The following is a 113,491-nucleotide window of genomic DNA, read 5'->3' as shown; positions in this document are numbered from 1 at the left end:
CATTGAATTATCCGAAAGCATAGGTCATGGAATCCTAAAGTTGGAAGAGACTGCATGGACCATCTAGTCCAACCCCCACCATGCAGGAAAAGCACAATTAAAGTACTCCTGACAGATAGCCATCCAGACTTTGTTTAAAAGCATCCAAAGAAGGAGCTTCCACCACACTCCGAGGCAGAGAGTTCCAATGTTGAACAGCTCTTATGGTCAAGCAAGTCTTCCTAATGTTCAGATAGAATCCCCTTTCCTGTAATTAGAACCTGTTACTTTGAGTCCTAGTCTCCGGGGCAGCCGAAAAGAAGTCTACTCCCTCTTCCTTACGGCACCCTTTCAAATATTTAAACATGGTGAAATGCACTCAAATCTTTCATGTCACAAGGTGGACCTTTATTTTTGTCATCCTACTACTGCCACCATTAAATATGAAACGCACAGCATCGCAGTCTTCAGGCAGGGTGGCCATTTATTTTTCTATCCCATCACTGCCACCAATAAAGTTGTTGCGTGGCGGAAGGGCCCTTTTATCTATTTGTCTCACCAAAGACGCAAAACAGTCAGGAAGGGGGCAGCCGGGCAGCCTGTGCAAACATACCACTCAAAAATAAAAGATTATTTAACTTTTCTTCCACCTTTCGTGACTTCTTGAGTTGGAGTTGAGAAATTGAAAAATAAGCTTTGTTTAAAATGAAACAGTAACTCTGTTTATTTGTAGCGTTTTGAGACAAGAGTGGAATGGTTACAAAGGTATAAATGCTTGGTGGTTACAGAACAATGTTTCAGTATAACTTTCATTCAACCTTTTCCTTTTCTCCAAAAGGACTGTTACATTCCTACATCCCTCTTTCCTGTTCCTTCCCCCCACTCTCCCTTGCTGCCAAAAGCCCTTTCCCTCACCTTCCTTGACGCCCAGAATCCTTTTCCCTTTCCCTTCCTTGCTTCCAAAACCCTGTATTCTTCTCACAGCTCAAAGGATGCTTTGTTTGGGTTTTCCTGCATAGCAAAAGGGGGTTGGACTGGACAGCCCCTGGGCTTTCTGATGTTGATGCTATTATTATTATTATTATTATTATTATTATTATTATTATTATTATTATTGCTACTGCTGCTGCTACTATTATTTTATTTATTTATCATGTCATCCGCAACCAGAACATTGTATTACATTTCTAACAGAACAAAACAAACAAACAGATTTTTTTTAAAAAAAAACAACAACAAATTTTGCAAACTTGGTAGCTGATTAGATGTCCTTTGACCAGTATCTGGCCACTTGGAGTGCCTCTGGTGTTGCCGCAAGAAGGTCCTCCATCGTGCATGTGGCAGGGCTCAGGTTGCATTGCAGCAGGTGGTCTGTGGTTTGCTCTTCTCCACACTCACATGTCGTGGATTCAACTTTGTAGCCCCATTTCTTGATGTTGGCTCTGCATCTCGTGGTGCCAGAGTGCAGTCTGTTCAGCGCCTTCCAAGTCGCCCAGTCTTCTGTGTGCCCAGGAGGGAGTCTCTCATCTGGTATCACCCACGGATTGAGTTGCTGGGTTTGAGCCTGCCACTTTTGAACTCTCGCTTGCTGAGGTGTTCCAGCGAGTGCCTCTGTAGATCTAAGAAAACTATTTCTTGATTTAAGTCGTTGACGTGCTGGCTGATACCCAAACAAGGGATGAGCTGGAGATGTCTCTACCTTGGTCCTTTCACTATTGGCTGCAACTTCCCGGCGGATGTCAGGTGGTGCAATACTGGCTAAGCAGTGTAATTTCTCCAGTGGTGTAGGGCGCAGACACCCCGTGATAATGCGGCATGTCTCATTAAGAGCCACATCCACTGTTTTAGTGTGGTGAGATGTGTTCCACACCGGGCATGCATACTCAGCAGCAGAGTAGCATAGCTCAAGGGTAGATGTCTTCACTGTATCTGGTTGTGATCCCCAGGTTGTGCCAGTCAGCTTTGTTTCTAGCACCCACTTTTTGTTTGATGTTCAGGCAGTTCTGCTACTATTACAAAGGCTGGATGGCCATCTGTTGGGAGTGCTTTGATTGAGCTTTTCCTGCATGACAGAAGGGGTTTGGACTGGGTGTTGCACCTATTACTACTACTACTATTACAAAAACTGGATGGCCATCTGTTGTGGGGTACTTGATTGTGCTTTTCCTGCATGGCAGAAGGGGGTGAAGTGAAGACCTGGCTGTTTGAGCAGGCGTTCGAATAATTAGTGCAATGATTGATTAATGAACACTGGAATGGATCAATGGATGACGAATTTGGATCATGTTTTTGATGATGAGACGATAGTGAATGGCTACTGTAGTAATCGTTAATTGTTTATTGTTATCAATTCTGTAATGGATTAGGCTGTTAACTGTTTTTATACTGTACATCGAATTTTTGCTGTCTCTTATTGCTGTGAACCGCCGTGAGTCGCCTTCGGGCTGAGAACAGCGGTATATAAGCAAAGTAAATAAAAATAAATAAATAAATAAAGACCTACACTGCATTGCTGTTAGCATTTATCATTTATGAATTATCCCTTAAATAATTTCACTTTGGATTCTTATAAATTTCTGATTAATATTTAATGTGGGTTTTTCCCCCCAAAAAAATCACATCATAAAATGGTTACAAAAAGATGCACCTTTCCTCTAAGAATAAAAAGTTTAGTGCTTTTGTTTGTTAAAAGAGTACGTGCTAGATTTATGAAATTAGGGTGTTTTGGAGAGAACTGGAATAAGAAAAATACTTATCACTTCAGAATATTGGCTTGTGGAACCATTGAACCACCATTTCCTCTAGCAGTAAATGCAAGTAACCGAGTGCTTTTCATTTTGGAAGTAAGACATTTCACAAGTATTTCATTTGTTGTGTTATTCCTGTATAAGGGAACATTTCTTACCCACCACTCCTTGCAACTTACTGTCCTGCTTATCCTAGAGCCAACTGCTTTCTCTGGAAGTTTGCCCAGCTTGAAGCGGAATGCTGGTTGAAATTGGCCTTCGGTTTCATTTGCAAGCGAATCCTTTGTATTCTTACAATAAACTTGCTGAGTGCTCATTTTTTTCATTTGTTCAAAATAGGTTACATCCTGCTGGAAAAGGTTGTGATGCAGTGATGCCACCTTGTGGCCATATTTAATAAAAGCAGCTCATCACAGGCAGTAAAATCATTTACAGTGAGCTCTCTTCAGCTGAAACTCAAAAGGGAACCCACATTTTTCAAAGGTATGGAGAAATCAGTTGTCCCACTTGTTTCTCCCATAGCAACTTACCATCTAGCTTTGTACCCTTCCTATCCCAACTTGTGAAAGAAGGTACTGAAAGCACCATCAAGCGGTTGCATTTGTGGCCACTAACATGCAAATGACTGAAGGATTCATTGCCAACAGAAGCAGACTGAAATGATAACTTGATTTCTGTGTGAAATGGGTAAAAGTAAAGGTTATCCCCTGACATTAAGTCCAGTCGTGTCCAATTCTGGGTGTTGGTGCTCATCTTCATTTCTAACCTTTTTTTTTTTGTTGTTGTTGTTGTGTCAGGAGTGACTTGAGAAACTGCAAGTTGCTTCTGGTGTGAGAGAATTGGCCATCTGCAAGGACGTTGCCCAGGGAACGCCCGGATGATTTGATGTTTTTATCATCCTTGTGGGAGGCTTCTCTCATGTCCCCGCATGAGGAGCTGGAGCTGATAGAGGGAGCTCATCCGCCTCTCCCCGGATTTGAACCTGTGACCTGTCGGTCTTCAGTCCTGCTGGCACAGGGGTTTAACCCACTGTGCCACCAGGGGCTCCATTTCTAAGCTGAAGAGCCGGCATTGTCTGTGGATACCTCCAAGGTCATGTGGCCAGCATGACTGCATGGAGCACTGTTACCTTCCTGCTATTGGTCTACTCACATTTGCATGTTTTCAAACTGCTGGGTTGGCAGAAGCTGGGGCTAACTGCGGTAGCTCAAGCTGCTCCCCGATTTGAACCTGCAACCTTTCTGTCTACAAGTTGAGCAGCTCAGCGCTTTAACCCACTGTGCCACCAACACTATTCTAAATGTGTAGGATGTAGGTTAAGTTTCCTCGGTCTTTGTACTCTATGCTAAGTTTGTGTACCCTTTGTCGAGATTGAGTTTAATATGCACAAAGTATGAGAGATTTAAACCTCTCTTCTCATATTTTAAAATTTTTAAATCCTTCCCTTTGTCACAGAAGAGTTAAATATGAAAAAAACCCTTCAGTTGATGCCTATAGTTTTTACATTTTTTTTGAAAACTTCATGTAGAAGAGGGTTTTTTCCAGTTTAAGAAAACACATTGAAAAAAAGAAGTTTAACCTCACACACACATTCCAGATCACAGCTATGTGTGTTGACTTTCAAAGGAAAAAAAGGAAAGGGTCTTATAAAGCATACAATATACAATTGAAACCCAGGACTCGGCTGAGTAAGTCAGCCTAGAAGCTGACAGCAACTCTTATTCTTGTTGTAGCTATAATAACTATAATCTGCTCTGAGTCTCCTTTGTGGAGAGAAAAAAATAAATAAATAAACATAGTTAATAAATAAATAGCTTCAAGACCTGAATCGTTGTGGGTAGAATTTTATAAAGGAAGTTTTTATTTGAATAAGTAGCTAAAACAAAGCCAATTGAAAACCTATTTAGAAGGAAAAGTGGGATAGAAATAAAACAAATAAATTGAATAGGCCTTTTAAAATAAAGTCCACATTCTTGTCCTGTGCGTTTTCATTGTCACCTCAGCTCTAGACCAAACAAAATCTTGCCTCATTGAAAAGTGGAAAGCCACTATTGATGGGTTTTTTTACATTTTTTAATTTTTTTGCAAATATTTCATTTTCACAAAAGACATTGAATTGCAAACATTTTCCCCTTTCTGAGGTCCCTTCCACACTACCTCTATATACCAGGATCTGATTCCAGATAATTTTCTTATCCTTGATTATCTGGCAGTGGAGACTCGTATAATCCAGTTTAAAGCAGATAATCTGAGATCAGATCCTGGGATATAGGGCAGTGTGGAAGGGACTTGAGTGAGATTACTAAAGATGGGGATAACTGTCGCTACGACCCTGAACTTTTCTTTTCTTTTTCTCTTTTGTTGCATTTGTCTCAGAAAACAGTATAATTTTGAGTCAAAAATTATTCTAGTGCCTAAAAACCATTTAGTAAGGTTTCAAATTGCATAATTGTATGCCTTCAATATGCTTCCGCCTTCTGACAGGAGTCCCCAGTGGTGCAGTGGGTTAAACCCTGGTGCCGGCAGGACTGCTGACCAAAAGGTTGGTGGTTCGAATCTGGGGAGCAGGGTAAGCTCCTGTCTGTTAGCTCCAGCTTCTCATGCAGGGACATGAAAAAAGCCTCCCACAAAATAATAAAACATCTGGGCATCCCCTGGGCAACATCCTTGCAGATGACCAATTCTTACACAAGATTCAACTTGCAGTTTCTCAAGTCATTCCTGATGCAAAAAAAGTCTTCTGTCAACTCTAAGGCAAACCTATCATGTGGTTTTCTTGGCAAAATCTGTTAGGAGGGGACTTACCTTTGCTTTCTGGTGAAGCTGAAAACATGACAGATATACATTTGTTTGCATTCTCTCACTGACTAAAGTAAGTCGGAATATGTTTTTCCAAACCTAGATGGCTGTTTTGCATATTTTATTACGAGCTCAGGAACAAATACATTTCTGAAGGCAAATTCATAGATTCACTGTATGAGATGTGAATTGAGAAATCTCACATTAAAATTAAAGGCAAATGAACTTTTCACCCACTCCCATTCAGAGGTATTATTTAATTTCCAAAACATAACAACTAAAGCTTGACAAATAAATCCACATGATATTTAAAAATTCCAATATTTTAATGGAAGAAAATGAATATCCACATTTGCACTTATGTACAACTTTGTGATATATATATTTAAGCTGCTTACAAATCACATTTAGTGCTTCAAATATCACATATTGTTGATACTATATTTCTGACAGAAATAAATATATTGCACTTAAAAAGATTTTATTATTTGCTGACTGTTCCTAATGTATGCTCTCCTTTTGTCATAAAACGTTTTGCCTTCCTTTCCCCCATACATACACATAATATTACATGGTGAATGTGCTCACACAGTTCATTAAAACAATTTACACAGCAAACAAGAAAACAGTAATACATTCTGTTAAGAGAGACTATGTCCAGTTTTTGGTTTCACTTTCTTCATATTTCTTAAGGTATTAAAGATACAAAATGTTTATTTTATATGTGCCAGAGCTGAAATACAGGAATCTGTATTTCTTGTCCAAAATCCTTTTCAGAAAATTATTTATAAAGTTACAATTTTATTCTCTGAAATCAATGCTTTGGATTTTTTTTCAATCAAGTACCAACATTTCAAACCAGAAACTAAAATAGCTGACAATTATCACTGTCATAAATAAAAACCTTAGTCCCTTGTTAGGAAATGGGAAATATCAGAACCACATGTATTGCAATAAATGAACAGGGAAAAGCAGAACAACAAAAATGCATTCACAATAACATCAAGTTAGAATAATTGAAATGAAAGTTTATCTGCCCCAAATTCTAAAGACGTTCATCACAATGCCACCATGTCAGTGTTTGGATATTTACATGGAACACTTTGAGGAATGACAACCCTGTTTTCTTCAATGTTAGATAATGCTCAGCACATGCATCTAGGATGGAGTGCATGACATATTCTGAAGCTGTAAGGCAACCCCCATTTAGATGAAGATCAAAGTATATACTGCAGCCTCAAAGACTTGGAACTGCAGAGCTGATTTTAACTACAGTAATCTAGAGTTTATTTCTATATAATGATCTTATTCCACAGCAAATCAAGGATTATATTAAGGAATTATTCAGAAGTGGAAGCTCTGATGCAGTAAAAAACAATGAAGTAGCATTATTTGGAAAAAGCAGTGTAGCCTGTTCCACATGATTAGGCAATTTGATGAACATGTTTCTGTTTTGTTATTATGAAATGAAATCCTCAAATATGTAAATATGCCTGATCCAGGCCCGTAACCAGGATTTCGATGGGGGGGGGGGGGGGCTGAGTTTGTTTCGGGGGGGGGGGGCTGAGTCTGAGTGAAAGAGGGTCTACTCTAGCAAACCTTTTGTATCATTACCCCAATACCCCCATGCATATGGGATATATTGAGTATGGTGATCAGATAATGATATGAATAAACAAAACAGTTTAAATAATGCACCAGTAAGGCCTTTTCGCGAACCCCCCCCCCTTCCTGGCTACATGCCTGGCCTGATCCATTAAATAAATAATCTAAATGGTTATCAATATGAGAATTAGGTCTTTTGAAATGTGACTTCACTCATTTGAACGTTTTGGCTTTTTCCTTACATGATTTGTTTCTGAAACCATAAGAGCAAGAAAACTTCTCTCCGCTTTCTGGGACTGAAAGTTGAAATGGCCAGAAGTCTGACAAGTGTGAGCAACATGTAACCCTGATTCAGATGATGAACTCTGTTATCCTTCATATTGGCTATGCTGTCTGGAGTTTATTTCATAGTCAACGATACTAGACTATTGCATATTTCTTAGCCATACTATGGTTTAAATTAACAGTTGTGGACAGGGTTGACCCATCTCTGTTGGGCAATTTTTTGTTCTTTGGGATCTTTCCATATTCAGATATGTTTATTGCATTCTCTTTGAGTGGAGTTTTGGTTGGTTATGGCTGGCTGTTTCCTCCTACATCGGGGATGGGAATTTATAGTCCTCCCATGTTGCTGAACTTCAGTTCCTATCAGTTTCCAGCATTGGCCCTACTATCGAGGCTAAGGCTCCATCTACACTGCTATATAACATCCAGATTATCTGTTTTGAACTGGATTATATGAGTCTAAACTGCCATATAATCCAGTTCAAAGCAGATAATCTGGATTTTATATGACAATGTAGATGAGGCCTTATAGGAACTGCAGCCCAGAAAGAGCTGGATTTTTTTTTTGTCGTGTCAGGAGCGACTTGAGAAACTGCAAGTCGCTTCTGGTGTGAGAGAATTGGCCGTCTGCAAGGACGTTGCCCAGGGGACGCCCGGATGATTTGATGTTTTTATCATCCTTGTGGGAGGCTTCTCTCATGTCCCCGTATGAGGAGCTGGAGCTGATAGAGTCACAAGTTAATCAACTCCATTCTCAATCTTCTTATCTTAAGTCAATACATAAATAATTTTGGTATAGTTGAATGCAGAGGAGTGGGACATGGAGCTTACTCATCTTCAAATTAAGAGATCTTTGCAACCATTTAAAAAAACAGTTTTAAAATTACCACTTTACACAAAAACATCAGATTGTTAATGTCACTACTGAATTAGAAATGTAAAGGATAAAAATTAGAGAATGTTTTACTTTATGATTAGTAAAAAATGATGTGGGAATATCTTCTCCACAACAGATGAAAAGGTTTCCCTAGAGCATATGTTCTGATTTTTTGTCTGCCATTCTGTTCCACAAGAAATGTGTCAATGCATAGTTTCCACTATTCTCAGTAAATTGTGGCTAGAATTTAAAATAAAGAGGTTAAAAAGAAGGGAGAAAATAGTGGGCTAGTATTTCCCCATTACTTTCATAGAGAATGTAACACTGAAGTAGCTCAAACATGCTTAAAACACACACTTTTCCCTATTATTAATAGAAAGCAATGAAGTTATTAACACAATATTGCCTCTTTTGTTTTCACAGGGAGAGGAAATTTAGAACCTGGATAAGTTGTTTTTGGAACTGCAACTCCCAGAATCCCATTATCATGGCGGCTGAGGGAAGTCTGGGAGTTGCAGCCCAAAAAAATAAACCTCTTTCCCAAGCTCTGCGGAAATGTATACCCGGTACAATTATACACAGCTGTGGAAACACAGTCTCATATCTAGTGGTTATGATGCACCTTCCAATCATCCAATATTTATTTACAGACCTTTCAACAGCTGGAATTCCTTTGGCAGTATCACACTTAAAGCTCTGAGACACTCCAAGCTTCACTTAAGCTTCACATCGGAGGAGGAATCTAAATCCAGAGTTTTGCGCTGGCTGGTTGTCTTAGGATTCCCTCTACTGTTCCTCCATACGGCTTTCAAACAGGTTTGTCATTGCTTCTGTACCAAGTCTGGGCTCCCTTTGCCTAAGGGTCAGTCATACAAAAGGTGTCATCACCGCTGAGGAGTGGCGCAGTCCCTGGATTGCCGCATAAGGCCCCTGCTGAAAGTAATGGTGGTACCGTGGCATGTGAAAGGAGGGGAATGTCGGGCCACTTCCCTGCATTGAGCTGGCAATGGCAGAAGGTGCTAGCGGCATCCCCAGGCGGCTGTATGGAGGCAGGGATGCTTGCATTGGGTGTGGAATAGGAGTGGCTATAGATGTAGTGCTGGAACCAAGGGCAGTCAAAGACTGCGGATGCTGAAATCCGGGGAAGCTGGATGATGATGAGACCCAGGAACTGAGAGACAAGTTGTCAGATGTGGTAAAAGCAGATCCTGTAAAAAAAAAGTGAAGGAAAAAATCCCTTAAAATTTTACAATACAAACAGGAAAAAAAGTTGTTAGTGCAGTTCATACAGTAGTTCCCAACCTTTGGTCCTCCAAGTATTTTGGACTTCATCTCCCAGAAATCCCAGCCAGCTTACCAGGTCTTAGGAATTGTGGGAGCTGAAGTCCAAAACACCGGGAGGACCAAAGGTTGGGAACCACTGGAAATGGACATTTCACTGACAAAAACAGAACACATGTAGCCAAGCAACATCAGATTGTGTCAAAATGTCTCAAGAAAAAGCAACTACAGAAGCATTTCTAGGACTATCATTTCAACTAAGGGATATCAGAGGGATCTCTACGTGTTGGTATTGCCTCATGCAATGTACTCACAGGTTTTTATCTAGCACACATATCCTAAGGAGTCCTCTATGAAGTTTGGGAAAAATCCAACCCATGGTGTGGAAGCTGAGAAGATACAGATACTTCAAATCACGTCTCATTAGTGCCATGTTCACTCATGAGACATAAAGTGCATAAGGCTTAAGGACCCTTATGCACTTAGATACTCATTATAAGAGTGTGTGATAATTGTTTGGCATTTTAAGTTAAACCTTTTATACAGTATTACTCTGACCTGCCTTAATGCCATTTTGACAGGGGAAGGAAGGTATAAATCTATGTAAATAAAAATGTAATGTTCATTTGGGAGATTAACATAACTCAAAAACCACTGGATGAATTGACATGAAATTTGGACACAATACACCTATCCGGCCAACGAGTGACCATCACTCATAAAAACCCTGAAAAACACAGCGGAAGGGACTTAAAATGCAAAAAAACCCACATTAAAATGCATGCACAAAACTACTTATACACACAAACACACATATATACACATATACACAAATATACACACACAAACACACATATACGTTGGGCCACAGCAACGTGTGGCAGGGGATGGCTAGTCCAATATATAAATAAAGAAGCAATTTTATGTCTATATCTTCATTGTTTCAGGAGTAGGAGAAAGCCACAGAAGGTTGTAACTATGCTGTTTGGGGGGTGGGCACAAAGAGGGCATTTACTTTCCAAATTTATTTATTTATTTATTTGGAGTATTTGTATCCCGTCCTTCTCAACCCCCAAAGAGGGACTCAGGACGGCTTACAATTGGCAGTCATTAGATGCCGACAAAGAAACAGAACACAGCAATTAACATGAACAAGCTATAAAAAATACATTAAAAAGCAATAAAATACATTAAAATATTGGCCCTTAAAATATTAACACAACCAAGTCTGAGTCTGCAAATCTAAATCAGAATTCTGTTCCAAACCCATGATATCTTCCTTCAGTTTGCAGAGAATTCGACAATGAAAATTGGTCACATCTAGAATATTTCTAGGTGTGGTGTTCTCATCTCCTGAAAACATAGCCTGCACCTTTCTTGGGATTTATTTTTACAATCAAAGCCATAGATGTGACATTCCTCTTTTTCCAGCCATGATACTGGCACTGCAGGCTTGAGCTCTGCAACTTTTTGGATCAGACCCCTAACTTACCTCTGCTTTGTGATGTTTGGCTCTCATCTCCCAGAATGTCATCCTCACTGCCATAGGTCCTAATAGGGGATCGTGCATAGGAATGCTTTTGAATAAGGCTCTCAACACTTTCTCTATTAAAAAAAAAAAACAACATCCCACATCAGTAGTCACTTGAAAGATGTCTATGTAGGCTGACTTAAATCAGAACTAATGTTTGTAATTCAGTACTATTAGTGCTGCAACTATGGCAGCTTGGAAACTGAGTGAGTGGTCACCTACCTCACAAAGTCGTGCTAATTTAATCCTCCAATCTGTGCCATAATCCTCATACAGTTGAAATAAAATGGTAGCATGAGAATCAATGGCACTTGCCCCCCATCAGTTTTCTTTCAAGTTTTAAAAATTAACCAAAAATCACTAGATTACTCCATTCTCAGAAATGACTACTTTCATAAACTAAAGCCCCCCCAAATAATTTCAGTGAATGCGTTTTTAGGCTGAAAGCAAATCAATCAATGACAACCTTTGCATCTAACAAAGCATGCCAACAATGATATGATTAATGAAACCATCCTGGGTTTTGAAAACTGAAATATTACATTGAGAAGGGGCATAGTTCTTCAGAACTCAGTACACTACAAAGAAAAATTGAGCCTTCTTTTTCCAGCCATGATATGGATGGAGATCCCACTAGCGCATAGTCATATGCGTCTGTGCAGTATTAGAAAGAGAAAGTTATCATTAAGGGCTCACCAATAGCTTCACTGAGATTCAGAGGTTTAAATCTTCCATACACGCACTATGCATGTACATGCACACATGCACATGCTCACATAGCAGCATTCCTGAGAAGAATGGACCCATGAGATCCCTCTATTTCATTTTTAAGGAAGCATTGTTGCTAATAACATTGTGAACCCAACATGCACTTTAGTCCTTAAATTCCACAATCCACTTCCAAGTTTGCTGACTCTGAGGATGATGGACAGATCCACTCTGCCTTTTAAAAAGTCACTATGTATTTCATAGCCATTCCTTCTTCAAATTGTGAGCCAGCTCTCACGCCACCTCAAGCAGCTATAGGAAGATTGCTTATAAACCCAAGGGTGGATTTGCTAAATCCACAGCAATAGTCACCTCTATAGAGACCTCTTTTGATTCCACTGCTTGAGTCAACAGTTTCCCTGGAGGTTACTCTAACAATGAATGACAAAACTAAACTATTCGTGTCTTCATTTTGGCATTAAACCAAAATACACAAAGACTGTGCAATAATGTTTCCTCGGTTTGAGAAAAATCAGGCTCCTATTGCTGAAAGAGTTAAACATCTAAGTCAAAAGACTACAAATAGGCTATTAGCACTTTAAAAAACTGGTTTTGTGTCCTGCTACAAGTACAGTTGGCCCTCCATGTTTGCAATTTTCACTTCTGCAAATATGATAATTCATGGATTTGATTAATATATTCTAAGAATCTCTAGGTCCTCCAGAAATTGACCATGGAGCTCTGCTGGAGGACCTAGAAATTCCCAGAGAATACTTTTCTACACATGTATAGGTCCTCTAGCACAATTCTATAGTTAACTTCCAGTGGAAGTTGAGCATCGAGTCACACTGGAAAACCTAGAGAGATGTTTCTCGGGATAAAGAGTGAGAGAAAGAAAGAGAGAATGAGAGATTTTTTTTCTACTGTTACAGGGTTCCTATGCCTTAACCCCAACAAATATGGAGATATGGCAGGAAATATTTAAAAGAAAAGAAATGAAAGTACAGGGTGCAGCAGCATAACTTCCTTTTTAAAAATGCGCGCCATTCAGTCGGCTGAAGATGTAGCGGAGCGCTAGTGGTCTCGTTCGAGAGGCGGGAGTATAAAGTTTTGTCCTGACACAATTCAGTCACCATCATGCATTGAAACAGTGAGGAGCGTGCTTTTGCCGTTGAGGCCTACTTTTCGAGCGGATTTGGAGTGGCCGGCCCGCTCTCCAGATTTGGCCCCTTGTGATTTTTTTCTATGGGTTTTTTTTTTGAAATCCTGCGTTTATGTGAACCGTCCAAGGACCTAACAAGATTTGAAGACCAACGTCCAGGAAGAAATTGCCAACATAATGCCTGCTATGCTGGCAAGAGTCATGGCAAATGCCAGAAATCAGTTTACTTAGTGTATGGAGAATGGGGGACGTCACTTACCTAATTTGATCTTCAAAATTACATAAAACAAAACTTTAGGTATGTGCCTACATTATAAAAAAATTCTGATTCATACAGTGGATTTTATTAAGTTTTGAAAAAAGGAAGTTATGCTGCTGCATCCTGTATGAACAGGCAAACTAAGTAGTTATACAGTTCTATTTTACTACTACCATTTGCTGTTTTTAATCCTTGTTAATGTTTAATAACAAGCCAAGGACACATTGGAAGATTCAGGCCAGAGTCTCAAAAACGTCAAATGTTTTACACATCTGGAGGCACTGCAGTGTTACTAAACACAATGAGTAGACTAATAATCATGATAATGTTGATACTGATAGATTGAACCAACATTAACCCGCAAAGAATGGAACACAAAGAACAGCTATTTCATTTAGAAACAGGGCAGCCACAAATAGCAGGACCTTACAAGGCAATTTACCTAATGCATGATGAATTAGCATCACAGTGAGCTCAAAACCCATTTTTAGTGAAATTAATTTTATAACAGCTTTATCAGGGGTACAGTCCTAGACATATTTCCCTGATGCTGAAATCACCAGATTTAACTTTGGAAAAACATGTAGGGCTACATTGTACCTTAATCTAGATTCAGCCTCTGAAGTTATAAAGCAATGGTGCCCAACCTGTGGTCCGTGAATCACCAGTGGTCTCCAAGAACTAAAATATGGTCCACGGCCTCACCGTTACTACACCATTGCAACAAGAGTGACTGGTGTTGCGAAACCTTCTTATAGTGCAAAGGCAATGAAGATGTCAGAAGGGGAGAGGCTGACTACCCACAAAAGGTGCAACAATAAGCCTCCCAACAGCTGGTTCCGAGCGGAGATGTTCCGTGTGCCATCTGGAAGAAGGTGACTTGGTGTCTTTGTTTTTAGGCCTATTCCTGGGGTTACATGGGGTGCTGATTCAGAAAATTGCATTGGATCGATGTCATCAGCTCTAGATTATTAAATATGGTTTTCTGTGGGTGAGCAGATGGTGACTACTGGATGGCTTATGTTCTGTATCAGAAACTAGAGCTGATGTGGTTTAGCCAATGCAGTTTTATGAGTTAGCACCCCAAATAACTAAACCAAATCTAAAGTTGACCAAAAACTGATTTGTAACCCTTTTGGTACTAATGTTGGAGTGGTCTCTGGTCAAGTGGTCCCTGGACAAAAAAAAGTTGGGAAACACTGGTATAAAGAAACATTTTTTTAATTGAAGGCTTTTAAAACACTTATTAAAACATCCATACCAAACCTTTCTGGGGCAACTAACAACCTATTTTAACACTCTTATGATAGTAAGAGATGCTTACTTCTTGGGAGGAGAGCAATGTCCAATCTCAATAAAATAGTGAAGAGTAGAGACATCACACTGGCAACAAAGATCCGCATAGTTAAAGCAATGGTATTCCCCATAGTCACCTACGAATGTGAGAGCTGGACCATAGGGAAGGATGAGGGAAGGATGATAGATGCTTTTGGACTGTGGTGCTGGAGGAAAGTTCTGAGAGTGCCTTGGACTGCGAGAAGATCCAACCAGTCCATACTTCAGGAAATAAAGCCTGACTGCTCATTGGAGGGAAGGATATTAGAGGCCAAGATGAAGTACTTTGGCCACATAATGAGAAGAAAGGAAAGCTTAGAGAAGACAATGATGCTGGGGGAAATGGAAGGAAAAAGGAAGAGGGGCTGACCAAGGGCAAGATGGATGGATGGGATCCTTGAAGTGACTGGATTGATCTTGAAGGAGCTGGGGGTGGTGATGGCCGACAGGGAGCTCTGGCGTGGGCTGGTCCATGAGGTCATGAAGAGTCGGAAACGACTGAACGAATGAACAACAATGATGGTAATCAGAATCATCGTGGGAAACGTAGGTCTATATACTATATGTGAAATAGGCTTCCAAGCAAATAACATCTGACACAATTATCAATCAGGCAAGAGTGACAAAAATAACTTAAGTGATTTACTTCTCAAGAACTGTATAACTGGTCCCTGGTGACCCTCTCCAGAATGAAAATTCTGTAAGATTGGGGCTACCACTTAAAAACCTCTTCTTTGAACCCAGCCTAGCTTTGCAGAATTGGTGGGTGTCTACTCCTGAAGATTTTTCCTATCACGTAAGCTCTCATTGTGAGAAACGTTTTCTAATGTATGCAGGTCAGAGACCATTGGCTCTCTAGGTCAATGAAATGGACCCTGGAGACAGTTCTCTGAATGATATGCTGTGTGTCAAATGGGAAACAAACACCTTTTCACAAATATGGCTTTGCCAAAGTAGAAGCGAATTGCAGGGATTTAATCTATTTATGAACAAAGCCATTTTAGCTAGAAGGAATCCCCCAAGACCAATCTGACCTGATGCACTTCTAAATCCTGTTAATTGCCGCAATTTAAACCTTGCATTTGGCAAAGATCCCTTCTGGACATGTCTTTTGGTAATTCGGGTTAACTACAAATGAACTGCATTTCAGAGAATTTGTTGTTGTTGAAAAATAGGATAAAAGGAAACAACCAAAAACTTCAAAAAAGCATCTCAAAATCCTCTCCCTTTTCTTACTAAAGATCTGAGAATTGTTTTGCCCTTGGAATATCACTGGCATCATAACATATTAAGGTCTAGTGGGGGAAAAATATGAGTAAGGAGTGGGGGGATTTTATCAAAGTAATTTACTTGTGGGGACTGGAAGTGGACAGAAAGCAATGGCAGTTGCTATTGAGAGGAGGATATAATTGAATTATTTCCTTTTAAGTGATTGAAGACAGTGGCCATATCAGAGTTATCTCCTAGCAAATCTTACAGGGAAAAAGAGATGCAGGGGGAGAGGGAAGACAGAGAGAGAGATGGAGAGGGATAGGGCACACTGGCTACATTATGCATTTGAATGCCTCTTTCCTCTAATCTGGCAAAAGGAGAAATGCAAAAAAAATTGCATTATTTTGTTCAAATGAACAAGAGTAGGAGCAGGACAACATGATAAATTAAGCTCATATTGGCTGAGGGCTTTAGAGTTCAGCAGCCATAGCAATTTGTAACCCTGACATAAGATGGACTGTAAAAAGCCTGAACTCAGAATGAGGAGAACTTGAGAAATGGCTATAGCTCCACTGGCTGCCGATCCAGTTCCGAGCACAATTCAAACACAATTCAGACCTATAAAACCCTATACAGCTCTGGCCCAGCGTACCTCTCCGAACGTATCTCCTTCCATGTCCCACCTCGGAGCTTAAGATCTTCTGGGGAGGCCCTGCTCTCGGCCCCACAAGTAAGGCTGGTGGGGACGAGGGAGAGAGCCTTCTCAGTGGTGGCCCCTCGCCTGTGGAACTCACTTCCTGGGGAAATTAGGTCATCAACATCCCTCCTCTCCTTCAGAAGGAAGCTGAAAACATGGATATGGGACCAGGCCTCTGGGTAATCTGGCAGACTGACAAGGTAATGACGATCAGAATGTGGAAAGGACTATGGTAATGTTGAATGGACTTACGGATTTTACAACTCGGTAAACGTTGGCCACTAGATTGGCTTTTAGTTGTTATTATATTAATTGAATGTTTTAACTTGTGGTCGAATTGTGCCGATTGTAAGCCGCCCTAAGTCCCTCCCTCGGGGGTTGAGAAGGGCAGGGTAGAAGTGCCTGAAATAATAGCTTTTGAACATTAGTTAAGGACAGAACTACACAGTTCACATTGCTGTAATCTAATAGGAAGATAATTAAATGCATTGCAAATAGGCCCTATATGGAGCAGGAGCTGAAGTTCATACCTCATGAAGTCTGACTTGGCCAGTGTGGTCCACGCCTTGGTTACATCCAGATTGAACTATTGCAATGCGCTCTATGTGGAGCTGCCCTTGAAGACAGCCTGGAAGCTCCAACTGGTACAACAGGCAGAGCCAGGCTCCTTACTGGAGCAAACTATAGGGAGCATACAACACCCCTTTTAAAAGAGCTTCACTGGCTGCCAATAAGTTGTCGAGTCAAATTCAAGGTGCAGGTTATGACCTATAAAGCCCTAAACTAGGGGTCCTCCAACTTTTTAAACAGAGGGCCAGGTCACAGTCCCTCAAACTGTTAGAGGGCCGGATTATAATTTGAAGGGAAAAAAAAGAATTAATTCCTATGTACACTTCACATATCTTATTTGTAGTGCAAAAAACATGTAAAAACAATATAATAATAATTAAATTGAAGAACAAATTTAACAAATATAAACTGATTAGTATTTCAATGGGAAGTGTGGGCCTGCTTTTGGCTGATGAGATAGAGTTGTTGTTGTGTGCTTTCAAGTCGTTTCAGACTTAGGTTGACCCTGAGTGAGAGCTGGGTAAATGACCTTGGAGGGCTGTATCTGGCCCCTGGGCCTTAGTTTGAGGATCCCTGCCCTAAACAGTTTGGGCCCTGCCTATCTTTGCAATCACATCTCCCTCTATGAATTGGCGTGAACTTTAAGATCTTCCAGAAAGGCCCTTCTTTCGCTCCCACCACCGTCACAAGCATGGTTGGTGGGGATGAGAGAGAGGGCCTTCTTAGTGGTGGCCCCCCGCCTCTGGAACACCCTTCCTAGAGAAATAAGACAGGCCCCATCCCCCCCCTTCTTTTGTAAGAGCTTGAACACCTGGTGGTTTAAACAAGCCTTTGAGAACGACTAGTTCTAGCTTAGCCCCAGATACTGTTGAATATGGCCATATCTTTTTCTACCAATTACCCAGGTTACTTCTTCTTATTAGGCCACGGAAATGAACAGCCATAGACTTTACCTATTATTGTTGTTGCCTGTTATAGCATTGCACCTAATTTCCCGGGCCCTCTACAAATTGCACTAGCCTCGGCCCAGCCTTTTTAAATTGCCTTGAACAGGCAGGATTACTTTAAATATATATGTGCTATTGTGATTTTTATGCTTATACTGTCTTGCTAATTTTATGTTTATGTTGTTTATTTTGTATGTATTGATGATGTTACTTGGAAACTGCTCTGAGTCCCCTCAGGGAGATAGAGCGGTATATAAATAAAGTTTTGTTGTTTTTGTTGTTGCCCTTGCACATAGTCAGCAACAGTGCCAATCAGATGATCACAGAGCTTGGAAAAAAACTCTTGGACTTCAGCACCTAGAATCCACAGGCATGGCCACTCTTTGGAGAATTGTGGGAGCCGTAGCTCAAAAAATGTAACTTTTTCCAGTCCCTAGCTTTTTGCTTCCAAAACAGAACTAAATTCAGCCTCTGTTCCAAATCACTCATCAACACCATCACTGATTACATCTGACCATAATTACAAACAAAAGTATTGCCATCAGTTTTAGCAAAGCATGATTTCCTTTTGTATATGCCTGGATGGGCCCTTAAACTATTTATAAATAGCATTGACAAACAGGAGATCCATGCCATGATCTTTTCCATACGCATAAGGGGATAATTCTATAAATTGCTAACAGATCAATATATTTCCTATTACAATTCTCCTCCATAAAAAATATGGCAGTGGCAGTTTGAGAGAACAATTAAATTTGGAGTGTTTCTATACAGGATATATTCACATTTTTCAAAATTGATGCCTATTGAGCCAGTCATTTTATATCTAATTATGCAGTTCTGTTTTAATCTTTGAAAAGCTTTGAGTCTGCTTATCCTCAAACATTCCTTGTTCTTGATAATTAATTATGTTTTTCCCAGAATATAAATTTGGCCACTGCCGTCCAGTAAAACAATTGTTAAAGGTGGGCACAAAGGCTAAATATTTTGCTTCCAGTTTTTGTTAGACATCATCGCTTTGGAGTCAGAGCTCCACATGCATCAAGATACAAACAAGTAGATTTCCCCATTCACCTTGAGCATTTATTCCTATGAATATACGGGTAGTACCCAAGTCACAAATATCTGACATACAAACAACTCATAGTTACAAACGGAGGTGGGACAACAGGACGTGAGACAAATCTACCATTCCAAAGGGAAATTCACTGAAAGAGGTATCATGGGGAAAAGGTATCTTGACTGAAGCTTTATAACCAATCCTTATTTCAACAACAAGCCACATTATTCAAAATCTATTTATCCCAGGGACAGAAAATGAGGTGAAATTTTCTGAACAGGGGCACAGACAGCAAAACGAAAACCACAGGGATGCTATCCAAAGCTTTAAAAGCTAAAAAGTTTATATATTTAGCTGGAGTTACACTTAAAAAATGTACCTGTTCCAACTTTCAAACAAATTCAACTGAAGAACAAACCTACAGAATCTATCTTGTCTGGAACTTGAGGACCGCCTGTATAGGATTTTTCACCCTGTGAAAATTAGTTGAGAAGCTTTTGCTGAAAAAAAGAATTCCGTATACATTGCAGCTTTTACTGACTGATATTATCAACTTGCCACATTACCTTAGTTTCAGATTTTTCTCTGAATGCCATGTTACACCTATCCCAAAAACAGTTAAGTTGGAGCACAGTTTCCAGTCAGCATAGGCATTGGCCATGTCAGTTAGAAATTATGGAAACTGCCATCTCATACATTTTCTTGGTTCCAAAATATGAAAAAAGAGCTGAGTTTGGTTGTAAATTACATTATAGTGTTTCATATGAAAACAAATAGCATGACACACCCTAGGTTGGGAGAAACAGGGCAATTTGGGTAAAGGTGAAGAATAACAATGCTGTGCTTGAATGGTGGTATGGCAGGAGTGTCTAGCAGACTTCTCCAGCCCCATCTATACTGATACTATAATGCGGCTTTGAGACCATTCAAAATCGCTGCAGCCAGAAAACGCATACTACCAATGCACATTTAAGACTATAAAGTACACTTAAAAAGTCCCAAGTATGTGCACATTTAATACGAGGGTTGGAACTTTAATAGTGGCAACTATTTATTTACATATAATACAAAAGTGATACATGCCACCAAGTTTTACAGCCCTTCAATATAGTCACTGGCATTGTGTACAACCCGTTTCCAACGATGTGAAAGTCGTAGGACACCTGTTGCATTGCCTGTTCTGTTGATAGTTCGAATAGAGCGGTCTACAGCGCAAGAATCTCTGCAATAGTTCTGAAGTTAATGCCACAAAGTGGTTCCTTCATCTAAGGAATTAAGTCAAAGTCACAAGAGCTTAAGTCTGGGGAGTATGGTAAATGGTACAGCACTTCCCAGCCCCATCGAACGAGCAAATCAGCCACAGCTTGCACTGCATGTGGCTGAGCATTTTCATGCAAAATAATAGGGGCATTCTGCAGAAAGTGTCGCCTTTTTTCTCAAAGCAGGTCTGAGATGGTGTTCCAAAAATGAGCAGTAATACTGCACATTGACGGTCTGATGTGGGGGATGACACCATCACAGTCGTACACAAGCATCACCATAACTTTCACATTGTTGGGGTTCTGACGAAATTTCGAACTTTGTGGTGACCCGTAATTACACCATTAGTTCGATTGGTGTTTCAGTTCTGGCTGGTATGATCTGGCCCAGGTCTCATCCAGCGTAATGATACAGCGTAAGAAAGCCTCTCCTTTGCGCTCATAACGCTCCATGTGGGTACGAGCAGCATCGTATCGTAGCCATTTCTGCATTTCTGCCAAATGATGTGGAACCCATCGTGAAGCAATTTTTCTCATGCCCAGGCATTCCTTCAGAATGTGGAGCACAGCTATATGCGCAAATCCTGTGTTTCAGGCCAGCTCATGAATCGTATGGTGTCGATCACTGTCTAAGAGTGCGGCAACAGCATTCACTTCTGCTTTGCTGACACTAGGACAACCTGGCCAATGTATGTCTGCCACATTTTGGCATCCTTCGTTGAAGGCTTTTACCCACCCCTTGCCACTGTTCTGTAAGGCAATGCAGATTCCCCGCAAGCCTCTTGAAGAATTTGATGACACTGTCATACTGTACGACCTCTGGCATATTCAATCTTTATCCAACTCCGTTGTTCTTGTTTCGAAAACATAGTGACAACACTTACTTTAGACTGCAAGCTAATATGAAGTTCAGTTTGCATCACTCCGCATGCGCGTGACATAGGAAGGGCGAGTCTTTTTGCTCAGAGTTAATGTAGGTATGTAACTAACACGTGGTATACACGACATTCTTTGGTTTCGTTGCGTGGCATCTTTACAGCAGTGTTGCCACTATTAAAGTTCCAACCTTCAATCAGAACTTGGGAAAGTTACTTTCTGGACTATGACTGTCAGAATTTCCCGGGTATGGGATTGTAATCATAACATGAAACTTTGGGAGATGTAATCAGAACATAAAACTTTCCCCAGCTCTGATTACAGCCAACTCTATAGACCAGGGGTCCTCAAACTATGGCCCAGGGGCCAAATACGGCCCTCCAAGGTTATTTACCCAGCCCTCGCTCAGGGTCAACCTAAGTCTGAAATGACTTGAAAGCACGCAACAACAACAGCAACAACAACAACAATCCTACCTCACCAGCCAAAAGCAGGCCCACACTTCCCATTGAAACACTAATAAGTTTATATTTGTTAAAATTGTTCTTCATTTTAATTATTGTATTGTTTTAGGTGTGTTTTGCACAACAAAGAAAGATATGTACAGTGTGCATTGGAATTCATTCATGTTTTTTTCAAATTGTAATCCAGCCCTCCAACAGTTTGAGGGACTGTGACCTGGCCCCCTGTTTAAAAAGTTTGAGGACCCCTGCTATAGACAAACTCCTGTCCAAAAATACCATATCATGGGTTGGTCAAATCATGCAGTCAGAAAGCATCCATTCTTCATGTATTCTTTCTTTCTCTCAATCTCATAGTCTCTCTCTCTCCCTCCCTCTCTGGTTTTGATGAAAAGAATATTAATGCAGAAAATCAATAACTGTCACAAATCCAATTTGTTTAGCCATTCAGTGATTCAACAAAGAAAAAATGGGTATAGAGTGTATTGTTTGGCAGTTATTAGGCTGATGGTGTTCTTTAGTTATGAATGTCAATGGTTTCATATTCACACCTCCTGTCACAATTGGAAGACTGCCCAATTGCATGAAATATCAGAGGTGAGTCACCTAAACAGTTTCAGAGGAAGACACAAAATAAATCTAGTCACCCCTCACAGCTGAAAAAAGAAAAGAGACAATAAATTGAATCATTTAACACAATACCAAGCCATGCGACCATGAAGAAGATGTCTTCTTTCTCACATCCATATGCGAGAGCCACTTCCACATGGTGCTTTCTCACACAGTCTACATGTGAATAGTTTCAGATGCATGTGGACAGGGCAAAACATAGAGCCCTCTCCTACATGATGACTGCTTGACTTTTTGGGAAAACAAACTTACACTTGGAAAACAATGACTTTGACCTAGTGATGGCTGAGCCATGAAACTTTATTATAAACTAGCCACCCCCTGCCATGCGTTGCTGTGGCCCAGTCTGATGATCTGGAAAGTAATGAGAAGGTGTTGATTTCTAATCTATGTAATGTCTTTATGCTTGTGGGTAAACAGTATTTCTTGTTGTTTCTTTGTCAGTGTTGATTTGGAAAGTGTCTGGTTTGTCTACTCTGGAATATGCAACATATCATTGTCCTTCTCTAGAGGTCTCTTTGAAAACTATGATATTATATATCTCTCTGTGTGTGAATCATATATATCTATCTCTATGAGTGGATGGCTCTTTGTCAGGAGGGCTTTGATTAGATTTTCTTGCTCTGGTGAAGAGAGTTGAACTGGATGGCCTTGAGTATTTTCTGTTGGTCATGGAGGTTCTGTGTGGGAAATTTGCCCCAATTCTGTCGTTTGTGGGGTTCAGAATGCTCTTTGATTGTAGGTAAACTATAAATCCCAGTAACGACAACTCCCAAATGTCAAGGTCTGATTCCCCCAAACTCAATCTGTGTTCATATTTGGGCATATGGAATATTTGTGCCAAGTTTGTTCCAGATCCATCATTGTTTGAGTCCACAGTGGTCTCTGGATGTAGGTGAACTACACCTCCCAAACTGAAGGTCAATGTTGGTCATGGGAGTCCTGTGTGCCATATTTGGTTCAATTCCATCACTGGTGGAATTCAGAATGCTCTTGGATTGTAGATAAACTATAAATCCCAAGAACTACAACTCCCAAATGACAAAATCAAATATTTTTGTGTGAAGGACATACATTGGGTTGTTGGCTGTCCAAATTTGGTGTCAATTGGCCCACTGGTTTTTGAGTTCTGTTAATCCCACAAACAAACATTACATTTTTATTTATATAGATTTCTCTTTCAAGACTCCCCAGAAAATTTCCTATGAGTTAAACAATTCTACAAAAACCGTTTTTTAAAAAATAAACTAGCAATTTAGTAAAGTATTGATTTTTAAAAATTAGTGAAAGACATGACAACTTGGTTGGATGAAGTACTGCCTAGCATTCAGTAGGAAGAAAAACAAGTAGAAGGAAAAGAAGGGGCATTTAAGGGATTTCCTTCCTCCAATGGCAAAATAACTTTGTTGGCTTTGGGCAGAATGATCTGAATAGGAGAATGTGTGCCATTTGTTGCCCTAGTACAAGCAGCAAAATGTTTTGTAGTGTCCCTGATTAAGAGATCAGGTTATTCTAACAATGAACAAGCAAAACTACATTTCCACAAGAATTTGTTGTTTGAGTCTAAAATGATTTTTAAAGTATCACCAGGTCTCAAAAGTTTTAATGAAACAACTTCCTTAGATTGCACATATTCCACTTATTTAATCTAATATTTTCTTTCCAAATAAAAATAAAAATACTACTTCCATTTCCCCCCAAATAAAACTAGTATAAAGTGGTAGAGCTATTTTTTGTATGTTAAATGCCAATGTGTGAGGCTAGCAATCTATAACCCCAGTGGCACAATGGGTTAAAACCCTTGTGCCAGCTGGACTAATGACCGAAAGGTCGGCAGTTCGAATCCAGAGAGTGGATTGAGCCCCCATCTGTCAGCTTCAGCTTCCCATGCAGGAACATGAGAGAAGCCTCCCACAGGATGGTAAAATATCAGGGCATCCCCTGGGCAACATCTTGCAGACAGCCAATTATCTCATACCAGAAGTGACTTGCAGTTTCTGAAGTCACTCCTGACATGGAAAAAAAATAGAAAGATTGGCATTTCTGAATTTTTAGGCCATATGATAGTTGTGTTTGTTTACCATTCCCCTCCTAGTATCTTCCAGGTGTGCAAGTTGATATTTCCCATCACCATCAGGCACCATGACCCACAACATATCTTGGAAACATTGTTACAGTAAGTCGTAGCAGGATCAAATGTGTGTTTAAAAAACCCTTATAATGTTAATTATTACATACAGCTGGTAATGTAGGTCAGCCAGCATGTTTGGGCCACACCTGGTGGGGTATAACTGTATGGATTTTAGAATACAGTTTGGAGAAGCAATGTGCTGTAATGCTGCTATGCTCTAACAGCGATGCTCTTTGCTATGGTGGAATAGCTATTTACTCAAGGTTTATGATTTGCTCTCTCATTTGAATGCTGATGAAGAAGCCTTATTCTGTGTTACTTACAAGGACTATGTAAGTTTGTTGCACTGTTTGATTTTGTATGCAATACTGCAAGTTTATGCCTCTGCTGATAAAAGTAAAGTTTTTCTGTTCATTTTTCCTCTTGTTTGTGTGTCTTTTGCAGGGGACTTGGCTAAAGCATGCTTTGCGCAACAGACATTAGGTTGGAAATGGCTACAAAATGTAGTGCATAAAGCTTCTGATGTGAATGGCCAGAGATACTGGGCTGTGATTATGTGTATTTTTATTCCTATAGTCATGTATTGTTTAGACAATAGTTAGTAATGGTAAGTATGTAGAATTGTATTTTATTAGGGATGGTAACTGGCTTGGCTTGCCTTGAGCTGAGTTGCCATAGCAACGGGGGCGGAGCCAACTGCCACTTGGCAGCGCAGTTTTTTGAAAGTTGTCAGTTTGTAGCCGGAGTTACAGAAGAGGACTGATCTGTGAATCAGGAGTCTGTAGCTGGAGAGTTACAGAAGTGGACTGATATGTGAATCAGTAGTCTGTAGCCGGAGAGTTACAGAAGAGGACTGATCTGTGAATCTGCAGTCTGTAACCAGAGGGTTACAGGGGAGGATTCCCCAATGAGAGGATCAAGGAACTGATCTGTAGTTGTGAACTACAGAGGTAATTGATCCTGTGTGGAAGTAGAAAACCTGTAGTGATAGAACCACAGGGAGGACTGATTCTTTGATTAAGAAACAAGATTTGGCTTGGAGCCAATACAGTTAATAAGTCAAGTGGCTTATTTGTATTACCAGAACGGTTGTTAAAGAAAGAAACATCTGCCTAAAGAAACCTTTTGAAATCTGTTTAGAGCCTAGAGTCATCCAAGAACCTCTATAAATATAACCAGCTAAGTTTGTGCCTCTAGAGTGAAGTAACATTGAATCTATTCTACTCTTGTTATATTCCAATAAACTTGTTACTGTTTTTCTCAAGCCTTGCCTCTGATACAATTTCTTCTAAGTCAAACAATTTCTTCTAAGTCAAGAAGAAGAAGTACCAAATTAGGGTTATTAAACGTAAGCTACGCTATCAAATAAGTAAACCCCCCTTAATTAGTGGTCCCTTGGCATCCAGCTCCTAAGTTGATATTGATAATTACACGGCTTCCTCACATGGGCTAGCTCCTTAATGGAGGCCATGTCTTCTGAAGTGGTCCATAAAGTCAAAATGTTCATATGCAAGTTACAAGTTAGTCAGTGATGGAGGAAAAGCACCCAATACATATTCAGAAGAAGTTTCATTATTACTTAATGTACTTAATGCCCCATCTATACTGCCAAATAATGTGGTTTCATAATGCAGTTTAACTGCATTGAAGTGCATTATATAAGTCCACAGTGCCATATAATGCAGTTCAAGGCAGTTAAACTGCATTATGAAACCACATTATATAGCAGTGTAGATGGAGCCTGGGTTCACAAACTTTGCATTTGAGCCTTAGATCATGTTAGGTCCTGATAGCGACTGTAAATCTGAAATAGGAAGTTCAAAATTGTTCAAGTCATGTATTCATAAAAACATATTCAATTAGGGTGGGAAAGTGCAATGTCTGTCATCATGTCATAAAAAGATGTGTTTTTCTCTCAGTTATACTGTAAGGAAGCCCAGCCTATTTGGTTGCAGATAGATGCCGTTTCAATCAGTTACAAGGAGCAATCCAATTACTAGGTGGTTTAGTGCAGTTACTGACTCCAGCCTAATTGAATTTCCTTAGGTCTCTAAAGATCATTTGATCTGATTTGTTTCCCTCCCTAAAGGCTAGTTAGGGAAAAAAGGAGACTTAAATATCTGAAAATTAAATCCAAAGCTTTGTCCCACATTCTCACTATTTAGGTCACTCCAAAGACTCACAGCTTGTGATGAAAAAGAGTCTGCTTGCATTTTTTTTTTACAAAGGATGGATGGCCATATAAATGTTGCAAACTATTCATACACAAAATTGTGTCTTCCTTTAGGAAGTATATTCATAAATCAGATTATCTGGTTGCAAAGGCTAATCAAATATCCACCTTTCAAGAAAGTGCAAACAATATGCAGTGAGGCATGTACAGAAAATGGAATATTATTATTATTATTATTATTATTATTATTATTTGCATTTGAGAACCTATTATCTTTGTGAGTTTGTTTTCAAGCTCCACTATTCTATGAAATGACTCATATTGCAGGCTTTTCATGCATATAAAATATGCACTAAAAAGACTTTTTAACCATCTCACATTTCCCAGGATGACACATTTATAGTAAAAGTCTTTTTTTACTGTAGGAAAAAAATTAGATTTTTTAAACTTCAGAATCTCTACAGAGAATTATAGCTGCCCACAATCAACCAATTTATTTATCGTGTCAGGAGTGAACCAAAACAGTTGTATTGCATTAAAAAACAAACAAACAAACAAAACACAAAGTTTGCCGGCTTGGTAGTCTATTAAATGTCCTTTGACCAGTAGCTGGCCACTTGGAGTGCCTCTGGTGTTGCTGTAAGAATGTCCACCATTGTGCATGTGGCAGGGCTCAGGATGCATTGCAGTAGGTGGTCTGTGGTTTGCTCTTCTCTACACTCGCATGTGGTGGATTCCACCTTGTGGCCCCATTTCTAACTAGAGGTCAGCTGTTACCAACAGTGTTGCAAAATTTGAAGAGGCATGAACAGAGGGCAAAAAGAAGAAATGTGGAAATGTGTCAAGAGGAAAACAAGTCAAGCCAACATCCTTCTTGGGACCATCTTCCATTGGAATCAATGCCCACAATGCAAAAGAACATGGAGATCAGTAATAGGTCTCTACTGTGACCTAAGGACCCACCATCAAGACCCTACATTTAGAAGACAATCATAGCAACAAGGGGTCGCCTATTACGAAAACCAGAAGAGTTGGAACAAAGACTTGGAGGCCCACATGTATAAGCCACATACACCCTCTCCTCATTCTAACAAAGGGATCCTCAAACTAAGGCCTGAGGGCCAGATGCAGCCCTCCAAGGTCATTTACCCGGTCCTCGCTCAGGGTCAACCTAAGTCTGAAATGACTTGAAAGCACACTACAACAGCAACAATCCTATCTCATCAACCAAAAGCAGGCCCACACTTCCCATTGAAATACTAATAAATTTATATTTGTTAAAATTGTTCTTCATTTTAATTACTGTATTGTTTTTAAGGGTTTTTTTTGCAGTACAAATAAGAAATGTGCAGTGTGCATAGGAATTCATTCGTGTTTTTTTCAAATTATAATCTGGCCCTCCAACAGTTTGAGAGACTGGACTTGGCCCTCTGTTTAAAACGTTTGAGGGTTCTAACTTATCACAACTTTCAGACAAAAGAGATGTCAACCCATTCCAAGATCACAGAGTCTACTGAGGGGTCTCCTTCATGACTTCACGGAGTATTTGAATCAGCGGCTCTTTCTTCCAGAAGTGGGAGGAAGAGATAGGGGTGGACAACCATGGCATAAAAATGGTGAAAATAAAATAAAAACATGGAAACCATGATGTCATTGATTTCCTTCAAAATGTTGCATGCAGATCTGAAAGCTTCAAAAGAACCAAAAACTAGAGGAGAAAGATGAGCATAATTAGTCACCTGGAATCATTAAATATTCTTAAGTAGCTCTAGCTCCAAACTGTTTATAAAGAACTTGAGGCCTCTTGGATACCACATAACTGTCAAAGCTGCAGCTACATGAGGGGTAAAAGAATACTTTTCATGCCAATTCCTTATTATCTTATCAGAAGAAAAAGTAAACAAAAGGATCTCATTACCTCTCTATATCGGTGAGTCTGGAAGAGTCCCTGAATCCTTTAGCAAAAGGGTTGCTATCAATTTTCAGCTTGGTTATCTGGAAAATAGAGAATATGAGAAAGTCATACATCTCGTAATGCGAGACTCAAATCAATCCATATATACAAAGACTCCCAATGAGTTCCTGCAAAATTAATATCCTAGAAGGAGATTGGCAATTTGTATTGCTTCCTTCCTGCTAGGAGTGTAATAAAGTTTGATCACCACCATTAGCTTCAAGGCTCTGGAACTAGAGCTTGCTGATTACATGCCTTGACTGCATCCCATTTGGGTTACTGTGCTGCTCTCTAAATGACTGTTCAGAAACTTCAGCAGGTCCAAAATTTTGCAGCTGGATTGCTAATCAAGACTAATAATAACAAGTATATAACTCCTTTGTTAAAACCGTTTCACTGGTTGCCATTACATTTCCAGGCACAATTCAAAGGACTGGTAAAAGCATATTCAATTTAGGTCCAGACTTTTTGAAAGCCTGAATTAGTGCCTGAATCTCCAGGGGAGGACTTTCTCTTCATCCCACCATCCTCAAGGATTGTCTGAAGAAGACAGTAGAAAGAACCTTCTTGATGGCTCCTTATAAGATATGTATCTCCCTCCCTTCAGTGAGTGTACTTTATATAACACTAGCTTAGGTACCCAATACTGCCCGGGTTATGGATTTTCTAAGAATAAGCATAAGAACAAACAGAGAATTAGAGGCAAATTAGAGGTATTGAATTAGGGGTGAATCAGGTGCTAAATTAGTACTGAATTAGGGGTGTATTAGTGACATATTAGAGATATATTATCAGTGTATTAGAGATGATAATAATAATAATAATAATAATAATAACTTTATTCTTATACCCCACCACATCCCCGAAGGGACTCAGGGCAGTGTACATATGGGACAAAATGCCCACAGACACAAATACAGAACAGTCCATCCAAGCAAAAACACGATTAAAATAAAAACCTGGTTAAATATAACGATCGAGATAAAAGCACAATTCAATAAAACATAAGAGAATAAAACAGCAGCATTAAAACTCAATCAAAACAATGTATTAGTGGTGTATTTACATGTATATTAGTGATGTATTGATGTATTAGAGGTGTATTGGTGGTGTATTAGGAGTGTATTGGTGTTATTAGTGGTGCATTGATTTTGTATTGCTAGTGTATTGGTAGTATATTGTTGTATTAGAAGTGTATTAGTGGTATATTAGAGATATATTAGCAGTGTATTCAAGATGTCTTAGTGGTGTATTGAGGTGTATATAAGTGATGTATTAGTTATGGATTGGTGTATTAGGTGTAGTGGTGGCGTAAGGTGTGTATTAGTGGAATAGAGGAGTTATTAGTGATGTATTGATTTTGTAATGGCAGTGTATCGGTGGTGTATTAGGGGTGTATTGCTCTATTAGAGGTGTATTAGTGGTGTATCAGTGGTGTGTTAGTGAATTAGATACCCAACAATGCATGGGTTAGGGATTTTGTAAGGATAAGCATAAGAATTATCCATTGTTGGGTTTTGAATTAAAGGTGAATTAGGGGTGAATTGGCTGCTTTGAGTCTCCTTTGTGGAAAGAAAAAGCGGGGTATAAATTAACAGTAACAACAACAACAATAACAACAACAACAGGCGAACAACTAAAACCAGGCATGAACTAGTGTCCAACATCCCTCTAAGGAAAAGAAATAAAATCAAGTTAATGCAACCAAAATAGACAGAAATGTTAGTGCAATTATACCCTACTTCGTCCCTTGGATCCCCTGTCCAGATACATTACATTGCTCTCTAACCCAGAGTTTTTAAACTTTTAATCTCTGCAAGTGGCCCTGCCCACTGAGATAAACTTTCTGTGTTCAAATATTGTGATTTTATATTGTTCTTATGTGTTTATTTATACTGTTTATTTTCTTTTCTTATTTTTATTGTTGTGTTCTTATGTGTATATTTGTATTGTTGTATTGCTGGGCTTGGCCTCACGTAAGCCACCCTGAGTCCCCTTGGGGAGATGGTGGTGGGATATAAATAAAATATTATTATTGGGTTGTTGTAGGTTTTTTCGGGCTATATGGCCATATTCTAGAGGCATTCTCTCCTGACGTTTCACCTGCATCTATGGCAAGCATCCTTAGAGGTTGTGAGACCTCACAACCTCTGAAGATGCTTGCCATAGATGCAGGTGAAATGTCAGGAGAGAATGCCTCTAGAACATGGCCATATAGCCAGAAAAAACCTACAACAACCCAGTGATTCCGGCCATGATAGCGTTTGACATTATTATTATTATTATTATTATTATTATTATTATTATTTTAAAAATTCGGTAGAGATGTTAGGTTGCTAGGTTGACATATCTTGTCCAACAGGAGTGGAAGAACACTTTAATATCTTTAATTTTATACAGAAGATATATCTCAAGCTCTAAAGAGGTGCAAGAAGCATTTCAGAATTGCTCCCCATTGGCATCAAAGAGATTATTCATTCCACAATGAGACATTTTAATAATCATTTAAAGGGCAGGCAATTTGTAAAAAAAAAAAAAAAACAGTCTGCATAGCTGTCAACAATTTACTACTTATGAACATTTCAGCAGCTTCCCAATTATTAGATTGTCTCTGAAAAGGAACAAAATGAACTGCTACAGAATAAAAAAAAATCATTCTAATTTAACTGAGGGAAATTAAAGAGAGTTTTATTCTTATAATGCTATTCAGGATGACATCATAATGGGAAACAGGTTTGATGAGTGTTGTTGAGTAATGTTGTAATCCACATTTTTAAAAAGCAGCATATCTCTCAAATGTTATCTTATGCTGGTTCCAGAATGAATCATAAGGACATCTCCAAGAAAGCTCGTCAAAATGAAATGTGACCTACAATTCAACTCTCTTGCAGTGGCTTGACTGTTTAAACAAATGCATGACCTTTAAATCTTAAATGTGAGATAGTTTGTTGAAAGTGTAATGTATTTAGCTCTTATCTAATAACCTGCAGAAATGTAATCATCCTCCTTAAAACCAGCACTGAAAGAAATGGTAAAAATAAAAGCAGTTCCATTTTCATTAGTCATACATAATACGACAGCATCCATCTCTTGGATTTCAAGAAAAGTTCCGCTGGGAAATTCAGAACAATTTACAGTATGCACTGGAGAATCAGACCAATGCTTTCTAACGCTGCTGTATCAAGGCAAACCCAATTAGTCTGAATAAACCTAATGCTTGATTCCATCTTTAGAAACTAGTCTGAACTGGGGAACCAGAATGCATAGCTACTGGGTAGACCAGTGCTGTTTTTATGGATTAATTCAAATACCACTGATCTGGAGAAATATACGTAAAATCATTTCTACAGATCAGCAACATATAAATAGAATTTGGAAAGATTTTTGAAGCTAATTTTCAAATAAACATAGTATATGGAAGCATAGATTCTTTCCACACCCCTCCACCAAGGAATATTACCACTCTGTTTTGGTAGTATACAAAAGTATACTATCATATTGGCACTACACCCAGTGTGCCGATCACCACTGGGACCACCTTTATTGGCTTGTGCCAGAGTCTTTGGAGTTCTGTCTCTAAATTCTACTACTTTTGAGGATGCTTGCCATAGATGCAGGCGAAATGTCAGGAGAGAATGCCTCTAGACCATGGCCATACAGCCCAAAAAAACCTACAACAACCCAGTGATTCCGGCCATGAAAGCCTTCGACAATACATACTACCATATTGTAAGTGTCCTTGAAAAACAGAATTCAAGAACTTAGACTATTATTTTATTTTACGTGTACATAATAACACAGCACACATGCACATTAGGTTCAAGTATTTGGGATTTGTCTCTAAATATCATGCTCTTCCCAAGGACTTAGGATATTTATTATTATTTGATACACAATAAGATTAGTACACAGCAAACAAGATCACTATACTGGCTTTTATGTTTGATCACACATCAGACACTTCCCAAGTGTCTAGGACTGTGTGATGTATCAGCAAATAATGCATCCAGATCTGAGTACAGGGCCTTTTGCAACTGACAGGTGGTAATTTTGTCAGCATTGATTGTTTTTAAGTGCAGGCCAAGATCTTTAGGCGCTGCACCCAGTGTGCCAATCACCACTGGGACCACCTTTACTGACTTGTGCCAGTCTTTGCAGTTCTATCTTTTAATTCTCATATCATGTAAAGCTTTTCCAGTTGCTTATCATCAATTCTGCAATCACCTGGGATTGCAACACTGATGATCCATACTTTGTTTTTATTCCACAGTCATGACGTCAGGAGTATTGTGCATCAAAACTCTGTCAGTCTGAATTCGGGAAGTCTCAGAGTAGTTTGATGTGTTCATTTTGTATAACTTTTTCAGTCTTGTAATCCCACCAGTTTTTTTGTCACAGGCAGATGGTATTTGTGGCATAAGTTCCAGTGAATCATCTGAGCAACAGTATTATGCCTCTGCTTATAGTTCGTCTGTGCGATCTTCCTGCAGCAGCTGAGTATGTGATCTATCGTTTTGTCTGCTTCCTTGCAGAGTCTACACTTGGAATCTGCCATCAACTTTTCCATTCTGGCTTTGATGACTTTGTTCTAATTGCTTGTTCTTGAGCTGCAAAACTCAGACCCTCAATCTTTTTCAAATATCCATTTGTGAGCTACATTCATGTTTTTTCCTGGTCAGTTTTGCTCTCAATTTTTCAGAAGAACTAATATTTATAATAAATAATAATAATAATAATTATTATTATTATTATTATTTGGTCAAAAGATATTTAGCCACCTGCACTCCTTCTATTCTTATCGGTTTTATACTAATTTATGCAATGCTTTTGATTTTTTTTGTCGTGTCAGGAGTGACTTGAGAAACTGCAAGTTGCTTCTGGTGTGAGAGAATTGGCCATCTGCAAGGACGTTGCCCAGGGGAGGCCCAGATGATTTGATGTTTTTATCATCCTTGTGGGAGGCTTCTCTCATGTCCCTGCATGAGGAGCTGGAGCTGATAGAGGGAGCTTATCTGCCTCTCCCTGGATTTGAACCTGCAACCTGTCGGTCTTCAGTCCTGCTGGCACAGGGGTTGAATATCTGTTTAAATATATGTCCATTACAATCCAGTATAGAATGAATCCAAATGTGGACATAAGCTACTGTTCCTGTATCAAGCTCTTGATGTAATCTATGTGTCAAAAATGACACAGCATATAGAAAATGTTTTTGTGTTGATTGTTGAGATGATTTAATGTGCCTATCATTTGATTTGTCTTTAAACATGCTTGTTAGCCAACTTGAATACTCTTTTTATTGGAACTAAAGAAAGTAAGTAAATGCACACACAGCAGAGCAGTCCCTAACATCAGGCACAATGACGCAGCCATCTGAATTAGTACACTCTGTGATATGGCGATTGTTCTTCAGCCGTCTGTTCATTTTCATCAGGCTCTAGAAATAGTGTACAAAGGACCCAAAATCCACCTTCATCCAACGATGCCCAGTGAAATTGCTCACCTGCACCAGTACTCCAAACATCCCGTCATGGTTGCATGCCCCACATCGAGCGTATATTTAATCACACATGATTGGCTATTTCATTAGAAAACTCAGACTAATCTGTATTTCCAAGGTGTTGGTAAAGTTCCCAAGAGAACAGCTTTCAGATAGAAGTAGTCCTCTTGTGAATCTCCAATAACACCTCCCCAAATGGCAGGGATTTGGTGTACTTTGTCCAGGATCAGAGAAAGATTTTTCTGACATGGCTTAAGCAGATGTCAGAGAGCTATTTTAAGGTTTTACAAAAGGGAAGGTTCTTCATTCAAAGGCTGTCACTGACGTGTTAGATATTTTGTTGTACAACTGTCTCAAGAGAAAAGGTTTGCCCTGTTTTATAAATGCTTCAACAGCTTCTCAAAATGTCTAGAATGACACAAACTAACTAAACCTGCCTGGTACACTTTGGCAAAATTGTATTCACCTATTATCGACTTCTTATTGGTAGGGAAAGATTCAGGGAGGTTGTATCTCATCTAAAGGCAAATTTGCCATTAACATAAAGACATAAATATTAAAACAATATACTTACAGTCCACTGAGCTATTACCAGTCTGGTGGTTATTTATCTAGCCGTATACTATGATTGAGTACTCCATTTATCTTATCCATAATCCACTTCCAAGCCATAGTCAACATTTTCAACTGTCCTTTCAACCTAATTGCCCGAAGGCCTGGTCCCACATTCATGTTTTTACTTTCTTTCTAAAGGTGAGGAGCGATGATGACGACCTAATTTCCCCTGGAAGTGAATTCCACAGGTGGGGGGCTACCACCAGGAGGGCCCTGTCCCTCATCCCCGCCAAACGTGTTTGAGACAGAGGCGGTGCCAAGAGTGGGGCCTCCCCAGAAGATCTTAAACTCCAAGGTGGGACGTAGAAGGCAATATGTTCAGACAGGTATGCTGGACCGGAGCTGTATAATAAGGGATTGCTTACAGCTAATAGGATGTAGCCTTTAGCTTCCTGCTTAGTGACAAAGGAACTGATCTGGCTCACTATATTGTTAATTTTAAATAGCAATAGTTGACTATGAAACTTGGAAATTTTAAAGAAGATAATTGCACAAATAATACGATCTTAAGCACCTTCCCATTTACTTCAGAAAGTGCTGCATATTTCCAAAATGACACATTGGAGACACAATTGAGTTATATTGAAAAAAAAAATATTCAACTACAGTTTTAATGATATTTGACAGCTTGGACTGGTGCTGATGAGAAATGAAGCCTGACAAGTCCTAGAGGGCCGGTGGTTGTGAACTCTTGTTTTTTGTGCATATTGAACTAAAAATGGTTTGTCTCCAGACATGTATTTTCCTGAGTAGGTAGTCCGGGTCTACCTCTAGGTTGAAGTGGAAATATTCAGAGCAGTGGTTAAGGGAGAGTTGCAGTAGGCAGCTTCCTCCAAGCATGACTCATTCTCCTATGACTCAACAGAAGGAATAATTGGCTCTTCCAGACAAACTCAGTGAAGGAACATTAAGATAGATTCAAACAAGGAAAAGCCAGAGCAGCAGCCAGACTTTTTTTTTTACTATGTGTGCCAGACTCCCCTAGCAGGTATGGTTACTGGAAAACAATAGGTTCTGTAATCCTAAAAGTAATCCTAGTCCAAAGAGGGAGGCTCTTCCAGTTTCCTGCCAAAATTGACTTTTACCAACTGCTACCAACCAAAAGTAGCAGAAGGGTGAATCTCAGCAGGAAAGTGTGGTAGGGCTCCAATTGGATTAGAAGAATATTACTGTTGCTTTCCTATATATATAGTTGTTGTTGTTGTTGTTCTTTAAAATAAAGGCAGCCCATTTGCATACTCTTTTAACCATGGCATGTCTGAGTGCTGGCAAAGAGTGTTCCAACATATAGGACTGCATCTCACGATAATAGGAAAGCAGCTGGGATTGGATTTTTCCGCCACGCTTTGTCTGTTTTCTAATTAATCATTTTGTTTTCCTGCCCACATCAGATGTTACCTTTCTCCACTTTCTTTAGGATTTATATGTTTGATTTGCCATCACACTGTAGAGATTTGTTTCCCTCTATTATCCTTCCAGGATTTCGATTATTTATCTTTTTTACAGGCACCTCCGGTGGTGCAATGGGTTAAACCCTTGTCCCAGCAGACAGGTTGGTGGTTCAGATCTGGGGAGCGGGGTGAGCTCCCATTTCAGTTCTAGCTTCCCATGCAGTGACATGAGAGAAGCCTACCACAGGGTGGTAAAACATCAAACATCTGGGCATCACCTGGGCAATGTCCTTGCAGATGGCCAATTCTCTCACACCAGAAGCGACTTGCAGTTTCTCAAGTCGCTCCTCACACACAGAGACAAATCTTTTCTTTAAAAAATCAATTCAGATCATAGGAAGTGGTTTAAAATTAATTCTGATCTTTTCCCCAAGCCTCTAAATTGGCGATCGCAGGAAGTGCTTTAAAATTAACCCTGAAATTTCCCCAAGTCTTTGCATTGGTGATTGTAGGAAGCGGTTTAAAATGGGGGAAATTGGCATTTTGGCTCCTCCCACACATGGTGTCATTGTTTTATTTACAAGCGAGCAACAGCGATTAACATCACATGGGAAAATTGGTCATTTTGCCCATCTCTACTTGGGGAATTTAAAAATAAGTTGATTAACAACTGACATAGGATTGTTGGGGAAATCAACACTTCAGAAATGACAAAATACCTCAACCCCATGGTTCAAACTTGAGTCGTGTGAAGGGCACTGTGGGTTGCCATTTCTTAAATGTGTAGAAACACTGATTTTATTGCATGGGATTAAGTCCTAATTGTGTTATTACAAAACAGCTTGCAAAGCTCAAAGTATGGAAGGGGAAAAGTAGAGAAGCCCAAACAGAATTTTACAGTTCCATCCTTCACTTCTCTGTTTTTAGTTGTATTATCCTTGCACCCTGTCCATTTTTTTTCAAAAAAAGTTGTAAAAAGTGATCTTTTTAGACAACAGTTGACAAAATTCCAGAGCTAGCCAGAGGGCTGTGTTCAGGGGCTATTATTGTTGTGTGCCTTCAAGTCATTTCTGACTTATGGTGACCCAACAGTGACCCAATTATGGAGTTTTCTGGGCAAGATTGATTTAGAGCAGTGGTTCTCAACCTGGGGTCCCCAGATGTTTTTGGCCTACAACTCCCAGAAATCCCAGCCAGTTTACCAGCTGTTAGGATTTCTGGGAGTTTAAGGCCAAAAACATTTGGGGACCTCAGGTTGAGAACCACTGATTTAGAGGGAGCTTTGCCTTTGTCTTTATCGAACACTGAGACAGTATAACATACCCAGTAAGTTTCCATGGCTGAGCAGGGTTTTGAACCCTTGTCTCCAGTATCATAGGATAATGCTCAAACCACTGCACTACACTGGCTCTCTGGTACTTTAAAACCTTTCTTTCCTCCACTCCCAAGTCCTAACTGCATGACTCAGTCAATATATTCATGTCTCACCATGCTGTCTTTATAAAAGAACAAACTGACTTGACAAGTTATCAAATTATCTGGAAACACTCACCAGTTGGTTCTGGTAGGCAGTGACAGCAGTAAACACAGTCTCTGGAAAAATAAATGTCCGGAATTCTTCAGATTTCAGGTTAAGCAGAGAAGCTGTATGGTCTTTCTTCTTGATGATATGCACCCTCGGCTGATATTTGTGCATTGAATTCAGGATTATCTGGAGGGGGGAACGGGGGAGGAGAAAGACTGTGAGTCCTCACTTTCAACCAACAGCATTCCTACCAACCTTTCTGGCATTCTTTGGATCTTCCAGATATTTTCACAAAGAGTTCTGGGCATTAGGTACACATATTCCTCTACAGCAACACCCTCTTATGTCATCTATATTAATAAAATTGAGTCTGTGAGGGATCTGTGTGCTTCTATTTTTGCCGAAATTTTGGGGGAAGGTATTTGGAGAAACAGAAGCTATAATGGATATGAAGATAGGAAAAAGTGCAAGCATTGCATTGTTGTCACTATATAACGTTAAGAAATTGAAAAAAACAGAAAGATGCAATAGATAACATGTTAACTGCACCAAGATTACTGATAGAGAGGAACTGGAAAGGTAAAATAAATATACCAATTGAAGAATGGTATAAAGAACTATGGAAACTAGCAATAAATGATACATTGACATGTAGGTTAAGAGTGAAGAAAGGGGTATGGAAGGAAAACGACTTTGATGAAGTTTGGGGAAAATGTATTGAGAATGGCTTAAAAGAAGTAGATGGGAAATTACCTCCACAAGAAGAAATGGTATTTTGGAAAGAGAATGTAAATTGAAGTGGCTCGGAAGGGGGGGGGGGCACAGAGGTGAACAAAAAAAAGTATGCAAGATATATATATATATATATATATACACACACACACACACACACACACACACACACACATATATATATACATACACACATACACACACACACACACATACACACGAGGGGTATTTTTAAAGTAAGGTCCGTTTTGTTGTAGACACTAGCAGTTCGCGCCCATACCGCAACGAGTGCCTGCGTTGTGTACCGGCATGCCTCGGGAACAACTGTGCTCAGTTTCCGCTCTGTAGCTAACTTGTACGGTTCTGTTCTGTGCTTTAAAAATGTTTAAGACTATCAACTCACCCACCGCATGTGAGGTTCGCTCAGTGATACGGTTTTTGTCAGCAAGGAACCTGCCTGCTGCAGAAATTCATCGACAGATTTGTAAAGTGTACGGTGATACTGTTATGAGTGAAAGCAAAGTGCATAAGTGGGAACAACAATTCAAAGATGGCCGTGACAACGTCCATGATGAGGACCGCTCCGGTTGCCCTTCTTTGATTACAGACGATTTGGTGGCTTCAGTTGAAGCGAGGATTTATGAAGAGGGTATTTTAAAATTGGTTCAGAGGTATGATAAGTGTTTGAACAAACTTGGCAACTATGTCGAAAAATAGAGTGAAGTATGTATTTTCTGAAAATAAATTTACTTTTTTGAAATAAACTTTCATTGTGTACTTATGTTCCAACGGACCTTACTTTAAAAATACCTCTTGTACATATAATTGATGTAATGAATTGAGTATGGAATATAAGAGTATCGAAGGTATTGACGTATTGATGTATTCTAAGGAAACCAATAAAAATATATTTTTAAAAACTCCGATCCCACCCACGTATCTCAGCAACACAAGGAACCAAAATCTCACCTTTTAAGCTGGGAGTGGCCACATGCCCACCTATTCCAAGTTGTAATCAGCATGGATGGACATGTGGATCGTCCCCTTCCCCTCCTTGCTCCCCCCATTTGACCCCCCATTATCTGGAGGGCTCAGTTTTGTGATACTCACTTCCAGTTTTCAGGGTTGCACTCCTTCCCTCCATTGAAATTTCATTATCTTTTAACTGCTATCTTAAAATAATAGCAAACTCCTAATACCCACAGAGGCTTTGGGCACATTATACTCAGTCCCAGCAGGTGTGCCAGCAGGTGCCATTGCCTACGAGAGTGAGCATTGTTTTCCCTTCCCACAGGGCCAAGCTACTCACGTGACCATGCTGATCAAGCTCGTTGTTTGTTAGCTTCACTTTTTCAAAGGAGACCATCTGCTTCAGCAATTGTTCCCCTGTAAATGGAGAATCCGGATGCACGTACAATCTAGAAAGCCAAGAGACACAGGGTCCATCAGTGTCAATCAATCACATCTGTTACCACAACATTTCCTTGTATAATAAAGTAGTCCAACAACTCTCACAGCTAAAACTATCAGGCATAGCTGGGTTAACACTGCTGTTTGCCCAGGTAAAGCTGAATCCACAGCTGCAAAATATTTTGCTCTTACCTTCATCCTGATCCTTTTTTAACATAGTGTGCCTCTGGTTTTGCAGTGAAAGTACTACTTTTCAAACTCTGAGAGTTTTAATGCAATCCTTAATTTCATATTTATAGATGTGTTTCCATTTTGCAACATGTGTCCTGCACCCCGAATTGGTATCTGATTGGAATCAGGAAATAAGGTAATTGGAGATCAGGATAGGTTAGTTATGTGTGGTGTCCATTTTTTTTACATTGCCTCTTTTAAAATGGACATTTGAACATTTGAATACCAAAATGTCTGAGATTTTCTGTTTATTGATATGTGTGTGCGTGTGTCACGTATTAAATATTTATTGCTTTAGTGAATTTTATTTAAATACAGCCATTCCTCCATATTTGTGAAGGTGAGGGATTCAACGGCAACTGCTCTATGACATTCTTAATGGCTTGAATCCTGTTTTAATGTTTGCATATTTGTAGATTTTAAATTGTATTGAAATGCTTTTAATGTATGCTGCTTTGAGTCTCCTTATGGAGAGAAAAAACAGTGTGTAAATAAACATAATAAACATAATAATAATAATAATAACAACAACAACAACAGTAACAGTAACAACAACAATAATAATAATAATAATAATAATAATAATGAAAAAACTACTCTGGGACCTCCAAATTCAGACTGACAGAGTTTTGGAGCACAATACTCCTGACCTCATGATCGTGTTAAAAAAACAAAGTATGGATCCTCGATGTTGCAATCTCAGGCGACAGTAGGATTGAAGAGAAACAACTGGAAAAGCTGACACAATATGAGGATTTAAAGATCAAACTGCAAAGACTCTGATAAAAGCCAGTCAAGGTGGTCCCAGTGGTGATCGGTACACTGGGTGCAGTGCCTAAAGACCCTGGCCTGCACTTAAACACAATCAGCTCTGTCAAAATTACCATCTGCCAGTAAGGTGCAGAAGGCCACCTTACTGGGATCTGCACGCATTATTTGCTGATACATCACACAGTCCTAGACACTTGGGAATAGGCTTGGGTAACCACAGAAAAATTTGGTTCTAAACTCGTTTTGTTTTTAGGGGGCTCTTGCGTTTCGTTTTTTTAATAATTCCGAAATTTTCCTTTTAAAAATTTCGAAATATACGAAATTTCGTATAATTACGAATCGATTCGTTAATGGTGGACGCGATTGCGCAATATGCTAAAAAAACCTCCAAATGGGACAGGGGGAACTTCTGAAGCTTCCCCCTCCCTCTATTGTTGACTGTTGGTGTGATAAAACAAACAACAACTATAAAACTTGCACCAGACATGCAAAAATAATTACGAAATAATTACAAAATAATTATGAAATAAATTGAAAAAATTGTTTCGAATCTAATTTACTCCTCACACTATTCCTGCATGGCTCAATATTGGATCGTAAGCTAATTTAAATACGAATTAATAACGAATTACGAAATTAACGAAACCGCCCAAGCCTACTTGGGAAGTGTCTGACGTGTGATCCACTACAACAGCCAGCAGGGTGATCTTGTTTGCTGTGGACTCATTTTGTTGTGGTTCAGATAATAATGATAATGATAATAGTATCCATTGGAATATCTGATTTGATAATCTAGACTATATGGCAGTGTAGAAGGAGCTTTAGTTTCCCTGGTGCTTCTCCATTCTGGCATATCTCTCCTTATCTTGCTTGTTTCAGTTTGTGCAACAGTCATTTTACATTGAAAAGAAAATATAGGCAACACATACACACACACTGTGGACACATGGACCCATGGATAATTGTGACTCTACATTTTGACTATACTTGAATAGAATCATAGTACAAACAAATGCTTAGGGGAAATATTTTGAGAATGGATCACATTGTATTCCAAAATTTGTAAAAGCCAAATAGAAAAAAAAAGTTGTATAATTTTGCCCCCCAAAAAAGCCAAACCTGTAATTCACCCATTATCCAGTATTACAATCCTAGTTATAAACCTCAATAATCTCAAACAGAACTGGAAAAGACACCTGTCTGGAATGCTCGAGATTTCTGTATGAAAGTATAAAACTGGATGGAGAAACTTATAGTCAACTTGACATCAGTGAACCTCAGTTCCAATTGATCTCAGTCCATATAGCCAATATGGTTAGTTACAAACCAATAGTATCCCAAAGACCACAGATTTCCCATCTCTGGGACGGATAATCTTGAATCAGATAGACCAGTTGTAGAGATGTGTTTATTATAAAGTGTTATTTATAATGTGTTTAAACTGTATTTATAATGTTTATTATAAAGTGTTATTTATAATGTGTTTAAAACTGTATTTGTGGTTTACATTTGTTGCCATGGCCTAGCTGTGAGGGATAGGTTGCCATGGTGACAAGACAAGGCAGCAGAGGAGGTGGGCGGAGCTAAAGGAGTAAAAGGTTTGAAAGTGGCAGTTAAGCTCCAGTCCGGTGGAGGAGACCCGGAGAAGAGCAGAGCCAGTTAAGGGCTCTGGGAAATAGCAGAGTCAAGAAAGGACTCTGGGGAAAGTAGTTTAGTCCGGTGGAAGAGACCCGGGGAAGAGGAGAGCCAGTTAGGGCTCTGTTGTAAAGCTGTGAGAATTCAGCAGTTCTTAGAATTTGTGAATATTTCTTCAGCAAGAGAGCTGAAGGTGTTACTTTGTTAGATTGCTTAGGTTAAAGAATCTAACAGAGTGGGTTTAAGGATCGCCAGTAAGGAAAGACTGGTGATCAGTGGTTTGTTCCGAGTATAGGGCAAACAGTGTGGACATTCACAATAGAGAACTCTGAAATAGTATAAGCCCTTCACTAAAGAAGGAGTTTGTAGATTTGTAACCTTCAGAAGCCTGAAAGTATCTCAAACCAGCCATTTTGTAACATCAAGCCTTGTGCCAAGTTCAAACTCTCAAAACTGCAACAATTACGTTCTGTTAACAATAAAACTTGTTCTCTTTGTATTTCAAACCTGCCTCCTCCATTGCTTTTATGCTTGGTGCATTCCACACTACCAAAATCACCTCACAACACAACTAAGGATAAACAGAGACATAAACCAGCGTCTCTAAACATATTGGTGGCAGCTTAATTGATATTTAAAAGAAGGTTCCTCACAGAATATTGGTGACATTAAAGAAGATTAACACTTCCTCACATAATTTTTGGTGGCATCTAGTGAGATTAGCGCTGCTTCTTTACATTTTTGGTTGACAAGCGGTGGGATTAACGCTTCTTTACATTTTTGGTGGCAGACGACGGGATTCGTGTAACAACTAATCGAGTGCCTTAAGTTTAATTTTAAAATAAGTTGTGAGGTAAAAGTTGTTGAAAACATGGCTACCAGGCGGCAGAGAAAGCTGGCTGAAGAAAGAGAGGTAGACCAAGGAGAAAGTTCGGGCTCTGAGATAGAGACAGAGCCAGTGCCTATGTCAGAAATGGCTTATAAATACAAACTGGAGATGGAGGAAAAACGATTAGAGATGAAACGATTGGAGGTGGAGAGAGAGGCGAAACAAAGAGAATTTGAAGAAAAACAAAGGGAAAGAGAGTTTGAAGAAAGACAAAGAGAGAGAGAATTGGAACGGGAGTTAGAATTGAAGAGAATGGAGTTTGAGCTAGAAAAACAAAGGTTGGCTTTGGCACAAACATCCAGTGTTGTCCAGGAAGGGAGATCTGGAGTGGATACCCCAGATTTGACAAAGAAATTCCCAAAATTTACCAAAGGAGATGACCCAGAGAAATTCCTTATATCTTTTGAAAGATGTTGTCGAGATTTTGGGTTGGCTAAAGACAAATGGATGATATACCTAAGGCCTCAGATAAATGAGAAGCTTTTACAGATTTATGGACAGATGCCGGAGGAGTCTTGTAGAGACTATGATCTGTTTAAGAAGCAGGTTCAACAGGAATATAGATTGACTCCTGAATATTATAGATTTAAGTTCAGGACGTTGAAGAAAGATAAAACACAAAGTTTTGCTCAGGTGGCCTCTAGATTGTCTCAACTGTTTGATAGTTGGATAAAGACGTCTGAGGTAGAAGATTATCATCAGCTGAGGGAACTTTTGAAATTGGAACAATTTTTCCAATTAGTTCCTTATGAAATTCGTTGGGTGATTCAAGATCGCAAGCCATCCACGATTGTAGAGGCAGCGGGTATGGCAGATCAAATAACAACCTTGAAAGAAGGATTTAAAAGGGAAGATCTGCCAGGGGACAAAAGAACAAACAGGCAGCCATTTTATTCACAACAAAAGCGCCCACAGCAAGAAAAGGGTGCTGACATAGAAGACACCCCCTATAGGAGGCAGAGTGTAATAAGACCAACTGCTCCTGAGGTAAAACGACGGTGCTTTCAATGTGGAGAATGGAATCATTTAAAATATCAATGTCCCTTGTTAAGGAAAGAGAAAACAACCCTCTTTGTGAATAAAATGAAAGAAACACCAAGGGCAGAAGCAGATACTGTTTCAAAGGAGAGTTCAAGCTCAAAGCCTCAAGAGAAACAATGTTTGTTCATCCTGTCAGGCAGCCCATCTAAGGATTATTTAGAAACCATTTATATTGATAACAAAGACAGGAAAGGACTTCGAGATACAGGTTCCGAAATATGCATAGTGCATCCCGAAATAATACCTCAGAGATTTCAGCAGCCAACCTCTGAAGTAAGATTAAAAGGCTTAGGTCCTGCGATTCCGACAGCGGTCGTGACTTTGCCAATACAATATGAAGGATGGAAGGGTGTGTGGGATTTTGCAGTCAGTCCTAACATACCATACCAATGTTTAATTGGAAATGATTTGGCTGAGGAGATTAAATACTGTAAGATGGCGTGTGGGGAGAAAAAATGTATCAACAAAAGCCCTGAACAGAAAGCCCTGTGTTTTGCCATCCGACAAGATGGGGATGAGAGCCCAGAAGCCAGTGCTACAGTTGCTGAGCTTGTTAAGAAGACGGGAGGAGTTGAGGAAATTCAACAGGAACAAAGAGCAGAAGAACAACCCTATAGATTTATTGCTGAAGATGGTGTTCCAAATATAAAGTCAGAAGTGTACAGCCAGAAGAGACCATGCAAACGAGGAACAAGCCCTGCAGCAGAGCCGATTCCAGTGGCTGATTATTTGAGAACCAGTGAAGAGAGTATAGAAACAATAGGTCTGGAAAGACAAGTGATAAATTCTGAGGAGAAAGAGGAATCCTTGGCCTTAAAAGATGTATTTCCTTCAGCTCCACATAAAGAAATTACCTCAGCCGAACTTTTTGACAAAGACAATAAAATAAAATCTAAAGGGAAAGCTGAAGAAAAACAAACTCTAGATGTGACAGTAGAAGCTGATGCGAGTCCAGAATATCCAGGGGTCTTCTGTGAAACAAAGATCCATACACCTGAAGGGCTAATTGAAATTAAGATGACTTCTGGACATGATTCATCCACTGTAAAAGTTCCAGATGATCAAACAAAAGAAGTTCTAAAGAATGGAACTATAGCTGAGGATAAGAGTTTATGTGAAACTTATCAAAGAGCTGGCATCAACAAAATGATAAATACAAGATTGTACCCTATGACAGGTGATGGTGAAAAAGAGAGACATTTTGTTGAGAGTAAAACTTTAGATCAACTCTTCCTTGCTAACTCTGAACATGCCGATGTGTCTACATCTGAGGAGAGGGTGAACAGAGGAAGAGGATTTGGCCGGGTGTCGGAAGAGAGATCTCCTTTGTCCTTGGGCGGAGAGGAAGGAGAGAGTGGAAGCCAAGTTGATAGACTGACAAGAAAACTAATATACACAGACTATATTGGTGATAAAAGGAAGAATTTACAATTTCCAGCTTCGGGGGTTCATCCAGACTACAGTGATGAGATCACAAGGGAGAGAGTAGGTGTTCTTGTTCCTTCTTCCAACGGTGGCGAGTTCTCTTCAAGACCAGGAGAGAATATTCAAGGAAGTGCTGATTCTTCGCAACAACAGAGTGCTACGCTGAAGCAAGTCTCATTTCAAGCCTTAGAACTCGATAAAAGCAGAACTGTTCCTGATAATTGGAAGACCAGATGGAAAGAGGATAACTCCAGCAGCGGAGAGGAGAAAGAAGAAGAATGTGGTACTGGGGGAAGTGTATTGGCCTGTTGTAATTTGAGACTGGGTATCAGGGAAAGGAGAATTGGAATTGAGTAAAAGAAAAAACAAAAACCTTATTCTCTACAAGGGCCAGATCAAATAACACATTGCGTAATAAAAGTGTTAATGTAAAAAGGTAATAGATGTGTAATGTAGTGTAATATTTTAAAAATGGTTAACCTGTTTTAATTGCAGATTCGTGAAATGTATGATGTTATTACAGTGGTGAACTGTATATGTTTCATACCCTAGGTATAAGATATGAACCCATTATATTAAAGTGTGATAGGTATATACGTTTTGCAATAGGTAATAAATATTTACAAATATATGTATAAGTATAAAAATGTGAGACTTTGATACCACATCCATAGATGATACTAGAATTTCGTAGGTTAAAGGTTTGTATGTATGTGTAATTGAAATGTATTTAACCCTAATATGTTTCCCTTTCAGAATTGGTGTATATGTATTTATTGTTAAATGATATGTGGAATTATTTTTGCCATTCTAGGATTAAGAAATGTGCAAAAATATATTTCTGGGGAGGAAGGTGTAGAGATGTGTTTATTATAAAGTGTTATTTATAATGTGTTTAAACTGTATTTATAATGTTTATTATAAAGTGTTATTTATAATGTGTTTAAAACTGTATTTGTGGTTTACATTTGTTGCCATGGCCTAGCTGTGAGGGATAGGTTGCCATGGTGACAAGACAAGGCAGCAGAGGAGGTGGGCGGAGCTAAAGGAGTAAAAGGTTTGAAAGTGGCAGTTAAGCTCCAGTCCGGTGGAGGAGACCCGGAGAAGAGCAGAGCCAGTTAAGGGCTCTGGGAAATAGCAGAGTCAAGAAAGGACTCTGGGGAAAGTAGTTTAGTCCGGTGGAAGAGACCCGGGGAAGAGGAGAGCCAGTTAGGGCTCTGTTGTAAAGCTGTGAGAATTCAGCAGTTCTTAGAATTTGTGAATATTTCTTCAGCAAGAGAGCTGAAGGTGTTACTTTGTTAGATTGCTTAGGTTAAAGAATCTAACAGAGTGGGTTTAAGGATCGCCAGTAAGGAAAGACTGGTGATCAGTGGTTTGTTCCGAGTATAGGGCAAACAGTGTGGACATTCACAATAGAGAACTCTGAAATAGTATAAGCCCTTCACTAAAGAAGGAGTTTGTAGATTTGTAACCTTCAGAAGCCTGAAAGTATCTCAAACCAGCCATTTTGTAACATCAAGCCTTGTGCCAAGTTCAAACTCTCAAAACTGCAACAATTACGTTCTGTTAACAATAAAACTTGTTCTCTTTGTATTTCAAACCTGCCTCCTCCATTGCTTTTATGCTTGGTGCATTCCACACTACCAAAATCACCTCACAACACAACTAAGGATAAACAGAGACATAAACCAGCGTCTCTAAACATATTGGTGGCAGCTTAATTGATATTTAAAAGAAGGTTCCTCACAGAATATTGGTGACATTAAAGAAGATTAACACTTCCTCACATAATTTTTGGTGGCATCTAGTGAGATTAGCGCTGCTTCTTTACATTTTTGGTTGACAAGCGGTGGGATTAACGCTTCTTTACACCAGTGTTTCTCAACCTGGGGGTCGGGACCCCTGGGGGGGTCGCGAGGGGGTATCAGAGGGGTCGCCAAAGACCATCAGAAGACACAGTATTTTCTATTGGTCATGAGGTTCTGTGTATGAAGTTTAGTCCAATTCTCTCGTTGGAGTTCAGAAAGCTATTTGATTGTAGCTGAACTATAAATCCCAGCAACTACAACTCCCAAATGTCAAGGCCTACTATCTCTAACCTCCTCCAGTGTTCACATTTGTGCATGTTGAGTATTTGTACCAAGTTTGGTCCAGATCCATCATTGTTTAAGTCCACAGTGCTCTCTGGATATAGGTGAACTACAACTCCAAAACTCAAGGTCAATGCCTATCAAACCCTTCCAGTATTTACTCATAGGAGTTCTGTGTGCCAAGACTGGTTCAATTCAGTCATTGGTGGAGTTCAGAATGCTCTTTGATTGTATGTGAACTATAAATCTCAGCAATTACAACTCCCAAATGACAGCATCAATCTCCCCTTCAACCCCACTAGAATTCAAATTTGGGAGTATCAGGCATTTGTGCCAAATTTGGTCCAGTGAATGAAAATACATCCTGCATATCATGACAATTCATAACAGCAGCAAAATTACAGTTGTGAAGTAGCAACAAAAATAATGTTATGGTTGGGGGTCACCACAACATGAGAGAACTGTATTAAGGGGTCGCAGCATTAGGGAGGTTGAGAACCACTGAGATAGACCAATGCAGCAGGCCATTTCCTGCAGTCAGAAGACAGCAGGACATTTATACCAATAATCTAAGTGTAAGAGGAAATTTTCACAATTGCATCATTATTATTATGTATCATTTTGTGAGAATTGCATCCCTACAAAAAAAATGATGTGTTGTATACTGAATGTAATTACATTTACAACCAAAATGCATAGATTACCAGGTTTTCTAGACTGTTAATAGCTTGAGTAGACATAGAACCATGTAGGAAACCTGGAGCTTGTCTTTCCATTCCGACCCATGTAATTGCATCCATTAATTCTCTGATAATACTGAGCAGGCTGTATATGCATACAGAGCTGCCAAAGCAGGCTTTCCTAACATTCTTGTCAACTATTAGTGGCAAATGAGCCATTTCCTTTGGTGTCTCTTGGTCATTCTTGGCCCCATTTTAGAGATACTCTCCCAGTCCTTGATGCACACACATACACATGGACCAACTTACTTAATTTATTTTGTATGAGCCTTCAATTTCTTCCCCGAACTTCAGCCAAAGAACTGCATACCAAAATTGATTACCCAGACATTATTTCTTCTTGGGCCAAAATCCGTATGTTTTAACTTGTGCCCAAAGAGAAAATGATTTCCAGTCCCTTAATTGTGAAATTAGTGGAAAGCTCCGTTTCATAATGTGAAGACCTAGACAAATCTCTTTCACCTACAATTACATCTCATTGTGTTAATTATCATAATAGCCCAGATTAAAACTCTTCCTCTGCATGAAGTTTAGGAACATCAAAGTGGAAAAGTGTACAAATTAAAGTAATCTATTGGTCAAAATTAATTATAATATATTCCAGTTGTAGATTCATGTTGGGGATTTACATTAACACAATGTAGCCAAAACCACCCCAGGCCTTTGAGAACTTTATAATATGATGGACTTTTAGTTGTTATTGTTGTTGTTTACTTTATTTTAATTGCTTTCCAGTTTTATGAAGGTTTCATTGCTTTTAAACTTGTGTTCACTTCTTTGTTATAACTGTTGTAATCAAACTTCACTTCCAAACTGTGGAAAAGGCAACACATAAATATGCTGATTGATGATGATTACTTTGCCCTGTGCAGAATTATAGTATCCACATCTACAGCAAAAGTGTTAACTTTATATATACTGATCTAGGGGGAAGTAGCCAATTATGCATGTGATGAAATGAAATATTCTTACAAATCTGTGGGATTTTTTGTGTGTGTGCGCGCGCGAGTGTGTCAGGACCGATTTGAGAAACTGCAAGTCTATTCTGGTGTGAGGGAATTGACTGTCTGCAAGGATGTTGCCCAGGGGATGACTGGATGTTTTTATAATAATAATAACAACAACAACAACAACAACAACAACAACTGCTTAAGTGCAAAAGACAAAGAGTGAATGTAGTAAAAACACAATCCAGAGCAAAAAAGAAAACTGCCAAAAGAAGGCACACCATGGACAGTTTCTGGCAAAAATTGAGAGCCAAACTGACAAAGAAAAAACATGGCTGTGGCTCACAAATGGAAGTGTGAAAAAGGAGACTGAGGGCCTGATTCTAGCAGTCCAAGAACAAGCCATTCGAACCAATGCCATCAAAGCCAGAATTGAAAGGTTGACAACAGATCCCAAATGTAGACTCTGCAAAGAAGCAGATGAAACAATAGATCACATCCTCAGCTGCTGCAAGAAGATTGTGCAGACAGACTACAAGCAGAGGCATAACACCTTTGCTCAGATGATTCATTGAAACCTGTGCCACAAATACCATCTGCCTGCGACAAAGAACTGGTGGGATCACAAGACAGAAAACGTTACAGAAAATGAACACGTCAAGCTACTCTGGGACTTCCAAATTCAGACAGACAGAATTTTGGAGCACAATATTCCTGACCTCACTATCATGTTAGAAAACTAAGTATGGATTGTCGATGTTGCAATCCCAGGTGACAGCAGGATTGAAGAGAAACAAGTGGAAAAGATGACACAATATGAGGATTTAAAGATCGAACTGCAAAGACTCTATCAAGTATTTCATGTTTATATTGGTTTTGCTCCATGGTGATGTCCATATTGGGAATCTGAATATTGGCATACAACAGGAGGCACTGGATACAAATCCTCACCCAAGTTTGATGGAAAGCTCCTTGACAATTATTCTTTTTCATTATACCCAACCTCATAATGCTTTGAGTTCTCCTAAGGCAGGATATAAACACCTTTAATAAATACATCTATCTATTCTATTCTATGTATATAATAAACATGAACAGATGTATGTGGGGCAAGTATGTATGTTTGCAGCAGAATTCTTACCTACAAAGCCCTGAATGGTTTGGGGCCTGCCTACCTTCGTGACTGCATCTCCTATTACAAACCTACACAACCCCTTCAATCTTCTGGAGAGGCCTTTCTCTCGCTCCCGCCTCCTTCACAAGTGTGACTCGTGGGGCCGAGAGAGAGGGCCTTCTCCATGGTGGTCCCTTGGCTCAGGAACCTGCTCCCCAGAGAAATTAGGCAAGTCCCCATCCTGGCAGTCTTTAAGAAGAGTCTGAAAACTTGACTATTGCAGTGTGCCTTCAATGAATGAACAATAATCCCTGATCTTGACCAAACTCTGCATAAAATGTCCTCAGAAGCACTTTACCTATCTTCTAGTCTAATTAAACCTCACTTTCACCTCTCTGATCTATCTAGATACACTACATGACCTGTTTATACAGTGTTTTAAACTTTTAATCCTTGCAAGTCATCCTGCCCAATTACTGTGACCTTATATTGGTTGGTATGTTTATTTATACTGTTTTTGTATTTTATTATTGTTATTAATTTATTTTTTATTATATTTTACTGTTTGTATTTTATGTACTGTACTGTTGGGCTTGGCCTCATGTAATCCGCCCCGAGTCCCCTTGGGGAGATGGTGGCAGGGTATAAATAAAGTATTATTATTATTATTATTATTATTATTATTATTATTTCCTATTGACCCCCACTGTGACCCCCATTATTGACAGATCAGGACCAAATTTGGCACACAGAACCCCGATGACGAACTGAAAATCCTGGAGGGGTTTGGGGGGAATTGCACTTTATTTTAGGGAGTTGTGGTTCACCCACATTGAGAGAGCACAGTGAACACAAACAATGGTGGATCAGGACCAAACCTGACACACAGACCCAACATGTTCAGGTTTCGATACTGACAGGGGGAAGGAATTGACATTGGAATCAGGGAGTTGTAGTTCACCCACATTCAGAGAACACTGAGCCCAGCCGACAATGGATCTAGACCAAAGTTGGTACAGAGTGCCAATGTGGCCAATTCTGAATACTGGCAGGGTTTAGAAGTGATTGATCTTGCATTCTGGGAGTTGTAGTTCACCCGCATCCATAGAGCACTGAACCCACCCAATGACAGACCTGGACCAAACTTGGCAGACAGACCCAACATGGCCAACTATGAAGGTAGATAGGATTTGGGAAGGATTGACCCACGATTTTGGGAATTGTAGTTCACCCACACCCTTATGCATTTTCTAATGGATGCATTCATACCAAACAAAAGCAAAGACTGACTTTCTCTAATAAATATCCTTACAAATTACCTAACCTAGGCATCACTGGGTATCTAAGCTAGTATCATCATAATTACAAGAAAAATATGGGCGGGCAAACACGGACATCACCATATCCTTGGAACAAAGCCAGTATAAACACGAAATACATAATAGATAACCACAAAAGCATAAATGCATAAGGTGGAAACCGTCAAATAGAGCAAATAGCCTTTTACCTTCTCGTGATCAAATACTGTGGTGGTATTTTGTTCCCTATCCAAACGATGATATTTTGTAATAGGAACAGGTGGTTTATATTGCCAAAGGCATGAATCAGCACTCAAAGAAACAAACACAAAAAATGCCCCACAGCCAGAAGAATTGTCAACAAGCTAGAACTCATAAGGCTGGTGTGTCTTTCAAACTTTTGGTCTGGTTAGTAAACCCATTCAAGCTAAACTGCCTTCTGTGCTTCGGAACCCTTGAAAAGTTTGAGAATATACTTTTTTCCCACCCAAGGAATGCTTCTGTGTGCATTCATAGCAAAGGGGGGGGGGGGGTGCTTTGCATGTTGACAACAGGAAAGGAAGGATTTCGTAGTCATCTCTTAGTGAAGGTTTATGAATGGAAATGCTTTCAAATGATATTGGCTAATCCTCATTAATTTCAGCTTCAGCAACTGTAGTGCTGAAAGTTGCTTCTGTATAGAAATGATGCGAGGAGAGCCTGAGGGCATAAATGTCACCGAGGCTTATCTGTATCCATGATTTCCCACCCTCCACTTTCCTCTCTTTCTTTCGCAAGTGAAGTGTGTGTGCATGTTGTGTCATTTGACTTAAGACTTGCAAAACATGTAACACATATTATCATCATTTCAACACCTTCGCATTGAAAGGTGGCTTTAGTATCAGGGTCTTAAAAAACAGATGTCGGAGAGCTCCATACTTACCGATTAAGCCATTAAGAGAGTGTTCATTCAATCTGCAAGAGACCCTCCTAATAGAATATTTCTTTTTTTCTTCTAACAAAAAGTGGCTTAATATTTCTATACAGTTTTTAAAGGCCACCTTTGAAAAAGGCTTCTTTATACATGAGAAATCTGTGTAAGGATGAAATCCTATATAAGCTTTTCTCTTAGGCTCATTCCACCGTTCTGAGTCAAAATGCATTATTACTGAATGTAGAGAGAATGAGATGTGGGGGAAGAATCCAGAGTATATGGGGAAGCGAGGATAAACATTTTTCTTTCCATCCTTGCCTCTATCCCATTCATGCCACACACAAATCAAACTTGAAAAAAAATTATGGGTGCTAAAGGAAGAGTTTTTTTCAATTTCAGTTTCCGGAAAGTAAAAAACAACAACCTGCAACCAGGGAGGTCTGGTTATCTGCACCTGGCCTCAATGTATAAGGCCGTATTTCAAGTGTGTGTGGTGCAAAACTGCTACATCCTTGGCAAGATTGTTCTCTCTCAGCCCATCCAAGGCTGATGGCCTTCAAGTGTGTTAGATCGCAACTCCAACCACCCCCATTCATCTTGGCCTTTTAATGTTTTGATCTGGTAAGGCCAGGCGTTTCACTTTGTTTTAAATGTCCATGGAATCATCATCGTTGTCATTACCATCGATGTCCTATTTTTACACAATAATAATACTATTTATTTCCTATATTTATACCCCGCCCTTCTCACCGCCGAGGGGGACTCAGGGGGCCTCACAAAAACACCATACTGCATCATCATCACAAAACTACGGCAATTTACAGTGTGTTAAAGCCAGAACAGATAAGCATACAATAATAATCATCATCATCATCATCTTTATTTATACCCCGCCACCATCTCCCCGATGGGGAGTCGGAGCAGCTTACATGGGCCAAGCCCGGACAACATATTACAGCAAAGATAAAACCAAAACATAAACAACAAGCAACATCATCAAAATTACATGAGAAAAAAATGAATACAGCAACAAAATATCATTACAATAAACACAAACACAGTGACAGCGAGTGGGCCACATGTACAGGATAAAATGTTTTAAAACTCTAATGAGATAAGAATAGGAGCAAGTTATTTGCAGGGAGCTCATAAAGAAACTCAGGGTTGTGAACTAAACTTCCCAATTGGGGGGGGGGCATGTACTCCAGTGACAGAAACGCTGAGGGGAGCAGTAGTGTCATGTTATGCACTTACTCGCCAAAGGCGCAGCGGAAGAGCCAGGTTTTAAGGTTCTTTTTAAACGTTTCTAGTGTAGGGGCTTTCCTGTTCTCTCCAGGTAGTGAGTTCCAAAATCAGGGAGCCACAGAGGAGAAGGCTCTCTCCCTTTGCTCACAAGATGAACTTGTGAGATTGGCAGGGGCGAAAGGAGGGCCACCCCCGAAGATCGAAGAGCCCTCAGTGATGCAATGTGCTGTGATCTGCTAGATAAAAAAAAACCCATGGATGCTCAAATCTCATTGTATACTAGGGTGGGTCAAAAAGTAATGCCTCCATTGCTGTAACTTTTATTTCCTTGTATTGTTATTGGCACAGTGGGTTAAACCACTGAGCTGCTGAGCTTGTTGATCAAAAGGTTGCAGGTTTGAATCAGGGGAGCGGCATGAGCTTCCACTGTCAGCCCCAGCTTCTGCCAACCTAGCAGTTCGAAAACATGCAAATGTGAGTAGATCAATAGGTACCACTCCGGTGGGAAGGTAACGGGACTCCATGCAGTCATTCCAGCCGCATGACCTTGGAGATGTCTACGGACAATGCTGGCTCTTCGGCTTACAAATAGAGATAAGCACCAACCCCCAGAGTTGGACACAACTGGACTTAATGTCGGGGGAAAACCTTTACCTTTACCTATTGTCAAAGGCTTTCATGGCCAGAATCACTGGGTTGTATGGCAGTGTAGACTCATATAATCCAGTTCAAAACAGATAATGTGATATTATTTTTTTTTAATAATCTGGATTATATGGCAATGTAGAAGAAGCCATTCTTATCAAGTCTCTTAAATTGTAAGGCATTATTACAAAATGTGAACTACTTTGAGTGCTTTAGCCACGTTGACCAAGACCCTATCTAAATCTGGAAAATAAATGTTTTAAAAAATTGCACTCTACTCCACTTATACATGGTATATGTTAATTATGTCGCTCTCTTTTTAATTTAAGTGCAAGAAGGCTGACACATGAGTAACAGATGCAAACAACACATACAAAATATACAATCCAAACAAAAAGTCCCTATAAACTATACTAACACAGCAAACTAAAAGAAAATAATTATTCAAAACACCAATAAATTATAACAGATTGCAGTGCTCTTTTCAAAAACACTTACAGAAATTAGTTTTCGTTGCCTTCTAGGCAAACCTGCCCCAGCTGCATTGAACTACGTTGTATGAGTCTGCTCTGACCATATAATGCAATTTCAAACTGTACTATATAGCAGTGTAGATGGGGCCTAGGTCAACCTAAATTCCAGATTAAGTATGATGAAATCTGGAATGTAACTAATAATCAATGGGAAAGGATACAGCATGCCCTTAGTAAAAGACTACAGATAAAACGTAAAAAGACAAATATTCACCATGTATTTTGCAATGTTCAAAAGAAAGTACAGCTTAATCTGACTGGTGAGAATTGGTCAGATGACAATTCCATGGAAAAATGGATTAGATATACTGTCCATTTATATTAATTTATATGCCTACTCCATCGTAGATTATATCTATTTTCATCTCTCACACACACAGACACATACCTTCCTTTTTATTTATTGAAGCATATATCATTTCAAAATCTTATTATTTTAAAAGTATAACTGAATCTAGATTCAACCCAAGGAAGCTGTGACAATCAGGTGGTTCACCTTAAAAAGATAAATTTTCAAGAAGACACAATTCAAAGTATCTCAGTTGACATGATTGTGAGCTTCTTAATTCCAGAGCAGAGTGCTTTATTTTACCACCAGATACATTTCCAGAGCACAATGAGGGATTAGGAAAGAGATTGCGCACATCCACGACACTGAAAATAGATTTGCATGACAGAACTATTAGGTTATCACTTTGTTAGAGAACAAACAGCAGTTCAAAGAGATGAACTAGCCTATCGATATCTCTGAATGTAGTGTTGTTGCACTATTTAAAATGTTTTATAAGTAAAATAGGAGGAAAGTAAGCAATTCTTAAACAAATAAAAAACCCGTAAAGCCAAAATCTAATTGTGACCCTCTCTTATGGATTTTCTAGATTTAGGAGGTTTGCCAATGCCTTTCACTTGGGTTGAGAGAGAGTGACTTGCCCATGATCACCCAATGAGTTTCTAGAGCTGAGTGTTCTACTCTATTCTCATGCCACTATATCAGTGTTTGTCAACCTGGGGGTCGGAACCCCCAGAGGGGTCGTGAAGGGGTGTCAGAGGGGCCGCCAATGACCATCAGAAAACAGTATTTTCTGTTGGTCATTGAGGCTCTGTATGGGAAGTTTGGCCTAATTCTATGGTTGGTGGGTTTCAGAATGCTCTTTGATTGTAGGTGAACTATAAATCCCAGCAACTACAACTGTCAAGGTCTATTTTCCCCAAACTCTACCAGTGTTCATATTTGGGCACATTGAGTATCTGTGCCAAGTTTGGTCCAAATTAATCATTGTTTGAGTCCACAGTAGTCTCTGGATGTAGGTTAAGTACAACTCCCAAACTCAAGGTCAATACCCACCAAACCCTTCTAGTATTTTGTGTTGATCATGGGAGTTCTGTGTGTCAAATTTGATTCAATTCCATCATTGGTGGAGTTCAGAATGCTCTTTGATTGTAGGTGAACTATCAATCCCAGCAATTACAACTCCCAAATGACAAAATCAACCCCACCAACCCCACCACTATTCAAATTTAGGTGCATTGGGTATTTGTACCACATTTGGTCCAGTGAATGAAAATACATCCTGCATGTCAAATATTTACATTATTTTTCATAACAGTAGCAACATTACAGTTATGAAGTAGCAACAAAAATAATTTTAAGGTTGGGGGTCACCACAACATGAGGAACTGTATTAAGAGGTCATGGCATTAGGAAGGCTGAGAAACACTGCACTATATCATGATGGGTCTCAAAACTTGCCTGTTCTGCTAAAGACGTCTTTGTGAAGTTGAGTTTAAGATATGTGTTGGTTTTTAAAATCCTAAATAGCCCAGGACCGGGTTTTAAAAATAAATTATTCTTAACCTTAGAATCATTAGTTATTGCACCTCCACAAGTCCTAACAATGATCAGAGAACTTTGAAGCTGTAATTCAATAACATCTGAAGACCCAAAGTTTTGAACCATTGTTTGAAAGGATCCCTTCTGCATGCAAGACCCAACTTCAGTCTTAGGATTAGCACCAAAGACTTTGTCAATTAATTTGTTCAATTGCAGGTACAACTAAGCAACATGACTGTGGTCTTTTCTCCCTAAAGAAACTGCCAAGCTCCTCTTTCTAGATAGGTGTTGAAAACCACTTTATTTTATAAGCAAATAAATGATCCATTTTATTTTTAAAATTTAATTATTTTAAATAGTATAATTCTCAAATACGGTTTTGTTGTAACTTCTCCCTTTTGTGAGTGGGAGACCTTAAAACACTGAGGATATATATTTAAATTAAAATAAAATGGTGAATGTACAAGTACAACTTCATGATCACCCATTCCTTATTGAGCAAAAAGACGGGAATGTCAAATATAGGAGTGAATGTAGGGTAGATGAAACAAAGCTGAGGTTGGCATGGTTTGCAGAAGTTAGCTTCTAAATTTTAGGATCTAGGTGAAAAAAACGTTGTTGTTTATTCATTTAGTTGCTTCCAACTCTTCATGACCTGATGGACCAGCCCATGCAAGAGCTCCCTGTCACCATCCCCAGTCCCTTCAGAGTCAAGCCAGTCACTTCAAGGATGCCATCCATCCATCTTGCCCTTGGTCGGCCCCTCTTCCTTTTTCCTTCCATTTCTCCCAGCATCATTGTCTTCTCTAAGCTTTCCTGTCTTCTCATGATGTGGCCAAAGTACTTCATCTTTGCCTCTAATATCCTTCCCTCCCATGAGCAGTTGGGCTTTATTTCCTGAAATATGGACTGGTTGGATCTTCTCGCAGTCCAAGGCACTCTCAGAATTTTCCTCTTATACCTTCTTATAGTGTGAGGCTTATTAAATATGATTTTTTGTCGGCGAGCAGATGGTGACTACTGGATGGCATATGTTCTGTATCAGAAACTAGAGCAATTTTCTGAATCAGCACTCCAAATAACCAAACCAAATCTAAAGTTGACCAAAAACTTATTCATAACCCTTTTGGTATTTATGTTGGAGAGTGGTCCCTGGTCAAAGTGGTCCCTGGTCAAAAACACATTGTGAACCACTGCTCTACACTGACCACTTATCCAGGATCGATCCAGAATGACGAATACTGGATTGACCTCAGATTGATTTTGGTTAATGCAGTCCAAGAATACATTAAGGTGCCTTGGACCTCATGAACCCTGTCATTTAGTTGCCACAGAGCTGATTCACCCATCCTTTGAGATAAGTGTTTAGTGTAAATGTGCCCTAGGAAAAGGTAGAGATCTGAAACTGGTTGGCTTTTGAAAAAACAGCATTTTTTCCAGAGTGCGGTGGGGGGGGGGGGGGGGGGGAGAGAGAGAGAGAGCTGGCTTTGCTGAATGCAATTCCAAACTCAGCTAACAGGAAATAACAAATCTAACAAATACTAAGTTGCTTTTCCACGACTGTGTATTATGCAGATGTTCCAATATCAGTGAAGCTGAAAGGCCTGTGCCTCCAAGCTGAAAACCATCTTGCATTGCAAGTCAACCATTAATCCACTACAGTGGGTAAACTTAACTCATGGGGTAGCTGTCAGTTGAAAAAAATATTTTGTTTCATGAATGGCATCAAGTTGTAATCTAATCTTTTTTGGCGTTGCACTTGGCTCAACATGCCTGGATTTCTCTGAAGTGAGAGAATGGAAAGAACTGCAGCAAGAGCAGAAATGTATACATTTTGAATGTCACTGTTTAAATGCTGGGTGGAAGATGTGTGGCCCCCAGATGTTGGGCTGCAACTGTCATCAGCTCGAGTCAGTATGGCCATTACCGAGAGATGATGGAAAATGCCATCCATCGACATCTTAAGGTCCACACATTCTGCATCCTTGATTTAGGCACAAAAAGGCACGTGAAGCACAGAGATGAGGATCACATGATCCTTCATATGTTTTTGACTAAGGTTCCCACAAAATCTTACCCATAATGGCTGGGATTCTGAAAGTTGAAGACAAAACATCAAAGGTGGAAAGCTTCCCTACGCTGGTTGCAACATAGAATCATAGAATTGGAAGAGACCTCGTGGGCCATCCAGTCCAACCTCCTGCCAAAAAGCAGGACAATCGCGTTCAAAGTACCCCCAACAGATGGCCATCCCGCCTCTGTTTAAAAGCCTCCAAAGAAGGTGCCTCCACCACACTCCGGAGCAGAGAGTTCCACTGCTGAACAGCTCTCACAGTCAGAAATTTCTTCCTAATGTCCAGGTGGAATCTCCTTTCTTGTACTTTGAAGCCATTGTTCCACGTCCTAGTCTCCAGAGTAGCAGAAAACAAACTTGCTCCCTCCTCCCTATAATGTCTCCTCACATATTTATACATGGCTATCATGTCTCCTCTCAGTCATTTCTTCTGCAGGCTAAACATGCCCAGCTCTTTAAGCCGCTCCTCATAGGGCTTGTTTTCCAGACCTTTGACTAGGAAGTTTGAGGATATATATAATTTTCCTATTAGCATTTGCTTATACAGTAGAGTCTCGCTTATCTGACATAAACAGGCTGGCAGAACGTCGGAGAAATGAAAATGTCGGATTATACAGAGTCTCCTACTGTTACCCGTCCGACCCGGCACTTGACACCTAGAAAACTAACAACAGGGACTCAAAGAGTTAAGGCAAGGCAACGCCTTGGGGCTTGAGTGGCCCAGCAGGAAGTGCCTGGATACCTTTATTATTATTATTATTTATTATTATTAACTTTATTTGTACCCCGCTAGCATCTCCCGAAGGACTAGATGCGGCTTACATAGGCCAAGGCCTCAACACACAATATAACAATACAAAACCTAAAGCAAATTAAAACAATTAAAGCAATATAAACAACAAGCAATAAACAATACACTAAGACACAATAAAACTGGGCCGGGCCAGAGTAATGGGTACAGAATTAAAAGTGCTGATGTGACAGGTGATATGTAGGATTATAGGTAAGTGCAGTGTGCCGGCAATCTTAATTTCTACTAAAGTGCTTCTGGGACTTGTTGTTGGAGTTTTCCTATTCTGGAAAGGCACATCGGAACAGCCAAGTCTTCAAGTTCTTCCTAAAGACTGCCAACGTAGAGGCCTGTCTAAGATCTTTGGGGAGGGTGTTCCAGAGTCGGGGGGCCACCACAGAAAAGGCCCTCCTCTTTAATGGAAGAGGAGTGTGGAAATCACAGAGGGAAGGAGAGAGGATACTTCCGCTTTTGGTCCTGTCTCTTTTCCCCCCTGCTCCTCATCTTGCCTTTTTCACTTATTGGGAATGGAGAGAGAGTTGGGGAGCACTCCTTTAATTGAAGGAGAAATGCTGGAGGAAAGGGGGGTGTTGGATAAGAGCGCCAGATAAGATGAAATGTCAGATAAGCGAAGGTCAGATAAGCAAGACTCTACTGTATTTGGATGTATCATAACCATTGCTACACACAGAACTACAGCTTGGAGCATTTCTTTTACCAAGATACAGTTATCATTCCAATATCTTAGTTAGCCATAATTATAACTGCCTTGTTAAAGGTGTAGTATTTGCTCATTTTTAGAAAGCAAAGCTGAATTTTAAAAAAACAAACATATATGAGTTTTAGAAGCCATTGGATTTGCCCAAAGGTTATTCCCTATTGGGAAAAGATATCAAAAACAATGGAAAGTATTTCAAAGTACTGTTACAGGTAGATTTTGATATGCTATTAATAGGAGCAATGAGTGATTCCAGAATTAAAATAAAATCATAGAATCATAGAATCAAAGAGTTAGAAGAGACCTCATGGACCATCCAGTCCAACCCCTGCCAAGAAGCAGGAATATTGCATTCAAATCACCCCTGAGAGGTTGCCATCCTGCCTCTGTTTAAAAGTTTCCAAAGAAGGAACCTCCACCACACTCCGGGCCAGAGAGTTCCACTGCTGAACAGCTCTCATAGTCAGAAAGTTCTTCCTCATGTTCAGATGGAATCTCCTTTCTTGTAGTTTGAAAAGAACAAGAATTGTTCAAAAGTATGATTCTGGAAGGACAACCAGTAAATTTATGATGGAAAGTCAAAAAAATGGGTGATGGAAAATTGGTATAGTTATCTATATGACCAGGTCCAATTCCAAATTATAACAAGCATAACAGGGGATGATACTCAAGGTTGCTGCTGGAGGGGGAATCCTTTGTTGGGAGGTGTTAGTTGGCCCTGATTGATTCTTGTCTGAAATTCCCTAGATTTTTGAGTGCTGCTCTTTATTTACTGTTCTGATTTTAGAGGGTTTTTTTTTAATACTGGTAACCAGATTTTGTTCATTTTCATGGTTACCTCCTTTCTGTTAAAATGGATTGATTGCTATGATCAGCAAAGGGCAAGAGGGATCCTCTCACCTCTGCACGAGTCTACTGTATACCATGCAGCTGTGGACAAGTCTACATAGGGACCACAAAATGCAGCGGCCAAACACAAATCAAGGAACATGAAAGGCACTGCAGACTACTTCAACCTGAGAAGTCAGCCATAGCAGAGCACCTGATGAACCAACCTGGACACAGGATATTATTTGAGAACACAGAAATGCTGGACCACTCTCACAACCACCATGTCAGACTTCACAGGGAAGCCACCGAAATCTACAAGCATATGAACAATTTCAACAGAAAGGAGGAAATCATGAAAATGAACAAAATCTGGCTAAAAGTATTTTTAAAAACTCTAAAATCGGGACAGTAAATAAAGAGCAATACTCAAAATATAGGGGAATTCCAGACACGAATCAATCAAGGATAGCTAACACCTCCCAACAAAGGATCCCCCAGGCAGGAAGCAACAGGCTTTGAAGCTGCAAGGCCATTAAATGCTAATCATTAAATGTCATCAGTTGAGGACCCCTCCCCCAGCACCAACTGCCGCTCTGGGCCAGAGTGAACAGTTCCACCTTGTCTCCTGTGCTATTCTAATAATAATCTATATCTATAAAAATGCTCTGGTCATAATGAGTACCTTAAAAACAAAAGAACCAATGAACGAAATCACACCAAATTTGGCAACAAAATGTCTCACAACACAAGGAGTGACCATCACTCAAACAATTATGATTTTGTTATTTGGGAATTGTAGTTGCTGGGATTATTGTTCACCTACAATCAAAAAGCATTCTGAACTCCATCAACAATGGAATTGAACCAAACTTGGCACACAGAACTCCCATGACCAACAAAATATACTGGAAGGGTTTGGTGGGCACCTTGAGTTTTGGAGTTATCATTCCCCTACATCCAGAGAACATTGTGGACTCAAGGAATGATGGATCTGGACCAAACTTGGCACAAGCACTCAATACACCCAAATATGAACGCAGATGGCATTTGGGGGAAATAGACCTTGACATTTTGGAGTTGTAGTCACTGGGATTCACAGTTCACATACAATCAAAGAGCATTCCGAACCCCACAAACGACAGAATCGGGGCAAACTTACCACACAGAACCCCGGTGACCAACAGAAAATACTTAAGGTCATACGATCCAACTCCCTTCATCAGGGCAAGAAAACGTAATCAAAGCCCTCCTGACAAAGAGCCATCCAGCCATCAATATAGATATAGATAGATAGATAGATAGATAGATAGATAGATATGAGTCACACACAGAGAGATATAGTATCATGGATTTGAAAGGGAACCTTAAAGAAAGACAATGATATGTTGCATGTTCCATGGTGGGCAAACCAGACACTCTCCACATCAACATTGATAAAGAAACAGCAAAAAATACTGTTTACCCACAAGCATAAAGAAATTACATATATTAGAAACCAACACTTTCTCATTACTTTATTTTCCAAATCAACAGACTGGCCACAGCAACGCGTGGCAGGGGACAGCTAGTATAATATAATGTAATATAATATATTGTATATACATATAATATTTATAATATTATAATGTAATGCGATATAATACTAATAACAATAATATGATATTATAATTATATATTTATATTACACTAGCCGTCCCCTGCCACACATTGCTGTGGCCCAGTCTGTGTATATGTGTTTTGTGTGGATTATGTGTGTATATGTATTTGTGTATATGTGGTTTTGCGCAAGCATTGTAATGTTTTTATTATTTCTTGGCTTTTTAAGTGTCTTCCACTGCTTTTTCAGTGTTTTTATGAGTGATGGTCAATTGTTGGCCTGATAGGTGCATTGAGTCCAAATTAGGTGTCAGTTAGTCCAGTGGTTTTTGAGTTATGTTAATCCCACAAACGAACATTGCATTTTTATTTATATAGATGTAATATTACAATATAATGGTATAGTACAAAATAGTAATATTTAATACTGATATTGTACTATGCTAATAATAATAATAATAATAATAATAATAATAATATATTGTATGTATATATATCTTGTAAGCCGCTCTGAGTCCCCTTCAGGGTGAGAAGGGCAGCATATAAATGTTGTAAATAAATAAAGTAAATAAATAAATAATCAAGGTGTCCAATTGCAACATTCACATGTTCCTCAAGCAGACAAAAGTCCTTTCTCCCACCCTGGAAATTCCACAAACATATAAACCTCACTTGCCTAGTTTCCAACAGACCTCACAACCTCTGAGGATGCCTGACATAGATGTGGGCAAAACGTCAGGAGAGAATGCTTCTGGAACATGGTCACACAGCCCAGAAAACTCACCGCAACCCAGTGATTCCGGCCACGAGAGCCTTCAACAACACATTTAAGGTAGATATTGGGAGAGTGGATGCAATGGAGACGTATGGATACTGCTTGCAAACAGACTGACCTTGCAGGCAGAGGGGGGTCGGCTTTGCCAGCGACCAGCCATGAAGATCTGTGGTAGGCGTATCTGTATCGCTTGTTGTCTACTGGAACGATATCCATAAGCACAATGAACTTTGCTTCTGGATCCACGCCCGAAAAGGAAACCCTGATGGTTGGAAACATTCTTCTGAAAGACACAGAAGCAAATGAGATGATAAATATATAAATAAGAAAGCAGAGAAAATAATCCCTTTGAACATGATCAGAAACAGACATTTAGTGCAGCCACCAGAGAAAGACAGGGAAATTCCAAACATGCCTGCATTTCTCTGTTTGGGGATATTTAAAACAAGCCATATCTCCCTACTGTACACAGGGACTGAAACCACTCCATATTTTAAACATTTTAAGTGTATAATAGGGAGGGTGGAGTTCCATCCGAGGCTCTAATTGCCATCTGGTTCTCGGGCAGCCTAAGGAAAATGTTACAAACCATAAAGATTTCTAAACTTGGGTAGGTGAGCTATAACTCCTAAAATCACCACCAAAAGTGACCCAGGATTAAAAGTTCTGGCACAAAAGAAGTTTTAAGTGTACTTGGGACACCATTATGACAGCAAAGAAGCCACCATAGTACTGGTGATCAGTGTACTATCTGAAAGGTAAAAGTAAAGGTTTTCCCCTGACATTAAGTCTAGTCATGTCCGACTCTGGGGGTGGTGCTCATCTCTATTTCTAAGCTGAAGAGCCGGCGTTGTCCATAGACACCTCCAAGGTCATGTGGCCAGCATGCCTGCATGGAGCGCTGTCACCTTCCTGCAGAAGGGAAGTGTGATCTACTCACACTTGCATGTTTTCGAACTTCTAGGTTGGCAGAAGCTGGGCCTAACAGTGGGAGCTCACCCCGCTCCCCAGATTTGAACTGCCAAACTTTTGGTCAGCAACTTCAGCAGCTCAACGTGCACCACTCTAACCATTTTGCTATCTGAGTATCCAACACTATCTGTGGTGTTGGAGGAGAGTTCTGAGAGTGCCTTGGACTGCGAGAAGATCCAACCAGTCCATCCTCCAGGAAATAAAGCCCGGCTGCTCACTGGAGGGAAGGATACTAGAGACAAAGCTGAAGTACTTTGGCCACATCATGAGGAGACAGCAAAGCCTCTCTAGACAATTATGCTGGGGAAAGTGGAAGGCAAAAGGAAGAGGGGCCGACCAAGGGCAAGATGGATGGATGGCATCCTTGAAGTGACTGGACTTGAAGGAGCTGGGGGTGGTGACGGCCAACAGGGAGCTCTGGTGTGGGCTGGTCCAGGAGGTCACGAAGAGTCGGAGATGACTGAACAAATGAACAAATCTGAGCAAAACAATTAAAGCTGGTCATCTCCAGATGTTCTTGACTATAGCTCCCACCATCCCCTACCTGGCAGAGAGTAATGGGAATTGTAGTCCAATATATCAGGACATCACCAAGTAGGAAAAGACTGTACAATACAATTTGGAACAAAAAAAATGGAAAAGGGATTTAGGAATCAATATTACAGAGGAGGAATGGTTTAAATTTTGGAAACAAAGAATTATGAAAAATATGTCGGTGAGAATTGTTTGGAGATGGTACACGACTCCAATCATGTTAGGTTATTATAATAGAAACAATCTACAAAATTGTTGGAGGTATGTAGTGAATTCCCTACCTGTTAGGCTAGGAAAGGCCTCGGAAAAAGTAGGCTCAAGAAGTTCGGCAGCCACTGCCAGGGGACAATCCATTTTAGTTACTCATTTCTTGAAGGGGGCATGTTTAGAAAGAGCAACTTTGGAGGGAAATGAGAGAAGACTGTAATTGGCTGAATTAGAGTGAGCGGAGCCTAACTTGGCAAAAGAAAAAAAATCAACTTTAAGGGGACGTTTTGAAACCCTGTCAGGCAGATTGATTCTGGGAGTCAAAGGAGATTGACTGTGGGTGTCAAAGAAGGAGGAGGTGAGAGTTGGGAGTGGTGAAGGGTTAGTGTGAGAGGCCTGAAATTGGTCAGTTGGGTAGCAGAGATAGCTAGTGAATAGATTTTTACAGCTATTAGGGAAATAGCTGGTGGAGGAGTGAAGGGATAGATCCAGGATAGGACTATTTGTGCTGGTGTTTAGAAATTACTTTCAGAGAGCAATCCTGTTAGTAAATTCTATGGAGGGAGAGAGACGTGTTCCTGTGTAACTAAGACTGAACTGCTTAAGGTAACAACATGCTTTTAAGTCAATACTCTGAAACAGCTAAGCTTCATACCTGATTTGTTCAAGTTCTCTTAAATAAACATCATTGTTTTGTTGTTCTCAACATCTGCCTCATGTGTGCCTCTGTGGGTGAAGTTTTAAAAGCGGTTTCCTGCAGCAATCAAGAGTCTATGGTGGCAGCATATATTTTATAGAACAAACTTTTAGTGTTACCTCAGAACACAAGCCTGAGGGCTAATCCAACACACGCTTGCCTAAGATACTTCCAGTAAGCCAAGGGCTTATCAGTGCTTTTAAGTTTGGTAGTGGCCAGAGGGTTTTCAAAAGGTTTTTCGGCCAGAAGAAAGTTCCAGCTTAGTGCAGCTTTTGTGTTTCGGCTTCTACACACAGAAGCCTCATTCCAAGCACAAGTGGTGTTCTGCTTTTTGGGATGTTGTTCCCAAATTAAGCCTCGACTCCTTTATAAGGTACAATAAGGAAACTGGAATTTAAATACACTTATAATAGGAATGTGAAAAGATAAAAGAAATTCAAGAAAAAGTATTTCTTGAAATTAATGACATATTATTGGTTAATCAATAAAAAATCCAAATATGGCACTTCTATTAAATTTTGGAGATATAAGATTAAAATGGAAAAAGAAAGAATTAATAGTGATTTTTGTTACTGCTTTAAGATTAGTTATAGCCAAAAAAATGGAGAGAAAATTATGATTACAAAATCAATGATCGGTACAAAGAGGTGTAGAACACCCCAATGAACAATAAACTGACTTGTGGAATAAAATGTAAAAAGGGATAAATGGGAAAAAAATGATTTTGAGGCAACATGGGGTGAATTCTTAGAAAATATATTTGTCAAAGAAAAAGGAATAAAACCAAATCAACATATGCTAGAATTTTGGAGAAGAGGTCAATATAATAATTATTAACATTAAGGATGAATATATGTTCCACAGGTGGTGGGTCCGCATAGACATTACATATATAAAATATATGATCAATTGTTTGATTTGTTGTGTGTTTTGTATTAATGTTAGTTGTGTGTGATATGTATAGTTTATTTATTATGAAGAAATAAAAATCAAATTCAGAAAATCAAAATATTACAAAATAGGGCAGTGCTGGAAAGGATTTGCATCTCTCCTCAATAATGATTAACCATTCAATAGATGATTGATTGGGGTGTAGGAGGAACCCAAGAACCTTCCAACTGATAAAATATTAGTCCTTACATATTGCAGAAATACAGCCTTCTCATGGAGGAATTGGACTTTTGAGGAGAGCAATCTGGATCTCATGTATAGCCTATAAAGTTCTAAACAGTTCTGGCCCAGCTTACCTGTGTGAATGTATCTCCCTCTATGAACCATTTCATCTGGGGAGGCCCTGTTTTCGGTCCTGCCTTCTTTGCAGATGCGACTACTGGGGACGAAGGACAGGGCCTTCTCAGTGGTGGACCCTCAGATGTGGAACTCCCTCCCCAATGACATTAGATCAGCCCCCTCCCTCCTGGCCCTCAGAAGGAAAATGAAAACATGACTTTGGGATCAAGCCTTCGGAAAATAGTGCAGTGCAATAACAGATATGGAATATGTGCAATGACTATTGGACCGGCCCTGGACTACGAATATGGATGGCTTGGTTTCAATATTGAATGTAATGTTTAAATTTTAATATGTATTAATTTTAATTTTAATGTTTTTGGAATTGCATGTTGCTTTAAGGCATTGAATAATTGTCTATATGTAAGCCGTCTTGAGTCTCCTTCGGGGTTGAGAAAAGTGGGCTATAAATATGGTAAATAAAATATATAAACAAACAAACAAATGTATCTGTTAAGCAACAGTTTGGTATTTGCTGCAATAATGTTTTGAGTTCATCCATTACATTTTCAAAAACATGTATATACTTGTGATGTTTTAAGTATATATATTTAAAATACCGAGTGTGAACATAATAAATCTCTTTATGTAAGCACTAGCTGTCCCCTGCCACCCGTTGCTGTGGCCCAGTCTGTGTATATGTGTATATGTGTATATATGTGTGTTTATGTATATATGTAGTTTTGCGCATGCGTTGTAATAGGTTTTTAATATTTTTTGCTTTTTAGTCCCTTCCACTGTGTTTTTCCATGTTTTTATGAGTGATGGCCACTTGTTGGCTTGATAGGTGTCTTGTGTCCAAATTTGGTGTCAATTCGTCCAGTGGTTTTTGAGTTATGTTAATCCCGCAAACGAACATTACATTTTTATTTATATAGACTAGCTGTCCCCTGCCACGCGTTGCTGTGGCCCACATGGGCGTTCTGTGTGGGAGGTTTGGCCTAATTCTATCATTGGTGGAGTTCAGAATGCTCTGTGATTGTAGGTGAACTATAAAACCCAGCAACTACAACTCCCAAATGTCACGATTCTATTTTCCCCAAACTCAATCTGTGTTCATATTTGGGCATATGAAGTATTAGTCCCAAGGTTTGTCCAGATCCATCATTGTTTGAATCCACAGTACTCTCTGGATGTAGGTGAACTACAACTCCCAAACTCAAGGTCAATATCCACCAAACTCTTCTAGTGTTTTCTGTTGGTCATGGGAGTCCTGTGTGCCACGTGCGGTTCAATTCCATCGTTGGTGGAGTTCAGAATGCTCTTTGATTGTAGGTGAACTATAAATCCCAGCAACTACAACTCCCAAATGACAAAATCAAAAACTTTTGAGTGAAGGACATACATTGGATTGTTAGGTGTATGCTGTCCAAATTTGGTGTCCATTAGTCCTGTGGTTTTTGAGTTATGTTAATCCCATAAACAAACATTACATTTTTATTTATCTTGATTACATGTACATCAATTTGGCAGGAAGATGTTCTTGCTGAAGACTGCCACTGAGTTTGACAAACCCAGCTTTTCTATTAATTTAATAACACAGAACTCTCTGATATGAAAATTCTACAGAATTTACTTCAAAGTATTTTAGAGCAATGACTGAAGAGTCACATCTATTTTTTTCAGCCTCTCCTTTCATTCCTCAGCTTTTAAACTTCCACATAGCTCTTCACTTACAGTAAGATATGGTGCATGCCATTCTCAAAAGGCAATGCCATCATCCAACACACCTTGTGACTCCAGTATGATCACAAGAACATCTGCCAGAAAACTTTGCAGCCCCCTTCCAGAATTAGTATCTAAGACTCTGTGTTTTTGACACCGACAAACTCATGATCAGCAAGTGGCATGAAACTTGCCAAGATATTTTATAAAGAACTTCCAGGCAATTTCCCGATTCAATTGTCATGCATATGTAAAAGGACAACATGTTTAATGGTGACAGTTCACACATTCAGTTGTGTGTTATCTTGTATCCTGACATAATGGGGTGATAAAATTGCCTTGAAAAGGCAGGATTACTTTTAATATATACTAGGGGTCCCTGCCACGTGTTGCTGTGGCCCATTCTGGTGATCTGGAAAATAAAGTAACAAGAAAGTGTTGGTTTCTAATATATGTAATTTCTTGATGCTTGCGGGTAAACAGTATGTCTTGCTGTTTCTTTGCCAGTGTAGATGTGAAAATTGTCCGGTTTGCCTACTCTAGAACATGCAACATATCGTTGTCCTTCTCTAGGTGTCCCTTTCAAATCTTTGATACTGCATCTGTCATATACATATATGTGTGTGTGTGAATGGCTGGACGGCCCTTTGTCAGAAGGGCTTTGATTATGTTTTCTTGCCCTAGTGACGGGAGTTGGACTGCATGGCTTTAAGACAGCATTTCTCAACCTGGGAAGTCAAGACCCCGGGGGGGGGGGTCACCAGGGGGGTGTCAGAAGGGTCACCAAAGACCACCAGAAAACACAGTATTTTCTGTTGAACATGGGGGTTCTTTGTGGGAAGTTTGGCCCAATACCATTGTTGGTGAGGTTCGGAATGCTCCTTGATTGTAGGTGAATTATAAATCCCAGTACTACAACTCCCAAATGTCAAAGTCTATTTCCCACAAACTCTATCTGTGTTTATATTTGGGCATATTGATAATTTGTGCCAAGTTTGGTCCAGATCCATCATTGTTTGAGTCCACAACGCTCTTGAGATGTAGGTGAACTACAACTCCAAAACTCAAGGTCAATGCCCACCAAACCCTTTTAGTGTTTTCTGTTGGTCATGGGAGTCCTGTGTGCCAAGTTTGGTTCAATTCCATTGTTAGTGGAGTTCAGAATGCTCTTTGATTATAGGTGAACTATAAATCCTAGCAATTACAACTCCTAAATGACAAAACCATAATTTTTGAGTGATGGTCACTCCTTGTGTTGTGAGACATTTTGTTACAAAATTTGGTGTGATTTCGTTCATTGGTTCTTTTGTTTTTAAAGTACTCATTACGCACAGAGCATTATTATATATATAGATGTGTTATGGTGACAATTTTATACTTGTATTGCTTTGTTAATCTTATGGTTATGTTGTTTACTCTGTATGTATTGATGATGTTACTTGGAAACCACTCTGAGTCCCCTCAAGGAGTTAGAGCGGTATATAAATAAAGTTTTATTATTTTATTATTATATTATAAGACACTGACAGTAGACAAACACAACTCAGATGTTTCAATAATAATAATAATAATAATCATCATCATCATCATCTTTATTTATACCCCGCCACCATCTCCCCAGGGGGCACTCGGAGCGGCTTACATGGGGCCAAGCCTGGACAACATATTAAAGCAAAATAAAAGCAAAGCATAAACAACAAACAACATCATCAAAATTACATAGAAAAAAAGTATAACATAGTCAGAAAATAACATTCCAATAAACACAATCACAATAACAATGGGCGGGCCACATATACAAGATAAATTGATTAAAAAACTAATGAGATAAAAAATAGTGGTGGACAAATCTTGATCATGGTAAAAGCTTCCTTTCTCTGATTTTTTAATTCATGCTATAAAATTATGTTCTCTCTCTCTCTTTAAAGTGGTAAAGGTAAAGTTTTCCCCTTGATATTAAGTCTAGTCATATCCGACTCTAGGGGGTGGTGCTCATCTCCATTTCTAAGTCGAAGAGCTGGCATTGTCCGTAGACACCTCCAAGGTCATATGGCCAGCATAACTGCATGGAGAGACATTACCTTCCTGCCAGAGCGGTACCTATTGATCTACTCACATTTGCATGTTTTCAAACTGCTAGATTGGCAGAAGCTGGGGCTAACAGTAGGAGCTCATTCCACTCCCCTGATTCGAACTGCCAACCTTTTGGTCATCAAGTTCAGCAGTTCAGCGGTTTAACTCACTGCACCACCAGCATTTTAAGGTTTCCATGGCATAAACAGTCACCTGAGACTAAGCTCCATGGATGACATGTTTTACAGAATTTATAGGATTGCACTGTTATTAATAATATCTTGTGCTTTCATACACAAGCACACACACCTCTTGGACACAATACCTTTTAGATGGTACCTCCCATTATTCCCAATCTACCATGGTCACTGGCAATGCTACCTGGGGGTTCTGGGAGTTGTAGTCCAAAACAGGTGGTGTATAGGATATTTGTTAAAGACTTTGCATCCAGTTGACTTCAAACAACTTACCTTCCTGATTTTGTGATGATCATCTCAGTCCCCAGTTCATGGAATTTGTCCCAAAGCTCCTTGGTCTCCAAACTGCAGGAGATCTTGGCCATCTCTTCACTGGGGATGACAGGAGTGGTGGGGATGAGGGGTTCTGTGCACAGGGAGGAGGGGTTACTATTATTGCCGAAATCTCCATGTGTGTCCAAACCAGGCAGTTCATTCAGCGCTTGAGAACAAGATGACTTCTCCACAAATTGCTCTGAAAGGAAGACAGAGAGAAAAGGTGATGTTGAAAAAATAATCCCATAAAGAAACAAATTATCGAAGCAGAGAGAGAAAAACATGATCTCCCAAAAGGCAATAAAGGAGGATTCCATCACAGACCTAATAACCAGGAGTGAAACTGACAATCACAAAAAAAGTTCTGTCTCCCCCAGAAGTGAAATAGACAGGCATGACATTGACAACTTCTTTATCACTGAAGATTGGGGACACATCAGTACTGGTCACTTAGGTTACTTTGAAACTGGTCTTGAGCAGTTTTGCTGTGCAGATAAACCCTGGAATCAGTTTGAGGCCAGGGTGGTGATTACACGCCCCTCAGCGGCCAACCTCAAATCCTAATATCTCCACAAGAGCCACAACGGATATAGGGATGATTTTTTTCCAACTCCCTCCTCTGGAATCCACATGTGCGGATCAGTGGACCACTTTCAATGTCTGCATGGCAATTCGCATTCTGCAAAGCTAATTTTGCTGTGTTTATACTAGAGAGCACTAGAGGCTTCATTTTGGATTTTCCCCTGTGCAGTGGATTAAACCACTGACCTGCTGAGCTTGTTGACCGAAAGTGGTGTGAGCTTCCGCTGTCAGCCCCAGCTTCTGCCAACCTAGCAGTTTGAAAATATGCAAATGTGAGTAGATCAATAGGTACCGCTCCGGCGGGAAGGTAACGGCACTCCATGCAGTCATGCTGACCACATGGCCTAGAGGTGTCTATGGACAATGCTGGCTCTTTGGCTTAGAAATGGAGATAAGCACCACATCCCAGAGTCGGACACGACTGGACTTAATGTCAGGGAAAAACCTTTACCTTTACCCAACTTTGCTTGCATCTGATTACGGGGCTTAAAGCAATGCAGTTCATTTTTTTCAACTTGCATGGTCTAGCTGCTATGTTTCGGAGGTAGCTTGAAACTGCATTAAATGCTCAATGTAGATCAGTAGTTCCCAACCTTTATTTGACCAGGGACCACTCTCCAACATTACAAATCAGTTTTTGGTCAACTTTAGATTTGGTTTGGTTATTTGGGGTGCGGATTCAGAAAATTGCTTTGGATAGACCACATCAGTTCTAGTTTCTGATACAGAACATACTCCACCCAGTATTTGCCATCTGCTCACCCATATCTAATAATCTAGAGCTGATGTGGTTGTAGTAATCTTTCATGGATAGTCAGCCTCTCCCCTCCCGATATCCCCCTTGCCTCGGCACTCTAAGAGGGTTTCGCGAGACCAATCACTCTCGTTGCCAAATGGTTTCAAGACAATAGTATAGTAATGGTGAGGTCGTGAACCACATTTTTGTTCTTGCGAACCACTGGTGGTCCACGTACCACAGGTTGGGAACCACTGATATAGATGAACCTGACATTCCAATGAGACTTGGGATATATTTACAGAGACAGTTAAATCAATCTGAGTGCTAGACACAGAATCAGGCCTAAGAAGTAGAGACTCCCCCAGTCACTGCAGAAGCATATTTCGGTGCCGCTGTGTTGCCACCTTAAATCTCCCTCTACGCCCATGTTGTGCCCATCTCCAGCCACAACGTGGCACCAACCTGTTCCCCATTGCTTGCTGTGACATCAGCCAGAGTGATGGGGTGCTCAAGGTGTGGAGAGAGGAGGAAATTCTCTCTTCTCTTCCCCTTTCTTTCCCAAAACTGGTAAAGGGATAGAGGTGCCCAGTCACAATTGGAGACCACCATAACACAGCAGGTGTGGGGGGAACATGATTGTCATCCTGAGTCAGAGCCCAAGAAATGCAAAATGGCAATGGAGATGGTAGCAACCAGTTCTATTTGGGAACTGACCCAACTGTCCCTACTGCCCCTAAGTTGGGAGGGGAACCCCCCCTTTTTTTCCCAATAATACTGTAAGTGGCAAGGTCATGTTAAAGTAGCCTTGCCTCATGTTGCTTCAGATCAGCCCTTTGTGGTGAGGAGCTGCTGCAGAGTTAATCCTAATGTATAGCAACCAAATGATTAGTGTAAATAGGGTGTTTGATTATTGTAGTGGTTCTCAACCTGTGGGTCCTCAGGTGTTTTGGCCTACAACTCCCAGAAATCCCAGGCAGTTTACCAGCTTACTAGGCCAAAACATCTGGGGACCCACAGGTTGAGAACCACTGGATTGTTGGGTACTTTCTCTCTTTTTCACTTTAATTGAATCATCCTTTGAAAAAGAAGGCTGCCAAAAATGATAGTCTTCAAGAATTAGGAAAGCCATGTTTCTGGCCCTAAATGAAGTATGAAAGTAAAGCAGCAGCAAACAAACAAACATAGCAAGCGAACATCTGCTTCCAGGCTACACAATCCCTTCTAGTTACCGGAAATTGAAAACAATAAAAATGAAAATAAAGTATCGCAGATGGAAACCTTTCTTCCCAAATACCATGTCCAGGTATGTTCTTTTTCTTTTGTCTTGTTCTCTCCTATCCATCAGTTGGCAAACAACCTGAAGGCACATGCATGCGTGCACACACCTATCAAAGAGGAAATTGAGCACAGCCACCTCTTTTCCCACAAGTTTAAGAGCAGGTAGGCTTTAGGTTTGATTATTCCTCTAACACAGTGTTTCTCAACCTGGTGGTCGGGACCCCTGGGGAGTCACGAGGGGGTGTCAGAGGGGTCGCCAAAGACCATCGGAAAACACAGTATTTTCTATTGGTCATGGGGGTTCTGTGTGGGAAGTTTGGCCCAATTCTATTGTTGGTGGAGTTCAGAATGCTCTTTGATTGTAGGTGAACTATAAATCTCAGCAACTACAACTCACAAATGTCAAGGTCTATTGTCTCCAAACTCCGCCAGTGTTCACATTTGGGCATATTGAGTATTTGTGCCAAGTTTGCTCCAGATCCATCATTGTTTGAGTCCACAGTGACTACAACTTAGACTACAACTCTAAAAGTCAAGGTCAATGCCCACCAAACCCTTCTAGTATTTTCTGTTGATCATGAGAATTCTGTGTGCCAAGTTTGGTTCGATTCTATCGTTTGTGGGGTTCAGAATGCTCTTTGATTGTAGGTGATCTATAAATCCCAGCAACTACAACTTCCAAATGACAAAATCAAATCCCCCCCCCTCCCAAACCCAATCAGTATTTAAATTTGGGCATATTAAGTATTTGTGCCAAATGTGGTCCAGTGAATTAAAATACATCCTACATATCAGATATTTACAATATGATTCATAACAGTAGCAAAATTAGAGTTATGAAATAGCAACAAAATAATTTTATGGTTGGAAGTCACCACAACATAAGAAACTATATTAAGGGGTCACGGCATTGGGAAGGTTGAGAACTACTACTCTAACAGGATACAAAAGTGCCAATATCATTTAAAGAAATGCTGAGCCCATAAAGTTTTGCAGAGATATACTATAATTTTGGCCACATTCTTACTTCATGATGTATGAGAGATTGCTGTTCATTAAAAAAATGTAGATAGAAAACTAGTTTGTTGGAGTTCAGTACTAGCTATGGTAGTTTTCTAAGTAGATATATGTATTGATTTTTTAATGTCGGGGGTGGGGGTGGGGGTGGGGTTCAGGTGAGTTTTATCTTACGGCCCAAAACATTGCAGTCTAAGAAAAGAAAACATTTCACCGAGGCCCAACATTGCAGAGTAATGTCAAAGTGACCGTAAGAAAAGACACTTGGGATACATAGTGACCCGCTCACAAAGGATTACCCAAAAATATCTTAGGATACAAAAATATCTTAGGATACAAAAATGACAAGAAAAGGTTCATATCTTCCTTCTAATGAATACTAATGAATACAGGGTGGAAAAGTTAAGAACAGCCAATCTGAAATAGAATGTGGATATTTGATCTGTAATTTAGAAGAGGAAATGAGCCACTAAAAGTAATTGTGATACTTGAAAATCAAAATCCTAAACTCATTAGCTTGCAAAGAAGTCCGACTGACTCTCATGCAGTAAGTACATTTGTGTTTGATTTGGCATTACAGGGGAAATATTGTGGGACATTTAAATGTTTCTAAATTTTATAGGACAAAAATGCTTGAACATGGGGGGAAAGGTGCAAATTTTTTGCCATCCCCTTGGATTTCAAGATGAAATTGAGACCACCATTTATTTATTATTTATTTATTTAGGGCTTTTATATCCCGTCCTTTCTCAACCTCCGCAGAGGGACTCAGGACGGCTAACAAAGTGGCACCCCATAGCGTCCACATCAAAACATAAATATACAATTAACAGCAATGTAATAATAACAACAATATAAAACAGTATAAAACCGTATAAACAATATAAAAACAATATAAAAACAGACAACAAATAGTCAGCCACCACCGATTTAAATCATTATCCAAGGGCAGTCCATCAGTTCTAACTAAGTCAACACGTCAGTAGGTCAGCCTATTCTCCAAAGGCCTGATCCCATAGCCAGGATTTTACTTGTTTCAAAAGGGATGCAGCAGATCTAATTTCACTTGGGAGGGAGTTCCATAGCTGGGGGGCCACCACAGAAAAGGCCCTGTCCCTTGTCCCCGCCAGACACGACTGTGACAATGGGGGGACAATGAGCAGGGTCTCATCAGATGTTCCTTACACGACCAAAAAAAAGGGGCCTTAGTCGGATCGTAGTGGGAGATATGTACGAACAAGTAAACTGGGCCAGAACCATTAAGGGCTTTATAGGTCAAAGCCAGCACTTTGAATTGTGTTTGGAAGCTGATAGGCAGCCAGTGGAGCTGGCGTAACAAGGGTGTTGTGCGCTCCCTGTACCCAGCCCCTGGCTGCCGAACGTTGGACTAGTTAAAGCTTCCAGGCAGTCTTCAGAGGCAACCCCACATAGAGTGCATAGCAGTAGTCTGTTCGGGATGTAACAAGAGCGTGGACCACCGTGGCCAAGTCCGGCTTCCCAAGGTACAAGCACAGCTGGCGCACAAGTTTTAACTGTGCAAAAGCTCTCCCGGTCACCGCCAGGAGAGCTTCCAGACTCAGCTATGAGTCCAGGATCACTCCCATTCTATATATACTGTATTTCTTCTATTCGAAGACTCATATATATAATATATATGCGCCTTTAAAAATGGGTTGTGTCTTATGATCTCAGGTGTATCTTATGTATTTTTGTTGCCGAAATAAGGGTGTGTCTTACAATGATGTGTCTAACAATTGAAGAAATACGAGAATGTATTTCTTTGGGAGTAATTCCTGTTATGTTTCATGGGAATGACTTACTTCCAGATAGACACTACTGAACAGAGCTGTTTAAGAATGTGCTGAATTTACATCTTGTTCTCAGTGAAGGTCAGAAACAACCTGGCACTGTTTTAAGCACTTGGAGAAGGACAAGATATAAATATTACAATTCAGAACTTCCCTGTATACTGTATTTCTTCCATTCTAAGACTCACTTATATATTATATTATTATATAACAATTATATTATTAATACTACTACTACTAATAATATTTACCAGATCTTGTATTGGTTCAGTACTGGTTAGTACTTGGATGGGAGACCATCAACCAATGCAAGACTGCCGGTGATGGATTTTAATTGTGATTTTTTTTTAGTGCTGTTTCGGGGTTTTTTTCAGTTCTAATGTTTCTATATATGTATATTTTAAATTGTATACTAATGCTTTTATGTCAAGCTGCTTAGAGTCCCCTTTAAGGAGATAAAGCAGGGTATAAATAATAATAATAATAATAATAATAATAATAATAAGGGACTCATGGTGGTTTCCAGCATATATGGTAAACATTCAATGACGAAAACAGAAAAACATACAAACAAAAAACAGATGAATTAAATATAATAAATCATAATAATCACTATTTATTACTGTTTGGCTATTGGTTGTTTTTTGGGCTACTGGTTGTTTTTATTATGTTTGTTTTATGTTGTTTATGATGTTGTTTTATAATTTTATTGCATTGTGTTTTTAATCTATGTCTGATTGGGCTTGGTCCCTATGCAAGCCATCCTAAGTTCCTTCAGGGAGATGGAGGCGGGATACAAAAATAAAGTTATATTATTATTATTATCATCATAATCATAATAACACTTTTGAGTATATCATGCTTTTTTAAAAGACTATAAAATCCATAATGGCAAAGGGCTGCTCTGAGGTAGTCCTTCTTAAGCAGGAATGTTTTCCATGCTATACCATGAACTGGAAGCATGTTTGTGCCCGTCGGCTACAATTGATGCCTGAATGTAACATGTCCTTTCACCTTTTCCCAGCCTCAGAGCCACAAGTACTGTTGGCTTACAATTCCCATCATCCCCAGTCTGCATCATCAGAAATGATGGGAGCTGTTGGTTAATAACATCCACATCTGGGGACCCAAACTGAGTAAAAACTGAAGAGCAATGACCTCTATGTAATATGTATATAATGTAAATCTACATTGTTACTTTTATATGTCCATGTATATGTATTTTATTGCATTTTGTGTATTATTTGCACTACTACTATTATTATTATTATTATTACTAATGCTTTTGTAAGCCACCCTGAGTCCCTTCTGTGAGGTAGTGTCAAAATATTAATAATAATAATAATAATTATTATTATTATTATTATTATTAGAAACAAAAAGATGAGTCCACCGCAGACAAGATCACTCTGTTGGCTGTTGTATTGGATTACACGTCGGACACTTCCCAAGTGTCTAGGACTGTGTGATGTATCAGCAAATAAGGCGTGCAGATCCCAGTAAGGTGGCCTTCTGCAGCTGGCAAATGGTAATTTTGTCAATTCCGGTTGTGTTTAATTGCAGGCCAAGGTCTTTAGGCACTGCACCCAGTGTGCTGATCACCACTGGGACCACCTTTACTGGCTTGTGCCAGAGTCTTTGCAGTTCGATCTTTAAATCCTCATATCTATTATTATTATCTTCATCATCATCATCATTATTTGAAACACAACAAGAGGAGTCCACAGCAGACAAAATCACACTTCTGGCTGTTGTATTGGATCACAGAGACTTCCCAAGTGTCTACGACTGTGTGATGTATCGGCGAATAATGCATGCAGATCCCAGTAAGGAGGCCTTTTGCAGCTAGCAGATCTTGTCAACGCCAATTGTGTTTAAGTTCAGACCAAGGTCTTTAGGCACTGCACCCAGTGTGCTGATCACCATTGGGACCACCTTGACTGGGTTGTGCCAGAGTCTTTGCATTTCTATCTTTAAATCCTCATATCTATTATTATTATTATTATTATTATTATTATTATTATTATATACTCACAGACGGTGGGTCAAAAAGTTTTGCTTCCTGTGTCATAAAAAAGATTATGAATGGACATATAACAGCAGAAGTTGCTACAGATCATAGTCTGACCTGTCTCCTACACAAAACTACCGTTCAATATACCATCAATTTGTATACATTTGCTCAGCCATCTTTTAACCCAGGTATCAAAACCATTTCGGAAAAATTCAGGGTTTTGCTTCATGACCCATGATTTTAAAGCTGTTTTAATGTCATTCAAGTCATTGAATATGAAACCCCATAGGTTGTCTTTCAGAGGTCCGAACAGATTAAAATAAGAAGGGACCAAATCATAAACATTCTTCAAGGGATTTCCTTAGGTGCACAACCTTTTTTGCCAGAAATTCAATGAGGGCTCTTTCTTTGAGCTTCAGATTCATGGTTCTAATCAGTCAATGGGAACAAATAAAGACTAGATCAGTAGAGGGAGGTTCCCTCTATCATATCATGCATAGATAGTCCAGTAGCTGTGAAAGAGAGAAAAGTTAGAGCGATGGAGGCATTATTTTTTGACCCGTCAGGGTATATAGTTGGATCTCTGTATCCACAATTCTCCTTATATAGTTGGACTCCTGTATCCGCGGATTCTTCGCCTTTGGATTCAAGGGCCCATGAGGCTGTTGTGACCCTCAATGTGAATGAATTTGACATTCCTGCTCTAAAGCAACAGAAAAGATCATTCCCATGGGGGGATTATAATAGGACATCAAATGCATCCCTTCCTTCACCTTTTCTACAGCAATGAATTGAACCACTTCATCACAATAGAGAAAAAAAATCCACTTAAAATCTGGTTTCTGGTTCCTACAGAATTCTGGGATTAGAAGTTTAGTGAGGCTATTAAAGGCTGCTCCTTAAACTACAAATCCCAGAATTCTGCAGGAGGCAGAAACTGGATTTGGCCACACGATACCTACTAACCCAAGGACTGACCTGACCATCACACAAAAAAAAAATGGATTTTGTCATTTGAGAGTTGTAGTTGCTGGGATTTATAGTAAACCTACAATCAAAGAGCATTCTGAACTCCACCAATGATGGAATTGAACTAAACATGGCATGCAGGACTACCATGACCAACAGAAAACATTAGAAGGGTTTGGTGGGCATTGACCTTGAGTTTGGGAGTTGCAGTTCACCTACATCCAGAGAGCACTGTTCAAACAATGATGGATCTGGACCAAACTTGGCACGGATATTCCATATGCCCGAATATGAGCACAGATGGAGTTTGGGGGAAATAGACCTTGTCTTTTGGGAGTTGTAGTTACTAGGATTTATAGTTTACCTCCAATCAAAGAGTATTCTGAACCCCACTGACGATAGAATTAGGCCAAACCTCTGACACAGAACTCTCATGACCAAAAGAAAATAGTGTGTTCCTGGTGGTCTTTGGCAACCCCTTTCACACACCCTTCATAACCCCCCCCCCCCCCCCCCATGAGAGAAATGCTTCCTTAAGGCCATCCAGTCCAACCCCCTTCACCACGGCAAGAAAACATAATCAAAACCCTCTTGACAAAGAGCCATCCAGCCATAGATATAGATAGATATATATGATTCACACACACACACACAAACACACACGACAGATACAATATCAGATTTGAAAGGGACCCCTAAAGAAGGACAATAATATCTTCCATGTTCCAGAGTAGGCAAACCAGACAATCTCCACATCAACACTTACAAAGAAACAACAAGAAATACTGTTTACCCACAAGCATCAAGAAATTACATATATTAGAAACCAGCACTTCCTCATTACTTTATTTTCCAGATTGGGCCACAGCAATGCCTGGATGGTTAGTCTATATAAATAAAAATGTAACCTTTGTTTGTGGGATTAACATAACTCAAAAACCACTGGATGAATTGACACCTAATTTGGACACAATACACCTATCAGGCCAATGAGTGACCATCACTCATAAAAACATTGAAAAACACAGCAGAAGAGACTTAAAAAGCCAAAAAACAAAAAAATACATTACAAAGTGTGCGCAAAACTATATGTTGTTGTTCATTCGTTCAGTCGTCTCCGACTCTTCGTGACCTCATGGACCAGCCCACGCCAGAGCTCCCTGTCGGCCGTCACCACCCCCAGCTCCCTCAAGGTCAGTCCAGTCACTTCAAGGATGCCATCCATCCATCTTGCCCTTGGTCGGCCCCTCTTCCTTTTGCCCTCCACCTTCCCCAGCATAATTGTCTTCTCTAGGCTTTCCTGTCTCCTCATGATGTGACCAAAGCACTTCAACTTTGTCTCCAGTATCCTTCCCTCCAGTGAGCAGTCGGGCCTTATTTCCTGGAGGATGGACTGGTTGGATCTTCTCGCAGTCCATATAAATAAAAACGTAATGTTTGTTTGTGGGATTAATATAACCCAAAAACCACTGGCCGAATTGACACCAAATTTGGACACAATACACCTATTAGGCCAACAAGTGACCATCACTCATTAAAACACTTAAAAACACAGGAGAAGATACTTAAAAGGCAAAAAACAAAAAAAATACATTACAACGCATGCACAAAATCACATATATACACAAATGCACATATATACACAAATGCGCATATATACACATATACACAAATATATACGCATACAGACACACAAAATACACATACACAGACTGGGCCACAGCAACGCGTGGCAGGGGATGGCTAGTATCTACATAAATAAAAATGTAATGTTCGTTTGTGGGATTAACAGAACTCAAAACCCACTGGACGAATTGACACAAAATTTGGACCAAGACACCTAACAACCCAATGTATGTCCTTCACTCAAAAAAATTGATTTTGTCATTTGGGAGTTGTAGTTTAGGGATTTATAGTTCACCTACAATGATGGAATTGAACCAAACTTGGCACACAGTTCTCCCATGACCAACATAAAATACTAGAAGGGTTTGGTGGGCAGTATCCTTTGGTTTTGGAGTTGTAGTTCACCTCCATCCAGAGAGCACTGTGGACTCAAACAATGATGGATCTGGACCAAACTCTTCATGAAGACTCAATATGCCCAAATGTGAACACTGGTGGAGTTTGGGAAAAATAGAATCTTGACATTTGGGAGTTGTAGTTGCTGGGATTTATAGTTCACCCTTAATCAAAGAGCATTCTGAACCCTACCAACGATAGAATTGGGCCAAACCTCCCACACAAAACCCCCATGACCACTAGAGTGGGTCACAGCAACGTGTGTGTGTGTGTGTGTGTGTGTGTGTGTACACATACATATACACACATTCTCTCATTGGAATTAATACCGCCTTCAGTCTCATGAAGGAGGCAGGATTGAGAGCCTTCCTATCAGTCCAGAGAGAGGTTCTGATTATGTTGTGCCAGATGATGGTAAATGGTGATAGCAAAAGCAACAATCCAACTAACGGAAAGCCTATAGAGACATTCTTTGGCGGGTTCCGAATACAACCAGTGGAAAGGCGAAGAGGGGCGCAAAGCTGAGCCTCCTCTTCCTACTAAGGAAGAAACCCCCGCAACCAAAGTATGTACAAGGAGGAGAGGAATGTCCTGCTGCGGGTTAACGGGGTTGCTTTCCCGACCATATGTCGTTACAAGGGTGAGGAGGGCACCACCTTCTCAGTGGCTGCCCCCAATTTCTGAAACTTTTTTGCCTAAGGAAGCCAGAATGGCCCCCTCCCTGAAATCTTTCCTTGTTCAGGCAAGCCGTCTATCACACTAGACAAAAAAAATCCACTTAAAATCCGGTTGCTGCCTCTTGCAGAATTATGAAGTTTGTAGTTTAGGGAAGAGCCTTTAACAGCCTCACTAAACTACAAACTCCAGAATTCCGCAGGAGGCAGAAACCGGTTTTTAATAGATTTTTTCCCTCTAGTGTGATGAAGTGGAAAGAAGAAAGTTGTTAAGACCTGAGCGGGGGCGCTGAGTTGGGTTTTATGTATTTTAATAGGTTTGTAATGGTTGGAAATCGTCCTTTATTCAATTCCACTTTGGTGTTTGTAAGTTTGGGTTGTAAAGCGTACATTGTATTGTTTTGAGTGTGCGTTTCCGCCTGGAGAATACGAGGAAGGGGGAAGAAGCAGAAAAAGAGTAGAAGTGGAGGAGGAGAAAAAAAGAAGAGGGAGAGAAGGAAGAAAAGAGGGAAAAAGAAGAGGAGAAGAAAGAACAGAAGGGGAAGAGGAGAAAAGAAGGAAGCTGAGAAGAGAGAAGAAGAAAGAAGAAGAGGAGGAGGAGGCGGGAGAGAAGAAAAAGAGGAGGATTAGTAAAAAAAAAAAAGAGGAGGATGAATAGAAGAAAGAAGAAGAGGAAAGGAAAAGAGGAGGAGGAGGAGAAAAATTAGAGGAAGAAGAGAAGAAAAAAGAGGTGGATTAGTAAAAAAAGAGGAGGATGTGTAGAAGAAAGAAAAAGAGAAGAAGGAAAGGGAAAAGAGGAGAAGGAGAAAAGAAGAGGAAGAAGAGAAGAAAAAGAGGATGAGGATTACTAAAAAGAGGAGGATGAGTAGAAGAAAGAAGAGGACTAGGAAAAGGAAAAGAGAAGGAGGAAAAAAAGAAGAGGAGGAATAGAATATAAAGAAGAAGAGGAGGAAGAGAAGGAAAAGGAGGGGGGGAGAAAGGGGTTTAAAATTGTACACTGTCTTGTTTTTACTTTAAGGCAGGACCTTTAATGCCATGTAATTCAGATTATCACAGCAGATAATCCACATAATTTTCTTTGAATTTGATTCTATGAGTCCACACTGCCATATAATCCAGTTCAAAGCAAATAATCTGGATTTTATAGTGGCCATTTAGAACGGGCCTGAGTTTACAAAGAGAGAAAATGCGAGAGGAGGAGTAGAAGAGAAGGAGAAGAGAAGAAGGAGAAGAGAAGAAGGAGAAGAGAAGAAGGAGAAGAGAAAAAGGAGAAAAGAAGAGGAGGAGGAAGAAGAGGAGGAGAAAGAAGAAGAGGAGGAGGAGGAGGAGGAGGAGGAGGAGGAAAAAATGAAAGAAAGAGACGTCAATTCGAGAGAGGAGATGGAAGAGAAGGGAGAAGGAGAAAGATGAGAAAGAAGACGACAAAGAGAAAAAGAGGAGAAAAAGAAGTGGAAGAAGCGGAAGGAGACGGAGGAGAAGGAGAGAAGGAGAAATATGAGGAAAAAGAGAAGAAAAAGAGAAGTAAAAGAGGAGGAGGAAATATGAAAGAATCAGACATCCATTCCAGCGAGGAAAGAAAAAAACAGGAGGGGAAGAAAGAAGAAGCGGAGGCGGAGGAGAAGGGGAGAAGGAGAAAGAATTGGAAGAGAAAGAAGAGGAGGAAAATTAAAGAAAGAGGCATATATTGGGGGAGGAAGCGGAGAAGAAGAGGAGAAAGATGAGGAAGAAGAAGAGGAGAAAAAGAAGTAGAAGAGGAGGAGGAGAAAGGATGAGGCGGGAGAAGGAGAGAAGAAGAAAGATGAAGAGGAGAAGGAAAATGAAAGACATTCATTGGAGAGAAGAAAGAAAAAAGAGGAAGAAGGGAGAAAGAAGAAGCTGATGAGAAGAGGAGAAGGAGAAAGAAGAGGAAGAAGAGGAGGAGGAGAGAATGAATATTAAAGAAAGAGACATTTATTGGAGGGAGGAAGCGGAGGAGAAGGGGAGAAGGAGAAAGATGAGGAAGAAGAAGAGATAAAAAAGAAGAGGAGAAGAAGAGGAAGAAGAAGAGGAGGAGAAAGAAAGAGTCATTTATTGGAGGGAGGAAGCAGAGAAGGGGAGAAGGAGAAATATGAGCAAGAAGAAGAGAAAAAAAGAAGAGGAGAAGAAGAAGTGAAAGAAAAGGAAGAAGAGGAGGAGGAGAGGAGGCAGAAGAGAAAGAAAAGAAGAAGAGGAAGAAGAAGAAGAAAAGGAGGAGAAAGAGGAAGAGGAAAAATAAAAGAAAAACATTCATTCGAGGAAGGAAAGAAAAAGAGGAGGGGAAGAAAGAAGAAGAGGAGCCGGAGAAGAAAGGGAGGAAGAGAAAGAATTGGAAGAGAAAGAAGAGGAGAGGGGGGAAATGAAAGAAAGAGACATATATTGGAAGGGGGAAGGAGAAAGATGAGGAAGATTTAGAAGAAAAGGAGAAGAAAAGGAAAAGGAGGAAGAGGAAAAATGAAAGAAAGAGACATCCATTCGAGGGAGGAAAGAAAAAAGGAGGAGGGGAAGAAAGAAGAAGAGGAGGCGGAGAAGAAGGGAAGAAAGAGAAAGAATTGGAAGAGAAAGAAGAGGAGAGGAGGAAAATGAAAGAAAGAGACATATAGTGGAGGGAAGAAAGGGAGAAGGAGAAAGATGAGGAAGAAGAAGAGATAAAAAGAAGAGGAGAAGTGAAAGAAAAGGAGGAAGAAGAGGAGGCGGAGGAGGAGAAAGAAAAAGCAGAGGAAGAAGAAAAAGAGGAGGGAAGGAGGAAGAGGAAAAATGAAAGAAAGAGGCATCCAATCGAGGGAGGAAAGAAAAAAAGAGGAGGAGGGGAAGAAAGAAGAAGAGGAGGCGGAGGAGAAGGGGAGAAAGAGAAAGAATTGGAAGAGAAAGAAGAGGAGAGGAGAAAAATGAAAGAAAGAGACATATATTGGAGGGAAGAAGGGGAGAAGGAGAAAAATGAGAAAGAAGTGATAAACAAGAAGAGGAGAAGAAGTGAAAGAAAAGGAGGAAGAAGAGGAGGCGGAGGAGAAAGAAAAAGAAGAGGAAGTAGAAAACGAGAAGAAAAAGAGGAGGGAAGGAGGAAGAGGAAAAATGAAAGAAAGGGAGGAAAGAGAATGAATGAAGGAAGGAAGGAAGGAAGGAAGGAAGGAAGGAAGGGGGAGATCCATTTGGGGCATGATCTAAACTTAAACGTCATTGAGTTCGATGGGAACGGGAGCTAAAACGATAGTTTCTTCCCAATTCGGATTTAGTCCATTTTGAAACGCAGGAGATCTTAAAAACGACCTCGCGCTGCTTTTCCAACCCTATTTATTTTCAAGTCTCAACCCGAGGAAGAAAGGGAAGAGAGGACAAACCTTTCCTCGGAGGGGAACCTGAACCCCGAGTTCGGGAAAGGGGATCTCTCCCTCCTCCACTAAAGGCGGTGAGAAGTTGACATGACTAACGCGGTGGGCGCAAAACAACAAAACAAACTCAAGAAATGGGTTTAGACTCTCTGTTTTTATGAAAGGAAAGTTTAAAGGAAAGGAGAGAGGAGGCGCATTTGTTGTTCCTGGGATAGAAATGTCCTTTCCTAATTGGTTCTATCATTAAAACATAGTGAAAGTGTATTAAACTGCAAAAACTTTCTTTCCCCGGGAGATCCTGCAGCACATTTTGCTTTAGTTTTTCATTAAAGGTCTCATTCAGTCTCAACCAATTCAACACAGTTTATGGTAGCCACAAAAACAAAGTTTCTGGAGTCTCACAACGACTGTCAAAGGAAATAAACGGGAAATAAAACTTTCAAACCAGCAGGAACTACCCATTTTTCGCATTTTGTTACATTGTGAGCTTGTTTCCAAGTTAAAATGTAACCTTGGTAGAGAATTTAAGATTGCAGGAATAGCAATGCACTTCTGGAACTGGAAGTACATATATTTGGAGGTCAATGAGATAGATTTTATTGATTTTATTGTGATGTTATTGTGTTGTTTATATTTTTATGTTGCTGTAATAATATATCACTGGGCTTGGCTTCATGTAAGCCGCTCCGAGTCCCCTTTGGGGAGATGGTGGCGGGGTATAAATAATAATAATAATAATTATTATTATTATTAAACAGAAACTGGTTATACATTTCACTAACATTTTTAACAAGATGTCACTGAGCTCTGCAGAAAGCAAATATGTTGCTCCTGTTGGTCAATCACCGAGGCTAGATCTACAGTGCCATATAATCCGGATTATCCAATTAGATAATCCGGATTATTTTGCATTATATGAATCTACACTGCCATATAATCCACTTCAAAGCAGATAATTTGGATTTAATATGGCAGTGTAGATGGGGCTTCAGCAAACTATTTCTTTCTCCCTTTATGTGAACTTTTCAGCAACAGGCTGGATCTGGGCTGCCATACAATGCAGTTGGACTTATATATTATACATTATACACTTTATATATAAAGTATTATATATTATACACTTTATATATTATATATTATACACTTTAATGTGTATACATTATATTATACACTTTATACATACATACATATATATATATATATATATATATATATATAGTATTATATATTATACACTTTATATGTTATATAAATGTGAGAGCCGTTCAGCAGTGGAACTCTCTGCCCCGGAGTGTGGTGGAGGCTCCTTCTTTGGAAGCTTTTAAGCAGAGGCTGGATGGCCATTTGTCAGGGGTGATTTGAATGCAATATTCCTGCTTCTTGGCAGGGGGTTGGACTGGATGGCCCATGAGGTCTCTTCCAACTCTTTGATTCTATGATTCTATGATATATTATACACTTTAATGTGTACATATTATATTATATATTATATATTATATTATACACTTTATATATAAAATATTATATATTATATTATATATTATATTATACACTTTATATATAAAGTATTATATATTATACACTTTATATGTTATATATTATACACTTTAATGTGTATATATTATATTATATTATACATTTTATATATAAAGTATTATATATTATACACTGTATATGTTATATATTATACACTTTAATGTGCATATATTATATATTATATTATATACTTTATATATAAAGTATTATATATTATACACTTTATATGTTATATATTATACACTTTAATGCGTATATATTATATTATATATTATATTATACACTTTATATATAAAGTATTATATATTATAAACTTTATATATTATACACTTTAATGCGGTTCAAACTGCATTATAGGAGTCCACATTATACCACAGTGTAGATCCAGCCACAGATACCACATTCAACATGCGTTTACTTAGAAGTAAGTCACCCAATGTTTACTCACCCAATAAAGTTTATTTTATATGTGTTTTCAACCAAGATTAATCTATTATTTTATTGTGCTGTGTTTTTATGAATCTGTATGGCACTGAATATGGCCTATTGGAAGCCACCCTGAGTCCCTTGGAGAGAGAGAGCAGGTTAGAAATAAAATTTATAATAATAATAATAATAATAATAATAATAATATATTACTATTATTATTATCAATTATATTTCTAACTTTATTTCTAACCTCATAAAAACATCAAAATCACATGGTAATAATATAATTTAGAAAAATAAGTTCGAATAATATAAGTTAGAAATAAAATTTATAATAATAATATATTATTATTATTACTATTATTAATATTATAAATTTTATTTCTAACATATATTATTCTATCTTATATTTCTAAAGTATATTATTACCATGTGGTTTTGATGATTTTATTAGTTGTTTTTTATTTTTTATACTTCATGTTTAAATGTCCTATTATCTTATAGTGAATTTGTCCTATTGTATTTTATGCTCAGTCATATGCTGTTTGGTTTATGATACGGATTATATATGTAATGCATTGAATTTTTCCATTATTTTTTTTATTTAAGAGTTCCCCCAGGGCTGAGAAAAGGACATATAAATACTGTAAAAAAATAAATAAATATATTATTATTATTATTATTATTATTATTATTATTATTATTATTATTATTGGCCAACTTTAGCCCTGCTTCTGGGTATATTTGACTTTCTTAATTCCAAATATGGCACCCTTTCCTCTCTAGTTTTCGAGATACAGAACCTATGCTATTTATTTACCAGTCACCATTTGCTTCACCACAAAAAAACATGATAACCATATTTCAGAAACTAAAGCTGACATGGTCTATCCAATGCAATTTTCACATTCATTCCAGGAACAGGGCTAAAAACAAGACACCTTTTTGTTGTTGTTGGGTTGTGTTTTGACTCCCCCCCCCCCCTTGCTGGATTCTATCTTTAAGTTTATAGTAGTAGTGGGTTGCTGTGAGTTTTCTGGGCTGTATGGCTATGTTCCAGCAGCATTCTCTCCTGACCTTTCTCCCTCAGAGTTTGTGAAGTTTGTTAGAAACTAGGCAACTGGGGTTATAATATAATGTCTAGGGTGGGACATAGTTGTTGGATACTGGAGTTTTAGGGCCCTTCTACACTGCCATATAACCCAGAATATCAAGGCAGAAAATCCCACAATATCGGCTTTGAACTGGATTGTCAGAGTCCACACTGCCATATATTCCAGTTCAAAGCAGATAATGTGGGATTGTATTCAGCTGTGTGGAAGGGACCCTGGATACTGCAATCAGTCAATCCTGCAAAATAATACAATAATAATAATAATACAATTAATAATAATAATACAATTAATAATAATAATAATACAATTAATTATTATTATTATTATTATTATTATTATTAATGTATTTATACCCCACTACCATCTTCCAAAGGAGACTCAGTGTGGCTTACATGAGGTCAAGCCCAGCAATACAACAATGCAAATATGTAACATAAAAATACAACAATAAAATAAGATAAAATACACAAAATATATAAATAAACACATCAGAACAATATAAAATCACAGTATTTCAACACAGAAAGTTGATCACAGTGGGCAAGGCTGGTTGCAGAAGTTTAAACCATGGATCCGGGTACCTTTAGATCAATTTTGGGGTCAGGGGAAAAAAATGACAACAGTAAAAGCTTTCCCTTTAAAGCAATTGTGTTTACAATGGGCGCTGCAGAAAACAGCTTGGGCTATACTCCACAGAAAGGAGAACCAGCCTTGCAAATGCGGATTTGCTCTCAGTAATTGTTTATCCACCCATATATCTCGGGTCATGTAAAAAATGTCTCGGTTTGCAAGGGGAAAAAGTTGAAGAAGCCCTGCTCTAAAGTTCATAACAGGGAGAATGAATCCAAAAGTACCTGGGAAGAGTAGAAAGCCTGGATGCCGCTTTGGAGATTTTATGGATCTTGTTATTTCATCACATTAGAGAATGAATCCACTTTAAATCCGGTTTCTGCCTCCTGCAGAATTCTGGGGTTTGTAGTTTCGGGAGGAGCCTTGAACAGCCTCACTCGACTACAAACCCCAGAATCCTGCAGTACGCAGAAATAATAATTATTAATAATTAATAATAATTAATAATAATATGTGAGGTCTACATCACACAGTCCTAGACACTTGGGAAGTGTTCGACTTGTGATTTTGTGATACTAAATCCAGCAGATAGATTTCCTGCTGTGACATACTGTGTGTTTTGTGTCAGTAAAATAATAATAATAATAATAATAATAATAATAATAATAATAATGTGTGATGTATACATCACAGAGTCCTAGACGCTTGGGAAGTGTTCAACTTGTGATTTTGTGATACTAAATCAGGCATACAGATTTCCTGCTGTGACACACTGTGCTTTTGTGTCAGAATAATAATAATAATAATGTGCGATGTATACATCACAAGTCCTAGACGCTTGGGAAGTGTTCGACTTGTGATTTTGTGATACTAAATCCAGCAGATAGATTTCCTGCTGTGACATACTGTGTGTTTTGTGTCAGTAAAATAATAATAATAATAATAATAATAATAATAATAATAATGTGTGATGTATACATCACAGAGTCCTAGACGCTTGGGAAGTGTTCAACTTGTGATTTTGTGATACTAAATCAGGCATACAGATTTCCTGCTGTGACACACTGTGCTTTTGTGTCAGAATAATAATAATAATAATGTGCGATGTATACATCACAAGTCCTAGACGCTTGGGAAGTGTTCGACTTGTGATTTTGTGATACTAAATCCAGCAGATAGATTTCCTGCTGTGACATACTGTGTGTTTTGTGTCAGTAAAATAATAATAATAATAATAATAATAATAATAATAATAATGTGTGATGTATACATCACAAGTCCTAGACGCTTGGGAAGTGTTCGACTTGTGATTTTGTGATACTAAATCCAGCAGATAGATTTCCTGCTGTGACATACTGTGTGTTTTGTGTCAGTAAAATAATAATAATAATAATAATAATAATAATAATAATAATAATGTGTGATGTATACATCACAAGTCCTAGACGCTTGGGAAGTGTTCGACTTGTGATTTTGTGATACTAAATCCAGCAGATAGATTTCCTGCTGTGACATACTGTGTGTTTTGTGTCAGTAAAATAATAATAATAATAATAATAATAATAATAATAATAATAATGTGTGATGTATACATCACAAGTCCTAGACGCTTGGGAAGTGTTCGACTTGTGATTTTGTGATACTAAATCCAGCAGATAGATTTCCTGCTGTGACATACTGTGTGTTTTGTGTCAGTAAAATAATAATAATAATAATAATAATAATAATAATAATAATAATAATAATGTGTGATGTATACATCACACTGTCCCAGAAACTTGGGAACTGTTCGACTTGTGATTTTGTGATACGAAAACCAGCATATAGATTTCCTTCTGTGACATACTGTGTGTTTTGTGTCAGTAAAATAATAATAATAATAATAACAACAACAACAACAACAACAACAACAACAACAACAACAGTGTGTGAGGTATACATCACAGAGTCCTAGAAGCGTAGGAATTGTTTGACTTGTCATTTTGTGATACTAAATCAGGCTTATATATTTCCTGCTGTGATATACTGTGTTTTTATGCCATAATAATAATAATAATAATAATAATAATAATAATGTGTGATGTATACATCACAGAGTCCTAGACGCTTAGGAACTGTTCCACTTGTGATTTTGTGATACGAAAACCAGCATATAGATTTCCTGTTGTGACATACTGTGTTTTTGTGTCAATAAAATAATAAAATAATAATAATAATAATAATAATAATAATAATACTTTATTTATACCCCGCCACCATCTCCCCAAGGGGAGCAATGCAAATAAACAACAGACAAAAATAAAATATAAAAATAAAATACAAGAAACAATATAAATAAGCACATCAAGCAATGTCAAATCATAATAATGGAAACACAGAAAATAAATCGGATTTAAAGTGGATTCATTCTCGAGTGTGATGAGGGTCTTGGTTAGTCTCTTCTTGGTAAGGAAATACAGCATAGACCTATGTAACACATATATCCAGGCAATCCCTGAGTTACAAACATCCGACTTGCATACAACACATAGTTATGAAGAGATATTGACAAGCTGGAATGTGTCCAGAGAAAGAGGGCGACTAAAATGATCAAGGGTCTGGAGAACAAGCCCTATGAGGAGCGTCTTAAAGAGCCTAAAGAAGACATAATGGCCCCCTCCCTTCTTTTCTTGCTTAGGCTGTCAAAGAAGAATCATAGAATCATAGAGTTGGAAGAGACCTCATGGGCCATCCAGTCCAACCCCCTGCCAAGAAGCAGGAATATTGCATTCAAATCACCCCTGACAGATGGCCATCCAGCCTCTGTTTAAAAGCCTCCAAAGAAGGAGCCTCCACCACACTCCGGGGCAGAGAGTGCAGAAAGTTGTTAAGACCTGATTTTATGTTGGATTTTATGTATTTTAATAGGGTTGTAATGGTTGAAAATCGTCCTATATTCAATTCTACTTTGATATTTATACATTTGGGTTGTATTGTTTTGAGTTTGAGCCTGGAGAAAACTAGGAACGGGGAAGAAGCAGAAGAAGAGAAGAAGAGGAGGAGGGGGGGGGGGGGAGGAAGAGGGAGAGGAGGAGGAAAAGAGGGGAGAAGAAGAGGAGAAAGAACAGAAAGGGAAGAGGAGAAAAAAGGAACTTGAGAAAAGAAAAGGAGAAGAAAAAGAAGGAGGAGGAGGAAGAGAAGGAAAAGGAAAAGGATGATTTAAAAAGAGGAGGATGAGTAGAAGAAAGGAGAAGAGGAGGAAGAGAAGGAAAAAGAACCGAAGGAGAAGAGGAGAAAAGAAGGAACTTGAGAAAGGAAAAGAAGAAAAAAGAAGAGAGGGAAGAGAAGGGGAATAGAGGAGGAGGATGCGTAGAAGACGAAGAGGAGGAAGAGAAGGAAAAAGAAGAGGAGAAGCAAGAACAGAAGGGAAAGAGGAGAAAAGAAGGAACTTGAGAAAGGAAAAGGAGAAGAAAAAGAAGGAGGAGGAAGAGAAGGAAAAAGAAAAGAAGGATGATTTAAAAAGAGGAGGATTAGTAGAAGAAAGAGGAAGAGGAGGAAGAGGAGGAAAAAGAACAGAAGGAGAAAGAACAGAAGGGGAAGAGGAGAAAAGAAGGAACTTGTGAAAGGAAAAGGAGAAGAAGAGGAGGAGGAGGAAGAGAAGGGAAAAAGAGGAGGAGGGTGAGTAAAAAAAGAGGAGGATGAGTAGAAGAAAGAAGAAGAGGAGGAAGAGAAGGAACTTGAGAAAGGAAAAGAAGAAGAGGAGGAAGAGAAGGGAAGAAGAGGAGGAGGATGAGTAGAAGAAAGAAGGGAAGGAAGAAAAGGGGAAAAAGGAGGAGAAATGGGTTTAACATTGTATACCGTCTTGTTTTCAGTTTAAGGAAGGATCTCCACTGCCATATAATTCAATCCCAGCAGATAATCCACATCATTTACTTTGAACCGGATTATATTATATATAATCCGGTTCAAAGCAAGCAATCTGGATTTTGTATTTTTAAATTTAGATATATTGACAAGCTGGAATGTGTCCAGAGAAAGAGAGCGACTAAAATGATCAAGGGTCTGGAGAACAATCCTTATGAGGAGCGGTTTAAAGAGCTGGGCATGTTTAGCCTGATTAAGAGAAGGCTGAGACATGATAGCCATGTATAAATATGAGAGAGGAAGTCATAGGGAGGAGGGAGCAAGCCCTGGAGACTACAAGAAAGGAGATTCCATCTGAACATTAGGAAGAACTTCCTGACTGTGAGAGCTGTTCAGCAGTGGAACTCTCTGCCCCGGAGTGTGGTGGAGGCTCCTTCTTTGGAAGCTTTTAAACAGAGGCTGGATGACCATCTGTCGGGGGTGCTTTGAATGCGATTTTCCTCCTTCTTGGCAGGGGTTTGGATTGGATGGCCCATGAGGTTTATGCTTCTATGATTCTAGGGGTGTTAACCCGCGCCCCCAAGAGTTAAAATGATCAAGGGTCTGGGAAACAAGCCCTATGAGGAGCGGCCGAAAGAGCTGGGGATCTTTAGCCCCCTCACTCACCCAGCGGCTTGAGGGTGTCGTCGTGGGCGGGCTCCTTCTCCTTGGGGCCCCCGCGGGACATCAGCGCCGCGATGGAGAAGGCGTTGGCCCGCGAGGAGAGCTGCGGCTTCGGGGAGGCCGCCGTGTACTCCATGCCTCCGTCCGAGGAGCAGCCGCAGCCCGTGCTGGATGGCCCGGAAGGCTCGAAGGGACGGACGCGGTCCCGAAGGGAAGCCGGCCGTGAGCGATCACTCCGCGCCCATCTTTCCGCGGCCAGTGCCTAGCTGGAGGGGCTCCCTCGCAATGCGGCCGGCCCCCCGCGCGCCGCCGCCTTAACCCGCAGGAGGCCCGGGGACCGCCCAATCAGCTCCTGCCACGTCACTCTGTCCGGAGCCCTCGAGGGAGGCAGAGAGAGAGAGAGAGAGAGAGGGCAAAGGCGCGCGACGCTCGCTCCTCTCCTCTCCAGCCGAAAAGGGAAGGAAGGGGGGGGGGGCTTTCTAAAGAGTTGAGGGCACACAGAAAGACATCACAGTGTTATTATTATTATTTTTCTATTTGAGAAACTGCAAGTCGCCCTGGTGTGAGAGAATTGGCCGTCTGCAAGTGACCCCCCCGGGTGTTTTGATGTTTTACCATCCTTGTGGGAGGCTTCTCTCATGTCCCCGCATGGGGAGCTGGAGCTGACAGAGGGAGCTCATCCACGCTCTCCCTGGATTCGAATCATGGGGAGCTGGAGCTGAGAGAAGTAGTCTCCCACAAACTGACAGAGGGAGCTTGTGGGAGGCTTCTCTCATGTCCCTACATGAGGAGGTGGAGATGATAGAGGGAGCTCATCCACGCTCTCCCCGGATTCGAACCATGGGGAGCTGGAGCTGAAAAAGGGAGATTGAGGGAGGCTTCACTCATGTCCTCGCATGGGGAGCTGGAGGTGACAGGGAGAGCTCATCCACACTCTCCCCAGATTCGAACCATGGGGATCTGGAGCTGACAGAGGGAGCTTGAGGAAGGCTTCTCTCATGTCCCCACATGGGGAGCTGAAGCTAACAGAGGGAGCTCATCCACGCTCTCCCTGGATTCGAATCATGGGGAGCTGGAGCTGACAGAAGAAGTCTCCCACAAACTGACAGAGGGAGTTTGTGGGAGGCTTCTCTGATGTCCCCACATGGGGAGCTGGAGCTGACTGAGGGAGCTCATCCACACTCTCCCTAGATTCGAATCATGGGAAGCTGGAGCTGACAGAGGAAGCCTCCCACAAACTGACAGAGGAAGCTTGTGGGAGGCTTCTCTCATGTCCCCGCATGAGGAGCTGAAGCTGACAGAGGGAGCTCATCCATACTCTCCCTGCATTCGAACCATGGGGATCTGGAGCTGACAGAGGGAGCTAATCCACACTCTCCCTGGATTCGAACCATGGGGATCTGGAGCTGACAGAGGGAGCTTGGGGGAGCAGTCTGTCCTGTACCCGCATGGGGAGCTGGAGCTGACAGAGGGAGCACATGCACGCTCTCCCCTGATTTGAACCATGGGGAGCTGGAGCTGACAGAGGGAGCTCATTCACACTCTCCCCAGATTCGAACAAAGAGGAGCTGGAGCTGACAGAGGGAGCTTGTGGGAGGCTTCTCTCATGTCCCTACATGAGGAGCTGGAGCTGACAGAGGGAGCTCATGGCAGTGCAGATGGGGCCTCAAACAGGAGCTTGTGGTGTATTCCTGGCTGGATCTACACTGCCCTATATTCCAGGATCTGATCCCAGGTTATTTACTTGAACTTGGTAATATGAGTCTACACTGACAGATAATCTGGGATAAAGAGATAATCTGACATCAGATCCTGGGATATAGGGCAGTGTAGATCCATCCTCTGCTTGTGTACACCTAGTGTGGGAGAAAAAAGAACAATATCACACTGGCCAACACACATTTTAGTGCCTCAACTGTTTGTCCTGTTTCTGGGTATGTTTGACCTGCTTGATTCCATTTCCACTAAAACTGGGACTCTTATTGCTGAATTTATTAGAATTTATTAGGACTGAGTGAATGGGAATCAGTATAAGGGTATACTGTGGGCCCTTCCACACAGCCATATAACCCAGAATATCAAGGCAGAATAAACCACAATATCTGCTTTGAACTGGGTTATCTGAGCCCAAGCTGCCAAATATTCCAGTTCAAAGCAGATTTTATTCAGCTGTGTGGAAGGGGGACTCAAGAGACATGAAACTGCATGGGGAAAACAGGGATCAACATACCCCAAACCATCACAAGACTGTCATATAATCCAGATTAGCAAATCAGATAATCCACATTATTTTCTTAGAACTGGATTATATGAGTCTATACTGTCAGATAATCCAGTTCAAAGCAGATAAACTGGATTTTATATGGCAGTGTAGAAGGGGCCTATCAGGATTTCCTGGTGCTACTTTCCCCAACACTAAGGGAGAGCACTTGATGTAAAATAATAATAATAATAATAATAATAATAATAATAATATAACAAACCCAGACATTTCGGTTTCCACCCTCAGCACATATATTTTGTAAAGTCAATGGATCCTGAAAGCCCTTCCAGACAGACCCTATATCTCAGGATCTTATCCCAGGTTTTCTGCTTATCCCAGATTATTTGGCAGTGTGGACTCATATGATCCGGTTTAAAGCAGAAATCCTAGTATCAGATCCTGGCATATAGGGCCTGTCTGGAAGGGCCCTGAGTGGTCATTCCGTTTAAAAAGGTACTAGGAAATGGTTACATGGCATCATGATAATAATAAAGTAATAATAATAATAATAATAATAATAATAATAATAATAGTAATAATAATCTATATAAATAAAAATGTAATGTTTAACATAACTCAAAAACTACTGGACGAATTAACACGAAATTTGGATACTATACCACTAACAGACGAGTGACCATCACTCAAAAACCACCCCCCCCCCAAAGAAAATGTGGAAAGGACTTAAAAACCACAAAAAAGCTAAATGATGGGAAGCTAAATGACAATACGGGGGGGGGGGGAGAAGAGGGAGGGAAGGAAGGGGAGAAGGAAAGAAAGAAGGAAAGAAAGGAAGGAAGGAAGGAAAGCGGGGAGGAAAGAGGTAGAGAAGGAAGAAAGAAGAGAAAGAGGGAGGAAAAAAGGAAAGAAAAAAGGGAAGGATGGAAAGAGGGAGCGTAGGAAGGAGAGAAAGAGAGAGGGAAAGAAAGAATGAAAGAGACGGAAGCATGAAAGCAAAGAGCGAAAGAAGGAAGGAAAGAGGTAGAGAAGGAAGGAGAGAAAGAGGGAGGAAAAGAAAACGGGAGGGGGAAGGAAAGAAAGAAGTAGAGAAGGAAGGAAGGAGAGAAGGAAAGGAAAAGAAGGAAAGAGGGAGTGAAGGAAGGAGGGAAAGAAGGAGAGGAAGAGGTAGGGAATCAAAGACAGAAGGATGGATGGAAGCAAAAAAGCAAAGGAAGGAAAGGTAGAGAAGGAAGAAAGGAGAGAAAGAGGGGAGAAAAAGGGAGGAAGGAAAGAGGTAGAGAAGGAAGTAGAGAAGGAAGGATAGAAGGAAAGGAAATGAAGGAAAGAGGGAGTGAAGGAAGGAGGGAAAGAAGGAGAGGAAGAGGTAGGGAAGCAAAGACAGAAGGAAGGATGGAAGCAAAAAAAAGCAAAGGAAGGAAAGGTAGAGAAGGAAGAACGGAGAGAAAGAGAGGGAGAGAAAAGGGGAGGAAGGAAAGAGGTAGAGAAGGAAGTAGAGAAGGAAAGGAAAAGAAGGAAAGAGGGAGAGGAAGAGGTAGGGAAGTCAAGACAGAAGGAAGGATGGAAGCAAAAAAGCAAAGGAAGGAAAGGTAGAGAAGGAAGAAAGGAGAGAAAGAGGGAAGAAAAAGGGAGGAAGGAAAGAGGTAGAGAAGGGAGGGAGGAGAGAAGGAAAGAAGAAAAGGGAAGGGAGGGAGGGAGGAAAGAGGGAGCAAAGGAAGGAGGGAAAGAAGGAGAGAAAGAGTGAGGGAAGGTTGGCCACAGCAATGCGTAGCGGGTACAGATAATAATAATAATAATAATAATAATAATAATAATAATAATAACAAATATGGGCGGGGGGGGGATAACTCAAAAAAATCTGTTCCTGGTTTGAAAGTAATATTTCCTGTTTAATTGTGTGGTCCTTATTCTGAAAGTCGTTGCTCTACTTCTGAAACTTTGTTTTGGGGCTGCCACAAACTCTGTTGAATGGGTTGAGACTCTTGAGATAAATTGAAAAACTAGGGCAAAAAGTGCTGCAGAGTGATACACAAAAACAACTTTTTTGCAGTTTAATATACTTTTTCCCGTGTTTTCATAATAGAACCAATGAGGAAATGACATTTTTAACCCAGGAACAATAATCGTGTTGTATAGTGTTACTATTTACTCCAATGGGACTACCCTCCGAGGAAGGGCATTGGTTGCAACCCTTTCTCAGCAAATGGGTCATTTTCGTCTCTTGAAATGCAGCGGAGTAGTTTCTATCCCACTACTGAAAATAATGTGTTTGCGTGTGAAAAGGAGGCGTGGATCGGATACAGAAAAGGCTGGAACTAAGTACAAGGCGAATTGAGCAAGTTGCTCCTTCCAGTCCTCGCATAATCGACGCAGGTATTCATTTGAGGATGACCTCATCAGATCTCACCTTTGCAGGATTTGTTTGTCAAGTTGGTTTCATCCAAGTTGCCTTTAAACAACGCCACGACTTTCTCTTTCTTAAGATTAAGCCTTATGTTCTAAATTCTTAAGATTTAGCCTTATTTTCCTGACTAAAGCCTAAGCTTGGGATACGATCCGAAACCAGGGAATTGTAGGAACAGGGGAAGAGATCTCCTGAATCAAGGCAGGGCAATGGAGGGTTAGTCTGTTCCTTATCGTTCTGATTAAATTGCTCTAATAATAAAAGAAGTTTGATCTGTCTTAGAAACTAAATTGGCATTCCTTTGCTCTGTAGCCTTGGCTTCCCGGAGATGCAAACGAGAACCCGACATAAAGATGGATGCTCAATCCGAAGTCAATTGATTAAAATCCGTGATAGGGTGGGTCGCCATAATTGGGAAGCTGCTTGAAGGCACACAACAAGAAACATCCAAAACAAGACAGTTGAGTTAGGACAACTGAAAATAAGTTGAGTTAGGACAACTGCAGCCCAAGCAGCTTGGGCTGCGTTCTATCTATCTATCTATCTATCTATCTATCTCTACCTATATAAATAAAAATGTAATGTTCGTTTGTGGAATTAACATAACTCAAAAATCACTGGACGAATTGCTGTCAAATTTGGCCACAAGACACCTACTAACCCAAGGAGTGACCATCACTCAAAAATATTGATTTTGTCATTTGGGAGCTGTAGTTGCTGGGATTTATAGTTTACTTACAATCAAAAAGCATTCTGAACTCCATCAACGATAGAATTGAAACAAACGTGACCAAAGATGGAAGATGCAGAACATATGTGTAAATGAAATGTTAGTCTATAACAGAGGTCCCCAAACTAAGGCCTGAGGGGCAGGTATGGCCCTCCAAGGTCATTTACCTGGCCCTCGCTCAGGGTCAACCTAAGTCTGAAATGACTTGAAAGCACACAACACCAACAACCAGGCATGTGGGGGGGGGGGGGGGTTGGGGGATCACCAGTTATGGTGGTCCGAGAGAAGGCCTTACTGGTACATTATTGTTATATTTATTCATATCATGATCTGATCACCATGCTCAATATATCCCATATGCAAAAGGTTTGCTAGGGTAGACCCTCTTTCACTCAAACTCAGCCCCCCCCCCCTATCTCATCAGCCAAAAGCAGGCCCACACTTCCCATTGAAATGGGAATAATAAATTTATATTTGAAATGGGAATAATAAGTTTATATTTGTTAAAATTGTTCTTCATTTTAATTGTTGTATTGTTTTAAAGTGTTTTTGCACTACAAATAAAATGTGTGCATAGGAATTAATTCATGTTTTTTTTAAAAAAAATTATAATCTGGCCCTCCAACAGTCTGAGGGACAGTGACCTGACCCTCTGTTTAAAAAGTTTGAGGATTATATGGCAGTGTAGAAGAGGACTAAGACTTCTCGTCTCGTGGATCTGCTCTGGCTGGATCTGCACTCCCCTATATCCCAGGATCTGATCCCAGATTACTTGCCTTGAACTGGATTATATGAGTGGACACTGCCAGATAACCTCGGATAAAGAGATAATCTTAGACTAGATCCTGGGATGTAGGCCAGTGTGGATCCAGCCTCCCTGTCTCATTGTCTCTAAACCAGGGGTCCTCAAACGAAGGCCCAGGAGCCGGATACGGCCCTCCAAGGTCATTTACCGGCCCTCACTCAGGGTCAACCTAAGTCCGAAACACTTGAAAGCACACAACAACAACAACAATCCTATTTCATCAGCCAAAAGCAGGTCTACACTTCTCATTTAAATACGAATAAGTTTATATTTGTTAAAATTGTTCTTCATTTTAATTATTGTATTGTTTTAAAGTGTGTGGGTTTTTTGCACTACAAATAAGATATGTCAATGTGCATAGTAATTCATTCATGCTTTTTTCAAATTATAATCTGGCCCTCCTGTTTGAGGGACTGTGACCTGGCTCTCTGTTTAAAATGTTTGATGACCCCTGCTCTAAACTCTTCCTTTCTATTGTTAACTATTTGTACACAACTCTCCAGAGCTGGACCCATTCCCTCCTCTTGATTCCAGCTGGGCTGCTTTGTGTCTGGCGCTCTCTCTTATCTAGGAATGGGATTATTATCTGAAAGCGAGTTTTAGGAATTTGAAAACCCCAAAGTGGTTGGAGAGGTGCTTCCAATCTTCACCTCAAACCTTCCAGTAAAATGGGATTGTTCAAATCCTAGCCCAAAAATCAGACTATCCTTTGAAACTTGGGCTGGTTCTGAAACAAAACCAGTCCTCACTGTCCCTTCTTCTTTCCTCGATTGATGTCCCTGTGTGACCCATATTGGGTCTTATCTTGTGCATGCCACAGCAAATGGTGTCAGTGTGATCCACTCCATCTCCTTTATTCAGTGTCAACAGCTATTTTATTTCACCTTAACTGCTATGGCAACTTGGCATGAGATCTTGGGATTTGCAGTTTCAGGAGGGGCCTTTCAACATTCTTAGCTGGGTCACACTAAACTACAGGCTCCCAAATTCCAAGCAATGTTGCTATGGTAGTGAAAGTGGAACAATAAAGTGGAGCACCCGGACTGTGGTGCAGCTGGCTGGGAGTCAGCTGCATTAGATCACTACTGACTGAAAGGTCACGAGTTCAAAGCCAGCAGGGGTCGGAGTGAACTTCCGACCATTGTGTAGCTTGCTGTCGACCTTTGCAGCCCAAAAGACAGTTGCATCTGTCAAGTAGGAAATTTAGGTACAGCTTATGCGGGAAGGCTAATTTACGACGCCATAAAAATCTCCAGCAAGCATGCAAAGAATGAGGAAGTACTTCATCAGTGACAGTTCCCCTGGTGGCCAGAATACCCTCATGAAAGCTGGAAAGCCAAATAGCCTCTGTGTGTCTGTCTATATATGTTGTGTGTCTATAGCATTGAATACTTGCCATGTATATGTACATTGTAATCCACTCTGAGTCCTTTGTGGGGTGAGAAGGGTGGAATATAAATACTGTAAAAATAATATATATATATATATAAACCACAATAGTGCCATAGCAAGGCAATGTGACTGGATGTGCTGGAAAATCTTGTTTCAGATGAAACATTCTATTTATGATACAGTATTTGCTTCATTTAATTTATACTAGTGCTAAGGTATGTACCTGGCATTGTCCCTTCAGAGGGGCCACTGCTCCCCTGGTTTCATCATTTATTCTTTCTTTCCTCCCATCCTCTCATACCTTTCTTGCTCTCCCTCCCTCCCTCCCTCGCTACCTTCCTCCCTCCCTCCCTCCCTTCCTTCCTTCTTTCCCTTTTTTTCCTGTCCCTCCTTTTTTCTGTTTCTTTCTTTGCCTTCTAGTCTTCTTTCTTTCTTTCTTTCTTTCTTTCTTTCTTTCTTTCTTTCTTTCTTTCCTTCCTTCCCCTCTGTTTTCTCCCTTCTCCAGCTTTGAGAGAGCCTGTCTCTCAATTAAAAAATCCACTTAAAATTGGTTTCTCCCTCCTGCAGAATTATGGGGTTTGTAGTTTAGGGACAAACCTTTAACAGCCTCACTAAACTACAAACCCCAGAATTCTGCAGGAGGCAGAAACCAGATTTTAAGTTGATTTTTTTCTAGTGTGATGAAGGTTAAAGTCCCCATGGCTCTCTTTGCTGCTCCTTTCTTTTTTCTTTCCTTTCTTCCTCTCATTGCACATTATCTTTCTTTCCTGGTGACATCACAAAGGGCCCCTTCACCTAGCAACATATCATTTGTCAACAGTCAATCCAGTGACATCACAAAAGACCACCAAGCAACAGCCTTTGTGGTACGAACAGACATGGTATTACATACACATACACACACATATGCCCCCGGTGGCACATGGGCTCACAAGGTCACAGGTTCAATTTCAGGGAGCAGCGTGAGCTTCCGCTGTCAGCCCCAGCTTCTGCCAACCTTACAGTTAAAAAACATGCAAATGTGAGTAGATCAATAGGTACCGCTCCGGCGGGAAGGTAACAGCGCTCCATGTAGTCATGCCGGCCACATGACCTTGGAGGTGTCTATGGACAATGCCGGTTCTTCAGCTTAGAAATGGAGATGAGCACCACACCCCAGAGTCGGACACAACTGGACTTAATGTCAAGGGAAAATCTTTACCTTTACCTATGCATGTATGTATTAGGCTTGTTTGATCCAAAACCAAAAATTGTTCAAAACTCGTTTCAAATGTAGGGGGTGCTGGTGGTTCGATTCTAAAGTCCATTCCAATTTTCACAGAAAAAAATGTTCAAAACTTTTTAAAACTTCAGAGACTTCCGAATCCTTTTGTTAATGGTTTGAAAGTGTTATTTCCTGTTTCATTGGGTGGTCTTTACTTTGAAAGTAGTTGTTTTACTCCAGGAGAAGCAAACACAGGAAATTCCTTCCTTCTCTGGTTTAAAACTAGCTTCTCTGGCTTCTCTGGCTTGAGCTGAGGCCAGGGACCAGAAGCAGGGAAAAGCTGAATAATTTCTGACTCACTTTTTGAGTTTAACAAAAATGGCAGAAAAAGCTTTGGAAGGGCAAAGGGACTGTCAATTTTCTTTAAAACTTCAAAATCACTTCAAAAAGGTAATTTTTCTGAATTTATTCTGAATTACAAAGATTCTGACGGTACCTAACCATGCCTAATATATATGTGTGTCTGGGTGTCCACTTCCTGTTTGCTTTCTCCCTTCTCTACCTCACTTCAACTAGACCTCTTCTACACCGCCATATACAGATTATTGAAGCAGATAGTCCACATTATCTGCTTTGGACTGGATTATATGAGTCTACACTGCCACAGTGCCATATAATCCAGTTTAAAGCAAATAATCTGGATTTTATATGGCAGTGTAGAAGGGACCTTAGAGAATCTTCTTGGTGATGCTTTCTTTCATTTATTATCTTTCCCTCTGAAGCAGGCTTTCCATCTAATTACTGCCCTCTTGTGGTTGCCTTGGAGAGCAGCATAAGGCTTTCATGAGTTTTGGAGGCACTGTTCCCCCTCCTAAAGAGCTGGATTTTGTACTTGAACCCCTACAATTATTTTGTTGGGGAATGAAAGGTAAGTGTGGCAACTTTGGTCCACCTCCATCAAGCCACGTAGAAGCCTTTGTGGTACAAACATACAGTGAAGAAGGAGCCTTAGAGAATATTCTTGGTGATGCTTTCTTTCATTTATGATCTCTTCCTCTGAAGCATAGGAGGAGTCTTTAGGAGGAGTTTGAAGACATGGTTGTTCCAGTGTGCCTTCCCAGAATAATGATCCCATAGCGCTTTGTCCTCCAAAGCACTTTACATATTAGGTCTGCTGGAAGATTTTCCACAAACGCCACTTTCACCTTTTCGCCCATGTCACGGCATCATTTCCAATTTTAACTTTACATTTGGCCTTCTCACCGTTTTTAATTGTGTGTTGTCTTATTGTTAATTGTTGCATATTTTATTGTCTATGCTTTTTATTTTAATTTCTTGTATTGTTGTTATTACTGCTTGTATTGTTGTATTTGGCCTCGGCCTCATGTAAGCCGCACCGAGTCCCTTGGGGAGATGGTAGCCGGGTACAAATAAAGTGTTGTTGTTGTTGTTGTTGTTGTTATTATTATTATTATTATTAAGCAGGCTTTCCAGCTAATTACTGCCCTCTTGTGGTTGCCTCTGAGTGCAGCATAAACCTTTCATGAGTTTTGCAGGCCCCGTTCCCCCTCCAAAAGAGCTGGATTTTGTACTTAAACCCTCACAATTATTTTGCTGGGGAATGAAAAATATTTGTGGCAAGTTTGGCCCAGCTCCATCAAGCCATGTAGAAGCCTTTGTGGTACAAACATACAGTGTAGAAGTGGCCTTAGAGAATCTTCTTGGTGATACTTTCTTTCATTTATGATCTCTCCCTCTAAAGCAGGCTTTCCATCCAATTACTGCCCTCTTGTGGTTGCCTCTGAGTGCAGCATAAACCTTTCATGAGTTTTGGAGGCCCTGTTCCCCCTCCAAAAGAGCTGGATTTTGTACTTGAACCCCTACAATTATTTTGTTGGGGAATGAAAGTTACGTGTGGCAAGCTTGGTCCACCTCCATCGAGCCACGTAGAAGCCTTTGTGGTACAAACATACAGTGTAGAAGGGACCTTAGAGAATCTTCTTGGTGATGCTTTCTTTCATTTATGATCTCTGCCTCTGAAGCAGGCTTTCCATCTAATTACTGCCCTCTTGTGGTTGCCTCTGAGTGCAGCATAAACCTTTCATGAGTTTTGGAGGCCCTGTTCCCCCTCCAAAAGAGCTGGATTTTGTACTTGAACCCCCAAAATCAATTTGTTGGGGAATGAAAGATATGTGCGGCAAGTTTGATCCAGATCCATCAAGCCAGGTAGAAGCCTTTGTGGTACAAACATACATACACAGCTGTCTATGGTTAGGTTACAAAACTGGAGAGATAGAGCTGCACTCATTAGCTATGCAGTAATTTACTATGCATGTCATGCATTTGCATATTAGCTACAGATGTCCAATAAGAGCTGAGCTGAAGGATTCGGATGTAAGTCCGACGGTGACATCACAAGCGTTTCTGACGTCACAAAGGCTGCGGGGACTCCGACCTCCAACCTGGGAGAGGCGCAGAAAGAGGTCTCTGGAGCCACGCGCGCCTCCGTGGTTTGTTGCAAGGAGTCTTGCGTGGGGGGATTTTAAACCCATTAGGCATCTCCCCGATGCAAATCCAAGGGGTGGGAAGGGAGAGAAAAGCTCGATTAAGACCCGAGGGCTGACAATTAGATTATAGCCCCTTAGGCAGCGGATAATGTGCTAAAAGCTTTCGCGCGTCGTGTAAATCCTTCCTGAAAATTACTCACACTTTTTCTGGCCCATGGCTGGCCCCAAACCTCGTTCCTGTGGATGCCTCCCACGGCAAAGGATCCACCTCCCGAGTGTTCCCTCATTCAGGGACAGAAACCACAGGTAAACAAAGAATTCCTGCTCTTCCTATACACGACTCTTCATTGATCTGATGCCTCCCACTTCTGAGACATCCACTCACTGAGTGAACAGAACCTTGCACAAATGTCCTAACCTCCACGCCTTTGGCTTTTGCAACCTGGAACTGAACTGAATTCACTTGGCATCGTGGTCCCTAGATGTACATCAGATCCACAACTCCACTAGAGTGCAAAACATTCTTTCATAGCATAACTATTCACTCATTTTGTGGTGACACGTCTGGATAAGTTATGTTATAACCTACTGCCTCCAGAAATCACAGAATTTATTGGATGGAGCGTACAAGTTTAGGGAGACATGGGTGTCTCAAAAGTCTCCATACATAGGGAAAAATATATAACAAAATCGTATTTTATTCAGAAGGATTTTTTTTCCCTGTCAGGAGCGACTTGAGAAACTGCAAGTGGCTTCTGGTGTGAGTTAATTGGCCGTCTGCAATGATGTTGCCCAAAAGCCTATATAAATAAAAATGCAATGTTCGTTTGTGGGATTAACATAACTCAAAAATTACTGGACGAATTGCCACCAAATTTGGCCACAAGACACCTACTAACCCAAGGAGTGACCATCACTCAAAAAATTGATTTTGTCATTTGGGAGTTGTAGTTCTTGGGATTTATAGCTCACCTACAGTCAAAGAGCATTCTGAACACCAATGATGGAACTGAACCAAATGTGGCATGCAGGACTTCCGTGACCCAACAGAAAACACTAGGCGGGTTTGGTGGGCATTGACCTTGAGTTTGGGAGTTGTAGTTCACCTACATCCAGAGAGCACTTTGGACTCAAACAATGATGGATCTGGACCAAACTTGGTACGAATATTTAATATGCCCAAATACAAACACGGAGTTTGGGGAAAATAGACCTTGACATTTGGGAGTTGTAGTTACTGGGATTTATAGTTCACCTACAATCAAAGGGCCTTCTGAACCCTACCCAATGACAGAATTGGGGCAAACTTCCTACACAGAACTCCCATGACCAACAGAAAATACTTAAGGCCACCCAGTCCAATGCCCTTCATCAGGGCCAGAAAATGCAATCAAAGGCCTCCTGACAAAGAGCCATCCAGCCATAGATAATGATATAGGTAGATATATATAATTTACACACAGAGAGAAATATAGTATCCTAGATTTGAAAGGGACCCCTGAAGAAGGACAATTATATGTTGCATGTTCCAGAGTAGGCAAACCAGACAATCTCCACATCAACACTGACAAAGGAGCAGCAAGAAATACTGTTTACCCACAAACATAAAGAAATTACATATATTAAAAACCAATACTTTTTAATTACTTTATTCTCCAAATCACTAGACTGGACCACAGCAATGCGTGGCAGGGGATGGCTAGTAATTTATATTATTCTAACACTGCTCAGGATGAAAAATGAACAAACTCATACTTTATATCATACTAGTACTGGACAGGAGGAAAATAATTGCACTCATATTATATTTTATATTATATTGGCACTGCTTAGGAAGGAAAATAAAATTCATATTATATTTTATATTATGGTAACACTGTTTAGGAGGAAAAATTAATAAACTCATGTTATATTCTATATTCTAAACTGCACAGGAGGAAAATATAATACATATTTTATTTTACACTAGCACTACTTAGGAGGAAAATTAACAAACTCATAGTTTATAGCAGGTATGGGCAAACACAGGGCGGATGCGGTCCCTTGGGCTCTTTTCTCAGCCCCTTCTCTCTTTCACCACCCTATCCTTCCTTCTCTCTTTTGTTCCTCCTTCCCTCCCTCTCTTCCTTTCCTCTCTCTTTATCCCTTCCTCCTTCCTTCCTTCCTTCCTTCCTTCCTTCCTTCCTTCCTTCCTTCCTTCCCTTCTACCTTTTCATCCTTCCTTCCCTTTTTCCTCCCTCCCTCCCGTTCTTCCTTTTTTCCTCTCCCTTCCTCCCTCCCTCCCTCCCTCCCTCCCTCCCTCCCTCCCTCCCTCCCTCCCTTCCTTCCTTCCTTCCTTCCTTCCCTTTTGTCTTTCCTCCCACCCAGGCATGTGGGGGGGGGGGGGGGGGCTTGAGAGGCTTCAGCCCCCCCCCCCGAAATTCTCATGGTGGTTCGTGAAAAGGCCTTACTGGTGCATTATTTAAACTGTTATGTTTATTCATATCATGATCTGATCACCATACTCAATATATCCCATATGCATGGGGGTATTGGGGTAATGATACAAAAGGTTTGCTAGGCTAGACCCTCTTTCACTCAGACTCAGCCCCCTCCCCGAAACTCAGCCCCCCCACCCCCCCTGAAAAAATCTCAGCCCCCCCCCCCCAATCGAAATCCTGGCTATGGGCCTGCCCACCCCCCACCATCCCTTCCCACCCCTCCCCTCCTTCCATTCCATTCTGTTCCATTCCATTCCATTCCTTCTTTCCCTTTTTCCTCCCTCCTCTCTCTCTTTCTCCCTCCCTCCCTCCCTTCTTTCCTTCCTTTCTTTCCTTTTGTCTTTCCTCCCTTCCAACATCCCTTCCGGCCCTCCCCTCCCCTCCCATTTGACATACCATTAAACCCAGTATTATAAAATGAGAAGAATATAGTCAAGCTTGACACTTCCTATAGAAAGCTGCCTAACAAAACATAATGACCAGATAAGTAGGATGCTAGCCGGAAAAATAAACAATAGACCAGAGTTAACTTAGGCTGAATTGACACTGCCAAATAATGCAGTTTGAACTGTACTTAACTGCATTGAACTTCTGGAGATTTCTGCAACTGAGATGGAAGAGATCATCCATGACACAACTCAACCGAACACTTCTGGGGTTTATGGGATGATGATGATGATGATGATGATGATGATGATGATGATGAGAAGAACAGTAGTAATAGTATTTATATCCCACTTCCTCTCTCCCAAAGGTGACTTAACATGGCTCTCATTAAAAATCAGACTATGTGTAAATTAATACCCAAAGTATCCAAACACAGAAGTAGACAAGCACAGGACTGATTGAAATTACATTTTTAAAAATCATATAACCATTTCAAGTGAAAAGGAAGCTATCGCTGAGACCAATACTTCAAAGTCCTTTTAGAGTTTGCAAAAAGGCACTTGGGAACCACAGCAAAAATGAGACAAAATATTACTTTTTCAGGTTACAAGAGACTAGAAAATCTGAACTGAACCAAAAGAGGGTCAGCACCTTGGACAGCCCCCCTTAAGGTTCAAACAAAAGTCTGGATTCACCAACTTCTACAAAATATAGCTTAAATGGGACCTCAAGATGTTCTGCTATGGCAAGAGAATGTTGCAAATGGGAGGTCCATGTATACATGTAAATGTTTCAGCTTGGACATGAGTACCTCAGCCACTGGAGTAAAAAGTGATATTTAGGAGAAGTGGGTCAAGGAATTAATATAAGAATGGGAATTGGAGTCCAAACTCTACAACAGGTCTTCTTAATCCTCTGCATAGCACTGCCCTGGAGAAGGCACGACCCCTTCCAAATGTTGGGCTGCTTCTCCCACATGCTTAACCCTTGCCTGATCTGGTTTAATACAATGAAGATGCAACAGTCTGCCTGATTTCTCCTTTCTCCAGCTCTGAGATGGACTACCTTACAATATTTCCATGCTCTGGCAATGATGGGTAGGCCCTCTTTGTGACTTTTTCTTTCCTTTCTCCATTTCCCTCAAATATCATCTGTTGTTTCTTCCCCTTTCCTTCTTTCCTTTCTTCCCTTCTTTTCTCTCTCCTCCCTCCTTTTGTCCTTCCTTCCCTTTCTTTTTCTTCCCTTTCTTTCCCCCCTCCCTTCCTATCTTTCTTTTCCCCTTTTCTTTCTCTTCCTTTTGTCTCTCCTTTTTCTTTCCCCTTCTCTCCCCTCCTTCACCCTTTCTTGCTTTCCTCCCTCTCTTGCCTTTATACACATCCTCTAGCAATTCCCTCCACTCCCTTTACTTTTTAAGTCACATGACAAAGGGCCACTTCACCTAGCCATAGCCAATCTGCTTTGTTGCTTTTCTTTCCCTCTGTTTTGGGCCTGATGATGAATGCAAACCAAAAATTGAACACACACACACACACACACACACAAAACAGGCTAGTCTTTAGTAAAGAATTTTATATCACAAGAAAATTGGACATGGATCATTGACTTCAAATAAAAAACTGGAATACACTGCTCTTAAATAAGTTGTTGTGCTGGTGTTAACCTATAAAGCCCTAAACGATTCCGGCCCAGTTTACCTGTCGGAATGTATTTTCCCCTATGAATCATCTAGGTTGTTAAGATCGTCTGGAGGGGCCCTGCTCTCAGTCCCACCGGCCTCTCAGGCGCGTCTGGTGGGGACGAGGGACAGGGCCTTCTTGGTGGTGGCCCCTTGACTCTGGAACTCTCTCCCACTGGAGATCAGAACTGCCTCCTCCATTCTGTCATTCAGAAAATGGGTGCAAACCTGGCTATGGGGTTTGGCTTTCGACGAGCGAATCAATATTTCTGTGATCGGATAGATGACGATGAATGATGGACAACGAGTTCACTATGACGACTGACCATTGTTATTATGTGATTGCATTTTGCTGTTATAACGTTTTAATTGAATATGTTATATGATGTTTTTAATGATTGTTTTGTGATTTTATTGTTGGAAACCGGCCCGAGTCCCCCAATAGAGGGGAGAAGACCGGTATACAAAATTGCTAAATAAAATAAATAAATAAATAAATTGTTGTAAGACTGACAGCTGTTAATGAAGGAACAACTACATATAATATCACTACCCATATGAAGACAGTTGGAAGTTTGTTTTTCCAACCCAACTCCCAACTACCCACCCTTTTCCCTTCCCCCTCTTTTACCTACACCCCCATCCCTATTCCCACCATAACTTTTCCTTGGTGAGCCTTTTACTTTTTAAGTAAACCTCAATAATATTTTTTTAAAAAATATTGTTGGCCTTCTGTATCTATGGATTCTTCATCCAAGGAGTCAACTGCCCTTTGAGGGTGATCATGAGGCTGATGTGGCCCTCAAAGAAAATGATTGTTGAGTGTTGGGAGTACAGATCTAGAGACCAGGCCTTGAATCCCTGCTGCACCTTGGAAAACCACTGGATGACCTTGGGCAAGTGTGCTGGTACAACTGTACCAGGAACTCCAATTTTGTTTGCTTTGCATTGAATGTTTGTTGTAGTCCTAAGTTTCAGGGACTCTGCAGATAGGTGGCTCCTTTTGGCTGCAATCATAGGGCAAGCCACCTGTCAATTATAGTTAGGTTCCCTGGTCCTGCCCCTTTTTTGGGTTTTTGGAGGGAATAGGAGCCTTTTTGGGTTCTGTCCACACAGAGAAGCTTTCCATGCAGGACATAATACCAAGAAAGCTTCATCTTCTACGGCTTGGCCGGAGAGAAAAGGCCCCACAGCTTGGCTGAGGATTTTGCAGCCTCACAGTTCCTTTGCTGAGGGAATCCGGTCCCATAGCACTTCAGCCAGCCATCACCGAAACCTGAACTCCTTCTTTTCCCCTGGAAGTCTACAAAGCTCTGCTTGGTAAGGGTCACTCGCGGAAGCCAGAAGTAGTTGGTACCGGGTGTAGGGGCTCCACGCCAACAGAGGCAAAGACAGACTGCCCAGATCAGAAGTTAAGGATTTCCCCATTAGTTACAGTTAAGAAGATAGTGCCAGCTTGTGCGCCAGCTGCGTCCGTACCTTGGGAAGGCTGACTTGGCCACGGTAGTACACACTTTGGTTACATCCCGCTTAGATTACTGCAACGCTCTCTACATGGGGTTGCCTCTGAAGACTGCCCGGAAGCTGCAGCAAGTACAATGCGCGGCAGCCAGATTACTAACGGGTGCTGGGTACAGGGAGCACACCATTCCGCTGTTACTCCAACTCCACTGGCTGCCGATTAGCTTCCGAGCACAATTCAAAGTGCTGGTGTTAACCTATAAAGCCCTAAACGACTCCGGCCCCGTTTACCTCTCCGAACGTATTCTCCCCTATGAACCATCAAGACCACTAAGATCGTCTGGAGGGGCCCTGCTCTCAGTCCCACTGCCTGCACAAGCACGGCTGATGGGGACGAGGGACAGGGCCTTCTCGATGGTGGCCCCTCGACTTTGGAACTCCCTGCCATTAGAGATCAGAACTGTCCCCTCCCTCATGACATTCAGGAAACTAACAAAGACCTGGTTGTGGAACGCGGCATTTGACAACTGATTTAATTCTTTGCCCACATGAAAGGAGGATGATGAATGGTATTGTGATGGTGTTGGACGATTTGGCTCTTTTAATTGTGATGATAATGTTTTAATGTGTATGGTGCTGATATTTTAATCGTGTAATGAAGTGGCATTGTGTTGTTATTGTATATTTTTTGTATGTTAACACATGTTGTGAACCGGTCCGAATCCCTCTTTGAAGGTGAGAGGGTCTGTATATAAAACCTCGAAATAAATAAATAATAAATAATAAATAAATAATGTTCTCTGTGGACAAGATTGAGAAAGTGCCAATAGACTAAGAAAGCTTTAAAGTACCTGTTTGTTTTCATTAATAAAGAACTTTGTTGAACCTTTAAGCAATCTAAAGACTCTGTTTTAAGGAAATCCAAGGGCCTTTAATCTGAGGCATCCCCGGCATCCCCATTGGGCACACAGAATTTATGTCCTGTCTACAGTCTGATGCATAGGCCCAGCGTGCAACAGCACAGCAAGAAACAAACCATGCTCAAAGGAAGCCAAAAGCAATGGAATCACGAGGTAAGAGCCTTTCTGCCCTCGAACAGACTGGGGGTTTCAGCTCAGTCTCTCCCTGGAGAGGAGTCACCCGTCAGGCAGGCCTGGGAGTTTAGGAAGGGTCGGGCTGGGAGAGGTGTCTGCCCAGTTCAGGATCTGGGCTGGCACTCAACTATAATGGGACCAAAGCTCTCCTGGCGCCATCCTCCCAGCCCCGACTGATAGCCGTCCTGATTAAACAGGCCAAGCAACTGAAAGGAAGGGAGGGGGAGGCAGGAGGGGACAGCAGCCCCTTTAAGTCCCGCCCACCACCGCCAGCAAACCCAACCAGGTATGATACAGAGAGGGTAATGCGGCCTCTGATTGGCTGCTTCCTATAGGGAACTGCCCTGCCTACCTTTGGGTTTGAAAGTGAGGCAGCCGCCCACCCCTGCTGCTTTAGCAGCCAATCAGAGGCCGCCCTGCCCTCTCTGTATCATGCAGGTATAGTTACCTTCACTTCTGGGGAAGGAAGGAAGGGCCCTTTTATAACCCAGAATATCAATGCAGATAATGCACAATATCTGATTTGAACTGGATTATCTGAGTCCACCCTGCCATATAATCTAGTTTAATGTGGATTTTCTACAGTTGTGTGGAAGGGGCTGAAATGTTTTGATGCCATAACAACTGTATCAACATCTCTCGCTATAAAAGTCAAGTTATGTGTGGATGTGCCTTTATTTCCCAAATATTCATCACAAAGTGTATACATTGCACTTAAAATTTATAAAATGCCAAAAT

At 40.2% G+C, this 113,491-nt stretch overlaps 1 protein-coding gene across 1 annotated transcript; it reads right to left on the bottom strand.

Annotated features, from left to right (window-relative positions):
- Positions 1-8,327: 8,327 nt before the first annotated feature.
- Positions 8,328-94,668, bottom strand: TBX20 (T-box transcription factor 20). The gene is made up of 8 exons (XM_060781623.2): positions 94,397-94,668; positions 71,749-71,989; positions 63,959-64,123; positions 39,608-39,716; positions 37,594-37,752; positions 28,503-28,579; positions 11,066-11,178; positions 8,328-9,500 (listed from the first exon to the last, which is right to left on the bottom strand). Exons 1-8 carry the CDS (start codon positions 94,527-94,529, stop codon positions 9,160-9,162), a joined length of 1,338 nt encoding a protein of 445 aa, XP_060637606.2. The 5' UTR covers positions 94,530-94,668; the 3' UTR covers positions 8,328-9,159.
- Positions 94,669-113,491: the final 18,823 nt, after the last annotated feature.

Source organism: Anolis sagrei, chromosome 6, assembly GCF_037176765.1.
Source record: "Anolis sagrei isolate rAnoSag1 chromosome 6, rAnoSag1.mat, whole genome shotgun sequence".
NCBI lineage: Eukaryota > Metazoa > Chordata > Lepidosauria > Squamata > Dactyloidae > Anolis > Anolis sagrei.
Note: the sequence above shows the minus strand (reverse complement) of the source record. Positions and strands in the feature narration are given on the sequence as shown.

Bases quoted from the DNA above. Each gene is read 5' to 3' on its own strand.
- TBX20 (XM_060781623.2), bottom strand. From the start codon at position 94,529: ATGGAGTACACGGCGGCCTCCCCGAAGCCGCAGCTCTCCTCGCGGGCC. The intron at 28,580-37,593 runs GTGAGTGTTTCC...TCTATTTTCCAG, and splicing joins CTGCCTACCAGAACCAACTG to ATAACCAAGCTGAAAATTGA. The intron at 9,501-11,065 runs GTAAGTTAGGGG...TTTTTTTTACAG, and splicing joins CCAAACATCACAAAGCAGAG to GATCTGCTTTTACCACATCT.